Source organism: Kogia breviceps, chromosome 1 (genome assembly GCF_026419965.1).
Source record: "Kogia breviceps isolate mKogBre1 chromosome 1, mKogBre1 haplotype 1, whole genome shotgun sequence".
NCBI lineage: Eukaryota > Metazoa > Chordata > Mammalia > Artiodactyla > Physeteridae > Kogia > Kogia breviceps.
This window is the reverse complement of record NC_081310.1, coordinates 9,336,344-9,480,522: the sequence shown is the minus strand read 5'-3', so window position 1 is coordinate 9,480,522 and position 144,179 is coordinate 9,336,344. Positions and strand designations below refer to the sequence as shown.

The 144,179-nt window shown below is 36.6% G+C and overlaps 1 protein-coding gene and 1 pseudogene across 1 annotated transcript; both read left to right on the top strand.

Moving 5' to 3' along the window:
* Positions 1 to 59,492: 59,492 nt before the first annotated feature.
* Positions 59,493 to 60,081, top strand: LOC131756761 (BCL2/adenovirus E1B 19 kDa protein-interacting protein 3 pseudogene; annotated as a pseudogene).
* A 15,867-nt stretch (positions 60,082 to 75,948) lies between these two features.
* Positions 75,949 to 103,254, top strand: RGS18 (regulator of G protein signaling 18). Its single transcript, XM_059063849.2, has 5 exons — positions 75,949 to 76,390; positions 76,877 to 76,978; positions 78,019 to 78,080; positions 99,511 to 99,677; positions 101,667 to 103,254. The coding sequence occupies exons 1-5, from the start codon at positions 76,272 to 76,274 to the stop codon at positions 101,922 to 101,924; spliced, it is 708 nt and encodes a 235-aa protein (XP_058919832.1). The 5' UTR covers positions 75,949 to 76,271; the 3' UTR covers positions 101,925 to 103,254.
* Positions 103,255 to 144,179: the final 40,925 nt, after the last annotated feature.

The window sequence follows — 144,179 nt, the reverse complement described above, 5'->3', positions numbered from 1 at the left end:
TATTTATCATCTTTGGACTAACTACCTTGATATATTTTTTTCCCATAAATGGGAAATAAATGTCTATCTTTTTAAACAGCTATTATTTTGGTCACTCCAGCCAAATTCAATACTGATTGCTATTCTTCTCACAAAGTATAAGCTCTTAGTATCTTAATTACCAGGAACAAGAACAATAGCTAGACTAGTATGTACTCAGTAATTGTTCACTGAATTGAAATAAAACATAGATGTAAAAGCAATTGATTTCTATTCATAAGGAGATAATGAAGCATTTGTCCAATAATTTATAATAGACTAAGTCCACTGAAATAGGTGTTTGGATAATGACAATTTTAGGTTTCAAATGTGTAAAATAAGTGCATGAAATTGGCCAAATTAGTAAATATCTGTTAGATAAAAATTACACATTTTAGAAAGCTGACCAAGATACCCAAATGGCAAAATATATTATAAAAATAATAACATATTTGTATATTTAAACATAAGTGGCTTATTTACTTTAGTATTGGAAAGCTTAAGGTAAAAACGATATTAATCAATATTCATATTAATGGAAAAATATTTTGGTTTATTTATTTTGTTTGCACTCAGTGGGGTACGTCTTTGTCAAAGTCCAATCCAATGTTTACCTCTTTTGGCTTCTGTTCTATCACTTCCTCCTGGTTTTCCTCTACTTCGCAGACTCTCTTCTCAGGCTTGTTTGCTGGTCATTCTGTTTCTGCTCAGACTCCAAATGCTGGCGTCCCCTAGGTCCTCTCTATAACCCCCCAGACTCCCGGGAATCTCACATGGGCCCACAGCTTTAGCTACCATCTATCTATAAATCTACATCTACCAAATCAATGTTTCCACTCTGGACCTCTCCCTGAAATTCCAGATTTGTCTATCCAAATTTCTTCTTCAATACCCAGAGTCATCTCAGACTTACCATGTTCAAAACAGAATTATTGAACTCCCACATAAGCTACCTTCCACAAACAAACCTGCTTTTATACTCATCTGTTTCTTTTCAGTAGACATCCATTCAGTAGCTCATACCAAAAACTAGATCATGTTCCTGATGTGCTTTATTCATCATATCCATTTATACTTCATGCCAAATTTAACTCTAAAAAATATCTACATCTCTTGAATATACCCAATTCTTTCCAATTAATCTACAATTATCCTAAGTCAAACCAACATCTCACCTACCTGGACCATTACAATAGGATCTTACACGATCTCATCTTTTATTTTGTTCTAGGGCTCCTGGTCCTCCTTACAAACCATTCTCCACATATCAGCCAACATTATGGTTTTTAAGTGTATAAAAGAACATGCCATTTCTCTACTTAAAATCAGACATTTAATAAATGTTGCAAAAGAATAAATTTGGGTGGGAAAATTCTAAGTGAATATAACTTAAGTGCAGAAGGTTTGGACTGGGTCAGATTTGAGCAAAATGATATTTTGGTATCACACAACTGCTCATTTCATGACATACAACCATGGAAAAAGCATTGTATCTCTTTGAAATTTTGATCCTTATTGGGTATACATGATAGATATTCAAGACATGATGTTGAATAAATGCACCAACATCAAACTTTCCAGAGCAAGAAGCCATTCATAGATCTCAAAGTGTAAAAGATTAAGTTGGCTATAAAAATCAATTATATTATAATGTCTCTTTCTTAATAATGTGGAACACAGTCTTATAAATAGAGTGATTATTCTAGTCTTGATAAAAGGAAGATGAAAATTATAATACAGTTGAATTAAAAAACTTTAAAATTCCTTATATATCATACATATATATTTATAAAATATTATTTCAATACCGGCAGTAAAGTCTTATATCTTTTAAATCAGTGGAGTAAAGTTGGTGAATTGTGGTACATTATCACACACAAAAACAATCCATCAAATATAGGTTGTATCAACAGGACAATAATACTTTGATCATATGCTTACAATGCATGAAACTGGTGACTTGGCTTCTCATTTATTGCTTCCTTATTAGTTTAACCTGTTTCTCACTCAAATCTAGTAATAAAAATTATTCTACTTGGATTCTTTCTAATGAAAAATTGTAATAAAAAGAATTTCTTAAATACAGAATAGAAATTTTACTTTCAGTTTGCTTCATGTCAGAGATTGACTTCTCTAGTGGCAGTTGTTTCTTCTTCCCAAATTATCAGGTTATCCCTTGATTAATCAAAGAATGTCAACAAACAAAGTTATCTAGCCCTCTATTTCTAAGTCAACTTCTTATTATTGAAAATTCTTTTTGTTCCCCACTATATTAGTTTCCATTTGCTACTGTAACATTGTATCACAGACTTAATGGCTTTGAACAACACAAATTTCTCATCTCGCCATTCTAGAGATCAGAAGATTAACTCTTATTGAGCTAAAAACAAGGTGTCAGCAGGGCAGCATTCCTTCTGGAAACAATAGGAAAAAAATCTGTTTCCTTGCCTTTTCCTGCTCCAAGGACACCTGCTTCCCTTGGCTTATGTCCTCTTTCTTCCATCATCACAGCCAGTGCCATCCGGCCAAATGTTTCTCATGCTGCCACCTCCCTGTTCTCTCTTATGTTTCCCTCTTTCACTTTTAAGGTCCTTTGTGATTGTATTGAGCCTGCCTAGTCTGTTTGGGCTACTATAACAAAATGCCACAGACTGGGTAGCTTATAAACAACAGTAATTTATTTCTCACAGTTCTGGAGGCTGGGAAGTCCAGGATCAAAGTCCTGGCAGTTTGCAATCTTTCACCGTAGCTTCACTTGGCAGAAGAGGCAAGGGAGTTCTCTTGGCCTCTGATAAGGGCACCGATCTCAATTACCAGGGCTCTGCCCTCATGCCTTAATTGCCTCCCAAAGGCCCCCCTTCAACACCACCACAATGAGCATTAACATTCAACATATGAATCTGGGGCTGAGAGGCATAAACATTCAGTCCATAGCAGGGCCCAACAGGATAATCCAAGATTACCTCCCTAACTTAAGTTGAGCTGAGTAGCAACCTGAATTCCATCTGCTATCTTAATTACCCTTTGCCATATAACCTAACATATTCACAGGTGCCTAGAATTGGAACTTGGACATCTTTGAGGAGCCGTTATTCTACCTACCAAAATCACCAACCGGTATACAACTCCCACTGGGTTGTCAGGGGACAGAGAGAGAGATTTTAGAACTTAATTAACCTTAAAAAGTATAAATGCCATGTTGAAAATTAATTTTCCCTCCCCCAGATTAAACGCATTTTTATTCATCTAACCACTCACTCATCAAAACGTTTATTAGGTGCCCACTGTCCCCACACACTGAGGACTGCTTACAAAACAAGGCAGACAAGCCCCTTTACTCTGACGAAGTTTATAATCCTTCAGGGGAAAAGGTGCACTGGAATTGGTATGAACGTTACAAAGAGATATACTCAACATTCTGGAATTTACTAGGGGTCCCTACACAGTTAGCAGTGGTTGGTTCATTAAAAGAGGTGGAAAATTATTTCAGCTAAAAGAATCATCTTCCACCGGTGAAATATTAGACACAGAGGTTAATGGAGATGTTATCTGGAGCCTTCTAGGACAGTCCAAGTCACATCATGTGAAAACTCAGTCTGGTTTTAGCACTCTTTGAGGTAAAACTCAGTTTCTTGAAAAACAACTGGAATGTTTGCTTTACCATAGCAGGTACACATTCAGATTGTTAACACTAGTGATCACATTGTTATAGGACACATCAAAGACATGAAGAAAAGAGTAATGATGGTTTTTACGACAATAACAAAGCAGTATAGTGTATAGCCAATCTAGAGAGAGAACATTAAGCTCTGTGGGAGCAGTGCTAGAGTATGAAGCCATTTTCCTGTTACTATGGAAACAGCAAAATGTCAACTATTTTTAGAGCTTTGTTCCAAGATTCAACCAGCCATGCTAGTTATCAGTATGTTTAAAGATGCCAGAAACATATGCCAAGTAATACAGCTAGAAACTTAAGTTTGTAAGGTAATTTATTTCTTCTAGAGCATTTTAATAGTATGCATAGCCCCTACATTTAATTCTATTTATTCAATTAAATATCCACACTTTATAAGAAATTATATAAACAAGTATTATTTTATATACACATAGTTAATAAGTTACATCCACATATGGTTTTTCAAGAGTGAGTATAACATTATTCTGTTCATAGCTATAAACACTATAGTTAACTTGGTACACAGACACTCAATTAGTTGGCCTGTTATCACTTAGCTAATTTCTTTCACCTTCAATAAACAGCTGCTGAAAGTGAGGCACCCCACTGGGTTCTGGAAATATAAGGATGACAAAAGTGCCATATTTTTCCCCAAGTACATATTTCCAAACATGAGCTTGACCTTAAGAAGCATGACATTATAAAACCTGACAAAAATTTTAGGACAAACAAATATTAATTAAGGAGACTGTCTCCAAAAATAAAATGTCTCCAAGAAGCAAAAATGAAGAATGGATTCATGTTTACCTGTGCAATTTCCTTTGTGTTTCATGCTTAATGAAGCTCCTCTGGCAAACAGGAATCTAAAATCCATTTGTGCAGTATTCTTTACATATTGGTATATAATGGAAAATTGGTAACTTTTATAATTTTATGGGTAAGATATAAACCATGCAATTAGCAAAAACGATGCAGTTAATGAAACTCTGAATTACCAAAAGTAGCATTCACTCATTACTATGTATATATAAGATGTTTTTGATTCACTACCTTCATCTCCTCTATGCACATTTTGGGGTTTTACAGACAAACGTAACTACTGAAAGCGATCTGAGAAGAAAGTGATCTGGTAAATTATTTTTACACAGATTTACTTTCTTAGGTTATCACTGATGCCTCCTGAGTTCCGTAGCTAGAGACAACTAACTGGTATTAACACAGTCAGAAGACATTTTGCAGAAAAAATACCCTCTCATTTGGAGTGATTTAGACACCATTGTTACCAATCCTGACTGACAAAAGTCAAGTTATTAGGCAAATTTATCTAATTTAAGTGGATTAAAATCAGTACAGTTGACCCCTGAATGACTCAGGAGGCGGGTGTTAATCCCCATATAATTTATGGGGATTTATAGGCCTTCCTTATCCAAGGTTCCTCTGCATCCACAGATTCAACCAATCGAGGATCATGTAGTACTGTAATATTTATTACTGAAAAATATCTGTGTATAAGTGGACCTGGGCTGTTCAAATCCACATTGTTCAAGGGTCAACTGTATTTTGAAATCAGGATAACAAATTATTGTACTGATTAGTTCATTAAAATTGGTGTCCTTTGCTTAAGAGGTGATAGCCAAGCCTTGATAGAAAAAAAGAAAAAAAAAGTGTGTGTGTGTGTGTGTGTGTGTGTGTAGGGAGGTGCAGAAATGAGCTAAAGTTGCTATCTCCCTGAAAATTTATCATGCAAAAAACATTTCACAGTATTTAAAAAATACTCATACAGGTATCTACATATTTTAAAATGACATTTGCTGGTACTTTAATGAGAGAGTCACAATTACCCACTGAAGTAAAAAGTTAATAGAATCAACCAGGTAATTGCACTTCAAATTATTTAGATACCTCTAGCAGAAAATAATGTCCTCTCTGGGAACCGCCCTCTGTGGAAGGCTATTGCCCCACACCCAGTTATGCCCACTCACTGGGGCAACTTGCTCATAGTGATGCAGGACAAAGGTCTGGTCCTTATTAGTCTCTCAATCAATTTCCTACATATTTCCTATGGTACCTAATATTAATTTACATGACCATTCAGGTTCAAAGCACCCTGTAGGATCAATTGATGCCCTGTTAAAATGAACTGCTGTTCAGCTTCTCCCTCCGCTGAATCTTGGTCCCTCACGCCCCTACAGGGAATTTCTCCTAAAGCTCTCCCCAGTAAACCTTTTAAACTCAAATCTCCATCACAAGAGTCTGTTTCCAGGGAACCCTAATAAATCCCTTACAAGTATGTGGAGAACTAGAGATAGGCTATATAACAAAACAAGAAGAGGGTTGAAAAAAGTAGGTTTTCCGCCGCTATTTATTTTCTTATTACTGATTAACACTTGTAGATCTCACATACTGCCTGTCTGCTTTATTAAGGATTATCCATGAAAACGAGTATTCTTTTGCATACTTGTTGCTACTAAATGGGGAACGTGTAGCCAACTTCATACTCCTTGGAGCATATTTTTCTGCATCTGTTATCTATGTTAAGTGACACCATAGTAATGCCTTATTTGGTAATGTTTTATTTATTTACTTATTTATTTATTTATTTTGTAATGTACAAAGTATACATAACCTAATTTGTGCATTACAGAGCCAAGAATGCCCCTCAGGAAGTAACTCACATTTTTCATTTAATAATCAAACATCTGTATACTAAATGAGTTAAAGATGTACATACTGGGACTTCCCTGGTGGTGCAGTGGTTAAGAATCTGCCGCCAATGCAGGAGACACAGGTTCGAGCCCTGGCCCGGGAATATCCCACATGTCGTGGGGCAACTAAGCCTGTGCGCCACAACTACTGAGCCTGCGCTCAAGAGCCCGCGAGCCACAACTACCGAGCCCACGTGCCTAGAGCCTGTGCTCCGCAACAAAGAGTAGCCCCCGCTCACCAGAACTAGAGAAAGGCCACATGCAGCAACAAAGACCCAACGCAGCCAAATAAATAAATAAATAAATTTATTTTAAAATATATATATATCTAAACAGACACCTCACCAAAAAAGATATATAGATGCAAATAAGCATACAAAGAAAAAAAAAATGATGTACATACTATCCTTATTGTGTAATTGCTGTTATCTTCACTACAATAGACCATATGTTTCTGTATCCTCCTACACTTCCTCAGTGCCAAGCGCAAAGTACCTTTACAATAAATGAATGAATTGATGAATAAAAGATGATTTTTGCACTAAGCTACCATATTTATCAATAACCGGCAAACAAGTTAGGTCAACTAACATTTATGTATTACCTTCTACGTGCTATGACTTATGGTAGAAAGTGAAATAGGTTAGTGTATAAGAAAGAATCTATTTGGAAGATCAGATTAAGCTGAGTTGAAACCTTAACTTGGCCATTTATTGATGTGATTTTTGAAAGTTAATGAACCACTTCATTTATTTTCATCTGTTTTTTTTTCTTTTGGTCTTCTTTATTTCTTTCCTATTCTCCTCCCTTCCTTCACCCACTATTTCTTCTTTCCTTCCTTAACCAATATTAATTAGGGTCTATCCACTATATCAAGCACTATGTGGGTGTTAACAAATATGACTGTGCACAAGTTTTTATCCTCAAATTTATCACCATTTGGAATAATAAACAACAACAGAATAGGGTGTGTGATAGATTTTTAACTCAGTCTATAGAGTATTTGGGGAAGACTTACCAGGACAGACGTTTTCAAAGGTAAGTTCAAAAATATGATTAAGGGGTTATTGTGGTAAGATGTGGAGACAGTGCCTGAAGAGGAGGGAGAGAACTCAAGGCAGAGGTTATAAGTAAAGGAGTGTGCAGAGGTGTGAAGGCAAGAGAACACAGGAGTGTAATGGGAACTCAGTGTAGTTCAATTTTGTGAGAATTATTTATTATGAGTAAAAGAAACCCACTTGGGTCTAACAAAGAAAGAGGCATATGTGATAAGTATCCAGAGGTATCTAACAGAATCCAAGAGGGGGAAGGTAGCCAGGTCCTATGAGTGAATGGAATCTATCCTAGGCAAGCCATCATGAACTGATTCTCTATTTCTTTGGACCACATGGTGTTTTATCTCTGCTTCATTCAGCATCTCTGTTTTAGTCTTTCCTGTGGTTGCTCTTTTGCTCTTTTTTTTTCCCCACATGTAGTGGAAACATTGCTTTCCCAGCCCCACATCTATACCATTAGTCATATTTCAGAGACTCAGCAGAATTTGACAAGAGGCCCTTTTCCCCAAATCCAGGTTACTGAAAGTGAAAATTCCCAAGGGATCAGACGCCTATCCCAAATCCAACCCTACTCTAAGTGAGTTAGAAAGGGGTTATAGTTTGGACAATGTGGCCCGACCTGAAGGCTTGTTTCTATAGAAGTGGTCATTAAAAGAGGATCACCTCTGTGACTAGAGCACAGAGAGAACAACGGTTGGGTGGAGGAGGGAGTGGGATTGATCAGAGGAGAGAGAAAATATCCATTATCTTGTAAGTTATAGTGAGGACTTTGGACATTATGCTTGGGGTATGGAAAATAGAGATTTGAAAGTGACAGGATGAGATTTTCTTCTTTAGAAAATGTACGTTGTGTGTCCAGCACAGTGTAGGGAGACCTGTGTAGCCCAGGTGAAATACAACTCACTAGTGGCAGAAGTTTAATATATAGAGGCTAGAAATGAAACCAGGTCACAATGTAAACTGCAAGGAGCCTAAAGGATTTACATCGTCCTTAGCGTTACTATGAGAGTTTTTACTGGAGTGGATTCAGGATTTGGGGACCCAAAGCACTGACAGTTTGGGGATTCTCTTTAATAAAAAAAAATACATTATAAAAATAAAGAATAGTTGCAGATACTTATTTCAATCAGAAAAGAGATAACAGTGAACTTAGATTTATGCCCAAATCAACTTCTCCTCAGCCACATTCCACAAATGCTTAAGACATTCCAGGGTCAGCCAACAGGAGGGAAATTGTGGCAGAGGAGAAGCTGAAGTTGAAATACACCATGGTCCTGACTGAATACAGTAAAAATATCTTACTTTGCAAAAATTTAACATACATAAGACCACATGAACACATTGCTGGGTCTCCTCTAAAGGCACTAAAGGGTGAAGGGTGTTAAAGCTTAAGCTTCATTAGTTTCACTGTACATCCACCTCCAGTTTCTAAATATGACAGATCGAAATCTCCCAGAAAAGCTAAAAATTCTAGGGTCCTTACACAGCTGAAAACATGTATGTTTGAATCAATCTAATAAATCAGGAAGAGAGTAATGTTATTCCACAAGAGCTTGGATGTAGACTTAGAATTCATTTAAGGCTATGCTCAATGACTTACCACTGTTCTACATACAGTTAGTTAACAGAACAGCATTTTAAATGCCTATGTCTAGTGGCCAATCCACTGAAATTGAAAAATACACTGTTTCTTGGAGCTGTTGTTTGATAAACTTGAGGGTTCAGGTTTACTTAAAAAAATCTACTTAGTTCTAAGGCACTTCTAATTTTTTTTAATGTTTAATATCCTGAGTACACTTAGAGAAATATTCTCTTTTACTTGCTGTAGATGACTGAAAATGAGTGAGGCACTCTTCACTGCCTCTATTCATGCTCTCTGAAGGGGAAGCATCCACATTTAAGAATAATTATCCTAAGGTATTTGTTGTCCTTTGAAAAAGTGTTTTCTAAACAGACACACCAGGAATCCTTTTTTTACAAGAGCACTCAAAATAGACAACTTTTGAAAATGAGTTCAAAGTTTATTTCCACTGAATGGATGAGAAGGTCTTTGGGGTCAAATGAGGAAAAAGAGTCATATTTCTTGAACTTTAAAATATTAGGCTATAATAAACATTAGAACAAAAAATTTAAACTTAAAAAATAGATAGATTTTATATTATCCTTGACTTTTTATCCATCCGGATACCAGAAAGTTTCTTCGTTACTCATTTCTGAGTAACATAACATCATTACTTGGTATTTATAAAATATCTTCATGTAGAGCATATCTTTTTATTTTTTATAATTTGGAGTGTTTGTTGCTTATGAAAAGTGTCAGACTGACATCCCTGGATACCAAAGTCCTCAATTTGTGCCTCAGATAAGCCTGGGGGAAGCACAGTCTTCTCAGTGATCCTAGACAACATAGTTACAACTGAGCAGTTTAAGCAATAACTGCATGGCTCAGGGCCTGGCCTCTTTGCTGAATCTGTCAGCCAATGCACCAATTAACTCAACTACAATTTTTATGATGTGTACCAATTTCACTGAAAAGTGAATACAAGGCTGTAGGTTTTACAGTTGCCTCAAGAAACAAAGAGCCTAAACTAATTGCAAAAGCTGTCACCAACTGTCATTGAGCCACTGAGTTGAAAAGTTTACTGAGCAATCTTTTTTAGTTTGCTTTGTACCTAAAGTCATGATTTTACCTAAAGTAGACTATTTGCCTTGGAGACAAACATAAAACAAGGAGAAATTCATTAAATAATGATACGAATGCAGACCTTAAGTGTTTTACTTAGATGCTCATAAATTCTACTGTAGCTATTGAACAATCTCATTCTTCTCAGTTATAATGCTTAATTAATTTATTGCTAAGCTCTTTCTTAAGCAACATTGAGCCTTCATGAAAATGTTATTTCCAAAATGTATACACGTATTCTGTGTAAGATCTGTTTTTGTGACTTGCTAATGATTCCTGAGAAGACTGAATGCATTGGTGTCTGCCCTCTTTTGGTTATGAAAATCAGACAGTCTGGTGGATCTGTGAAACTAATATAAAACTGAGAAACTTCTAAGAAAACAGAAGAGTTAGTCTGAGGTGAATGTTGGGGTAGAAAAGAAGAGGGTCGGTAGATGGTTCTGAGTAGAGGAATCTGGGTCCCGGTGCAGAGCTGAAGCTGGGAGAAAACCTGCGTGCTCTTTTCTCACCTCCACACAGCCCTGGGTGTGCCACTGTCCACCATATGGCTACTGGAGTCAGAAGAGCAACAGTCAGTGCACATCTGGCTGGGATCAAAGACCAAGCTGTCTAGAATGAGAACTGACAAAATATACCTAGAAAGACGAAACGACACTTTTCCTACCCCACTCTCTCACAGACTGGGCTAGAATTAGAGACTTCTGGAAAAGAACAACACCCAAGCATGAAGCCTGGAGAATGTTTTTGAAGGGCAAGGTCACCTGCAAGGTCATGTTCAATAGGTGGTAGAGGTCTCTTCGCCCTGAAGCATATTCTCCAAACTCTTCCCTTGAATGCCAGGAACAGAAGCTAAACCCAGACTTTAGCCTCTCTCCTCCATAGCTATCTAAGATAGCTGAAATGGAGATCATGGCCAGGAATAACAAGAAATTCAATGAACAGAAATGCATATAAAACTACAAACTGAATAGTTTATACCACATGAAACAGAATTAGTGTAACTGAGACACAAAAAAATATAATAAATAGGTCTAAAATACCCTAAAAGCATTAAAGGCAAAGAATGGGAACGATAAGCAGAAACAGATAGAGACATCTGTGGAGTAGATGATATTTGAATTTTAAAAATTAGTAGCTTGGAAAAAGAGCAGAATATACATAGCAGAAAATCATCTTAAGAAACTCCTCAAAAGAAAATAAAATGGATAAAAGTAATTGGCAATACAAAAGAAAAATTAAGACACAGGGAACTTAGTAGTAGGTTTATCAATATCTTTATACCTGAAGTTCCAGACACAAAAAAGTAGAGGGAGGGAAAAAAGCATTGAAAAAATAATGACCAAGAAAATGGCCCAACTACAACATAATCTCAAAACCTCTTTAAAATTAAAAAAAATTAAATAATTATATATTAAAAAGCTTCCTAAAAGACTATGCATTCTATAAACAAAAAACAAACCAAAAAACTCACTAGAATTAAATTGACACTGAACATTCTAATAGTGGATGAAAGAAGAATCTTTTTAAAGTGTTAATGGCAAAGTTCAAACTTGGTACAATTTTATACTCAGCCCAAATTGTCATTTACATGGAAGAGTGAAATGGCATGTTCTCCAGGGCTGCACTGTCTATAGAACTTTTTGCTTAATAATCATATGTGGATATTAATGACCACCTTAGAATGTGCAATCCTATAACTTCCACTCCACAGAAAGACCATCTTCAAATTTATTCTCAGAAAAACAACTCAAGCAAGAAAATAAATCAAGGGGGATTCTATGAGATATATTACAATATTAAATATTAAAGTAATACTTATTAAATTTTAAAATAAAGTAATATTTATTAAATGCTAAAGTAAATTTAATTTACTTTAATACTTTAATATTTAGTTTAATGAGGTTTACTGTCATATAGAAAAATAAAACAAAGCCCAACAAACAAAATAAACATCTATTACAATCAGAACTAAACTGCAAATAATACCAACACAACTGGGTGAAAAAAGAAGAGAATGATGTATAAGGAGAAAAGAGCATTATATTCAGGGAAAAGATACAGGTATTTATGAGCTTATCAAATTGAAAAAGAAAAGACAAAATATGTCTGCATATAAGTGTAAAATGTGTAACTTTCAAAAACGCATAAAATGTTAATACAGCTACTGGAAGCCAAAAGAAAAGAAAAAATGTGATAAATAGAAAATGTAATTTGCAAAACTAAGTACTGATATAATAATAGTTTCAATATAGTTGAGTTAAACTCATAAATCAAAAAGACAGACGCTCACATTATAAAAAGCCATCCAGCAATGCTTTATCTTGGAAGAAATAACTTAAGAAAACATGAGCATTAAAAATAAGAAATAAAAATACAAGAAATGAAAGCTTCAGAGAGAAGAGAATTTAACAGCATGTGTAAAACAAAGAAAAACAGAGATGGGGACTTCCCTGGTAGTACAGCAGTTAAGACTCTGAGCTTCCACTGCAGGGGCACGGGTTCTATCCATGGTCCAGGAACTAATATCGCACATGCCATGCAGTGCGGCCAAAACGTAAGGGGAAAAAAAAAAAAAAGAAAGAAAAAGAGAGATGGCAACAAATAGGTAAAAGAAACAATAAATAAACAGATATAATAAACATATTAAAGAAATACAAAACAGTGGAACTATAAGAAAAATCGATATGCAGCAAATCATACTCTGACATGCTCATATTCACTTGAGAAATGTATCAAACTGGCAGAAAAAAATAACTGAGGGTACAGAAAATTTGAAGACCACCACCAATTACCTTGAAATATATGTGTGTGTGCACACGCATGTATACACATATACTTTACATCTCAAAGAACCACATACTCATATTGAGCATATTTGGAAAACAAACAAAATTGTGCATGTAATATCCAAAATGAAATTGCAACAAATTAGACAAAATCAACAACTTAGAAATTTTGTTTGCTGATGATGAGATAACAATTGAAATCATTAAATATGAGTGTATATTTAAATTATATATAAATTATGTAAAGGTAAAATAGAAATATATACCTTTATGTTTATGTATATCCTGCTATTAAACATATCATTTGTCTTATAAATAAAATTATAAAAGTAGTCAAAAATACTTAGAACCAAATGAAAATGAAAACACTAATTTCAAAAGTGCAGGGTAGGGACAATAAAGTAGGACTAAAAAGGAAATAAGTTTACATATATTTAGGCAAAAACAAGACAAATTATAAAAATTATCAAAATATTCGATTTAAAAAGTTGATGAGGGCTTCCCTGGTGGCGCAGTGGTTGAGAATCCGCCTGCGGATGCAGGAGACACGGGTTCGTGCCCTGGTCCGGGAAGATCCCACATGCCGCGGAGCAACTAAGCCCGTGAGCCATGGCCGCGGAGCCTGTGCATCCGGAGCCTGTGCTCCGCAACGGGAGAGGCCACAACAGTGAGAGGCCCGCATACCGCAAAAAAAAAAAAAAAAAAAAAAAAAAAAAAGTTGATGAAAGGGCTTCCCTGGTGGCGCAGTGGTTGAGAGTCCGTCTGCTGATGCAGGGTACACGGGTTCGTGCCCCGGTCTGGGAAGATCCTGCATGCTGCGGAGTGGCTGGGCCCGTGAGCCATGGCCGCTGAGCCTGAGTGTCTGGAGCCTGTGCTCCGCAACGGGAGAGGCCACAACAGTTGAGAGGCCCACATACCGCAAAGAAAAAAGTTGATGAAAGATCAAGAGAGCAAACCCAAGGGAGACAGAGGAAAGAAAATAATAACTATAAGAGTAGAGGTCAGTAATATAAACAATAATAACCAGAAGAAAAGACTAACAAAAACTAAAACAAAAGCAAGTGTTTTAGGGAAAAAAAGGAATTCAGCCAAATCTCTGCAGTGATAAAATAAATGAAAGCATGCAAATAAACTTTTGAATGTAAAAGAGAAATAACTGCAAATTCAACAGAAGATTAATAGCTTAATAAAAGAACAGTGAACAAATACACACTAATAAATCTGGAAACTTATGGAACTTAAGAGAAAACAAATAGCCTTTTATAGTCTTATATTTTCTATCTTTTCATTTACTTCAGTTGACTTCGTTTACCTCATGGTGCATAATTTTAAGATCTGCTTTAAAATCTTTATCTGATCATTTCAACATCTGGGATATCTTGCAGCTGACATCTTTTTTATTGCCTTTCTTTTGGAAAATAAATTACATTTCCCTGGTTCTTTCAAAGTTGAGTAATTCTTATTTGACCTTGTACAAACATAATATTATATATACTCTGGGTTCAGCTGTAAACTTCTGCAAAATACCACGGTTTTTGTTTCAGAAGGCAATCAACCCTATTAATCTTACACTGGAAGTTCTATGTTGCCTTTTACGTGGGTTGGAAGCAATCTTCAGTTCAGTTCTCCAAGCCTTTGCTACACTGGTTTGATCTGACCCATGCACGTGCAGATCAGAGGTTAGTCCCGAATTTGTTGTGAGGGTGTTTCACACACAGAATTAGGGAATCTCCTTATCTGCTTCTCTCCCTTTACCATTATTTTTTCAACCTATAGGGGTTCTCTTTCCTGGTTCCTCTGGCCCAAACGATGGCATGATTTTTGTCAGCATTTTACCTCTGGCAGGGCGTGGCTTCCTGACGGGAACCTATTTCTGAAGCATGACCTTGAGAAAAACTAAAAAAAAAATTTTTAAACTTTCCTCCACAATCCACCTGCTTTTGTTCTTGTTCTCAAGCCCTCAAGTAACTGTTTTTGTGTTTTGCAGAGTTGATCATAGTAATCAGTGAGAGGAAGGGCTGAAGCCCATCAGTGTGGTGGGTCAGGTTTTGTATTCAGATTTCTGGATGCTAAATAACTCAATAGTATGCTGTTCTCATTTCCACCTCCTTTAAGATCGTGAGCATATTCACTGAGTTGTCATTTTAAAACAGTGTATTTTTATTGAGAAATTACCATGTGTTAATAAGCACTAGGATGACAGGGATGAAGATGCAATCCCTGATCTCAAGAACTCTGAAAATCAAGACTGAAGATAGTTTAGTAAATAAACAAATGCAGTGCAACAAGGACAACAGTGGAGACATGTATAGGATTCTGTGAGAATTCAGAAGAACACTTAATATAGCCTAACTCTCCCTAGAAGAGGCTATTTCTGTGCTGAATCTTGAAGGATGTGTAGGAATCACGCAGGTGAAGAAATGAGGGATGAGGAGGAACTCCTAGGCATAGAAAAAACAAACAAAAGCAAAGTACACGTTAACTAGTGTAGGGAGGTTGCTGAAAAATGTGTGAAATCACAGGAATCAATATTATGTACCACAGAAAAAATGCAGGCTCTTCATGGAGAGATTGATAAAGATTGTATAAATGCTAGAGGAGAAACTTGCTCTTAGTGACACTATGGAAATGGACAGGAAGACATGGCATAGGGAAAAGTAGATGGATTAGGAAACTCTAGTGGTGAACTTGGTGGGGATATACTCCCTGAATTGAGGCATAGAAAATGAGAATGGAAAGAAATGAATGGAGTAGATTTGAGGGAGAGTTTAGAACTGATTAGAGAGGGTTTGGTAATGGACTTGATGCTCCAAGTATGGGAGAAGTCTCAGGATATTTCCAATTCTTGCTTGTTTTATAAGGCAAGTGGTTCTTATCAAAGATCAATTTCAAAATCGTAGGTTGGATCTTGAAAGAAAAAAGCTCTGTTTGGTTTAGATCTTGTTGCAAGTTGAAATGCTTATGAGTTTCTCAAGTGAAGACACCAAATGGGCACTTGGATAAATGCAACTGGAATATGGAAGATGGGTTAGGGCTGGATGTACCTCTTTGGGGGTCATGGCATTATGGATGTTAGTGGCAGAAGGGACATTGGAAATCATTTATTTGAATCATATTATTTTTCAGGGAAACCTCTTCAAATTGAGTTAAGTGACTTCTTCAGTAGATAATCTGAAGCAAACTGGGACTGAAATGTGGATATAATGTATTTATATCCAAAGATGTTAATACTGTGCTGCCCTGTACTCTATCTAGGTGGAGTAATACTGTTCTAGAAAATAAAAAGCACACATTCAGATGCCAGATATGTGAGTGACAAGGTTGATTTTATTTTGTGACATTTCAAAAGAGTAGCTTCCATTCTTGCTCAAAATTTATGTTTAAATTTCCAATGATAAAGGTAATGGACAGAACAGAAAACAGGAAAACTAGTAGAAATGATGAAGGGATAGAATTTGAGTTTGACTAAACCTACTTTGAAAAATAAGTACCTGAACTAGCTAACGATCTTTACAGGAAGTAATATGTATAAAAAGCACCTACCAGAGAAACTCACACAGTAATAAGCTCCCACTCAAGCAACTGTAGTTTTATTAGTTTAAAAACATAGCCACTGAGGTTCTTCCTACAGTGTCCGTTAGAATGTGAAAGACTGTTCTGAAACTAATGGCCTAGAAGTGCTAAAGCACTGAGCATTCCAAGGGAGACAAGAGTTACCCAGGTGTGCAGTTAGCACCTGAGGATAACTTGCTTGTTCAACAAGTTTCTTCTTGCAAATGAAACAAAATAATATTACCATTGATGAATTCACTATTTCCTCCAAAAGCACGTGTGTAATGTTTGAAATAGCGAGAATTTCCCCATGTAAGGGAACAAAATTGCCTGCCCCAAAATGTGTCTCTTTGGCAGGAGGATTAATTTAGGCTGATAAGTTTTAAGAAACAAAAGACGGGAAGACTCCCCCTTAACTGCCTAAAAGAATTGAGATGGAGGGCCCTGTTCCTGGAATAGAGCTATCACCAGAGATATGTGCAAAGGATGGAGTAGGAATGGTGGGGGGGCAGGGCCTAAAGATCAGAGTCCACCCTGTGTCCCCTTGTCTCTGCATGGTCCAGCAAACATTTGTTTACCAAGCATTTGCTTTTCCATCTCCATGTGAATTGTCTTCCTCCCCTTTCAAATCACAAACCACTATCTCCAACATCCTCTTTTGTCTTTAGCTGGAGATGGTATTTAAGATAAGGGTTTTGGCCATTTTGGTGAGTTACTCAGTTCTCCTGGGTCTCTCCCATGTACATATGTTATTAAACTTTTCTTTGATTTTCTCCTGTTAATCTGTCTCATGTCAATTTCATTTTTAGACCAACCAGAAGAACTTAGAAAGGCAGAGGAAAACTTCTTCCTCCCTGACACCCGTAATTGCTAGAAAACCAGTTCACAGATCAAAACCAGACATACTTTCGCTATAACAGCCCAAAGGTAATGTAGAAATTTTGAAGATTAAGAGAAAAGATACATTCTCACTTGCCAGTACAACTGAATCTGTCTTCATCTCTAACCTTTAACTAATATAAATGCTGTGCCTATTCAAGAAAATCTTGATCCAGTTTATTATGTCAACTGTGAGATGAAGAGGAGTGGTTAGTTGAACCTTTTATCGCAATTTCAATAAATATACATTACACTTAACAGTGATCAAAAGCACAGATATGTGAAAACAACAATGAAGCATGAAAGTGCAGTTAAGCTACTGAAGTCGCTCTGTTACACACTCAGATGTCTGTCCAGTGAAGCACTGCCCTGCTGCCAGCTGGGCTAGCCTGGAATATTTCTATAATTGTGATATATGGAGGCAAGCCTGTGCTGATAAAAAAAAAACAAAACAAACAAAGAGTAATAGGCCTTAACCCCGGTAATTACCAGCCTGCAACAATTTGAGCATGAAAATATTTTCTTAAGTTCCATGAATCAGGAAGAAATTTGGATTAGATGGCCACTTAGGGATCACTTCTACTCTAAGAGTCTATGATGCTGAAATTTTTTCAGTGATGTGTAGAAACTCCGCTCTGGCCCTTCAGAAAATCCTCATCCGCAAAATCCTGTTAAAATCTCTTGATCTAGTTAAGCAGACATATTTTTTCTCTCCAAACCTTATAAATGTGTACTTAAAAAATTACAGATTTTCTTTATATTGACTAAGAATAAGATAACTCTGACTAACAAACTCTCCTTGAGGAAAGTCTTTGGATATTTACTCGCTAAGATCATGACTCTTTGATTTCTTCAGCAGCTAACACATTTCGCCATATCATCAGCAGTATCACATATTAATCATAGTGCTAAACTACAAACAACAAAGACAAGCCCTGCCTAATTTAAGCCAGAATGAAAAATACTGATTGAATTTTAAGTTGTTTATAGAATTTCTGGGAGAGTTGGGAGGTTAGGGTACAAGAAAGGGAAGCTGTGCAGCCAGACCACAGCCAAAATCATGCCCCCAAAACTCAGTCCTGGGTTGGCATTACTGCCTGCTGCCATCACCATGCACAACTGGCACCTGAAGTTGGTGTCACTGACACTGTTGGCACCAACCCCAGGATGCTTCCCCTGTTACTGCTGGCCCTGCCACCCATGGAGATGGACATCGCTGCCTCTCCAGTCATTTCTGGAAGCAATTCTTCACTCTGTTCATTTGAATCCATTTCTTCAGATTCAAAGTCCCAGGAGATACATCTAATCAGCCATCCTAAGATTATGTGCATGTGCCTCAGGTTCCAAGGTACAGAAAGGCAAGTGGGTGGCTTTCCTCCTAGACACAGAAGTTAGAGACTCTCTCAGGAGTACACAGCCAAGAAAATTACAAATAATAAAAGGGCCCAATGAATAGCTTCAGAAATGAATAGAGGAATGAATAAGTGAATGAAATGGTCAACTTGCACCAAAAAAATGCACTTCAAATAGACACAGATTTATACTGTAATGCAGAGATGTGAAAAGTCTATCATGAATAGTAAACTTTTTTTTTTTTTTTAGTAAGAAGTTATCCACAATGAGCACCTTACTATACAATTTAAATAAACCAAGAGCAGCAAGTAGCATGATGAAGAGAAGGAAAGAGAAGAGAGACAAGGGTTGGAGCATTAAGAAAACTCCATTGGATCCACATCTTGCTCTATTCCATATGCTTTAGCAATTTAGATCAAGTTGAGACATAAAACTGCAATCAACAGCTAGTTTACTGACAGAGCTAGGTTAGGTGAGGCCACGTAGAGCAGGAGTCAAATGGATCTAATGACTCCCTACTGTCTCTATGTCCAGACAGAAGAGAAAGAAGAAAGAGACGCAAATGCCCAAGGTCAAGAACACTCACCTGATTAAAACACAACTCACTTTACTTCTATAGAAAGGAGTAGGGGGCTTCCCTGGTGGCGCAGTGGTTGGGAGTCTGCCTGCCGATGCAGGGGACGCAGGTTCGTGCCCCGGTCTGGGAGGATCCTGCGTGCCATGGAGCAGCTGGGCCCGTGAGCCATGGCCGCTGAGCCTGTGCGTCCGGAGCCTGTGCTCCACGACAGGAGAGACCACAACAGTGAGAGGCCCGTGTACCACAAAAAAAAAAAAAAAAAAAAAAAAAGAAATGAGTAGGGCAAGAAGTTAAGATTACTTCAGGAAATATAGGATCAAGATAAATTCATAAATAGGATCAATATTAATCTTAAACTTTCACTGTCAATCCTAAGGATTAGCCATGGTGTAACCATTCCACATATGGGTTGAACTGCGTCCTCCCCAAAATTTAAAGCCCTAATCCCCCAATACCTAAGAATGTCGCTATATTTGAAAACAGGGTCATTGCAGATGTAAACAGGTAAGATGAGGTCATACTGAAATAGGTTAGGCCCCTACTTTAATATGACAAGTGTCCTTATAAAAAGGGTAAACTGGGACACAGAAGCACACAGAGACAGAATGCCATATGGAAAAGGCAGAAATCTAGGTGATTCTTCTATACACCAAGGAAAGCAAAGATTGCCAGCAAACCACCAGAAGCTAGATTCTTTCTCACAGCCCTCAAAAGGAACCAACCCTGTCAACACCTTCATCTCAGGCTTATAGCTTCCAGAACCGTGAGATAAATTTCTGCTGTTTAAGCCACTTAGTTTGTGGTACTCTTGTTATGGCAGACCTAGCAAATTCATACAGAGCTCTAGGGAGATCAGCAAAAGTCAAGAGAGTCTGTTTCCTATTCACCAAAGACACTGCCAATTATAACCACTGCTGCCTTGAAGCTTCTCTTTAGTCTAAGATGTCCTTCTTTCTACTGTCCTATTTCACCCACTTTTCAGGATGAACCTACTTCAACAAAGTATGAATTGTACTTATTGTCTCTACTCTTGTTTCATGCCAACCTCAAAATAGAGCAATCTAACTTGTCACTCACCACTTCACTAATATTGCCTCCTTGAAGGTCATGAGTGACTCCTACTTTTAAATTCATTACATGATGTTCAGAACTCTTTTTGATTATTTCCTCTCCCAGGTTTATTGATTTTTAAAAATGACTGGCTATCGTATTTTATCATAATTTATCATAATCAATTTTTTAAATTGTTAGCTACTATGATATATTCTCCAGCAATTTCATTTAGCTTTTATGGATCTGAAGACCCACAGTTATTCTTTTCTTCTCGTTCTGGGAAACTATGTGGAAATGATCTTACAGATACTACCTCTATATTGACTACATCAGAATCTACATCTTCAACTTCGACATCTCTCATGAGTTGCAGATATGTATTTCCAAAGTTTTGGTGAACACCTCCACCTGACTGTTCATACGCATCTCATTTAAGACTAAACTGATCATCTTTACTGCTGTTGACACCTGTTCCTCCCAGACTCCTCCACAGATAATTTTACCAAATCCCACCCCCAAGCCTAGGAGTCTTCCTTCTCATTCCACATCCAGCAAGCCATCGGACTGACAGACAATTTTTCTTTACAAATAAAATTTCAAATATAACACACTTAAAACTCTTTCATTATCAAAAACACAATACTCTTCAGCATACACAGCAATATTTGACACTTTCCTAAATACTCCAAGCTATAGCAAACATATTTCTCAATAGACTGACTTTGAGCAAGCTTTCTTTGTCTACCTCAAGATCAGGTGTGTGTACTTCCTGTATGTTCTCTTAATATCTATACCACTACTGACAGTACTGGAATTTTAAACTCTCTGTTCAGCTTTCTATATATTTCCTCAGTTGTGAGCTCCGCAAGAGTAAAAAGTCTTAATCCCATGGCTCAACAACCAGGACAGTGATTGTAAGGATGACTGACTACATTTGTTGAATAACTGGAGGCCACTAGAGTGTTTGGAAGCACTTGTAACTTCCAATGATATCAGATCTCTAAAGATAGAGGGAGAGAGAGAGAGAGAGAGAGAGAACTTTTACATCAAATGACTGAACTTGAATTACTTCCTCAAAATGTCAGAATTCCCCAAAGAGTAAAATATCACTGACACAGGTAAAAAGTGTACTGCTTTATCCTTGGGGTTTCTTTTAAGATATGAAGCAGCAATAATCTGAACTGCAGCATACCTCCTTTTTAGAAGGAAGCATGGAAGCATATTCTAGGTTTCTCTTTCTCCACCTGTGTACATTACTGGAAACAAGGCAAGTTAAGTCCCCAAAAGGAAATCTAGGTGTTGCTTATGGTAGAGATACTATGTTGGAAAAAAAGACAAATGGAAATTCATAACATTCCTTTCCCACCACATTCATTTAACAAATTTGGCTTTTACAAATGATTCTCTTTCAACAAAGGTTTCTACAGCTTAAAAAAAAAAAAAAAAAACAATTACCAGTATAGACAAATGTACCTTGTTGTCAAAACCAAGTTCCTGGTCAGATGCACAGTGAGGCCAAACAAACCAAAATGCCAGAGTTTGGAGCAGAGAAAGATTTATTGCAAGGGCCAAGCAAGGAGAATGGGTGGCTCATGCTCACAAGACATGAACTCCCTGATGGTTTTCAAGGAAGAGTTTTCATGGGCAAAACTTGGAGTGAAGGCAGTAGGGTGTGTGATTTTCTTCTGATTGGTTGGTGGCAAGGTAACAGGGTGGTGTTCCAGGAATCTTGTGCTCAGCCTGAAGTTACCATCCTCCACCAGGGTGGGGGCCTTAGTTCTTGTAGAACTCAAAAATATTTTGTTATGTGTATCCCTTGAGGGAGAACCAGGACCCTGTCCCATTGCTACACTATTGTTTCTTGACTGCCTTTCCTTTGTTTCTACATTCCCTCACTCCTCTAACTATAGTAACTGTTTGAATCTACCCTTTAGAACTCAAGGAAGGTCTAGCAGATTGAAACCTTTTTCCTACAAACAAGAAATTGGGGGCACAGAAGGGCTTTTGTACCCAGGAGGGCCCCATAGGGTCCTGCTTGATTTCAAAATGATGAATGCAGTAAATAGACGATGAAATCCAGAATGCTGGTGAGGTGTGTATGACTTTGGAGATGAAGCTGATAAAGCCAGTGTAAAAAATTTAATTCCTCAAAATCCAATATAAAGAAATATGATCTTTTCCTATGAAATGATAAACTGTTATATGAAGTAACAACAAAAGTCACAAAGGGCAAAACATTAGATTATTAATTGTTCTAGTTCTGATTCTGGTTCCTTCTTGAACGTATTTAGAAAACACAGGTGTACAAGTGAAACCAAGCAGGACCCTGTGGGCCCCTCCTGGGTACAAATCCTTTCCTGTTCCATTTCTTGCTTCCAATCTACCTTAGGGCAGATTCAAACAATTGCTAATCAGGGAAGTGAATTAATGCAGAAACAAAGGAGGAGCAATCAAGAAACAATAGCACAGCTATGGGTCAGGGATCTGGTTCCTCCTCAAAGGATATACGTAACAATAATTTTGAGTTCTTCTGTAGGAACTAAGGCCCCCACCCTGGTGAAGGATGTAACTTCAGGCTGAGCACAAGATTCCTGGAACACCACCCTGTTACCTCACCACCAACCAATCAGAAGAAAGTCACACACCCTGCAGCCCTCACCCCAAAGTTTGCCCATAAAAACTTGTCCCTGAAAACCATCAGGGAGTTTGGGTCTTTTGAGCATGAGCCACCTGTTCTTGCTTGGCCCTGCAATAAACCATTCTCTGCTGCAAACTCTGATGTTTTGGTTTGTTTGTCCTCACTGTGTGTTAGCACTCGAACTTGCATTCAGTGACATAATGCCCACTCTACTTTTAAAAACCCACCTTCCTAAAAACCTCATTGCTCTAGCTGTTCTAAAATAGTAGACCAGACTTCCCTGGTGGTGCAGTGGTTGACAGTCCGCCTGCCGAGGCAGGGGATGTGGCTTCGTGTCCCGGTCCGGGAAGATCCCACATGCCGTGGAGCAGCTGGGCCCTTGGGCCCGTGGGCCATGGCCACTGAGCCTGCGCTCCACAATGGGAGAGGCCACAGCAGTGAGAGGCCCGCGCATTGCAAAAAAAAATAAAAATAATAAAATAAAATAAAATAGTAGACCCTTAGACATCCCTGTCTTTTGTATCAAAAATATCAAATGAAATATCAGAGTCCGGAGACACATTTTGTATGTACGCACTGTTGTGGAGGAAAAAATTTTCCTCTGCCCTTGTAAGTTCTTCTGGCTGGTCTAAGAAGTAAATTGATATGAGACAGATTAACATGAGAAAATCACACTAAAGTTTAATAACATGTATACGTGGGAGAGAACCAGCAAAACTAAGTAACTCACCAAAATGGCCTAAACCCTCACTTTCAAAACCATCTTCAGCTAAAGACAAAAGTGGATGTCAGGGCTAGTGGTTTGGGACTTCAAAGGAGAGAAAGGCAACTCACATGGAGCAAATGTTTGGTAAACAAATGTTTGCTGGGCCTTAGAGAGAGAGATAACCTGTCAAAGTGGACTCTGATCTCTAGGCCCTGCTGAGTTTCCCCCATCATTCTTAGCCCATATTCCTTGCAGATATCTCTGGTGTTAGCTCTATTCCAGGAACAGACCCTTTACATAGATTCTTTTAGGCAGCTAAGGGGGAGGTTAAAAAAAAGACTTACTAACTCTTCTGTTTCATAAAGAATAATCAGCCTAAAATAAACCTCAGACCAAAGAGACATATTTTGAGGTGGCAAATTTTGCTCCCCTACAGCACCAGAGCAGTAAAATCAGATGCTGTCAAGGAAAGTTAACAAAAATTAATAAAAATATGAAAGCATCAGTACCTCTAAAAGTGACAGCCACTGGTCATTTCTAAAAAAATATATAAATAAAAGCCGATCCAAAGATGCCAGATTTTATGAAATTATTTTCCAAGAGAAGCAACAAACATATTTGTAGTCAAAAATCTCTGATCCATTCTTTTGTAACACAGTGCAGGCAAAACCAAAACAAGTCTGCAGCTCTACCTGCAGACAGCCAGTTTGCCACCTCTGGTTTACAAAAGTCCTTGCTACTCTCCTTGATGACAAGAGAAACAATTTGTGGTGGGTTTTTTCACATAGGGATTTTAATTCATTAAACAGCTTAGTTTTTCACACTATGCTATTTTGTAATGCTTCGTGGTCCCGCATGTATGGGTCACGTCTCTCTCTCCAACTGCTGCTTCCTTGAAGGTAGAGGTAAGCTTATATTTCTTTGTTTTCTTTCTCAGAAATAAATGCACAGTGGGTATTCAGTACCTCCTTGTTGGTGGGATAATAATAATAAGTGTCCTGAGAAGCCCAGTTCAGCTTGGCTCTTCTAAGTGCTTTGAACACATAACACAACTAGCAAAGATATTTCAGAAAATATCCTTCTGGATATATGACTGAGCCTATCATTTGGCTCTTAAATCAAAAGCAAAAATGGTAAACAAATACTTCAGTAGCTCTACTTCTGTGTTTCATATTAAAAAGTCTGACTTGTGTTAAATGCAGGCTTAATTCAATTTCGTTGATTTACTGAATTGACTGAATTCCTACTAAATGTCACAGTCTTCTAGGTGCTGCCGATGAAGCAGTTAACAAAGCAAAGTTCCTGTCTTTACGTCCAGTACATTTTTACAAGGGGTTTTGCAAATAATATGCTTACCACAAAATCTGTTTTTACTGGTCTTTATTCTAACCTTGGAAAATATTCAATGTTAAAGATAAAATTTTTTGATTTATGGTCTCTTTTTAGGTGAATACAAGTCCTCTTACAAACTTTTAAGTAATTATACTCAATAATTAAATGATCAAGAAAGATCCATTCTGTTTTGTTTAAATGATTCAAAGGGAATTGAAAGTAATGGTCTATCTGGCAGAGTTGTGTGTAATTATTTTCCATTAATATTTGCAATAGACCAGAACTTAAGCTTGGAAATATACAGTGCTATGGGGGATATTACATAAGAGTCTAGAAATTAAGTAGGCTTGTATAGTGTTGTACTAAGTAGCATTTTATTGTTGTTGTATAAAATAACATATTGCTACTGCCATTAATGCAGCTAGCCTGCAGATTCAGACCTTCAGGAATAAACCCTGATGGGGTGATCACTGACTGATGTTAACATTTTGCTCTCAGCAACACATACTTGCAAATGAAACAGCATACATTTGCTGTGACCTTGGGGAAACACCAGTTTCCTAAAGATAAACTGACCAACAAATATAAAAGGCACGTAATCCCAAACTAATCAAACATAAAACAACTTAAATAACTGGCATTCAGGAAATGAGCGTAATAAAAAGGAGTGCAGAATCATGTCCTTATCTTGAATTCCTTTTACCAAAGTTGCAAAAGTTAGAAGGATGGCCATTGCTTACACAAGTACTTCGGTATTTTATTCTTTTTTTTTTTTTTTCTCTTCCTCAAGCTGTTCCAAGGCTCCAGGCCTCCCAGGAAGCAGAAAGTTCTACTGCCACGCCTTCTGATGCTGCCCTTCCATGTTTATCTCCGGGTGAACGTGGGAGAGAAGGCCTATGCTAGAGCCAGGGCTTCTGGGCAAGCTCGATAAATGAACAGCAGTCAGTAGCGTTTCCTGCAAGGCGAGACTCAAGCCGCAGTGGGTGACTTCTTGACCTCTGGCTCATTGCCTGCTTCTTCCCCTGCAGCTCATCCACTGGCACAGTCCTTTTGCCCCTTCAAGGGCCTTCCTGCTTTCCAGATCGCCAGACAACACCTTTGCAAACATGGCAGCAGTTAGTCAAACTTACTGAAACAACGTATTTTTTCTTAATATTGATAAATTACGTAATGAAGTAGATGTTCTTTAGTTCATACAGAGCAGAATAGTTCTTGAAAAAGAAAGTACACAGTATAGGAAATAAGTTTGTTTAGGATGACTCTGTGCTCTTTAATCTCCAAAATTACAATGAAGAATAATGCATATGTTGAGAAATTTGGTGATTAGTTCTTGTCTCTGGCATTTTGTGTTTAACAAGGTTTAATGGGGGAGACTGCATAACAGAAACCAATAGAATTAGGTCCTGTTTCTCATTCTGTATTCAGAACAGTCAAAAGACTCAAAAGAAATCTTATTTGGAAAAGCCCTGGAAGCCATCTATGTCAACTTCCTTAAACTTCTGAGAGAGAGGATCTTTTAGTCTTTCAGTGAAAGCTAACTGTGAGAGGCTCATTACTGTAGTACTGCATATTGCAGTCAGCTTTATTCATCAGACAGTTCTAGGCAAAACCCGCCTTTTGCAAATCCACCCATTGGTTAGAGTTCTGCCTTTTAGAGACATAAGGAGAAGCAGGTTATGTCTACAGATAAAGTAAATGAACATATAGTCCACATAGGGACTATTTAGTGAAATATGGAGTAAAAAGTGAATGGGAAATTAATACCTGGGGACCTTAAGCGTGGAAGTACTGTGGGAGACACTTCAGTCATGCATTAAATATTTATTAAGTTATGCACAATGCTGGGCACTGGAAAAGTTCGTTAAAATAAACTGTGTGAACAATACAACTTCCAAAGGTATCTATTTGGCTAAAGTGCATACAATTCTTTCAAAATTCACCCAGTTTTATAAGTGGTATACGCCAATTTATATTTCTTTGTATTTTATAACTGTATGTTTGAGGTGAGTAACCCTCAACCTTCTCAAAGCCACACTTCCAGACCTACCTCTAGCATGCACCGTTTGCTCCCCGTGACCTGAGCTACTCATCCTTTTCCTAAACATCATTTTGGTTTTATTCAACTATGACTCTGATTCCTTCCTTCTAAGAGTTTATCTCTTGGAAAGATCTGTTGCAATCCTGCATACATAACTCCTTGTGAAGTTTTTCTCTGACTGCAGTCAGAGAAGAAATTTCATAGCAAATTTATAAAAAAGTGATTTTCCATATTGTATCTTAAGTGTATCCCCAACAAATTCCATTTCTAATTATTGCTATCTTCTTATGGGGAAATATATAAACTGGTTGTGTCTGGGCTATGCCTGGAGAAATGGGCACTTCTCGATCTAAATGTCCTCCTAAAAGAAGCTCTGAGTTCAGAGCTACCGCTCTGATAAAGGAGACTCATGAAGAAAAGGGTCAGAATATATTTCACAAAAGAGGAGGCTGGAGTGAGAACTGTGAAGGAGAAAGTTCAGAATGATAGTATGTATAAGTCTTATCTCTGGTTATGGTAATAACATAGAAATATGTCAAGAAATTTTAGGTCAGGACTCAAGACTGGAAGTAGTTATAAAAACACTGGAAACTTTGTAACTTTCACATGTGTACCTTTTTTCTTAACTTTTAAAATTTTTTTAAAAGAAGCAACTTTTTAGTTAAGCAAGGTATATTTGTCAAGTCTGACGTCCTGACATTCAGTTCTCACTCTCCTGCCATCCTTCCATTTCATTCCTACTAATGCCCGTCAAAAATGTTCTATTAATGAAGGACTGATTTAATTTGATCAATGGAAAATTCCACTCTGGTCTTAGCCCTGATGACTGTCTCAGAACCTCCTTCAATACTGAGGACACCTTGTTGAATATGAAAGTCTCAGTCAGACAAGCCCACATGCAGAAGTGCACTGGTGGCCACTGGCCTGGACTGCATCTGAGAAATCCACAACCTGCCATGTATAGAGAGGAGAAGACTAGAGGCCCGGAAACATGGATAGTCTATTTAGTAGAAGGTTGTTGAAGACCATCTAACTTGATGCCAAAGATCACAGTTTCCCAGTATCATACGCTGCACCTATCCAATACTGCTGTGCAACTACAACAAATGCCTTGTTAGAAAACGTAAAAAAAAAAAAAAAAAAAAACCTCATCTATTTTGTTTTTAAACACTTAACTAAGATGACAAAAAAAAACAGTGAAAAGGAATAGCTGCAGGGGTTTTGAGGGACTTAGGGGCATATCAAGGAAAGAAAACTATGAGCATGAGAGGCAGTTACCACACACAGTGGTGACTGGGTGGCACCTGCACAGCATTGAATGAGGCGAAGTTTCTCACAGCACGAGATGGTCCAGAGGCTTACAGTGAGGTTGCCACCATCCAGAAGGGTGTGAAGGCAAGAGACCTCCCAGGAGAGAGGGGGATCAGAGAGGAGGCTTGCAAGTCCAGGTGATGTCACTCAGCAGCATGGCTGCAAGTCTGGGTCAGACAGCTCCAAAAGGGCAGCGGCAGTGGCCTGGGGTCTCTATGGCCTGGGGCTATCTTATCTTTTGCCAGCAGATGGGGAGTAAGATTCTGCAGGGGGGTATACAAAGCACGCAGGCCCCAACTGGCTAAAAATCTGCTTGTTTGGGCTATGTTTAAATAATTGGATGTATAAACATTTGAGTTTGGCACTAGCAGGCTTTTGAGCTAATGGGTCTCAGCTTGAAGTAAAGAAATAAGCAACACAGGGGCCAATACACAGAGGCCATCTTTGGCTTATTTATATAACAATAGGAAAAAGAGAAGATTGCACCTCTTTTCTGGAGACCATTTTAATAGGACACAGACACAGCATGAGACTCAGGACTGTGTACGCTAAGACAAGAAGGAAGAACAAAAGGCGTTCAGGGGAATCTGAGAAGCTAGCTGAAGGCTTAGTGGTGGAAAGGCCTTTAAACTTCCAGGAAAGGTCTGCAGTCTGTAGCTCCCACCAGGAGCCAATGATTCTTTAGTGAAGAGCAAATTCCCTTATGCTTTCAAAAGCCCTTCCCCATTTCTTCTTACTTCAATATCACAGGTACAGTTCTTTTACAACAAATATAAATCAATTTCTTATCAGCTGAAAGCTCTGTAATTTCTTTTGTCTTCTTTAAGCATTTCTGCAGATGTTAACCTTTATAACCAGTGCACACTTGATGTTGTGCAAAATTATGTTTAAGCGCTATATTCTACGTAAAACAAGGACTATAATTTTTGTCCCAAATTTAGATTGTAACCTTTAAAAGTATTTATTTAAAGTGTACTGTGTGTCAGTCTGTATCCAGACCTTGGGAGGAAGGCTTGAGATGAAAAGAGCCAGCTCCTGGCCTCACAGAGCTGTGTTAATGGGTCAGCTAGGACTCCAGTATGTAACCAGACTGTTTTTCTACACAGCTTGAGTGGAAGGAATCGTGCAGCTCCAATCCATTCTGGGGCTGTGTTAGTTAAGCCTACAATAAGTTAGTTATTGTAGGAAATCCAGTCATCCAGCAGCAATAATTCCTTCTATTATGCATTCTGGGTGTCTTCTAGGGTTTCATGTCTGCGGAGGGAACACAGTCTGGTCCAGGTCACTTCTATATGGGTGAGCTGACTACAAGAAAGGGGAAACTTGAGTGATATTCTGCAAGGAGAGAATCTGGCAAAGTTCCCGGTTCCTATGAAGTCCATATGTGCTAAAGCAGATTCACTCCTTATGTTACGAAATCGTAGGGGAAAGTTATTCACTCCCCAGTGTAACCGTTCTGGGAGGATCCACATTTAACTAGGATCTCTGAATTAAAGAACTTCCACGTTTCTGTTTTTTCCTGGGTACAAGGTTGAAGAGATCCAGCTGGTACAACAGGTTACCAGGGCCACGGATGCCGAAGAACTACGTCGTAAGCGTGAGGGGCCTCAGTAAGCGGGAGAGTGCTGTGCCATCTTCCTAGGCAGGCAGTTGCTGCCTACACCAATGAAGTCTTAGCAAAGTGTTAGGTCTGTGGTACAGGAGTGTATTGCTAGGGCTGCCACAAAAAAGTACCACAGACTGGGTGACATAAACAACAGAAATTTATTATTTCACTGTTCTGGAGGATAGAAGTCTAAGATAAGATGTTAGTAGGGTTGGTTTCTTCTGAGGCCTCTCTCCTTGGTTTGTGGATGATCTTTCTTCTCTCTTCTGTCTCTACTTGGTCTTCTCTGTGCATGTCTGTGTCCTAAAATCTTTTTATAAGGAGTCCAGTCCCGTTGGATTAGGGCCCACACATATGACCTCATTTCACCTTATTTTCAGGTGCCGGGGATTAGGAGTTTAGCATATGACTTTAGGGGGGCACACAATTCAGTCCATAACAAGAGTGGTGACTGAACACGTCAAGCTACTGATGCCACACTTGCTTAATGAGAACACTGTGGATAATTTGCCTGAATCAGGCTCAATAAAGACATCTCTTCATCTTGAACACAATCATCTATTTCAGTTTATTATTTATATACAAGCACTATATGAGAGACAAGAAAGCTTCAATAGCACTAATTCATGGTTAGTAAGGGTGTCTGCTCTTTACAAAACCAATAACCCTATTTTGAGTCAGAATGATCCATTCTTCTAAAATAACTGGCACTCCTTCCCCTGTAGTCAGGGATTCTATCTTCTCTAATGCCACAGGATACAATTCTCCAAAAAATGATCTCCCATAATCGTAAGGTGACTTTCTGTGGCTGCTTATTCTGCGATAGAGTTACCGACTCTCATTAAAGGAAAGAAAATCACATACTTAATCTCTGTTGGGGCCAACCCCCTGTATGCACACAATTCATATACAGCTGAAGACAGTGACAGGTGCATTCTATGCAAAGAACGGGAGCTCCAAGAGTCCAAGCATAAAAAGGAGACGGCTGACAAAGAACAACAGTATTTGGCATGAAAGCAGTTTAGGGAAGGTTATGTCTGGTGGCAGAAGGTGAGACGGAAAGAAGTGGAAGTAAGTTACAAAGGACCTGGAACACGAAGCTAAAGAATTTCAAGTTTATTCTGAAAGTCTTTCCTCTGTTGCTGTTTTCTTTTTAAATGAAAATTTGTTTTTCTTCTTTCATAAATGATCCATTACTCAGAGTATCTGCCTCTTGGGAGTTATGGAACAACAGAAGTCACAGGTACTCACTGTCCTCATAATATTCTTAAAGCTTTAAGTTTATGAAAATATTTTATGTAGGTGCTCTCAATATGTGATGGATTACAATGCATATAAAATTATTCAGCAATGTAAAGTACACTAGAGGGATCTGAGTTAAATGATTACATTTTCATAAACAAGGAGAAGACACTGAAAACAGATATGTTACTTAAAATATGTCATATAATTCTGAGTTTTAAAGGTCAAGTGAAGACGTAATTAATTGAGGGAAATTCTTAAATGCTTTATTAAATTTCTTTTAAATGAAAATGGTCTCAATTCATTTGGAAGATACTATCATATCACACTACCTGATAAACAATAAACTCAAATTCAGACACTGAATCAAACTATGGAGGTTAATATCTATGCCTTTAAAATATTTATGGCACTACTTTATGCCTCATAAGTGAAATGCTGCTAGTTGAGTCTTTACTTCTGGATTTAACTAGGAGTTTTGTAGAGAAAGCATTCCACAACAGGCCTAAAATGTCCTGGTGCTGCTTTTTTACATCCTCATCCATGGGTTCATCCTCACTTCATTTATTTCAACAGAAAGCTGACATTTATCTAATATTATTTCTAGGTTATCCCTCCCAGACCTTTGACCTTTATCCTTAACCAGAAATTTCCTTTTCATAGGTCATCCTGCATAATACAGAAAATCTCTGTTCAGTAAAACACTCCATTCCTCATAGTTTCTTCATATGGGCAGTGAAACTTGAAAGTGTCCTATTCTGTCAACTTATCAACTTACTTCATCATCTGTCTTCTTTAATTTAATGAAAAAGTATTATACAATAAAAGAGTTGTATATAATATTAAAGAAAAATTTTTTCTGATGCTTGTTAAAATAGTAAGGAAGATTTTATTCACAACTATTGCAATGGGTGTCAGTACTATTAAAATAGAGGAGAGAGATGGGGCTCAATTCTAAATACAAGGATAAGTGGGGTTATAACCAGTGAACAGGATAAAGAGGATAATGAAAATGGAAAACTATTAAGAGAAGATGTCAAGTGTAGGGGGATTCTTGCTAAACCAACTTAACAGGATTCTTGCTGAAGGCCAACCAGAGTGATCACGGGTGAGAGATGAAAAATCTGATCAGGTATCAAGGGTGATCAGATATCAAGGGTGATCAGATATCAAAGGTGAAGATGATTCTCACTAAACTGACATAGGATTTTTGCTAAAACTGGGGTAGGCAGGCTGAAGAGAAGGCCCAAAGACAAGGCCTAGTTGAAAAGAGGGCTCAGAGGAGGCTGACTAAAGTTTGGTCAAGGAGAGAGTCTTTGTCAGTAACCTATAGTCAGTCTTCCATTTTAATTGGAAATATAAGTTATCTCACATTAAGCTTTTTTTTTTTCCCCTAGTCCACAGGCTAATCAAAGGGATCTGTTAGTTAAATAACCAATGCTTTCTCTGGAAACTACTCTTTAACTGTTGCAAAATAAAGTTAGGAACAGTAAATGTATGGTATCTTATCCAGGATTCTGATGAAAACTCCCCAACTCAATCTCTGCATATCATCTTGTAGTGTTTGTTTCCCACTTTAAAAAATACATTATTCTTTGCCAAAATGTGTGTAAAAGTTTTTATGACTCAAAATACTATGCTTACTCCCTCCATGTTCTTGAATTTAAATTTTTCTCCCATTTAAACGTTCTTTTTTTAACTCTTTCCAGATTCTCTGACACATACATATATATCTGAACTACTCAGATGTGTCTGAAATTCACTGCTGAACCATTTTTATCTTCAACTAATACTGTATACACAGTGTTAGATCTTTGTGAGGAGAGGCTTTTGGCACTAGGCACTGTAAAGAATTACGCTGACATCCCATCTTTATCTATCTCACTATTTTAAGTTCTTTCCTCATTCCCCTTTCTAAGCCTGTGAATAGTACTTAAGCATAATATATTGCCTTTTTCCCAGCAGTTTATTTTTGGAAATGCCGACTTTTGCATAATTTTAAGAAAAACAATCTTGACTTACATGACAACAATACATTCTTTCTTCAAAAATCAGAAAAATTATTCTAAACTTCCTTCATATTTTTACTTATTTCCGCAAAGTTCAACAAATCGTCTGCCATTTTCTGGCTCTTTGTGATATACCACTGTGCTGAGTGCATCTTGACCTCTGACATTCTTGTCAACCTGCGCAGCGGTACTTTTGTAAAAATTTCCTAAATCAATGTTAAATAATGTCAGAGGCTGCAGTCTGGATGGCTTCCCTCTCATCCTGTAAATGCCACCGTTAACACGCTTTGTATCACTGTGCTGGTCACTTCATCTTCTCATACATCACTAAAATCAGCAGGGAAATTTTTTTCCCAAAAGCCCTAAAAGTTTTTATTCATAAACAAAACCATCAGATGAAGATGCATTTTTACTCACTTGAGAGCTTGACTTAAGCTTCAGTTCTTCTCTACTAATAAATGTGTTTCTTTATTCCTTGTTGCCTGACATTCACCTGCATAATTCCCCCTTCAGCTATTATGACATGACCCTCCTTCGCAAACATCATGAAAAGGTTGTCTTCTCTTTCATTTCCATTGCTATAATGACTACGTACTGGACCGATCATCCCAACGAACACAACAAAAAATATTAAATAAAATTTTAAATTCTTCATATCATATGTGAGATCTAGAAGACATAAATGGTTACTGGGGCCAAAAACTATATGAAGACAGGAACACATTAAGCAAAGTGCTAATGTCAGCTTCTCACCTTAAGGAAATTCAGTATGTAGGAATCTACCTGCTTGCTAAGTAACTTCTACAGAGTATCTGCTTAGTTGCTCTTGGTCAGGGCTGTCTATTTTGTTGTAATCCTGACATCGTCTGAGGATAATCACAAGTCTTTCCACTGTCCCTGCTGCTGAAACTTCACATCTGCAGCTTTCTTGTCCCAACACCAGGTTTTTCCATTCCATTAATTGCCTTGGTATTTATGAAGAATTCCCAGCTGGCTTCTCCATACCATCTAACAGAGGTCCAGGAATCTGTGAAGTTGGGCCCAGTCACCTTTCTCAACAACTGCTACTCTACTAATCCCATGTCATTTGAACTTGGTACCATGCCAAACATGAGAATTTTCTGAGAAGCTTGCAGGAAGAAAGAAGGAACAGAGAGAAGGAGGGAGGAAGGAAAGAAGGAAGGAAAAGGGTTAACGATTGCTCACAATTTTTATATTTCCCCAAATCTATCTGGATCCTTCCAGCCACCCTGGACCTCAGGTTTAGATTTCAAGATGGGAATATGAGAGAACCATGTCTCACAATTTCTCTTTCTGGTTCTCTCTCTTCTGATGTTGCCCACCTCGTTCTTATCTTCATGCTCTCTCTTAAACATCCCTCACCCCAACCCTGAGTTTCCTTCTGTCATGAGCTTCTGTGAAACGTGCCTTGTTCTCGGATTGGATGTAGTCAACCCTACAAGTCATCATTCCACTCATTTATCAAAAATATATTAAGCGTCTACCATCAGCCAGGACTATTTTAGACCCTAAGGACTGAAGGACTGAGTGATAAATGAGATAGACCAAATCCTTGCTCTGATATAGCTTACTTGCTAGAGGGTGAAGACAGATAATATACAATTTTAATATAATATAAATTAAGAAAATATCACAGATTACTAAGTGCTCTGCACATATTTAAACCAGGATAAAAACATATAGAGTAACGGAGTGTTAAATACATATACAGTAATTATACTGAGGAATCAGGAAAGATTTCTTATAATGGTGACATTAACCTGAGATTTTAATCATAAGGAGCTAACCATGTAAAGATAATGAAGAGGAACAATCCAGGCAGAAAACAAGACCAAGATGGCTGAAGTGCAATCAGTAAAGAGGAAAGTTTATTGAAATTTTGCAGCAGTCAGAACATATAAGACTGCTAAGGAAAAGTGCCTGACCTCATTCTAAGCGCAATGGGAAATCACTGGTGGGACTGACATCTTAAAATACCCATCTGGCTAGTGCCTAGAGGAGTGATTCTTTAACATTTTAGTCTCAGTATTCTTTTCAATTACTGAAAGTTTTAAGGACCTCAAAGAGCTTTTGTTTATGTAGTATGTATCCACTGATATTTATGGTATTAGAAATTAAAGTTAAGAAATATGATGTTTTAAATTAATACACTTAAAAACAATAAACTCATTACATGTCAACAAAAATAACAGATTTTTGTCGGAAGTAACTATTTTTCAAAACATAAAAAGAATGAGAATATTGGCATTGCTTTATATTCTTGCAAATCATTTTAATGTCTGTATAAAAGAGAGTTATATTCTTATATCTGGTTCTGCATTAAATCTATTGCAATATGCTCTTGGGTTGAAATATCTGAAAAAATCTGGCCTCCCACAGATATATAGTTGGAAAAAGGAGGAGAATGTTAATAGTCTTTTAGATAACTCTGGATATTCTTCTATGATACTACACCAAAACTTTACAAGTGATAGCTTCTTAAAAATTAGTTGCAATGTGTAATTTGAAACTATTGGTGAGTTTCTTACACTTTGTTATTGTAAAATCTCTTGTTGAATCTCACATTTAGGAGGAAGTACTTTACCCCTACGTGATTTGGTAAAACAAACATTATTCATTAGAAAAATATTAGTTGCATGAGTTATGCAACTCTTCCTCATGTTAACAAATTTCATTAAACAATTTTTTTAAATCGCATTTCTTATTATCACCAGTGACCTCACCAGACAAGTGTTTAAGTTTTGGAAACTTGTCAATCTCACAGTAGTGAATCCAGTTTTCCAAACTTCTGATTTTTCTCTCGGTAGCTCAAATTTTATCGTTGGCAATAAACACTGTCAGTTCTCCTTGACGTGACAATGTTGCTTCATTCATTTTAGGCAATGTCCGAATATCTTCCTATGTCTGAATAACTTCAGTTCTTCTGTCTGTAAATCTTTTGCCTTACACAAACATCATACCTTTGTATGCAGCAGAAGTGCTTCATGTGTACTTCCCATTTGGTCACACAAAATACTGGAAAGACATATGCTTATTAGTTGGAGATCAATAAATTTAATACTTTTTTCAGTTTATCAAGGACATTCATAAATTAAACTTACTTCTTTTCAACTGTGAGTGTGTGAGGGTGACAAATATAATGACTAGTAGTGCTTTTGTGTCACTGCTTCATTTGTACTAAGGCACCAGCTGTTTACCCACCATAACTTTTGCATCATCTACGCAAATGTTCACACAGTCAAAAAGTCAACTAACATATTAGTATTACTATAAAAATACTTTTGACCTTAAGGACTCTCTGAGTCTAACAGTCCCGGGGATCCCCTGAAGTCTGTGGACCTGACTTTAAGAACCACTGGTCTGGAGAACAACTGGGGAGGAGGGTGAAAACGGAAGCAGCTGGGAAGTTTTTTGTAGTTTTGGAAGAAAAAAATATGGAGTTTACATTCAACATGCAAGTAATGAAACTATAAAGAAGTAAACAAATTCAGGATATGTTTTGGTGACAGAATCAACAGAACTTACTGTTGGATGTGTTATGAGAATGAAGGAAAGAGAAGAATCGATGATAACTCCAAGACTTTGCCCTCACCAAACAGAGAAACCCCATTATTAAGATGAAGAAGATGGTCAGGGGCAGATTTGGAGAGAGAAGATGAAAAGCTTAACTATGGGAGTTCCACGGACCCCCTTTCCATATCCTTGAAAACTTGGCTTTTCTTCTCTAGATCTAAAAAGTCTAGAGTCTAGTTTAAAACCTGAAAAGGAACAAAATTTTTGTTCTAGGAATTTGCTCCTACCTCCTTCATCTTTCCTGTTTTCTTAGTTTGTCATGGGGAAATAACCAGATAAATAAAACACCTCCTAACTTCATGATCCCCCAAAAAAAACCTTAATGAAGAAGGGTAACATTAGAGAACAGTCCTCGTATCACCCTCACTTCTGGTATCAATCGCAAGTTTGGCGTTTCCCAAGCACCCTCACTTCCGAGACCAATTGCAAATTCAGTAGGTCGCAAGACCATGTTTACTTTTGACACCAATTACAAGTTTGGGGGTCCTTATGACCCCTTACCCCCTCTGATAACCCATTAGACTCACAGAACTCACTGAAAGCTGCTATGTGTATACTCATAGTTACAGTTTACTACAGTGAAGACATACAGATTAAAATCAACCAAGGGAAGAAACACATGGGACAGAGTCCAGGAAAGTCCAAGCATGGAGTTTCCAGTTGTCCTCTCCCAGTGGAGTCACAGACAGTGCTAACTTTTCCAGCAGTGACATGTGATGATACACATTGCCAACCAGGGAAGTTCACCCAAGCCATGGTGTTCAGAGTCTTTACTAGGGTTTGGTCATATAGAATTGTCAACTGTTCACATAGCTGACCTCACTTCCTAGGCAACTCTGGAGTTTGAGCTGACAACAGATAACGCAAAGTTCCCACCATAAATCACATCTTTGTACTACATGGCAAAACTCAAGATCCCCTGGTAAACACTTTTATCAGATAAGACATCCCCAGGGCTTTGACATAATCTTCCCCAATCCAAGGGCAAAGGCCAGACCTCTCATTGAGCAAGGGTAAATTCTTTACTGCACTGACCAAGGATTTTGTTCTAGGTAGTTTCTTCTCTTTCATCTTTCCCTTTGGCTTAGCCTTAATGCTTAAATGGCCAAATAACTAAAATACTCCTCACCTCTCTAACTTAACACCCCACACCAAAAAAAAAAAAAAAAAAAAAAAATGTGAGGAAAACACAGTGGGTGGGTATTTCAAAGAATTTTAGATCTATGTAAAGATTTTACTATAGTACTTGACTAACATATTTTGAGAATGTTCTATGTGCTAGGTACTGCAATTTTAAGTTTCATGATCTTATAAGTAGTATTCACATCCTAATTTTATAGGTGAGGAAACTGAGGCTCAAAGATGTTAAACAATTTGACAAGTCATACTGAGAGAGTATGTGGCACAGCCAAGGTACAAATCCAAGTGTGACTCTGGACAGTCTTCGCCTGACTGCTAAGCTGTACACCTCAATAAAAGGGAGGTATGTATCTGTCTTACAAGTATTACTATTATAATCATTTTCAGTCCCTTCTCCTACACACCTGAATTTATTGGGAATGAAATTCATTCATCTAGGTAAAATCTACTTTTTAAAGATTTTTATTTTATCTAATTCTGGGCACTGGACTTTCTTAGCAGTGCCTTCCATATTTTATGGCAAAGTCTTCTACAATTTGCATGGCTATGAGAGCTTCCTTCTCATTAAAATACAAGGTTATACACCATTACTCCTCCTTTAAGTACAAAACCTAAGGTACTCTTAATTTTTATTCTCCTTGCTTAGTATACTCTACCCACTGCACACTATACTCAATACTATATAATATATCCTCCATAATATACCTTTGGCTATTTCCTACATCACCAATGTTTCTCTTTCTATGTGTAAAGCATCTTTCAGGTGGTTTTCCCCATTTTCCCTTGTCATAGTTTATATCACCGTATTTCCTTATCCAAATATATCTTTCACTGAAAGATTTTCAATGAAAGCATAAAAACAATCACAGGAGTCTTTGAAGCAATTCTATCACCTTTCCCCCCCTCCACAGTTATTTTCAATGATAATCAACTTTCAGAGACAAAATACCATGAAATACTTTTAATAGTCATGTTCTCCTTCTCCTTTTTATTTATATAATCTCCAAAACAAATCCATCCTTTCAGTACATCTTAAGTACTAACAGATCTCCTTATTTCCAGTGATTTCAAACACAATACGTTGTCACTGGCTCTACACTAAAGTAAATAAAAAGTGGAAAGAACTGTCTGGCAGCATGAGTACTCACAATAAATCTCCTCTCAAAAGGGCTCCAAAATTATGTCTAGGCACCTTCCCTGCCTCCTGTTCAACTGCATTCTCTTCCTTGCCCTTTCCCTGTTTTATTTTTTTCCTTTATCGTTTCCATTCTGTTATGCCCACCCACATTCTTTTAACCCTCTCTATTATCTCTCCACTTAGAGGTTTCCAAATGTTTCTGAGAAGACAGGTTCTTGGTGTTTTTACCTGCAGCTGTAGGTATGGTTAGAGTTCAGAATGTGAGTCTCCCCATTTTGGCGGATTTGCTTCTGTTGCTGTCTGTCACTTTACATTTATTTCTTCAACCTGGTTCTGCATCACTTATAAAAGCAGCCATTATTATTCTTTACTGTAAATCCACTTCTTTGAACTAATGTAACATCTAGTTTAACTGATTCTTCTTCCTTTTTCTTTAAGGAAATTCTAGTTACATACCTAGGTAAACATTTTAATTTTTAACTCAGTAAGTTATTATCCCATTTACAAAGGTTTAAAGAAGAAGAAGAGGTTAACTTCTCAAGCTCACTAAGCCAGAAAATGACAGACAGTTCTTGCAAATAAAGTCCCTTACTTAGGGAACCACATTATTTGTAAGTTGCAATATAATAAATGTTATATTATATTAACTTAATATTATATCAATATTAGTATAAAACGTATAATATTAATTATAACAAAGCCAATATATTGTATTAATATATAGTACATTATATTAATATAGTATATACTAACACACTATATTAATATATCATAATAAATGTTATATGTAGTTTTAAAATATACAACACATTTTTAAAAATCAAATCACCAAAATATGATTTTTAAAAGGATTTAACTGAGGAAAATGCTATTTTTTGCAAGATGCTTTATTTCAACTCAATTATCATGATCTTTCCTTTATATAAAGATTCTAAAAATTATTTTTGCCTTGGAATTTCTTGATGAGACAAACAGGTTTTCTCTGGCGACAAATAAAATGATGCTATGTTGGTTCTTCATCACAATTATATCATAAAAGTGTTGGCACAATTAAGGTTTTTAGTAGAAGTAAACTTACAATGAATATTCATGTGTTTTTGATAAATTACTGAAACATTTCCTATGAGTAGTAAACTTAATTCACAGGTAAATTCATTCAAAACATGTAATTTTAACTTTCAGCACTTCAACTTACAGCAAGTAAAGTGGAATATTTAAGCTAATCTTTCTTAACATTATAAATAGAATCACTTACATTAACAAGCAGTTTCTAGGTTAATTCCAGCACTACCAACTTCCCCTTCATTTAAATGTAATAATATTTAAGAGGTATTTCACTGTAGAACTTTTAATAGGATGATAATAATTTCTTGTGAAAACAAATTTAAAATTAAATATCAAAATTCCATTCTGAATTTTGAAGGATTCTAACTAAGGGGCAGATCCCCTGATATCCTTCCCTATAAGATGTATTTGAATAAGTAATTGGGGATTCCTTTTTGTGTCATTCAGGATAGGTAAGGTTAAGTTGTGGTAATAAGTTAACTCCCAAATCTCAGTGACTGAAGCCTAAAATGATACATTTTTTAGCTTCCATTACATGTTTATCAAGGGGCACAATATGGGACTCAGCTCATCACAGTCACTCTAGGTCCCATACCAATAGAGCCACCCTCATCACAATTGGTCCTAGTGTCTGGAAATACTTCCTGACCACTGCCCACCTGTCCTCCCCCGCCACCATGTGAATTCAATATTTTTTTCACGATTTTCTGTTTTATTTTCTTTGTTCTTTCTCATTCCCAATCTCTCTCCCTATCTCTAAATTCATAGTCCATCATCTCCAATTAGAATTTGTTGGTTTATTTGTGATCTCTCCTTTTAGAAGTTTCCAATTGCTATTGAGAACAGAAGTACACCATAATTATGTCTAAATCTGGGAGGATACAGAGAGTTCTGAAGTTGTTGCACCATCAATTAAACGCTCAGTCCTAGCTCACTGGCCCATAGCTCACTGGCCATAACTAGTCATTTGGCTGCATCCAACAACAGTGACTTAGTAAATATACTACTACTATAAGCCTGGAATGCAGAGAGTCAGAAATATTTAGTGAATGTAATTAATATTAGACAGTCCACTCTCTGATCAGCTACTTTCACTTCCAAGTCCATAGACATCTTCCCCAATCCCAAAAGGAAATAACTCCAAAGTCCCATAAAGTCAAGACCCAAACTTCAAAGTCCAAGATCTCTAAGTGATGAGCAGTAGGCACTAGAGCAGGTCTAGACTTGATGCATAGATATATCAGAAAACTGTTTGCCTAACCTCCAAAAAATCTGCAGCAGTTGAACAAAAACAGGACAATCAAAATAAGCACTCCCATTCACAAATGGGAAGAAAGGAAAGTACACAGATGTCATTGGTCCGCAGCAATTCTGAAATCCCATGGGCATTTCAGCTACAAGAAGACACCATACTGGCTGTGGTAAATGTATCTCAATTAGGCCCTGATTCCATGCTCAAGAAGTGTTGGTCTTCGACCTCTTTGATCCTTAGCTCTGCCTCCAAAGATATTTTCTCTCTTCTGTTATCCTGTTATCCTATAACCTTAACTCATCAAGAGGTTTCAACAATGGCCAAACCCCTGACTGCATTCTTGCTGCATGGCTGAATTGTTTGTTTGTTTGTTTGTTTTGCGGTACCTGGGCCTCTCACTGTCCTGGCCTCTCCCATTGCGGAGCACAGGCTCCAGACGAGCAGGCTCAGTGACCATGGCTCACGGGCCCAGCCGCTCCGTGGCATGTGGGATCCTCCCGGACCGGGGCACAAACCCACGTCCCCTGCATTGGCAGGTGGACTCTCAACCACTGCGCCACCAGGGAAGCCCTGCATGGCTGAATTTTAATCAACCTTTGTTCAAGAAATTTCCCAAAATTATCTCCTACTGGTCAGGATTGAGAAGAAATTGCTTTTTCCAATTGTACAATTTCTCACATTTTTGGAGTCTCTCTAGGCTCTTTCATTTTTGCTTCTAAGCTGGCCAATTATTTCTGGATCCATCTCTTCATCTATTCATCTTTTCATTTTCCAAACTCAGTCAACAGTAACCAATACACATTACTAACATTCTATTTCCCAAACACTTTCCTTAAAGTTACAAGGTCAGAAGATAAATTATCCACATTGCAAATGATGATATTTAACAGTTTTATCATGTTTCTCCACTACCTAACAAGGATGACTCTCCTTCTAGTCTCTAATAATAGTTTACTCCTAAGAAAACTTCTTAAAGCAATGTAAAATACATTGTTTGGTTATTATTGCATTTGGCTTCTGGTGCCAAATTTGTATTAGTGAAGATAGGCTAGTTTAGGCTATGGAAGAAAAGGGAAGGGAAGGGAGGAGAAGGGAAGGTAACTCCTAAATCTCAATACTTAAAAAAAAAAAAGTTTTAGTTTTTGCTCTCCTTATATGTACATGGTAATTTGGCAACAGACCTCTACACATAATCTTCATGCAGGGAACTAATTTGCCAGGGAAACCTCTTAAATATTGATGCTTATGTATCATTCCTTATGTATTGGTTTTCTATTCCTTTGTAAAAAAAACAAAACAAAACAACAACAAAAAAAAAACCACCACAAACTCAGCAGTGTAAAGCATCACTTAAAACAATGCACATTTATTATCGCAGAGTTATTGTGGGTCAGGGCCTGGGTACCATTTAGCTTGGTCTTTTGCCTGGGGTATCACAAGATGGCAATCTTGGTGTTAGCTGGCCTACACTGCTTACAGAACTCATGGTACTCTTCCAAAATCACATGGTTGTCTGCAGAATTCAGCTCTTTGTGGATGTATGACAGAGGTCTCTTTTTGCCTGGTGACTGCTAGCCAGGGTCTGATCTCAGATCCTAAGCACCACTCATAGTCCTTTGCCACATGCCCCTCTTACAGACAACTTGGCAGCTCACTTCAGTAGGTCAGCAGGAGAACTCCTCTTTTAAGAAATCAAATGATTATCAAACCCATGCAGAATAATTTGGGTAATTCAAAACCAACTGATTAGGGACCTTAATTATAGCTGCAAAATGCTTTCAACTTTGACATATAATGTAACCTAATGACAGGAATGATATCTCATTCACAGATTTTGTCTACTTCAAGGGAGAGAGGGTTATATATGGAAGGTACACTAAGGAGGAATTTTGAGGGCCATCTGAGATTTCTGTCACATATTATAAGAAGAAAAATTAAATTCTCAGTAGAGAATTTTTGAGGGTCTTACCCTGCCACTCAATACCCAGCCCATAGCTGACTCCTGATAACCCACTGACTAGAACTAGCTTCATGGCTCTGCTGAACCACAGAAGGCAATGAACTGCAATCCTGCCATATTTCTGAGAATATTAAGTCATCCAATTGTTGGCCCCCACATAGCCTACAGCTAGAAAAATGTGTAGAAATCACTATCCACTACCTTGAAGGAAACAAATATTTGAGATATCTATAACACAGCTTCAAAACCAGTGATGGGAGAAGGCAACATTTTAGATTTTTTTATTGATCTTACATATTAGTTTGGGTGTAAAGCACAGCTCTGGAATATGAAACGAAAGGAAACTCAACCTCTCTGAGGTTGAAGAACATCCCTTTGGTCATACAGGGGGTTAGTAACAGAGCTAGCATTTAACCTAGTTTGTCTATGCTCTGTCCACTGCACCAAGCTATCTTCTGTGTATGTGGACTATGTAGAAACACTGTAATATGAATTGCCAGAGTACTGGAAGTTTGAAGTAAAGCCTTTTTTATGGTTCACAGCCTAAATGTCCATCAACAGAGGAATGGATAAAGATATGGTACATATACACAGTGGAATATTACTCAGCCATAAAAAGGAATGAAACTGTCATTTGCAGAGACATGGATGGACCTAGAGACTGTCATACAAGTAAAGTAAGTCAGAAAGAGAAAAACAAATGTCATACATTAACACATATATGTGGAATCTAGAAAAATGGTATAGATGGTCTTATATGCAAAGCAGAAATAGAAACACAGACATAGAGAACAAATATATGGATACCAAGGGGGAAAGGGGGTGGTGCTTGACACAGCAGTGTAAAGCAACTATACTCCAATAAAAAAAAATTTTTTTTAAAGAAAGGGAACCCTTGTACACTTTTAGTATGGAATGTAAACTGTTACAACCACTATAGAAAACAGTATGCAGGTTCCTCAAAAATTTTTAAATGGAACTATCATATAATCCAGCACTCCCACTTCTAGATATTTGGGTTTCCAAAGGAAATAAAACCATTATCTTGAAAAAACAAACAAAAGAAGATTTTTTATGCTTGATAAGTAATAATCATCTAGTTATTTTTTTCATTGATTCATTTATTTATCAAACAGGTATTGTGCCATTTACTACATTTCAGTCATTAGCTCTGAAGTAGAAAGAAAACTGTATTAAGACACAAACCAGTACTTTTTTTCCCTTAGGCCTAAAGATAAATGTGTAGAAGACTCTTCTGAAGTTTCATACTTAATAGTAAAGACAATGAGACGAGAACTTATCCTATAACCTCCCACACACTGTGCTCTTCTTCCTTCCTGGTACAAGAACTCCGTTATTCTGTACTGCAGCAGCACGACTATGTTCTGCCTGTGAGATGTTAAGTGGAAGCCTTGGGATCTCTAGCTTAACAGTCAGATGTAATTCTGATACATCTTTCTACCAATGCCCTTGTCACCATTCTTACAGAATAAAGTATCCATGAAGATGATGTGCCCAACATCCTGGTTTCTCAATTTCTTAGCCTTAACAACCCCAAAGATCTGTGTTTTCTACTTGACCCCACCCTGTCATCCACATCTCTATCTTGATTCATAGCATGAGGTTATTTCTTAAGCTTTTTTCACTTAGTGTTAAAATGTCTCATTACTTCCTCCCTGTACCTTACTCTCAGCTAATGACCTGCCATGCTCACTGGGCCTTTACACTTGCTGTACCCTCTCTGCCTAGGTGCTTTTCTCTAGACATGTGCATGGCTGGTTTCTTCTGGGCTTAAATATCACTTTTTACGAAATGCATTCCCTGCCTATCTGAGATCAAGTGCCCCATCTCCCTGATTAAATTCCTTAACAGTTTTCATTATCTAAAATTATTTACATGTTTACTTCCCATTTCTCTTCTTCTTTAACATAAGGAGGGGTTTTTGGTCTGTCATTTTTTTCCACTGATATATACCAAGGACAGAGAATGAATGGTGCCTTATAAGTAGAAACTGAATAAATACTTATCAAACAAATACATTATTGTATGGTTTTATAATGTATCTATAGAAAAGAGCCCTGCTGGAAAGCTGTTAAATGAATTAATGAATGAATTAGTAGTGAAATGATTTGGACCAATGAGGTGAGGAAGTGGGAGGCACTCCTTTTTTATATATTATAGCAAAATTATGTAAAAATTTAACGACGAAACTTTTACTAATGTTAAAAAAGTTTTAAGCATTACATGTAAGGTATTTATTAAAGAAGAATGTCTTTATCAACATGAGCTTTTTACTTATTACATAACAATTTCTGTTTGTAGTTTTATCGAATCTGAGAGTGTATTTTGCATGGTATACTTTGTTGCATATACAAAATTCATTTTGCACAGACCTGAGAAATACCTCAAAGTGACAGAAAATTGACAGGCAATCATGTGCCATATAAAAATAACAGTGAGTTTGGCTTTTTCATCAAATAATGAGGGTATGTTGGGATGGAATACCATGAAATATAGACCACATAGCATATATAGCATACATATAAATCACGATAGGGCTTACTGAGGGCTTTGCAAAGAGGTCATCCAGAGTAGCTAACTTGGAGGCACAAAGAGAGACTTTTGTGACTGATGGTTAGGATAGATGAACTGGACAAGTTCAGAAGCTGTGGACAAAATAGGAAACAGTGGTTTCGAGAGAAACTCCAAATCTGAAGGCATGGGGCAAATTCTCCTCATAGCAGGCAGCAATGTTAACTGAACTCATCTACACTGACAATCTACACAGAAGTCCACAAATGAGAAGCAGCAGAGATGTATGTAGCTACTGATGGTCTACAGCATGAAAGAATAGGTAACACTAAATAAAAAAAGATTGTGTATTTAGATTTTCATAAAATTACTAATATTATGTGCAGCAATATGACCCCTTAGGTAATAAGACCCCCTTCACGAAGTCAGCATACACCAGACTGGAACCTGCCCACAGGGCCAGTGACAAGGAACAGGAGTCCGGGCAGGACTGAGTCACAGCTGAGCCAAGAGCCAAGAGGGAGAAATGGCATTATATCCAAAAAGAAAATGAAGTTAAAAAACAATGCGAGCGCTTTCTTACAAACTAAATGATGGTTGAAAAGGCCATGCTAGAGCTGGATGATAAGATATAATGGCACCCTGATCAGAAAGACTGAGAAAAAAAGACTTGGAAAAGGATCACGGTCCCTACTCTCCAGCAAAAGAGGTGAGGGGTACGAATTCTACTACAATTACATAATAGACTGCAATACAAATATTAAAAATGATATAAAACTATATTTATTGGCCTAAAAAGATGTCTCTGGTACATTGTTAATAGAAAACATTTACAGAAACATATATCGTATACTCTCCTTTTTTAAATGCTAGAGAAAAAAAATGTAGCATATTCCAATATTAAAACTTGGTAACCAGAAGTGGAAAAAATATGGGTAATTTATTCACCTTTCATGTCTGAATTTTCTATTTTGCTTTAGATTAAGTTTATTAATTATGTAATAGAAGTAATCACATACCAAGAACCACTAGTTTGGAATAAATTATTCAAATGATCTCATCATACAAATTTTGCATATGAAAAATATACACTGAGACAAACCAGATAAGAGGGGCAATTCAAGATAAAGAGTAATAACCCTCATTGCAGGCATCAGGTACACTCTGATAGAAAAGAATATCCATGTGGTTAGCCTGAGCTATAAGAAGTGAGATACTCATTTTGTAGAGAATCCTAGAAAGATTCGTTAGTATAATGACAAAAATGAAGACATTTTCCTACATTCAGCACCTAGTCATTTCTTGCAAGTATTAAAGCTCAAAATACGTTTGACAGATCATAATGTTTGTTTTAGTTCTTCATACTACCAATTCTGAGAGAGTTTACTTACTGTGAGGTATGTTTCATAGATGTCCTCAAAATCCAAAAAAAATATATTAAAATCCTCTTTTTATCTACTTAATCTTTACCTGTAGGCAGAAATAGTATATCCACCTTTTTTTTTCAATATGACCATCTATAGGGTACCTGGAATCTAGACTATTACCAGGAAAGAGCATGGTGACAATTAGATGAAATTTCACAGCCGGAACTGGTTCCCTGGGTGTGTGACTTGTGTAGTCACACAGGGTCCAGCGCTGAGAAGGTCCTCACACTTGGTTTAATGGTCTGATGTGGCCGTTTTGAAATTCTTAATAATTTTTTAACACAAAGCACTTAATTTTATTTTGCACTGGGCTCCACTAATTTCACAGCTGATCCTACTTATAGTATGTTATAACTTGGAATCTTTACTGTTCTGGGATGAGTTGGAAAAAGTCACACCACCAACCCCAAAAGACTAATTCATTTGATGTCAAATATACACATGTTACAAATAGAGCAAAATGCCTATTTGGGTACTGACTAAAGTGAGTATTAGTTTGAAAGAAACTGGGAAGTTTAGTTTGAAAAAGGAAAGTTCAGTTGTCTGGGAAAGTAAATGTTATTGCTTAAGATTTGTATACAGTCAAGTATCAAAGCTGTGCACACATTTATGATTAACTTTGTTTTGAATTAGCTTTGTTTTCATTAACTTTGCTTTAAGTAATTCCTGCTATGAAAAAACCTCTTTTACGTAAGATTTAAATAACAAATCAGGAAATAAAGTAGAATTTCTTGAATTGGATGGGTTATTTGAGCATGACTTTTTCTGTGTCAGGATTTGTGACCATCAGAAGATGGCAATTAGAAGTAGCCCTTGGATCTTGTGGTAAAGAAGCAACTGAACAATTTCACACTTATTCACTACATATAGGATTGGCACAAGTATCATTCTTCCTTTCTTCAGCATTTTTCACAAAATCTTTGTAAAGGCAGGACACAACCTGACAATGGTAGTCTTTCAGGAATGCTGCCTCTTTTTTTTTTTTTTTTTTTTTTTTTAATGTGAGCAGAAGGTGAAAGGCAAGAGATTTTTGTTTTCCTAAAACAGCACAGCTTGGTGAATCTGATACCTTCTCACAAATCCATAAAGAACTGAAAGTTTATGCAATTTTAAAATACCTCAGGAAATGTTCATGAATATCTTTTAATTCCAAGTCATTTAACTTGCATTTAAACATGCTAGTTTAGCAAAATCATACTGGTAATTTCATTGGTACAAATAAAACAGATCTGAATGGAGTGGGATTTGGGGAAAAGGAAGAAAATTAAAATTATTGCCTTTAGGAAAATAACACTTTTATAACATAAGAAAATTTTAATAACTTTAAGTTTATCTACCAAAACATTTCTTTCTAAGAGTCTGAATTCAAGCAGTTAGTTAAGCTGGAGAGACTGGTGCGGGAATCCTCACTCCTTTAGTGAGGAGCCCACGTAGGGTGTGTTACATAACCTCTCTCAGCCCACTGTTCATCTGCAACCTGCAGCTGACTGTAGTGCTTTTCTTTCAAACTGATTTGAAGATCAAATGTAAAAATATATGCAAAATGACTGGCATTATCGTTGATGCACAACAGATGCAACATCTCCTTGATCTCTATTTTTTAATAAAATAATACACACATATGCCACATGTATACATGTTTGCCTATCAGTTTTTTTATCTGTCTTTTCAACTGATATAAAAGAGAACCCAGGGTATGTCTCTCCCTCTCTCAACTTTCCACTTTCTTCAGGATACCCTAAGTCTCTTAACTCCTCTCACCTTCCCCCAGGTCTGACTTGTTCTGTCTCTCAGCCTCAGGCCTAGGTCAGTTAGGTTCCACCAGGTACTGGAAGGGTACAAAAAGCTTTAAAAATTCCAGGTGGGAGAGGAAGGAACAAAGATGATCTCTTCCCTGTGCAACCTTGAAATGTAACAATTACAAGGTAAACACATATCAACACATCCAAGATGGTCTACCATTTAGTGTTTAACTTTGGTATGTGAACATGCTAACAAGAGTCCCTGTTTTCCTTTTCCAACCATCCCAGATGCTCCCTTCTGCTCTCCCAGATGGACTGGGCCATGGCTAGAAGGTAACATGGTGGCACCCTGCTCTGAGAAAAAGATAATCCTGGGTGTTAGGAATTATAGAAAAAAGGTATATGGATAAAGGTGTATATAGAGAATATATTTCATATAATCAATTAGAAGATAGGTGAGATAAGTCTTGAACATTTAATGGATAAAAGGACTTTTCTGAACGGTTTGGATGGTTTTACTGCAGGAAGATGAACAGAACAAAGCAAGCTCCATAAATACTGATCGGAGTGAAAGTAGACACAGAATACACACAAGTGAAATCTTCACAGGCTCCCAACTTCCCACTAAAAGTACAAATTACTTCTACTAGAATACCAGACTAAAACCAGTAAGGCCTCTTGCAAAAATAATTAAGAAAGCCTGAACAAGTCAGAGAAAACAGAGTGGTATAGAACCATTGGTTGTGCAGTAGTTTTCCTCTTTGAATCTAAGTGTAAACACTAAGGAATATATTATAGAAAAATTCTGCTCCATATCAAGTTTTAACTTGTTCAACAATGACAAAGTATAGACAAGCAGTTGTACTGTTTAAAAAAACAATCCTTGAACAATTACTCCAACAATTTAAGGTAGGTAAGATGCTTTTGTTTGTCATCAGGGTAGCACTGTTCAGATGATAAATGACATGCCTCGGAAACACTACAGCTTAGTGAGATTCCATTTTTTTTTTTAATGTCACATAACATACTGCCATTGCAATCTGTACTTGTATCTGTGTGCTGTTTGTGTAACAAAGGCCTTTACATTATTTTATATGTGTAAAGAACCTATACTTGAACTTTGCCTATGTGGTTAATTGCCCTGAGATTCCTGAAAAAGGAATCTTTATAAGGAAGCTCCTTTTCCTTCCCGTAAAAACTACATCTGAGACCATGCTAAGCTACCTGGGTCCTGACATTTTGGCAGTTCTCCATTCTACACCTTAGCAACATGGAGTATCTCTACGTTGGCAGACTCAGATAGCAGCTTCTTCCTCCACATTATAGGAATTTAGAAAATGTATGTCTTTCCTGCACAAAGTCTAATATTTAGTTGGCTCTCAAGAATTAATCAGTGAAAATAATATCTACTTGGAATTTTTTAAAACTATGAGAAGTAGCCAAAAAGTAAAGTATCATCCAAAGTAATAGTGTATACCTCTCTGCAGATATACACCTTAACAAGTACTCCAAAAGTGTATGTGTACACACACCGCACATGCACATTTAAGTGTACTAACATTTTTTCTAGGAAGTCAACAGCAGCTATTTTAGATAGTAAACATAATATAATCAAATAGATAACCATTCTGACATAGCTAAACATATTTTAGCAAACATGTTCAGCCTCAGTCTAATTGATTTATGTATGAATTACCCATGGAAATTATCTCCACCCTACAAAATTATTCAATGTGGTTAATGTGCATGTTAAAAAGTGCTGATGGGAAATACAGAGAAAGTGATCCCTGTCAAAGGATTTGCATTTAAGATCACAAAGCATTATCAGAACTTTCATGAAGTAGTCACAATATAATGTTGTTAAAGGGATTGTCAACAGAAGTTCAGAATACGGAATTAAAGTAACTTGGTCATACTCTACAAATTACTCCTTTGTTTAAAAATCATTTTCAAAGCAACTATTCATTAATTCTACAAAATTGTTAGCATAAATCAATATTAAATTCTGTAACTGATGCTATACTATCTAGAAATAAGGAAGTTATATTCTCTTACTCATTTCTCTGGAGTGTGCCCACTGAGTGGAGACAAGCAGTCACACACCTAAAGTGAATACTATGGAACTGTCTGATCCTAATACTTAAACCTAAAATAGCATATGGTTATGATCCAGTAATCCCACTTCTGGGTATACAGCCAAAGAAAACAAAATCAGTATCTTGAAGAAACAGCTGCACTCCTATGTTCACTGCAGCGTTACTCACAACAGCAAAGACATGGAAACAAAAGCAGTGTCTGTCAACGGATGAATGGAGAAAGAAGACACAGCATATATATATACAATGGAATATTATTCAACCACGAGAAAGAAGGAAATCCTGCTGTTTGCAACAACATGCATGGACCCTGAAGGCATTATGTTAAGTGAGATAAGTTACACAGAGAAAGACACATACTGTATGATATCACTTATATGTGGAATCTAAAAAAAGCTAAACTCATAGAAACAGAGTAGAATGGTGGTTAGCAAGGGCTAGGGGGTTGGGGAGATGGAGAGATGCTGGTCAAATGGTACAAACATTCAGTTATAAGATGAATAAGTTGTGGGTATCTAACGTACAACGGGGTGATTATAGTTAACAACACTGTATTATATACTTGAAAGTTGCCAAGACAGTAGATCTTAAATGTTCTTACCACAGAAAAGCAATGGTAATTTTATGAGGTGATGGAAATGTTCGTTAATGCAACAGTGGTATTCATTTCATGGTATATAAGTGTGTTACATCAATACGTTGTACATCTTACACTTACACAATGTTATATGTCAATTTTATTTCAATAAAGCTGGAAAAACATAAATAAAATAGCATATGGTCATAATAAAATTTAAAAGGTAAATTGCTTGCATTCATCAGTTATTATGCATAACATTCCTTAATATGGTGATGCATCTTTACATTCTTATCCAGTACGTGACATCATTATAGAGACTGATAAAATTCTGTAAATATGTAAAAATATGTACATTTTACTCTATACTTGTACTATAAAAAATACTGTGATTTACTTAGTCTTTCACCAATTTAAAACATGTTCAAAAGTAAGTTTAGTTTGAATTAAATTATACTCCAGTATCTAACTGATTTTTCTTTTGCTAAATCCCAGATCTCCATGTGTGGGCCAACACCCATTTTTAAACCATGTTCAACAAACTAGCCAAATTTATGTTATTTTCCAGTTAAGGATAATGTTTACAGTCTAAGACAATGATCCAAAATGCAAATTGAAATATTTCACATTCTATGAAAACCATTTTAAAGGACTTAATAATAAAAGATAAACTGCCAGCATTACATGGTCTATGAGATGCTGAATGATTTTTCCTCTCCCTATTTCTCCAGCCTTATCTCAAGTCTCCAGTCAGCCCCTGCCTCATTCTTACCAGAGGCCGCAGAATCGCGTCTTCGGAGGCCTGACAGCTCACCTGAATCTGTGCCCTGAGTCGCTTCCTCCTCCCTATCTTCTAAGTCTCCCTCTGAATGCCCCTGCAGCTGTAGAAGGCAGTTTTTGGTATGTTGATAGCATGCTGCTCTAAACATTGCACCTCTCTCCTTCACTGCATGAGAGCTAATTCTAGCCCCACAAGAGCTTGCCGACTAAAGGTAGGAGCAACTGAAGATCAAGGGAGTGACTGCTTGAAGGTGAAACCTTCAACCAATGGTATGTGTGCAGGGGTGAAAGTGGGTGAATAAACACCCCAGTCTCTCCATCTTCCCCTGGAACAAGTCAGAAATATGTTCTACGTGTTTTCTCAGAGGATCACCAGTAGGACTGAGGCCCAGATGCCGAAAATAGAAACGCACTTATTAACACACATCTCATTTGCATTTCTTTCTTTCTGTTTCTTTTTCAGCACATTTTCATTTGTGCTTCCTGGGATCATTTCTCAAGTAAAATACTTGTTCCCAAGTCCTTGTTCCCAGGTCTGCTTAACTTAAAAGGAGTGGTAAGCACTGTGCTGATCTGCAGAATCTATGACCAACGTAAAAACATTTGATTCCTTTTGAATAAACCAAAGCAGTGGGAGAGGGACATTCAGAGGCACAGGCCACTGTGATTTAAGCTTTCTGATACTGAATTACTAGAAGCTCCCTGCATATTCATTTTATTTCCCCATTCTGTGTCTGCTTTCATGCTATTTTCTAAACGAAATGAACTTCCCCAGCTTCTTCACTTGCACAGTTTCTTATCTTCAAGAAGCAGCTCAGATATTCTGTTTGAAAAACCCAGAGTCAAGCTTCTGCCATAGCAACCGACATGTATTTCACATATAAACCTGAACACATTACATGGAGATGATCTGTGTAAGACTCATAAGCTCTTTGAGAACAGGGCCCACAACTTACCTCCCTTCGAGACTCCAGCACAGGGCCTGGTACATACAGACACTTATAATAATAAATGAATAAACACCTTTTTTTTCAAAAAAACACTTAGAAGATGTCAGGAAATGTTTTAAGTGCTTTACCTGTATTAACCCATTTAATCCTCAAGACAACCTCTTGAGGTATGTACTATTATTACCATCATTTATAAAATGAGCAAACTGAAGCAGAGTGAGGCGAACTGACTGACCTACAGGTGACACAGCTAGCAATGAGTGAGCCCAGAACAGATTTAGACTATAATCCATGTTCTTTACAGCTACCCATCATTGTTTCTTTTGAATTAAATATCACACAGTAACATCTAACCAATAGAAAACACGATTTGTTATCATTTTGTTACAGACCTTGATATCTAATCTATGCTAACCCATGTTCTTGTCTATACCTAGTTTTCGAAGGAAGAGCTTAAAAGTCTCTCTCCAACAATATCATTTACAAAAGCACCAGTAAAAAAAAAAATATTTATATCACAGCATTCCTAAATATCATATGATTTCTAACTTACCAATGTAGATTTCCTTATGTACCAGAAATTTACTTTAAAAATTTATTTAACACCCCATGGAAAATAATATGCTCAGCCTAGGTAGTACCAGTTTTTAGAAATTAATACTCTTTTGAGAAAAAAGTCAAAGATTATTTATAAAAAGTGAATGATAAATGATCAATTCTTAATACATTCTTCAGCTATGTAAATAAAACCAAAATACACTGTCTAGGGTCCTACTTACACAGGCTGTTAATGGCAGTAGACTTGGTAAATTTCAGAGAACCAGCCTCAAGTGACTGCAAGTCACATTTCACACTGTGTTCATCCTGTTTCCTGTCAACAGTGGCTATAATGGGCACATAAACTAAAATTTATGCCCTTTTGAATCTGTAAATGTTCTGTGTCCTTAGCCTTTAGCAATGGAAATATGCCAGTAATTGGCTCTTATATAATCCCTCTTCTCCATCAGATTTGAGGAAATTTTAACTAGCATGGAATTATAAATTCTCAATGTCATTTCTGCATTGCTAGGCTCCTGATAATCTTAAATCCAGATCGAGAATTATTTTAGAGTAAATTCATACCTCAGTCATCTGAACAGAAAAGACTGCAGTAAACATCCAATATATATTCCATTAAAAACAACTTTAAATGCATCATCTAAGTAAACTTGGGGAACTATTTAAAAATTTAGGAGTCCTCGGCCAAAGCTTAACTGAGAGATAAAACTTCTAAAAACATTATCTAATAAAATGAATGGGACAAGATGAAGAGATTTATTTTGTTAGCCAAACCATATAATTTAACACTGACCTTTTCATTTTACTAACCTAAATTTTCCACAATCTCATTTAAGCTATTTTAGGTATGTGATTTATTCTCCAAATTATTCTAATAATTCTCAATAAGCAAACAGGGAATTTTCAAAAATGTAATGATTGTTTAAAATTTTAAACTTCTTTTTTTTTTTCTAATAAATATTCTAGTAAATAGTATTTATGTATCTCATCAAATGTTTTCTTTTTATTTTTCTAAAAGTTATTTTCCAATTATGTTTCCATAAAACACAGTGATCTCTCCAGCACAGACAACTACTCAATGAAACAATATACTTCAGGTTTTAGGTAGAGAGCTTAATATTACTATAAATGCCTACAAAATATTCTTCACTTGTATGAAACTGGGTTTATCATATACAGGCATCCTATTTCTTAAAGTCTTAAATCAGAAGTAAAATTTGAATATGCATTTGGCTCAAGAGTTCTTAGAATCTGTTCTGAGAGACTGTGGGTTAAATTATCAAGTAGTATTTAATGAGCATATCAATTCTGTAAATTAAGTGACTTTACATGTTTTATACTAGACAACTACTAGAGACAGGGATAAAAAATTTATTTGCACATTTCTGTTTCAGAATTTTCAACACATTTCCTTGTAGACTCTACGTTCATTTTTTTTTTAAGTTGTTTGTTCAAAAGTGAGGTAACTGCATTTTGCGGTGCTCTGAAACACTTGAAAAAATAATTGTGTTCTTGATGGAGATTAAGAACATAGATTTGAGAGGTTTTCTGACTTTTAGGAAATAGTTTGCAATCTGGGTTTACCATAGATTTCTGAAGTACAGAGTTACTACAAGGGGTCTGTGAACTGATTATCTATGTGTACAAAGCCATATATATAAAATAAATACGTAGAATATCATACACTTATATGTGCCACTGTCAGAAACATATTTGTGTGTCATAAAGAATAATGTGCATACTTATTTTAAACATGAGTACAGTCACAGTAGTTTTTGTTTTATTTCTCAATCCACAGATGCTGAAAGTATCACAACTAGCTTGTGTCAGATTATATTGATATCATAAAAAAATCTTTGCGCTCAAAATACTTGGAAAACACTGTTTGGAAGGCTTGCTACTAAAGGGAAATTTATTTATATTTTCAATTTCAGAGTATTTACCATTCATTTTAACTGTGACTTAGAAAATAATATGTCATTATATTGAAAGAACCACTTTTTCTTTTTTTTGCCAGAAATGAGGAGAAGAACATGAATGGATTGTAGAGGCCAAAAAATCCACTTCTTTCCACATTTACATTTTTATTAAAGATCTGAACTCTAAAATTCAGGCATCAGAGAGACCTAGAAGAAAACTATTTGAACAATAAATATATGTGAACTCAAATCACATTTACCTTCAAAATTACGTATTGTCATTGAACCAAACTCTCAACTATCAGGGTGATTTAATTTTCCCCTCATCCTGTTTTCTGGACTTTAGTTGTCATGAATGTATATGTGGTAGGCAGAACAATGGCCTTTCAAAGATATCCAGGCCCTGTTCTCCAGAACTTGTGGGTATACTATGTTACAGAGCAAAGAGGAATTAAGATAACAGAAGGAATTAAAATTACTAGGCAACTGACCTCAAAATAGGGAGATTAATATGGATTATCCAGGTGGAACCAATGTAATAACAGAGTCCTTAAACATGAAAGAGGGAGGCAGAAAAGTCAGTGTTAAAGTGATACCATGGGAGAAAAACTCAACCGGACATTGCAGGAGGGGGGGGACCATGAGCAGCTTCTAGAAGCTGAAAAAAGCAAGAAAATGTATTTATCCCTAGAGCTTCCAGAAAGGAAGCTGTTGACACTAATTTTAACCAGTGAGACACATCCTGGACTTCTGACCTCCAGAACTGTAAGAGAATAAATTTGTGCTGATTTAAGCCACAAAGTTTTTGGTAATTTGGCACAGCAGCAATAGGAAACTGAGTTTGCTAAGGTGTATGCACTTGATGACTATGTAAATTTTCATGAAAAGCAAAAGAATTCAAGTGAAGTAACGATGAATTAGGTTAGCTCTTTCCCAACATAACTGCTGAAGCAAAACGACTTTTGCTGTAGAGCTAAACATGATATAATGGGAAGAGATTCCTGCTTTTCCTCAGGAGAGAGCATTTGCGCCAGTAGGAATAAGGCAGAAATCTGGACAGGTGCATCAGACTGATGGTGGTGAGCAAAGCACTGGGCCAAGAGGGTTCAGTCCAGGCCATTTCAGGACCACCTGGTCTCTGACTTGCTCATCGCAGCGCTGATTCTGCAGAGGTGGGCAGAGCAACTAATGAGACCACATGACTCATGAGCAAGTGTGAGTAACCCATAGGAGATTTTGGGACTCTGTGGGAGAAGAAATCCCTGGGGGATGGTGTAATGTTAGAAAGGAAATGAAGAATTTATTCTGGGAAAGGCAGTAGAAGCTCTAAGCAAATATAATTTTGCTATTAAAAAGACCCAGTCACAGATATAGAAAACAAACTTATGGTTACCGGGGGATAAGGGGAGGAGGGATAAATTGGGAGACTGGGATTGACATGTACACACTACTATATATAAAATAGTTAACTTATAAGAACCTGCTGTATAGCACAGGGAACTCTATTCAATACTCTGTAATGGCCTATATGGGAAAAGAATCTTAAAAAAGAGTGGATATATGTATAACTGATTCACTTTGCTGTACACCTGAAAATAACACAACATTGTGCATCAACTATACTATAATAAAAATTTTTTAAATAATTTTTAAAAAATCCACATACTCGAGGTTAGAAAATAAAATCCACACGCTCAAGGGCTAGTCATTTGATCTAAATTTGAATTTGTCTCTCTTAATGGATTAATCAAGGAGGACAAAAACACAAAAGAAACCCCTGTTGTGAAAAAAAGAGCCAACTCAGAGGGAGGTTAGCTGGTCACTCTGAAAGAGAGCCTCTCAAGGTGACAGGGAAACTTTAATCTCAGGTCTGCTACCCATTTTGCCAGGAGCCCAAGTCTGACAGTACAGTCCCAGCAGGTTGGACCCTAGAGGATGGACGTAGTTCTACAATCAAACTTAAAAGAGACTGATAATAAAGCAGGAATACAGTTTATCTGCTCAAAACCAGGGCACTTCCTCCCTGTGTCTTATATCAAGAGCACCTCATTCTCAGTGTCAAGGCAACCAAGGTGCTTAAGAGCCCGGGTTTGCGAGATGGGCACAGAAAAAGAGCAAAGGCTTTAGAAGGCCTGAAAGAATATTTTATCCAGTCAATGAAAACGCCTGATGAACCATCCTTGTTCAAAAACCTAACTTTCGGGCTTCACTAGTTAATGAAGGAATTAGTAAGATGTTATAGGTGGTTCACAAAAGAATTCAAGACAGGGCTTCCCTGCTGGCACAGTGGTTGAGAGTCCGCCTGCCGATGCAGGGGACACGGGTTCGTACCCCGGTCCGGGAAGATCCCACATGCCAGAAAAACCAAAACACCTAACTTTCCAGTGAGCTGAACACTAATGTCATTTGAAATACTATTTTCTCTCAGTTTCTTGGACTCGGACAAAGCTGGAAGAAAAATGTCAAATGCTGGTATTTAAATCATGTTTATGAACTTCACATGAACCATATTTAAACACGTTACGAAAAAGTGATTGAAAATACAAGATACATAATTTATGTATTATACGTATTATTTCTAGTTTTATTCCTATCCTAAGGTTAAAACCGTAGGATAAATTCTAGGTTAAAACCTAGAATTTAAGTGTCTCCTTCCTTCATTAGGAATCCAATGAGCAGTATCTTAAGTTGGATTTCTGAAGACAGTCTTTCTCACTTTCTCTGTCGCCCCCCAGATACAGAGGTATTTTGTTTATTATTAGTTTCCTTCCCAATTTTTCCATCAACACTAGATGTTAGACGTACCTCATTTTAGCATCTGTATTCCAGTATTTAACAAAATAAACCAAACCAACCACCTTTTCTGACCGATGCTCAGGGAATATGGGTATGAACGCTGCTGGGTTCAAAGAGCAGAGTACAACTATGACTAAAGAAGGTTTTCACTGAGACTGTTTCTCAGAGGTCATTTCTTTTACACAGCTGCGAGCAATGATGAGATCCTCATCACAGATGTAAACGCGGAGTAAGAGGTAATCACTGCTAAACATCAGCTTGGTCAGTCAAGACCACAAAAGAGGGCTTCCCTGGTGGTGCAGTGGTTGAGAGTCCATCTGCCGATGCAGGGGACGCGGGTTCGTGCCCCGGTCCGGGAAGATCCCACATGCCGCGGAGCAGCTGGGCCCGTGAGCCATGGCCGCTGAGCCTGCGCGTCCAGACCCTGTGCTCCGCAGTGGGAGGGGCCGCAGCAGTGAGAGGCCTGCGTACCGCAAAACAAAACAAAACAAAAGACCACAAAAGAAATGTAAACTCATTACCCAAAGAGTGGCTGCCATTACCTTTCAAAAGAGAGCGCTGTGTGTGGTCAGTCTGGCCTCCAGCCGCTGGGCCCGATGCTGACGGCCCCGCTCGCACTCCCGCCTCAGAGCGCCTGCTGACCCCACGTCGACCCCGCCGCCCTGCCGCCGCCAACGTTGACCCCACGTCGACCCGACGTCGACCCCGACGCTGACTCGCCTGCCGCAGCACCCTCGCCCAAGCGCCATGTCTCAGAGTAAGCCGCACGCATTGCAGGAGGAGAGGTTGCATGGCCCTTGGGTGGAATTACACTTTGGCAATAATGGGAACGCCAGCGTTGTTGCAGACTCTGTTTCTGTTTATAATGACGACGTGGAAGAAATACTGCTGGGTGTGCAGCATGAGTCTGGACGGAGTAGCCCCAAGACTTCTCTCTGTGACCGCCCACCTCACTCATAGACCTCGCAATATACCAACGGAACTTCCAAAGCAGACACACTAATATTGATGAGAAAAACAGCTCTCAGTCGGAGGAAGATTACATGGAGACAAAGAAAGACAAAGAAAGCATCTTGAAGAAAAACTCAGACTGGATATGGGACTGCTGAAGTCGGCCAGAAAACATCACTCCCCACCCCCACCGCCAGTTCCTCTTCAGACCCCCGCAGTGCACGACCGCGCTCAGCTTGAGGAACACGAGTGTTAGGGAGAAAGGGGGCATCTTCTCTGCAGAGTTTCTAAAGACTTTCTTCCGTCTCTTCTCTCTCATCTGCTAGCCATGGGGTTGGGGATCTATATCTGAAGGTTCCTGAAAATATCCACCAGCACCTTTTGATGAAGAATTGGAATCCGGCTTTTTCATTTAGTGTGAATTTACACTGGGGTTTGCAACGCAGCTTAGTACCATCTTGGTCCTTGGGTGGCTGCACCACTTGTGTCATTTCTTCTGTAAATGCCGCATTCCGAATTCAGTAAAATAAAAATAAGACACTTAAAAAAAAGAGTGGTGTGAGTGAATATGGAGCATGTGGAGTTGAGAGGGAATTTCATTATAAAAACACTAAAACACTCCAGGACTCTGTGTGAAATGTTCATGAAATTAAAAACAAAATTATGTGGAAATTTCCAACAGAGGTGCCTACAACTATAATATATACTTAATCATTACTGGCCTCCCCGATTTAGCCACTCATGTATAGTAAATGGAAACAATGTGAAGTGGGAGAAATACCAACTTTTGTAAGTGAGTATTTTCAATGAAATAATAAATATATTAAAATAAAGATTTTAAGCCTCTGGATTTCTTGTGATTCCCTTATAAATTCTCATAATATGAAAACATGCTTGTTTTATTTACCCATGTCTTCACTTGAAAAACCTTGCTGACAACCTATTCATTACCAAAGCAGACCATGCCAAGATGACACAATGTGGTCTCTACCCACCAAGAGCTTTTATTCTGTAGAGGAGAAAGTCACATGCAAATTCTCACACAAGGAGACAATGGGATATTCTAATTGAAGTTCTTCCAATGTCCTTGTTTTGATGTCCTCACTTGGCTTTGGGCTTCACTAAGTATCCCTGCTCATAGAGTCTGTATTTTAGTTCTTTAAGCTGTAATCCACTTTTATTATACCTGAGCTCTGTCGATGTGGTGGTAAGGTGGGGGGGGAGAAGAACATTCTATGATTTTCTGATTAAATCTCAATCATTTGATGTGCCTGTGTCTCAGAGGTATGACCTTCATAAGTGTTAATCCAGCCTTTTTACCTTCAGCCTCCTATGCCTTTCTCTGGCTGCAGCATTCCCAAATCAGTTTCTTTGAAGCCCTGATTCTAGATGCCTGTTTTCCACCCCTTAAGTGAGATAGGAAGGCTGAAGTGAGTTCTCTTCCTTCATCTGGATAAAGTTTAAGAATTGGGCGAAGTCCTTTCTACAGGAAAGTAGACCTCTGATATGGAGAAGGCTCTGAACATGTTTCTAAATGGTTACTCTTCCCTTCCCCCTGCCAGAGCCAAGAGGGGATCCTTCTTGGACTTTCACCATAGACACGTGATGGGGTTCCTGGAAGGAAAGCCCATAAAAATGTGGGGTCTCTCTAAGGTTGTGGTTCCCAGCAGTTTTTCACCCTCACACTAGTTTCCACTCAACCTCCAAGAATTCACCAAAATTACCACTTAAGTGTTACTACCAGTTTATGGTTCCAACAGCTTCTATTGCTGTATCTCTCTGGGTGCACTTATCTCTCTAGATGTTGGGTTGCTGGTTTACCCTGTAACTTAGTTCTCTGATGGGTCCAAGATGTCATTGTCCAGTTTTTTCGTATTGTAAAGATGGGAGTTATGACTTCCAAGCTCTTTACATGTTTGGTCTGAAACTAGAAGCCACAATTCATTTTTGATGTATAATATTGAATACATGCATTACCACTGTGATACAATTTCTAACATTCCTATTTAGGGATGATCTGCAAGAAAAATATCCTAGATCCTTATTTCCACCCTTTGAAAATGTAACATAAAGTGACAAATATATGTAAAACACATCTAGGGCAAAACTTAAATATATAGAGAGACTTTAACTTTTAATTTAAAAATTAAACACAATATTAATAAAATCCCCTAAATATACAAACAATGCCCCATCCCCCCCAACACAGTACCAGACAAATTAATTTAAACAATAACACAGAAAAAAAGAATAAACAAGAGGAGCCAAGAAAACCATGTAAAAAAGGGAAGAAGACTAAGTCTATAAAATATACTGTAAAAATATAATAAAATGCACAGTTTAAAAAAATGTGATTGCTGCAATTTTCGATAGGCCAATTAGGGCAAAATCCAAAGTTTAGAAATAGACTTAAATCTGAGAGAAATTTAATATACTAGAAGATTAGCATCTCAAGTTAGTGGGGAAAAGATGGCATTTTTAAAGCAGTTATGTTGGGACAGATATATAACCATTACAAAAAAGATAAATGTACATTCTCACCTTGCTACTTACAAGATGATAAATTCTAAATGCCCCAAAGATTTAAATATTAAAAATGAAACTATGCCAGTGTTAACAGGAACCATGAATAAATTTCACTAAAACCTGAGAGAGGATAGAATTCTTCCTAAATATGACTCAAAAACTAAAAGTGAAAATTAAAACATTTGATAATTTGACTATATTAAAACAATTTCATTAAAACATAAACTAGAAAACAATAGGCAGAAGCCAGAAGACAAACTGTGGTAAAAATAAAATACAGAACATATAGAAAGAGCTAACATCCCTAACATTTAAAGAGCTCCTAAAAATCAAAATAGAAAGACCAAACCCGAAGTGAAAATGGGCAGAAGTTATGAAAAAGAGAAACAAATGCAATTAGGATTTAAATATACAAAACTATGTTCAGATTCAAACATAAGACAAGGGAAAATTAAATAAGCATTTAGGGGCATTTATGGAAATACTGATGAAATTTGAATGAAGTCTATAATTTAGTTAATTATATTGTACCTCCAAAGGACACAGAGCAAAGTTTCACTTATGCAAGATGAATGAGTTCTGGAGACCTAATGTACAGCATGGTGACCACAGTTAACAATACTATATTATCCACTTTAAATTTCCTAATAGGATAGATCTAAAATCTTCTACATACATACACACACACACACACACACACACCCCTCAGTAACTATGTAGAGGGGTGGATAAGTCTTTTATGATTGTGGTGATTATCTCACAACGTATACAAATATCAAAACATCAAATTGTACCTCTTAAAAATATACTTGTTTTGTATGTCAAAGATATCTCAGTGAAGTTGTTTAAAATATATTATACCAATGTTAATTTCCTTGTATTGCTAATTTTACCATCGTTATGTGTTATGTATGATATTAACCTTAGGTATAGCAAGGTGAAGGGTATATATAAACTGACTTTATTATGTTGCAACTTTTCTGTGTGTCTATAATTATTTCAAAATAAAGAGTTAATTAAAAAATTAAGCTACACACACTAAAACAAAACAACATTTTTAAAAAAATAATGAATGACTATATTTATCTCTCAGTAAAAATCCAACAGCTTGAAAATACAACTTGTTGGTAAGGTTGTGAGGTAACAGGCACTCACCTGCATTCTTGGCGAGAATACAAAATAGTATAGCCTTAAGAGAGGGACACTTTCAACACAGTGTTTACCATTAAATTCAGCAAAGCCGTGTGCAGTATTGTGATTTATAAGAAATATATATTTGTTTATCCCAATGACCATTTCTCATATATTAGTGGGTCTTTGTCCAGGGTTCCAGACTCACAGCTCCTCAAACCCTTGGAATTTCCTAACTGAGGAGAGATATAAAGGTGTCTTTGTTATGTACATGAGATGACTTTGGGACCTCACTTAAGGATGAAGCTGATTGCCAGAGAAGCCAACCAAATGCTTAGATGATTGGACCTTCCAGTCTCACCTGGACAGCCCAGGAGAGGAGAGGAGCTGGAGGTTGAACCGTTTGCCACTCATCCATGTCTGTGTAATGAAGCCTTCATAAAAACCCAGAAGGAGGGGGTGTCAAGAGAACATGTGGAGATTTGGGGAGAGTGGCTCACCTGGAGAGGGCGTGGAAGCTCTTCACCCTAACCCCATACCTTGCCTTATGCACCTCTTCCCATCTGCCTCATCCTGAGTTATATCCTTTTACAACAAACTAGTAATCTAGGAAGTGAAATGTTTCTCTGAGTTCTGTGAGCTGCTCTAGCAACTAAAATCGAACCCGAGGAGAATGTCATGAAAACCTGTGATTTATAACTACTGGATCAGAAGTACAGTTGTCTGAAGTCCAAGGAGGGGGTTGTTGGAACCTCCAAGCTATAGCCAGTCCATCAGAAGCACCTGGGCATATGATTGGCACCTGAAGGGAGGGGGGCGGGGCTTGCAGGATTAAGCCCTCGACTTGTGGAATAGTGTCAAATTGAGTTGAATAGTAGAACAGCCAGCTGGTGTCCCAAGAATTGTTTGTTAGTGTGGGGGACCCTCCCCCCACCACAGGCTCATGTTGGAATTGGGTTCAGGAACACAAAATACCAAGTCTATCCTGAAAATGCACTGGTACAAAAATGAAATGTCATAAGCACAGGGCTATTGACTACAGCCTTATTTAAGTTGGCACGTGATTGGAAACCACCAAATGATCATTGACTATGAGATACTCACACAATATAATCGAAACAGAAATGAGGGAAATTATTGTCCGTGATGGAGTGATCTTCTGTACATATTTGTTAAGTTAATGTAGCAAGTTGAAGAGTTATGTTTATAGAATAGTTTTTTGTATAGAATATTTTGAATTGTACAGATAGAATGTTTTATTTTGTATCGTAAGATGGGGGACATTTATATACATACATGTGTATATTTACAAAAAAACACCGGAAAAATAAACCAAAGGGGGATAATATATACATACTTGTCTGTATAGACAGAAAGGAAAGGGAAGGATGACAGGGACAGAGGCAACATTTCTCTGATATACAACTCGATATATAATTTTGAATCATACTAACTTAGTATCACATACAGGAGAAACAAATTAAGAACCCCATTAAAAAATTTTTTTTTAATTAACTAACTTATTTATTTATTTTGGCTGCGTTGGGTCTTCGTTGCTGCGCGCAGGCTTTCTCTAGCTGCGGCGAGTGGGGGCTACTCTTCATTGTGGCACACGGGCTTCTCATTGCAGTGGCTTCTCTTGTTACAGATCACGGGCTCTAGGCATGCAGGCTTCATTAATTGTGGCATGTGGACTCAGTAGTTGTAGCACACGGGCTTAGTTGCTCTGAGGTGTGTGGGATCTTCCCAGACCAGGGAACGAACCCGTGTCCCCTGCATTGGCAGGCGGATTCTTATCCACTGCACCACCAGGAAAGCCCCAAGAACCCCATATTTTGAATATAACGCCTTGGTGAAGTATATTGTAAGTACAAAAAAAACAGCAAGAAAAAATGTAGATGTTATTCAGCAGCTTTACTTTAGAGGTAATATTGTTACTGCTATTTAGAAATTATTTTATGTACCTTGTTGGATATAGCAAGTAGTATTTTATACTTTTTTCAGTGTAAAAAAAAAGATATAAAATTAAAGAAGTATGGGGCTTCCCTGGTGGCGCAGTGGTTGAGAGCCCGCCTGCCGATGCAGGGGACGCGGGTTCGTGCCCCGGTCCGGGAGGATCCCACGTGCCGCGGAGCGGCTGGGCCCGTGAGCCACAGCCGCTGACCCTGCGCGTCCGGAGCCTGTGCTCCGCAACGGGAGAGGCCGCAGCAGTGAGAGGCCCGCGTACCAAAAAAAAAAAAAAAAATTAAAGAAGTATGAACTTATTTTTATTTATTTTCAAAGTATATATTTTACTCTAAAAGCAACAACAACTCTGAAGCAAAGAGCACTATAGTGCCCTCATTTTGGATTCTAAATACCATTTATAAATAAAATGAGTTAAGGCTCCTTGGTGATATGAGTGATTCTAGAACTGAGACAGGAAATGTACAGAAGAACATCTACCAGAAAGCCAGGCAGCGATAAAAGAACTAATGGGTTGGCCCTAAATGACACAGGAACCTCTTGGAAGTTGATCCCACAGGACAAAGATAAGACAGTTTGGGGAACAAGTAGAAAAATAACTGGAATTGATAACTAACATACTGAATATATAAAAACCCATGAATTTATAATGATACTCAAAAAGAGAGAACAAATAAGTATACACAAAATATCATAGGTGCTAGGGGAACAACTCATTACTATAAAACAACTTAGAGTAATAATAGAGGAATAATTAAGTATTGGTCAGGTGACTTCAAATGACTTGTATTTTGGAATAACCAAAAAGTCCTGATCCATAAGGAAATGTTATTCTCTACAGAAAAATTCCATGGAAATTGAGTGGAAGGAATTATAGAATTAGAAAACATCATTTTGTACTACTGCTTAAATGACAGGTTTGGGCGATGATAATGAATATATACTACAGACATTTGGTGAATAATGGATAAGGAACTGAATATTTACATGGTATCAATGTATCCCAAGCTCATCACTGGGGAAAAAACACAATGATACAATGCAGGAGTCATTTTGTTACCACCTGAACCCAACTGAACTATCTTAGGATACAGCCAGTAGACACAAATCCATATGTGATTTATGGATTTATTTCAACTGGTAAATAACATGAAAAATTGGGGGGGGGGCAGAACATAATATTGTTTTATACTATAAGTGGTTTAAGAGGCATAACTAACAACTGCAACGTGTGGACATATTTTTGGATGCTGATTAGAACACACTATACGAAGACATTTTTGAGCAACAAAAGAAATTTGAATATGGACTGGGTTTAGTAAAGATATCAAGGTATTTTTTTAGGTATGATAATGGCATTGTGGTTCTCTAGAAACTATTCTTTATAAAGACATGCTGAAATATTTAAAAGGGAAATATTAATGTCTGGGATTTGATTTAAAATGTTTAATCAAATTTCAAAAATAAGGACAAAAAGGATAAAGAAAGTGTGGCAAAACAGTGTTAATTTTAAAACTGAGTGTTAAAGGTATGGGGACTTATGATATTCTCTCTGCCTTCAAACTACTGTGAAAATTGTATGATATTTTCCAAAGATTTAAAAAAAATTTTTTTTGGGGGGGGGGACAAAATCCATCACAGTAATTTAAAAATTTCTTTTTGTTGATACCTAACAATTTTTTTGCTTCTCATTGTGATATTTGAGAAATTAAGTGCATTTTATCTCTTAAAAAGCTTGAAGTGAGGAACTAATTTGAATGACAAAAGCCGGAACAACTGAACAGCAAAATAAACACTATGGTACTAGATTGTAACTCAAAATATAAATATACCCAAGTCCATACTGATAAATTACTGGATAAACAGAAGGAAAGAGACAAATCTTCCTTACAAAAGAATTAAAAATAATTTATATAGATGCTTCCTCCTCCTCCTTAATTGTGGGCTGAACTTAGCAAGTTGCTTCCCAAGAATAGCACATGAAAAGGTTAGAAAAATAACTTTTCAGTGGAGAAAGCTGGCAAACTCTACCTTAGCCCGGAGATCAGGTCAGCACCACCAACGGTAAGTCACGTTGATAGTGCGTTTCCACGGATGTGATGTGATCCACTTCTTTGGTAGCTTCTCCCAAATCCATAACCTCAGTCAAGGCATGATAAAAACATCAGACAAACCCAAACTGAGAAATATTTTACAAAATACCCGATCAGTTCTCCTCATATCTGCCAAGGTCATGAAAAACAGGGAAAGACCGAGACACTGTCATGGACAGAGGCAACAAATGAGATACGATTAGGAAATGCCATGTAGAATTCACGACTGGGTCCTGGGACAGAAAAATGGCATTAGGGGCTTCCCTGGTGGCGCAGTGGTTGAGAGTCCGCCTGCCGATGCAGGGGACGCGGGTTCGTGCCCTGGTCCGGGGAGATCCCACGTGCCGCGGAGCGGCTGGGCCCGTGAGCCGTGGCCGCTGAGCCTGCGCATCCGGAGCCTGAGCTCCGCAAGGGGAGAGGCCATGACAGTGAGAGGCCCGCGTACCGCAAAAAAAAAAAAGAAAAAAAAAGAAAAATGGCATTAGTAGAAAGAATAGAAATCCAAATAAAGTCTAGTTTAGTTCATAGCGATGGACGAATGCTGATTTCTTCGTTTTGACAAATGTACCAGGATTATGTAAGATGTTAGTAATGATGACAGCTAGGGAAAGGGTATGTGACAACTCCTGTATTATCTTTGTAACATTTCTATAAATCTTTAATCCTTCCAAAATTAAAAAAAAAAACTTATTAAAAATAAATTTCTGATCAAATTTTTAAAACTTAATATATTATTTGAGTCCTAGCAAAAATAGCAATTAGGCATTAGAAAAGAGGCCTTTACAGGACGACAGGTGGGGAAGGACACCAATGAACTGCATAATACTAGAGAAAGTGGGAGAATTGTCCTGGGACTATAGAGCCTGGAAGAGAGGCGGGCTAATGGGAGCTTTTATCCACTTGCAGATTAAAGCCTCTGTGGGAGAGGAAAAGGAACCTTGTAGGAGTCAAGTCATAACTAAAGGGAGGGATGCTATACATAGAACATAAGCAGAGCATTTTTCCAGCTCAAAGCTTTTAGCCACTCCCAGATGAGCTTGGGGAAGGCCTGGGAGTTGCAAAAACCAGATTCCAGTTTCAGCTCTGCCAGTAATATGCTGACAGTGAACAAGTCATGTAATTTTTCTCATTCTTGATTCTCTCAACTATGGGTTGAAATGCATCCACGGCTTTGAGTCTATGAAGTTATAAAGACAAGTTTTTTAATCCCTTTGGATATTTGAATGAAGCTTTCTATATGACAATGACATATAAATTTAAATATATTGCAATATGAGAGGGATATAAAAATAGTTTGGGTCAGCATATAAAGAAAGCTCTAAATTCTCATTTTGGCAAGTCCTTGGTTATGGCGGGAGGTAATTTATCATACAATTACAATGAATGTAGGTTTGACCATAGAGAGTCATGCCTTTAACTCCTGAAGTATTCATCATACTTGCTATAATATCACCCGCAAGTATCATTCAGAAGCAGAGGAGCCTGTTGCACTGCACCATGAATGTGAATGTGCGGTCAGCAAGGTCCAGATGATGAGAAAAACTACAGCCCGGTGTTTCAATAGACGAATTGTAAGGAAAGAAGAGGATTGATGAGGGACTTATTAAGAGAGACTTAAAAGTCATATTAAGTTTGAAAAGGGAAAGAATATAAAAGCATGCATATCTGGGTTACAAATCTAAAAATGATCATTATGAACTTCAGGGTAATAGTTATTCGTGGGGAGACAGAGAATTTGTAATTGAGGTGGGACACGTGGATGGGGCTTCTAGGTGACAGGCAAAGTACTATTTTTCGACCTGAGTAGTAGTTCCAAGGGTGTTAGCATTTCAATAATTCTTTACAGTATACATTTGTTTTGCGTAGTTTTCACCCTTTATTTTATTACAATATGTAATAAAATCTTCATGTGTTGCTGTCAGAATGCTGTGTGCTCCATTTACAAAAATGAATAAGAAACGTTTCCTATCATCAAAGGCTAGAATCAAGTAGGAAAAAAAAAAGGTGACAAAATGAGCGACAGAAGCTTGTAATTCTTATTACGAAATTACATATTAGATACAGTGAAGTCCAATGGATGGGGTGTAGTTTTGCCTAGTTAAGTTATAAGTGTTTTTGAAGGAAAGATAATGCAATGCTTAAGCTTAATATTTAAAGGTTAATCACTGTTTTCAAATGCACAAGAGGATAGAGCCATCTAGAAAGAAGGGGCTGGTTATTTTACTGAAACATATTTTTTAACAGGTAAAATCATGACTCATACAAATGTAAAATAAACATGTATCTAAGATTTTATTTAACTCACTAGTTAATGAAGGAATTAGTAAGATGTTATAGGTGGTTCACAAAAGAATTCAAGACGGGGCTTCCCTGGTGGCGCAGTGGTTGAGAGTCCGCCTGCCGATGTAGGGGACACGGGTTCGTGCCCCGGTCCGGGAGGATCCCACGTGCCGCGGAGCGGCTGGGCCCGTGAGCCGTGGCCGCTGGGCCTGCGCGTCCGGAGCCTGTGCTCCGCGGAGGGAGAGGCCACGGCAGTGAAGGCCTGCGTACCACAAAAGACGCACACACATATTGGTCATCAGGAATGCTAAAATGACTTTCCAAATAGACACAAAATTCATCAATATCCATAGGGCAGTAATCAAATGCATCTCCACTGGGCTAAGCTGTGTTTATGTGAACCAGAAGCATGGGCATTACTATCAGTGTTCAACAATTTATAGAACTGTCAGATACCTCAAAGACAATGAGAAGGGAAGATAACCCCAAAGGGTGAACTAGACAGAAGGGATGGGGTGAGAAAAGAGGCTGAAAAGGTGGATAGGGGCCATATCATGAAGCTGAGTGAAGCCTTTTATTTTGTACGGCACTAGGGAATAAGCAGAGACAATTCTGAGTGGCCCTGGGGGTCATTTTCTCTTCTTCTTCTTCCGTAGCTTACGAATAATTTAGTACAGCAGTTGTGAGTTAGATCAGTGGAAAAGTAGCAAACTCTGGCATTTCCTTAACTAAGACTCTCCCATTGATACACAGATGCTATCTGTCCTCCTTTCCTTATAAATATATTGAGTGATTGAGGGGAAGCTTTACTCTTGGAGCCCTTCTGTGAAATGTCCAGTGCAGCTATGCCCATGGCAGGCACGCTTTTTACATGGAATAAGGCAAGTGTGGAAGATTTTGTGGGCTTTGTTGCTTCTCTGCCTGTCAGTTTCCTCAATAAACCAAATGTAATTTTCACTGTGGAAATGTTAGGAACGTCAGTATCTTTTCCCCCTTTTGCATTAGAGGTAGTCAATGAATTTGTTTTAATTTTGTTTTACTGTTACAAGTAGCAGTAGTAATATTTTGCTTTTCAAATTAACATAATCAGGATTTTGGGAGAACTATAGTGTGAGCCAGTATTCACACTGTGTTGCTGTGTTGAAAAATAACCAAATTAGAAACTAACACACCATTGTAAAGCAATTATACTCCAATAAAGATGAAAAAAAAAAAGGAAAAAAAAAATAACCAAATTGCTCTGATTGAAAGCAGTTTGGGAAGAATTATGGAAAGGGAGACGATGAGTTTTCTGGAATGTAAGTTCTTTAAGAGTTCCCTTACCTCATGCTGGTTATACAGTTTACTCTCAAAATGGCTGGTAAAATAGTACTGATTTTGACTACTTGACGGGTCATAGAACATGGGTGTTTCCTAGATAACATCAAACGCTCAGACTTTCAGGTAGAATTAATTAGGCAATTAGCCCTTTATTTGAAAAGACTTATTTGGCGTTACAGAGTTGTATTTTTCACTCAATGCACAGTTGAATGAAAGAGACAGTTCTATCCCCCCCTTATTTCAATCTCCTTCATTCCCCTACAGTTTAGCAGCTGCAGAACTGGGCTGTAGTTCCCCCCACAGCCGGGATCTCACTGCTTGCACCTCCATGGTGCAGTTAAACACGTTCCTCTGTTCTCTGTCATTCCAGCAGATTGGCAGCTGGGTCCAGAGACTGGATATCAGATTTGATCTCTTTGGAAAACTGTAAGTAGAATATGGTATGACTATAGAAAGCACATAATGTCTGCTTGTCTCTTTTTGTGATCTTAGCCACCGTTGAAGTTTAACACCTGTATCTAATCATTTGTTGTTGGTTTAAAAAGCTGAGATTTTAATGATATCATTTCACTTTTATTTGTTTGTCAGAATATATCTTATTAAAGCGATACTTTCTCTCATTCACTCTTTGGTTTCCCATGGTAGAGTTAATAAGAAATGTGGGCTAACTGCTTAATTGTTCCCTTTATTAACCAGTTTTCATTTTAATGGGTTAATTTCCATAATCCTCTGCAGGTAGGCAATTCTTTTGAAATATTGCTATGCATCCATAGATGAAAATAAGTTTGATGTATTCAATCCACTCTCGTTATTAAAAGTACTGAAAGTCTGATCGTCCCATTGTGGTTAGTGGAAGACTAGTAAGTCGGCCCTTGAATAAGTTGAATTGACTCCATTAGTCTTTGATAGCTTCCCTTCTAACGGATATGGCAAGATTTGCCAGGCTCAGCTCGTGCATTTCCTGTCTCAGACCTCAGCAATGTCTCCACTAAACCTAGGTCGCTTTCAGTGAGCAGTGACACTTCAAGACCACAATACGAGTCTCATCAATAAAGCATTAGTCATTGTATCTAGGTCTTAATAGTGGAAAGAGGTAGGGAAGATTTATAAGTAGGAAAAATATACAGCCTAGCTCCATCCAACATAAAAGACTAGAAACAATAACCAACCCAGTAACAACTTCCCAAATTTATCCTGATACAATCGAACTTCAAGACTAAGGAGATTTAAATTAAACGCTTCCTTATTGCATCTATATGTCCCTTATTCCACCCTAAAAATTCTGCTTCTCAAGGACACGGGAGATGATAAATAAGAATATCCACTAATTATTCATTTTGAAAATTATTCTCAGAATACTGATACTACCACCAATGTAAAGCTAGGAAAGCTTTCTTGAATCCTGGCTCATTCTAAAAGTATAAGAAAACTAATTTCATGTGAAAATAAACAACAGAAATGTATCAAATTCAAATTCCATGTAAAGTTATCATTAGAAAAGAAGAGAACAAGGAACATAATCATATAAATGCACACATTCACAAAAGCTAAGTATGAAACTGAGCCTCATTTTAGTAGGTCTTAATTTCTCCTAATGCCAAGGAAAACAGGACAAAGATTCCAACTATCAACTTTCTGTACTGAAGTTATAAAACAGTAATATTAGGCTAGAATATAAATGAGAGTGTAATGGTTGGAAATGGGTTGTTGAAACTAATCATATTTTATATAGTATCTGTTTCTTGAGAAACTTAAGAAAACGAATTGAAAAGCTATGAGTAATTCCATGGGCAATAATAGCAGTAATGGAATTCATTAAGGTAACAGGATATGTGTGTGTGTGTGTGTGTGTGTGTGTGTATGTGTGTGTGGGGGGGTAAAAGATGGCCATGATCATGATGGTTTAACCGATATAACACATATCACAAATATATAATACAACTGTTTTCAGACACTGAAAATAGGCAACATAGACATGCGATCCTTAACAGAAGAGAGACAGATGAAGTGAGCCATACAACTTCAACTGCCTTCTTTGAAGACTTCAGTGCAGGAAAGAAATGTAAGGCTCATTTAGAGACTGAGAAGTTTACAGGGGTACTCCTTAAATAGAGCAAAAAGTACTATTTTAAGTTGAGGAAATAGTGATCTGCATTCAGTGAGAGCAAGAGGGCTGAAATTTGCAAGACAAAGTACTAGAAAGAGCTCAAGAAATTTGTACGAGGGTACCTTTGAGTCTGGCTGAACACCAAGCAGCTCTCATGAAGGATAAAACTCCACAAGCGTTGACAGAGGATACCTACCGTAAGATATAAGTTAATCTTCAGAGCTCACACAGGGCTAAGGGACATTCAAGTACTTAACATCCAGAAGAGCAAAGCTTTAATGAACACTGAGAATCCATTAGAAATTTAAGAATCTTTGTATCTTAGTAATTAAAGGCTATTCTAGCCTCACCATAACAAAGTTTAAATAAAAGTCTTTACGGACAAACCTGATACTCAAGATAACTGCCTGACCAAGACCAACCCTATCATCATTAAATGAAGACTAATAAAGTCCTGATATTCAACATCACAAAATTCAAAATGTTTAGCATCAATAAATAATCGTTAGACATCTGAAAGAGTAGGAAAATGTGCTATTAGCCGGAGAAAAATTGGTATAAAAGCAGACCCAGAACCACAGTGAGAAATATTCAGAAAAGGACTTCAATACAGGTATTTTAAATATGTTCAAGTACTTCAAAGAAAAAGAACATAATAAAGAAAAAATGCAAACTATTAAAAAAATGGAATTTCTGGAACTGAAATTTTAAAAATTACAGAATAAACCTAAAACAGATTAGGCACTGAGGAAGAAAAGATCAGTGAAAATTTCTATCAAGACATAGCAATGAAAAATACCTGAGGAACAGAGAGAAAAGAGGCTGAAAACATTAGATAGTTCCTAAGTGACCAGGGGGACAATGTCAAGGGGTCAAACATACCTGTAATTGGAGTTTCTGAAAATGGAAGAAAGAGAAAAACAAATAGGAGAATCAACACCTAAAAGTTTCCAAATTGGATGAAAACTATAAAACCACACATTCAAGAAACTAAACAAATCCCAAGTAGAATGAATATCTTTCATATCATAATCAAATTTTTAAAAATCAGAGACAAAAAAGAAAATCTGAAAAATAGCGACAGAAAAAAAGACACATTAGAGCATAAGAACTATGATACAAATTACCACTGACTTTCTCGTCAGGAATAATGGACGCCAGAAGACAAAAATGCAACATCTTAAAAGCACTGGGGAAAAAAAAAAAACCCAAAACGCAACTGTAAACCTAGAATTCTATCCTATGAGAACACTCTTCAAGCTAAAGGACAGTTAGTTGTGCCCCAAAGAATGATTATCAGCTCAAGTCATCATGCAGCATCCACCCTGTTTTTCTTCTCCTGCTTCTTCCTGTCTGCACACACACAGAGTAAGCCCACACTCTGAGAATCTCCCAATTCTCTTTCAGACCTTTGGACAGGTCTTTAATGTAATTTACTTGTGTCCATGTTTTCACAGTCTCTCTCTCCATAGTTCTATCAGCCTGTGAAGAGCACCTCTTACACACAATTTCAGCAAATCTTATGAAAAATAGTAAATTCCTGTCTCATACTCATCTGAATATAGTAATTCAAATATAGTCTTAGGGACTAGAAGATGTCCTTGCTCATCTGCCCTTGCCCTCATTCACCTTTGCAAAACTGAACCTCATATATATATAGTGAGTGCTAATAAATACTAGAGACTAAAGGACTTCGTGGTGGAAGCGTAATCTGCATTATTAACATCTGTTTCCAGCTAGACTTGCCATAAAATGCCATCCTGTACAAAATTCTTAACAGTCAATTTTCAGCCAAGGTGAACTTAAAAATATGTTCAAAGTAAAACTTATAGAATCAGGGGCATATATATAAAGATATACTAAATATTCTTTAATTTCGTTTCTGCAAATGTTTTGAGCTCCTAGCTGGTATCCCTAAGAGGGATCCCTGTGAATCTTTAAGAATAACTATTTTCTTAAAATCAATAATTCAAAAAGATTGAAAATAAATTTTCTTTTAGATTTGTTAACTTTTAAAATATATATATACAATTTTAGAGGAATTAAAGCATTCACTACGGGAGATCAAAGACTTGGAAAGACTAAAGCACATGCTACTGGTGATCAAAGGCTCTGATAATTCCAGATCTTCTTTTCTACTGACCTCTGGGATTTGTAAGAATAAATCGCTTAATATCTATCATCCCTGCCTTCTTTTTTTTTTTTTTTTTTTTTTTAATGTGAGTTATGGTCTAGAGCAGCATTTCTTAGATATTTGGGTTTAATGAAAGTAAAGAAAGTGGAAGCTGAACCAACTTTGAGTTGCCGTTTCTTTTTTAATAAGAACATAAAATAAACAATCCTACAAACTGCCGTCTCTAGTTACAATATTTCATTAAAAACATTTTAACATTAAAAAAGGCAAAAGGGCAAATTCAGAATAAGTGCTTCGTATTAAAAATAGATACAGTTTAAGGAAAAACTTACATATGATCTTTTATTCCCATTTTCATCATGGACTGGTAAAAATTTTATAAATGTCTAAAGTCATTCCATGGACCTGTGCTTAAAAATCATTGGAATAAATGCTTCTTACTGTCCCCTTCAACTGTGAAACTCTATGATCTATCTTCCTATTTTGATACAATATGTTAAGCAAACGTGATTAACATTACATAGTGTTATGTCAGTTAAATGTAATTTACCTAATTTAATGTATTTAAATAAGTAAAAATACTTAATTTTAAGAACAAGGGAAAATATGATTGGTGTAGCACTTTGCACGCACATTTTAACGCATACTACAAACGTTAAAGACCTTTTTAAAAAGTTCCTGTGGGAAATGACAGTGTCATTTGGGTCCAGCATCATTCTGGTTGCACAAACTAGAAAGAGAAGTTGCACTGTGGTAATACTAGTCTTTATCTCAGAGACCAAGAGTCATTTTGCAAATTTGTAGTATCATTTCCCTAAACAACTCCGGACTGAATTGTACTTTAGTTCCTCAGTTCTATATTTTTGCAGAGGCAGAAACACAAGCTCTTGATTTTTTTTTTTAAAGTGCTGCTGACGGGTTGAGATAACTTTTCACTCCATCATGTATAACCATGGAATAGCATTAACAAGTGAAAGATGTAATAAACTAGACGTCTCTACATTTTAGAGAGAGAGAAGATGGAAACATCATTGGTTTTCTTTTCTCAATTAAATATGTGTGAACCAAAAGAAAAAACTTTTTTCAAGTTAATATATGGTTCAGGAAAAGAAGAAACAAGCAAAGAAGCCAAAATCAGGTAAAAATCATAATTTTTAAAGTCAGCCTTATACTTTTAAAAACATGATTGACATTGAATATTTGTTAGCACTTGTTTTCAAAATATCTGGTTGAAAAGATATTGATTGTAATATTACAACTGAAAAAATATCTATTTATTAGGAGTAAATAACTGTTAAATCTGAAAGTGTTTTTACTTTTTAAAGTGCAACGATTTTAACCACACAGGAGAACTTGTAATAATATTTCTTGAAATATAATCTCAAATACTTTAAAGTCACTGAGGGGAAAAGAAACAAGTATATTTCGCATATGCTATCCTAATTCCTCCATAAACAGTATTTAAATGAAATTCTTAAGAAAACCACTGAGTGTGTCCAGAGTGAGGGAAGGGGGTGAGAAGGGGTGTCCAGGTGATTACCAATCCCAAATCTGTCTGACCGTCAGAAGGAGAGATTTCAATCGTCATCCAAGTCGTCCTGAAGCTAATGCCTTTTCATTACAGAGCTAAGGAAAAAAGAAATAGGCTAAGCCTTCTTGTGCAGAAACCTGACTTTCGCGAAGATACTCTTTCCAGCAGATCTGGGCAATTGGCCAAAGAAACAAGGTGAATAACTTGTAATTATTTGGGGGGACATTTTGCTGATTCTATCATTAAACATTTAAGAAAGAGGAAATTAGGGATTACCATTTTATTGGATATTACACAGTAATATAAGGAAGGTTTAGCGATCTCATTTCAGAAAAACTAGAAATATTCCATAAAGTTAAACCATTTTAATAGCTTGAATTAAGTAATCTCATAAAAATTTAAAGATGCTCTTTTAAAATTATATGCCTGTCAATTTTAAATGAAATATTTTACTCCTTCACCACTTTGTATTTTAAACTGATGAAATACTCATTAATTTAAGAGTTTGCATAATGTTATTGAGAAGTGCTATTCATCTCTTTCTTCAGTAGTTTGGAAAAAATGCCCTAGGTACAGTATAAGTAAAGCACAAAAAGGGATGCTTTGTAACTTTTAGCCATTTCTTTAGTTCAAACAGAAAATGGAATAACCTTATACACTAGGATAATATAAATGTTTCCAAATATGAAATATGACCAATAAAAGATCCAAGACAAATATATTCAATTCTCAATTATCAACATTTCTAAAATATTTGTTGTATTAAAAATGTTTCCTATTTCTTACCCCTTTAAAACTTCATTAGTCAAACTTCCTGTATCTGTTAAAAAAAATTGTTGCATATTTTGGTAAGAGTTTCAAGGAAACTGCAGTTTTAAAAAAGTTTGACTGAAAGACACTGTTAGATTAGGTTCTTCTATTTGCCTAATTAAGAAAGATAATTGACCTGATTTCTTTGTTTCTAACCTAACACATGATTATTTTTCCCTAGAAAATAAAATAATTCATGAGAAAATAATGTTATTTTAACACATTGTTTTATAGGCAAAAACCAAAAGAAAGTTGACCAATGATTTTGAAGTTTCCAATATAAATACAATTTCCATTGTATAATAATCAAAGGAGAAATCCTGTGAAATATGACTGAAAAGAGCAGTGTGCTAGCACCTGTTAGAGCAGATTCATAAGCAGAGTTTCTGCACACTCCATTATGAAACATTTTGTTTCTTGAACAGAATCTCTCCTGAAGAAGCAGTGATATGGGGTGAATCATTTGACAAACTGCTTTCCCATAAAGGTTAGTGCTACTTTTCCCAAATACTTTATTCTTTAATGGAAAAGTATACAAAATATGTATGTAACTATACAAAACAGGCTGTCATAAAAATTTAGTCTGATTGATAATTTACAGCAATGAGTTTTTGATCCACAGAAATAACTAAATAATAGAAGTCAACTAATAAGAGTACTTTAAAAATACTCTTATTTTATTAAGAATTACTTATGGTGGATGAAATACTTCTTGGTACTGGATGAATAGTTTCACATTTTCAGTGTTTTTAGTTTGTGAATGAGACCCTTGGCTTTATTAAATCCCAGATTATCTGTGTTATTTTTACAGTTAAGTGATCAAAAACCTAAAGTAGTTCTTTTCATGGACATTTAGGAAACCTTCATGAAAATATATATTGTTTTAATTTTATAAATGCTTCACTCTTCACTCATCAGTCATCGGAATTTTGCAGAGTAGTTGAGAATCAGGTGGGCGTTTAAGGTGGAGCTTTGTAGATGAGATGGAAAGTGAGGACAAACACTGAGTTTGTCCAAGCACGGGTCAGAGGACAGGCTGCCTGGGTTGCTAATCCTTAGTCAAGTTCATAAGGAAACAGCTGAGTAAGCATTTTTTTCTTGCCTTTATTCAGTCCACAGTTTCTTTCAGGGAGCAAAACTGACAGACTGAACTGAGCAGGCGATGAGGCCAAGCAACCACAGGGTCCATTGCTTTCCACATTAAACCAGGCAGAGTCTGCTTAAGAAGCAACACTTTATCACTACCAAATAGCCACACACTTCCTCTACGTCACAGCTTTTATTTGTATCTCCCAGTTCTTCGATTCCTTACGGCATTTCTTTGAGTTAGCCAAGGCTACCTACTGTTTACAGCACTGCCAGTGGTTTTCTGATCCTAAGGTGTCTACTGGAAGCAGGACCTCCTGTTGCTGGGAGTGCAGTACTTGCAATTCAGCCTCAAGTACTGTGCACTCTTTGATGAAACCAACTTTTCTAATCTGTCTTCACGTCCTGTAATTTTCTAATTGTCCATCCACCTACAAGGTTTTGGTGACCAGTTCATGTTCCCCTGGATTTACTGACAGAGAATACTATTTCTGCAGACTCTCCCTGAAGACCTTCCCTCTTCCAATGAAAACAGATTCTGCCCCTGAATTGTAATATTGACTCAGAGAAAGAAAAGTATAGGTAGAGAAATCAAGGCTTAAATTTAGGCAAGGATGCAGTGAAAATGGAGGGTAGTGGTAAGAAAGGAAGTTCATGCTGAAAAAAGTTTAATGTGTTACTCCATCCTCATTTCACCTTAATGCTCTATCACTCCCCATTTTGGAGAAAAATAATATGAACAGCTTTTTTCAACTTTTCTTCATTCCCAATATCCACCCATTTCTTGATTTTTGTTAAAATTCTTGCCAAATATATGTAAAACCTATCTCCCATTCTCACTATCTCCTCTGTCACTGTCTTGGTTCAGGTATTTATCTAATTACAACCTGTGTAAAACTTTCCTCCCTAATTCATGCCCCTAAAACTTATTTCTTCTTTTAATCTCCTATTATTTCCACCATTTGGGCACAACTCAGCCCTTGAGCCTCTTCACTAGTCAGAGCAAGGAAAAAAGGAAGTGGAATTCATTTTTTTTTTTCCAGTTTGAATGTTTATTATAAGGAAACATGTCTTTTCATCTGTGGATCTCCAAATCCAGCACATCACCTGGTAAATATGAAGTGTTCGAATAATATAACCAAATTTGTTGCTAGGAAAAACTTAGTCCTGCGTCCCTTTCGAGATTTGAGTTCTGGTTCTCTTCTGCCACACAATCACTTTCCTAATCACTTTCATATTCAGCTTCCTCAACTGTAAACGGAGATCACAATGTCTTTAGCTCCCATAGAAATAAATTTCTGTCAGGATTAAATGAGATGATGAATAAGAAGCCAATAACTGTTTTCTGTTTTTGTTTTTGTTTTGGGGTTTTTTTTAAAACATATTTATTGGAGTATAATTGCTTTACAATGGTGTGTTTCTGCTTTGTAACAAAGTGAATCAGCTATACATATACATATATCCTCGTATCTCCTCCCTCTTGGATCTCCCTCCCACCCTCCCTATCCCACCCCTCTAGATGGTCACAAAGCCCCGAGCTGATCTCCTTGTGCTATGCGGCTGCTTCCCACTAGCTAGCTATTTTACATTTGGTAGTATGTATAAGTCCATGCCACTCTCTCACTTCGTCCCAGCTTATCCTTCCCCCTCCCCATGTCCTCAAGTCCATGCTCTACATCTGCATCTTTATTCCTATCCTGCCCCTAGGCTCTACAGAACCATTATTATTATTATTATTTTTAGATTCCAAACATAGGTGTTAGCATACGGTACTTATTTTTCTCTCCTGACTTACTTCACTCTCTGTGACAGTCTCTAGGTCCATCCACCTCACTACAAATAACTCAATTTCGTTTCTTTCTATGGCTGAGTAATAGTCCATTGTATATATGTGCCACATCTTCTTTATCCATTCATCTGTCGATGGACACTTAGGTTGCAAGAAGCCAATAACTGTTTGACGCTACACAAATGTAAATGGTTTCTGCTATCATGAAAAATAATTATCAACGATAAATTTAATAATCTTTTTCTGTTTTGCAACCTGCTCCCAGCTGTATAAACATCACTTACAGGGTTAAATTTCAATGGAAAGTAATATATAAGCTGGACTTCTTTCTTTAACTTAATAAATTGGTATATAATAATTTCATCATACTCTCACGACCCATTAGAGAGAATACAGATTCTCTCTAGGCAATGTTAGTCCTACAGAAAATCCTCCCCTGGCATTCTATAATCATGTTGCTTTACAAGTAGTCAAAACCAAATGGAAAAAAATCTGCTCCTCTCTGTTCTCTACTGGTGGAAATATTAAAGTTCTGTAAAATAGCAGCAGTTTGAACCTAGAGGGGGTAACATGACTAACAAAAATCAGCACTGACCCACTTACACATTAATCAACGCTCATGATCAAAGTGCTAATTAAATTATATTGGATTCACAAAAAATTATGTTAATGGTATTCTTTTAATCAATCCCCAAAATTCAGTTATTCTAAATTGCAAATCTTATTGTAATATTAAATTATAAAGCTTAAAATAATCACCTAAGAAAGTCTCATGGTTGCAATGGTCAAATTCAGCTCATTTCTATTGACTTGACTGTAGGCCAAAAAGAAAAAAAAGGAAAGTTCCTGTACTCATGCACACACAAACACACACACACTTCAAGACCTTGCTCTATCAGATTTCATAGAATTTCCCTTCAGTTCAATGTGTAAGTTTCTCAAATTCTGTATGCCATATCTATATAAAGGAAATGGAAATTGTATTAAATTTATTCAAATGGGAAGTGAAGTGATAAGTCAAACAAAATACATCGAAAATTTGAGTATTTATTTGTCAAAAAAATGCCTGATACTAAAACCATTGCAGAATAATTATTAGCATCTTTAGGAAAGGAGCAGAGTAGATGGTTCTTATGCTAGATTTTAGGGGATTAATCAAAAATTCACTAGCTGGACAAAGAGAGAAAGAGATCATCCAAGCAGAAAGCCGACATAGGCATGGGGCATTAAACAGTGCAATTTATTTAGCAAACTAGAGAGAAAGTAATTCTTTATTGAGAAACATAATTTGAAAAAGGGTGGCTTAGGGTAACAGGTAATAGATGAAACTTAAGCAGAAAGAACAGTGTTTTTGCTGTGTTCCACAGAAACCGAAGAATCCATGGAGTGTTTTGATAATTCCACTATTATATTCAAAATTCATTCCTAAAATGTAGCTTAACTCTTTTAAAATTAAAAAAAAGCACAGAAGGTAAAATCCAAGGAAATATAATCAAAGTAGGGACTTTAGTTAATAATAATGTATCAGTATTTGTTTATTAATTATAACATATGTAGAGGCTTCCCTGGTGGCGCAGTGGTTAAGAATCTGCCTGCCAATGCAGGGGACACGGGTTCGAGCCCTGGCCCGGGAAGATCCCACATGCCGCGGAGCAACTAAGCCCGTGCGCCACAGCTACTGAGCCTGCACTCTAGAGTCCGTGAGCCACAACTTCTGAGCCCACATGCCACAACTACTGAAGCCCACACGCCTAGAGCCTGTGCTCCACAAGAGAAGCCACTGCAATAAGAAGCCCGTGCACCACAACGAAGAGTTGCCCCCGCTCGCTGCAACTAGAGAAAGCCCGCGTGAAGCAACGAAGACTCAATGCAGCCAAAAATAAACAAACAAATAAATAAATTTATATATTTTAAAAAATTATAACATATGTACCTTACCAATGTAAGATGTTAATAATAGCAGGGATCTGGAGGTGTGGGGTGTGTGGAAGCTCTGTCCTATCTTCATAACTCTTCTGTAAATCTAATCTATTCTAAAAGTAAATGTTATTTTAAAAAATGAACTCAAATATGTTATACAGTAAATTTAATACACTGCAGTCCATCAATAATTTAACCTCTGTTCCTCATTTGTTTCTCTGCAGATATTAGGGTAATTTTTTTTCCTGCCTTCCCTATTTATTGACAAATTTGCCTGAAACTGCAAAATGAATCATAAAAATCTATGATTTAAAACCATATATATCAATAATTTCTAAATGTTGTTTAAGAAAAACAAAAAGGATAAACCAAAAACCAGTATCAGACTGTCATTCATAATCATCAATTTCAAATTTAGTTATCAGTCTTCTTACCAATTGACTTTATGAAAATAAATGTTACCAATATGAACTTAGCAAATCAATTAATTCCAATAAAATTACATATATATGTATATTACACTCACATATTTGTGAGTGTTTGTATGCATATATTTATATGGTTCTGTGTAAGACAGATTTGAAAGTAAAACAATGCTGCTGATAATACATAATTTTGAAAACAATTGGCTAACTAATTTTTAAAAATGCCTGTAGAACTTGCAATGTTTCATGTAGGCTTTAGAAAATCATTACATGAAATTATGTCAATGTGTGCAAAATTTCAACAGGCAGAGGAAAAGGTTATTCCTGAGTAGAGAAAAAGGCAGGAAAAGGGCTAGAGAAATAAGCGATTTGGGTTTACTGGGCTTATAACCTAGGAAAGCAAGCAGGCCCCATTCACTGAGGTAAAGAGCAGTGAAAAATCACATTGGAAAATCAAGTTGGGGACAAACTCAAGAAGAGTTTGTTTGTTAGAAAGCTAACTCTGATGGATAGAAAGGTAGAATTCTATGCATATAATAGGACTACCTACAAGGTTGTTACAAATACCAAAGTTTACTTCAACGTAAGGGCTATTTTGGAAAGAAAATGGAAGGACTTGGTGACTGACTGAATGTGTACTTATGCTGCAAAGTGAGATGATGAAGAAATAGGAGATGAAGAAAAAGGAGCCAAAGATCTCTAGATTTTGTTCCATATTAATAGGAAGGTAAGAGTACCTTTAATAGATCAGAAATAGGGGTGGAAAAAAAAGATTTGGAGAAGATAACAGGTGAGACTTTGAACTTTTTTAGTTGCTGGTAAACTTCATCAGCAGTTTGGCAGGGTTTTATAGGCACACACCTAGAATATGGAAGCATGATTGATTATAGAAAGACTTTCTAACCATATCACATACTTGATAAGTAAAGATTTGAAAGAGAAGGTTATTTCCTATGAAGGGAGTCTCTGTCAATAAAAAAAAACCTTCCAACTACTACCTGTTTATTTTCCTGTACATCCTTTTTTCCAGTCATTGCAAATAATTCCAATATTTTTAGTCTTTTTATTAACAACTATTTGCTTGGACTTTTTGCACCTTAAATAGTGATTATATATACTAAGCTTAATTTCGAGACTAATCCATGATAAGGTAGGATAAAAGGAAAATGTAAGTCATTTCACCCCCTTGATTTAAAAACATGAACTGATGATACTGTGGGAAGTACATATTACTGACTTTGAGGAAAGGCTGTAAGGAAGTGCATACTTCTCTTTTGGGGAAGGAAATTAGCACTTCTCCTTACACTTTTTACCTTGTGGCTTTTTAAGTCGCCCTTTCCAATTTTCAGTTACCAGTTTTCTGCAAGATAAGGGATTCCAGGGTTCTGCAAATTTAACTTTCTGAATCAAGCTGACCCATAACAAACATGCAATTACTTTATCTATCTAAAAAATAAAAGTAAAATCCAGTCTAGATTATAAATGGGCCACACAAACAAATCATTATTGCACAAGTACCCACCACATTCTGTGGCAGGTCCAAAGTCAAATATCAAAGGAGAAGTAAGGCGACCTAGTACTTAAGATACCACACTGTATTTGGGTTTCCAACTTCTGAGTTCCTTGACTTTTTGTTTCATTTGGTTTCTTGGCATCAAAAAAATACTCCAACAGATGTCAGAGTTTCAATTTAGAAACATGCAATCACAAGCATCTCATATTTGTATGACACATTGAGCCAGCTTCTTCCAGCGTGAATTCGAATCTCGGGTTCTATCAAGCACTTTTGGCAGGTGTCTTCACCACTGCTTCCTTCTAAAGGACTGTTTAGTAAGTTACTGCCTCTGTGTGAGAAATGGTTCCATTGTGACCTGACTTCATGCAGCTGCCCCAAGTGAATAAGAGAAAGAGGAAATAACTAGTGTGTTGGGATAATCCTGCGCGATATTACATATTATTTTTTTAAGTCATTTACTTAAACTTTTAAATAGATGAACTACCTTCTCATTCATCATGAATTTGTTTTCTTGAATCAGTATTTATTCTCTCCTAGTATATTCATGTTATGCCAACAAGATCCATTCACTTTAATTCACCACGAGCACTTTTTTGTTTGTTTTTTATTTTTGGGTTTTTTTTTTTGTGCTACGCGGGCCTCTCACTGTTGTGGCCTCTCCCGTTGCGGACGCGCAGGCTCAGCGGCCATGGCTCACGGGCCCAGCCGCTCCGCGGCACGTGGCATCTTCCCGGACCGGGGCACGAACCGGCGTCCCCCGCATCGGCAGGCGGACTCTCAACCACTGCGCCACCAGGGAAGCCCCACCACGAGCACTTTTAACACACAGCGCTTTTCCTTGCGTTAATGCTGTGACTTCATTTTGAATGTCTGTATCAAACTCAAGACTAAGCACGGTAACAAAGGGCTTTTGCGTGATACTCCAAAGCACAACGGCTGGTACAGAGCTGACACTCACTCATGCTTTGTGAATTAGTGAAGGACTATTTAAGTAGCATTCATGCTATTTTCTGAAAGGCTTCTATAGTCACCTTAAGAAAGCTGATTTTTCTCTGCTGCTCCAAACAGAATTAGTCACCCCTGCAATTCTCATTCCTCAGTCCTTGGTCTATACATGCCTGTCTTGCCTATTAATCTCCATATTCCTCAAGAGTAAAGACTTTGTTTCATGGCAGTTGAAAGAGAAACGTTCTATAAGTAGAAACAAAATAAACCTGGATTCAAAACCCTGTGACATCTTTTTCCAGTGGTAAGATTCAGGGCAACTTAACTCTCTGAACCTCAGCTTCTTCATCTGTATAAATGGGCAGAACAGGACTTAACTGCTTAGGGCTGATGTGAAGATTAAATGGAATTCTGCCCCAATAAAAGGCATACAGCCGTGTGCCAAGGCCTCAGCAGAGACTCAAAACTTTTAACTATTGTAATTAATATCATTGCACTTTCAGTTTATAATACAGTCCTCAGGTTCATCCTAGGTGTTTCACAAATAATTAAAAGATAGACAAAGGAAGTTATTTTTAATAAGTAACAATTTCAGTTGTCTGGCATATGGATGATCCCTTCTAGGTGTCAATACAAAAAGTTTCTTATAATTGAGAATTATTAATAGGAAAAGTAATGACCATATCCTCCTAAAATTGTCACAGTAATTTATCAACTTGCTTTAGGAATAATTTGGTATTTAAAAACGGATCAATCATGCTTATATATGACATATAGATAGAATAAAAGGAAATCCAAAAAGCATTTCCCTTCACTGGGGTCAAAGTAACTTTATTCATTAGCCCAATAAAACATATTCTTAATTTCCTCTTTCCAATCTAGGTCTGACCTGGAACAGACTGTTCTGTTGTAAGATAGCAGGCATTTTATTTGCTAACTTTGCTTTAATTTCCATTTAAATCGTAACAGAGGAGCAAGTAAGAACAAGACAAATGTCTCTCACTGTGGGAGGGGAAGAGGTAGGACCCACATCATGAACACACAGGGCAATGCCACCCAATGACAGACTTTTCAATATCAAAGTGCACATTTCCATATGACCACTTTTGCTTTTTTAATTAGGATTACCTGAAGATGTTCTCACAATCATTTTGCTGTCTTGCTTCCAATTGTTTCCTAATATCTAGTCAAGGAATCCTCCTCAGAAATCTACTTTTATAGCAGCTACCGAGCAAATAAGAAATTTCAGAATTCTATTAAAAAATACAAAGAAGCTATCAGTTGTGAAGATAATTATGAGAGATAAATTGAGAATATACATATATTTAGGATTCAATCCAGCAAAAAGTGGATGTTAATTGGAGGAAAAAAGGGCAAACATTTTAGAAATTTTAAAGAGGAAGGAAGTATGGGTGCTAAGCAGCGGTTTTTGATTACACTAAAAATTCATCAAGGGGGAATTCTCAATCTACTTTTTTAAAGTTCTGGCCAGAGGCTGGGGCATGACTAGGTAACTACCTAAAGTTTGGTTTAAGCCAATTGCTCTACAGATGGTTGTTTTTGTTGTGGTTTTTCTTTCACACACCTAAACGTTGCCCACATCTCAAATTCTACTTCAGTTTTGATTTAGGGGTTGAAAGGCATGTTTTGCCTTAGTCTCCTTGTTTCCTTCTGGGATCATTACAGAAGAAGAAGAAGGAAAAAGAAAGACAAAAAGTAAAACCAGAGATTATGCAACAAAACGATCTTTCTAGTCGTATAAATGGAAAAGGAAGAAGTTTTCAGGCTGTGGGCAGTCAGTAGCCAAATGACGCTTATTCGGCCTATTTTCTAAAGTCATCAGCCTGGGGCTCCAGCTTTACCTGAAGTCAGAAAGGTTGCTGCTGTGATGTAGTTTTCAAAAATTAAAGGAATGTAATCTTCAACAATAGTAGTGACTCAAACTGCTTTTTTTACAAGTTCAGGGACTGAGCTACAGAGGATAAAAGAGTTGTGGAAAGGAAAATCAAACAGACCACACTAAGGAACAGTAATCCCTAAAAGTGCTAGTGGGTTAACAAGTCAGGGTAAAATCCACTTGTCTGACTCCCTGTTGTTCACTTTGATAGCTATTTTGGCTTAAAAATAATAAAAACAGAGATAGATCATTGACTTTACTCTGAAAATATATATATTTTTAGGTATTTGGGGAAAATCTATCTATCAAAATGCTTCAAAGAATCATTATCCATTTATATTTTCCTGCTACATTCTGAGCAAAGCACACCTACACAGCATGAGAAATAAATCTTGAAAATCAAACACTAACTGTGCCAGAGAAATAAGAACAAGAGTGATTCAATATCACTCACATTGATCATTCTTCCTTCTCCTCAGAGACTAGAATTTGTTGACTTATGCAGCAAGCGCTTAGAACTAAGGCCTCCTTAAGACAGCTGTGTTTGACTAGGAATTATCTTACCAGCATCTAATCACTGTGGACAAGTTCTGGGTTGCATGTCAGTCCTATGATGCCTTCTCAAATTCTTGTTGAGACTGACCTTTGCTTGTCTTCCTAGTTTCTTTGCTAAGGTTTAACCACTAATATCTGGTGCTCAGGATCAATTTACCAAGGAAAAGAAATGGCAGACTCTCCCTCACCCCAATGAAAACGCCAATGGAAGGAGCAGTGGAGTAGAAGAGGCCCACAGGGCTCCTCCATCATAGTAGTGTTTGGAGAGATCCCATACCTAACACTTAGGGAATGTCTATAGGTTATGCCATTTCTGGCTGTTGTGTTCTTACATTAAGTTCCTGGATCTCTAATATAATCAAACAGTTGCTTTCAGCATTAAAAACAAAAATGAAAACACAATGCTTCATGACAAACAGGACAAGTTCTAGATACAGGAGAAATAAATGGTGACATGTAACACATGATTTGAGGACTATAGTAGTTTCCTGTGGCTGTGTAACAAACTATGATAACTTTAGAGACTTAAAACACAAATATATTATCTTACAGTTCTGTAAGTCAGAAGTGTAGCATGGATCTCACTGGGAAAAAAATCAAGGTGTCAGCAGGCTGTTGTCCTCTGTGGAAGGTCTTGGGGAGAATCCCTTTCCTACCCATTTGGGTTCTTGGCAGAAGTCAGCTCTTCGCACTTTTGGACCAAGGTCTCCATTCTCTTGCTGGCTCTAAACTAAGGCCACTCAAACCCTCTGGAAGCCACCACACTCTTTGGCTCTTGACCATCTTCTTCTATCTTGAAGGGCAGCAACAGTGCTTCTCACATTGCATTCCCCTGACCCACTTCTTTGCCTTCCTCCTCCACGTTTAAGCACTCATGTGATGAGATTGGGTCCACCTGGATAATCCAGGATAATTTGCCCCTCTCACAGTTCTTAACCTCAATCACATCAGTAAAGCTTTTGCTCCGTGTCAGGTAATGTAGTCACAGGTTCTGAGGATTAGGGCATGGACATCTTTGGAGGACTGTTACTCTACCTATGACAGAAAGCGCTGCCTTCTTGAGAAAGATATACGTCCTCAATTTGTTTGTTTGAAAAGTGAGATCTGGGACAATTGAATTTATACAAATCTCAGTTTTCTCAGCTACGGAAATGAATATAGGACATATTCCAGACATATGTTGTAGTATTAAATGTAGTAATGCATATGAACAGCACTTAGCCCTCAAAACCTTTAAACATGTTAAAAATGCAAACCCTCTTAGTTATCACCATAATTCTACCATATTCATTCTTCTTGCTTCATTCTATATGGAACTTATTATATTACCAATAATCATGGACCATGAGGAATAGTTCTAGAGAACAGTGAATAGAAGAAATGAATATAAGTGAAAATAAGTTGAGTAGACAAAGAAAGCTATCATTTACTGCACAATTTTTTGGCCTTAATGCTAGAATGTATGCTTCTCCCTCTTGAAATTCCTGAACTTAAGTCTCTAATATTTTGTTCAGAATCTTTACATCTGTGATCATTGGTCTATAATTTTCTTTTCCTTTCCCTTTCTTAATCATTATTTCTGGGGGTGCTGTTGGTGTTACATTGGTCAGGTTTTGGTATTAGAGTTATCCTAACCTCTTAAAATGCGAAAGAAATTATTCATCCCTCGACTGTTTTCTGTAAGTTGTATAAGATTAGAATACTTTTTTCTTAAACGTTTGATGAAATTCACCAAATCTGGGCCCAAGATTTTTTTTTTGGAGGGGTGGTATTTTTATTATAAAAATCTATTAAGTTAAGAGTTTCAGATTTTTCACTTCAGTGTCAGTTTGGGTAGGCTTTCTTTAAACAATTTTCCCATTTTATTTAAATTATATTTATTGGCATAAAATCATTCATATTTACCATCTTTGTAATATGTCTAAGATCTGTGGAAATATCACTGATTTGCTTCCTGCTACTATGAAAGAGCCTCACTAGGAGTTCTATTTTATTAATGTTTTCGAAGAACCAACTTTTGGCTTTGTAAATTTTCTCTATGGTTTGTTTTCTTTTACATAGACTTCTTTTATAATTTTTTTCCTTCAACTTACTGTGGCTTTAATTTTCTCTTGTCTTTAAAGCTACTCAAAGTAGAAACTTAGATTTCACTTTTTACTAGTATAGCATTTCATGTGGTAAATTTCCCTCTAAATGTGGTTTAAACTGCATCCTACAAAATTTGATGTGCTGTATTTTTATTATAATTCAATTGTAAATATTTTCTAATTTCTCTTTTGATTCCTTCTTTGATCAATAAATTATTTATATGTGTTGTTTATTTCCAAATATTTGGGGGCTTTTAAAGCTATGCTACTAGTTGATTTTTTTTAACACCTTTATTGGAGTATAATTGCTTTACAATGGTGTGTTAGTTTCTGCTTTATAACAAAGTGAATCAGCTATGCATATACATATATCCCCATACCGCCTCCCTCTTGAATCTCCCTCCCACCCACCCTATCCCACCCCTCTAGATGGTCACAAAGCACGGAGCTGATCTCCCTGTACTATGCGGCTGCTTCTGACTCGCTATTTTACATTTGGTAGTGTATATATGTCCATGCCATTCTCTCACTTCATCCCAGCTTACCCTTACCCCTCCCCATGTCCTCAAGTCCATTCTCTATGTCTGTGTCTTTATTCCTGTCCTGCCCCTAGGTTCTTCAGAACCCTTTTTTTTTTTTTTTTAGATTCCATATATATGTGTTAGCATACGGTATTTGTTTTTCTGACTTACTTCACTCTGTAAGACAGACTCTAGGTCCATCCACCTCACTACAGATAACTCAATTTCGTTTCCTTATATGGCAGAGTAATATTCCATTGTATATATGTGCCACATCTTCTTTATCCATTCATCTGTTAATGGACACTTAGGTCGCTTCTGTGTCCTGTCTATCGTAAATAGTGCTGCAATGAACATTGTGGTACATGTCTCTTTTTGAATTATTGTTTTCTCAGGGTATATCCCCAGTAGTGGGATTGCTGGGTCGTATGTTAGCTCTATTTTTAGTTTTTTAAGGACTCTCCATAATGTTCTCCATAGTGGCTGTATCAATTTACATTCCCACCAACAGTGCAAGAGTGTTCCCTTTTCTTCAAACCCCCTCCAGCATTTATTGTTTGTAGATTTTTTGATGATGGCCATTCTGACTGGTGTGAGGTGATACCTCCTTGTAGTTTTGATTTGCGTTACGCTAATGATTAGTGATGTTGAGCATTCTTTCATATGTTTGTTAGCTATCTGTATATCTTCTTTGGAGAAATGTCTATTTAGGTCTTCTGTCCATTATTGGATTGGGTTGTTTGTTTTTTTTGATATTGGGCTGCATGAGCTGCTTGTATATTTTGGAGATTAATCCTTTGTCAGTTGCTTAATTTGCAAATATTTTCTCCCATTCTGAGGGTTGTCATTTCATCTCGTTTACGGCTTCCTTTGCTGTGAAAAGATTTTACGTTTCATTAGGTCCCATTTGTTTATTTTTGTTTTTATTTCCATTGGGCAAAAAGGATCTTGCTGTGATTTATGTCACAGAGTGTTCTGCCTATGTTTTCCTCTAAGAATTTTATAGTGTCTGGCCTCACATTTAGGTCTTTAATCCATTTTGAGTTTATTTTTGTGTATGGTGTTAGGAAGTGTTCTAATTTCATTCTTTTACATGTAGTTGTCCAGTTTTCCCAGCACCACTTATTGAAGGGACTGTCTTTTCTCCATTGTATACTCTTGCCTCCTTTATCAAAGATAAGGTGACCATATGTGTGTGGGTTTGTCTCTGGGCTTTCTATCCTGTTCCATTGATCTATATTCCTATTTTTGTGCTAGTACCAGACTGTTTTGATGACTGTAGCTTTGTAGTATCATCTGAAGTCCGGGAGCCTGATTCCTCCAGCTCCATGTTTCTTTCTCAAGATTACGTTGGCTACTCAGGGTCTTTTGTGTTTCCATAGAATCTGTGCAATTATTTGTTCTAGTTCTGTGAAAAATGCCATTGGTAGTTTGATAGAAATTGCATTGAATATGTAGATTGTTTTGGGTAGTATAGTCCATATCTTGGGGCACTAATCAAGCCTTTGTAAATTTAAGAAAATTGAAATCATATCAAGTATCTTTTCTGACCACAATGCTATGAGACTAGATATCAATTACAGGAAAAAATCTGTAAAAATACAAATACATGGAGGCTAAACAATACACTACTTAATAACCAAGAGATCACTGAAGAAATCAAAGAGGAAATCAAAAATACCTAGAAACAAATGACAATGAATACACAATGACCTAAAACTGGTGGGATGCAGCAAAAGCAGTTCTAAGAGGGAAGTTTATAGCAATACAATCCTACCTCGAGAAACAAGAAACATCTCAAATAACCAACCTAACCTTACACCTAAAGCAATTAGAGAAAGAAGAACAAAAAACCCCAATGTTAGCACAAGGAAAGAAATCATAAAGATCAGATCAGAAATACATGAAAAAGAAATGAAGGAAACAAAGATCAATAAAACTAAAAGCTGGTTCTTTGAGAAGATAAATAAAATTGATAAACCATTAGCCAGACTCATCAAGAATAAAAGGGAGAAGACTCAAATCAATAGAATTAGAACTGAAAAAGGAGAACTAACAACTGACACTGCAGAAATACAAAGGATCATGAGAGATTACTACAAGCAACTATTTGATAATAAAATGGACAACCTGGAAAAAATGGGCAAATTCTTAGAAAAGCACAACCTTCCAGGAAGAAACAGAAAATATAAAATGACCAGTCACAAACACTGAAATTGAGACTATGATTAAAAATCTTCCAACAAACAAAAGCCCAGGACCAGATGGCTTCACAGGCAAATTGTATCAAACATTTAGAGAAGAGCTAACACCTATCCCTCTCAAACTTTTCCAAGATATAGCACAGGAAGGAACACTCCCAAAATCATTCTATGAGGCCACCATCAACCTGATACCAAAACCAGAAAAATATGTCACAAAGAAAGAAAACTACAGGCCAATATAGCTCATGGACATAGATGTAAAAATCCTCAACAAAATATTATCAAACAGAATCCAACAGCACATTAAAAGGATCATACACCATGATCAAGTGGGGTTTATCCCAGGAATGCAAGGATTCTTCAATATACGCAAATCAATCAATGTGATGCACCATATTAACAAATTGAAGGATAAAAACCATATGATCATCTCAATAGATGCAGAGAAAGCTTCTGACAAAATCCAACACCAATTTATGATAAAAACCCTCCAGAAAATAGGTATAGAGGGAATTTTCCTCAACATAATAAAGGCCATATATGACAAGCCCACAGCCAACATCACTCTCAATGGTGAAAAACTGAAACCACCTCCTCTAAGATCAGAAACAAGAGAAGGTTGTCCACTCTCACCACTATTATTCAACATAGTTTTGGAAGTTTTAGCCAAAGCAATCAGAGAAGAAAAAGAAATAAAAGGAATCCAAACTGGAAAAGAAGAAGTAAAGCTGTCACTGTTTGCAGATGACATGATACTATACATAGAGAATCCTAAAGACACTACCAGAAAACTAGTAGAGCTAATCAATGAATTTGGTAAAGTAGCAGGATACAAAATTAATGCACAGAAGTCTTGCATTCCTATACATTGATGATGAAAAATCTGAAAGAGAAATTAAGGAAACACTCCCATTTGCCATTGCAACAGAAAGAAAAAATACCTAGGAATGAACTTACCTAAGGAGACAAAAGACCTGTATGCAGAAAACTATAAGATACTGATGAAAGAAATGTAAGATGATACAAACAGATGGAGAGATATACCATGTTCTTGGTTGGAAGAATCAACATTGTGAAAATAACTAGTTGATTTTTGATTAAAACCCTTATGGGCAAAGGACATACTGTGTAAGACTTCAATCTTTTAACAATTTATTTAAATTCATTTTACATCCTAGCATGTAGTCCATCTTGGATAATCCTGCTTGTGCACTTGAAAGATGTATTTGGTAGAATGTCATATAATTGTCAATTAGGTTGATTTAATTGATAATGTTCAAGTTTTACATATTCTGATTGACATTCTGTCTATTTGTTCTATAAATATACGAGTGAACTGAATTAAAATCTGGAAGTATAATTGTAAAATTTTCCCCCTCATTTCCTGCTTTCCTTTTTTTTAAAATTTAAAAAAATTTTTTGGCTTTATTATGTCTTCATTGCTGCGTGTGGGCTTTCTCTAGTTGTGGTGAGCAGGGGCTATTCTTTGTTGCAGTTTACAGGCTTCTCATTGAGGTGGCTTCTCCTGTTGCCAAGCATAGGATCTAGGCATGTGGGCTTCAGTAGTTGTGGCACACGGCAGGCTCAGTATTTGTGGCTTGTGGGCTCTAGAGCGCAGGTTCAGTAGTTGTGGCACATGGGTTTAGTTGCTCCACAGAATTTGGGATCTTCTCAGACCCGGGCTCAAACCTGTGTCCCCTGCATTGGCAGGCAGATTCTTAACTACTGTGCCATCAGGGAAGTCCTCTAGTATCCTAAATTAAATAATTTCTATCTTCCCATCTTCTAGTCTACTCATCTTTTCTTAGGCAGTTGTTAATCTGTTGTCATGCTGATCCAATGAATTTTTTTTGCTTCTGGTATTTTCCATGTTAGTTCTAGAATTTCCATTTGATTGTTTTCTATAGTTTCAATTTCTGTTCTGAGTTTTTGCATCTATTCACTCCTTATGTCTTTTTTTAACATTTTCATTCTTCAACATATAAATAATAGCTTTGATAACATCCTGTGTGCCATTTCAGATATCTTGTGGTCCGTTTCTATTGACCTCTTTTGTTATTGATAATGGGTCACATCAGACATTTCTTGAATGCCTAATGAAGTTGTATTGTATGTGTGTAAGGAGGAAGATATAGGAGTCTAGATTATGCTGTCTTCCTTTAAACAGCGTTAGATTATTTTTCTAGCAGTCAGTTAAATCACAGGTGGATCCTCTTGATTCTTCCTGATCAGTTTGATATTTAAAACCAATCTCTTTCCAATTTATCTTAGTTTGAGGATAAAGACCTTGCCTGTAGTATTTATACCAAAAATATAGCCTTTGTTGGGTATCTCCACTCTAGCTGGGCCAGAAATCCAACGTCTCCCAGACCCATACAAACCCCCTGATTTCCATTTACCTCTCAGCAATACTGTAGCTATACTCTTCTGGGCTTCACAGAGTTTGCCCTGCCCGTGTACAGCCTGACCCTCAGCCAAGGATCTACAGGCAACCTGCATGTAGACTTCCAGGCACCCTCTGCATGTTTCTTTCTTCTTTTTTTTCCTCTGTACCCTGACCCACAAATTCCAAACATATCATGATCCCCAAACTCATCTCTGCCTCCTCAACAAGATTTTTTTGCTAGAACTTTTATATTTTTAATGAAAATTTGTACTTTTACTCATGTGTTCAATTTATTTCTTTCAGTAAGTAAATATTGAGTGATTTCTTCATGCTGGGGATTTTTGTGGCAAATTAGACAAGGGCCTTCATCTCATAAATCTCACAATATAGCATGAGAAACAAAAATAAGGAAGCAACTGCATCATAATAGTTTAAATGTTACCCAGTGTAGGAAGTCATATATGAAGGACACCCAACTTTTTCTTGAGAGATCAGTGAAATCTTTCCAGATAAAGTGATCTCTAATTTAAACTTCAATGGGTGATACAGATTAGCCTGATGAAATTAGATTGATAAAATTGGAGTAGGAAGAGAATATGTTTCCAATAGAAGCTAAAGAAATGTGGGAACATGGCACATGAATGGAACTCTAAGTTATTTCACTGTGCTTGGAGCTTAGAGTGTGAGAAAGAGAGTGGAAAGAGATTAAGGGCATTGTTGGAAATTTTTCAACAGTGAAGAAACATAATTAAATTCGTACTCTAGAAAGATATTACTGACTAGAAGGTGAATAATAAACTTGGAAAGTGGGGGCGGGAGGTGGTTAGCAGGGGAGGGAAGCAAGGGAAGCTTCCGGAGTCAGAGTCACCATTCAGAAGGTTTTTATAATAATCTATGTAATATATGATCCTGGTCTGAATAAGGGTAATTCCAGATTGAATAAAAATAAAAAGAGAGATACATGATACATAAAGGAGATAAAGTTGAGAAGATCTGATTGATTATCAATTGAGTTGAGAAGAAAATTTGGGATCCCTAAGGATGCCAGGTTAAGTTGTTGAGTGGATGGTGTCATTGCGTGGGAAACATTCTGGGAAGCTTTTGGGTGAAGATATTGAATTCAGATGTGATGTGATTATTTTGGTTGGAAATTCAGTGGAGATGTTTACCAAATGTTGGGTGATATGAGCTTGGAGCTCAGGAAAGAGATCTGAGCTGGAGATCATTTCTGAAAATCATCAGCATATTCATTGTGTTAAAGTGTTGAAGTGATTGCCCTGGAATTGGAATTAAAGGGAAGAAGGAAGAAGGATAAACTGAGAAGTATTTAGAAAAGCAGTAGTCAGAGATATAAGAAGAAACTCAAGAGTGTATGTGCCACAGAAAAGAATTACAGACATATCTCATCTTTGCCTGCTGTCATAGAGAGATGAAGTAATATATGGATTGGAAAAAAAATTTTTTCCATGGAATATAACATTAAGTCATTTTGGTAAAAATTATTTAAGTCAAGCGTTGAGTAGAAACCACATTTTAGTGTATGGGGAGGTAAATGAGTGGAGGGGTTTAAAAGACCAACTGCAGAAAGCTTACTCAAAAGACTTTGTAACGAGAAAGATATAGATCAGTAGCTGGAGGAATATCTGAGGTGAAGAGAAAAATTTTCTTCTAATGATTTCTTGTAATGAGATTAAAATTTTTTAATTAGATCAAAATTTAACTCAGAGAAACGTTACTGTTTTGCAAGATTGTTTGTAATGCCTTATTTTGCCTGTGGGTGCCAGCAGTATGCATAAAGTACAGAGGGAAGTAAGGGGGAAAGGAGTTTCAGGAAAAATGTTAGAAGACGAGGATACAGAAGGATAGAGAAAGAAAAGGGAGGTAGAAGAGGCGAGAAAAGGAGAAGAATGTAAAGAACAGAATCCCAGGGAACATCACATTTAACCGGGGAACAGAAGACATTAAGCCAGGATTAAAGTAATCAGATGGTATAAATTAGGAGGTATGGTGTCCTAGAATCCTAGGAAGAAGAATATTTCAAAAAGGAGGGGATCATTATTATCAAATGCTGCCAAGTGAGAAATCCAGACAGGACTCATGAAATTTCCTCGTGTAATAACTCACTTGTGATAGCACAAAGAGAAACAGGTCATAACTATGAGTAGAGAACAAATCTAAAGAAAGATTGCTAAAAATCATTTGTATCCAACTCAAATGTGAATTTCTCTCAGAAAATTTATTTATTTATTGACCATGCTGTGCAGCATGTGAGATCTTAGTTCCTTGACCAGGGGTCAAACATGTACCCCCTGCATTAGCAGCACAGAGTCTTAACCACTGGACTGCCAGGGAAGTCCCTGAGAAAATTTATCTGAAAAATCTAGAAGGAACATTTTTACCTTTTTTCAATGTTTCTATAATGCTCTCTTCTCTATTTCAAATACCATATGACTGAACAGCTTCACTTCTCTTATCCCACAGAAATGAAAACTTACATCTACACACACACACAAAATCTATACATAAATGTTTATAGCATCCTTATTGATAATAGCCCCCCAAAACCTTCAACGGGAATGGTTAAACAAATCCATACCATGGAATACAACACGGCAATGAAGAGGAACAAATTACTGATACATTGATGAATCTCCAGCGAATCATGGTAGATGCAAAAAGCTACACCAAAAATATATACTACATGATTCCACTTATATCATATTCTTGAATTGACCAAATTACAGCAATGGAGAACAGACTATTGGATCCTAACATTTAAGGAGGGGTTGGGTGTGGGGAAAATGTGAGTATAGCAGTAAAAAGGCAGCATGAGATATCCTTGTAATCATGGAAATATTCTGTATCTTAACTATATCAATATCATTATCCTATTTGTGATATTTTGACTATAGTCTTACAAGATGTTATATTGGTGGAAACTGGATAAAGGGTACATGGGTTCTGTCTCTGTTATTTCCTACAACTACATGTGAATCTATAATTTTCTCAAAGAAGTTTAATTTTTAAAAAAATACCGGGGCTTCCCTGGTGGCACAGTGGTTAAGAATCTGCCTGCCGATGCAGGGGACATGGGTTTGAGCCCTGATCCGGGAAGATCCCGCATGCCGCGGAGTACCTAAGCCCCTGCGCTACGACTACTGAGCCTGCGCTCTAGAGCCCCCGAGCCACAACTACTGAAGCCCGCGTGCCTAGAGCCAGTGCTGCACAACAAGAGAAGCCACCACAATGAGAAGCCTGCGCACCGCAACAAACAGTAGCCCCCTCTCGCGCAACTAGAGAACACCCAAGCGTGGCAACAAAGACCCAACACAACCAAAAATAAATGAAAAACAAAAACAAAAAACCTATTAGCCAAAAAAAGTAGAATATCATAAAGAGTTGAAAGAACCCTAGTATTAAAGTCAGATTGTCTTAGTGTTGAATCCTGAGTCTGCCACAGTTTTAGCTATGAAACTTTACCGAACTGAGCCTAAAAAAAACGATAGTCATCAAGATCATCAACATCATCATAACCATCACCACCACCCCCATCAAAACGCAGATAGAGTACTTGCTATATGCCAGTTTCTGTTTTAAGCATCCTGCACATTTTGGCACATTTAATTCTCTAAACAGCTCTGTCAGGTCGGTTTTATCATTATCTTAATTTTAAATATTGAGAAACTGAGACACAGAAAGGAAAAGTAATTCACTCAGGACCACATAGTAACTAGCTGAACAAGAACTTGAACCCTGGCAGTCTTCCATAAGACTTGATACCTGTCCCTAACATTCATGGGGCTCAGGAAAAAAGTAAAACTGGAGGCCCCATACTATATTTCTAAATGCTTAGGAGTTACAGATCAGGCTAATACACTGTTAAAAATAGACATTTTATCCTTCTGTTGTGACACTTGGTAGATTACATTTGAATATAAAATTCTCAGACTCTTCCCAGTTCTACCCTATAAGCATAGCCCACCTCCCTTCCCTTTCCACCCATGGACTGGTCGTGCACCGTGAGAGGCCTCTTTGCACGTTTGGGTGGACACTCCAGCGCGCAAACTCAAGTCCTGTCCACACTCAAGCCTTGGGGTGTGCATTTCACTGAGACAGGTGCCTTTGGTGGATGTATCTGGGGAAGGACTGTGCCAATCCTGGAAACACAAAGCCTTTTACAGGGAATTTCAGGGTCCTGGGTCCACGAAGCATGGTCTAGAAGTTGAGAGATGATCTCCAGCTGGAATGGCTCTTTGGCTCTGTAGAATAACCCTACCACACTCACCCCAGGGAAAGGCACAGCTGAGAGGGACCCAAAGTGAGGTCCAGATATAAGGTCCCTGTTACTCAGGTCTAAGTATGATACCAGCCTCATTTCAACAGAAATGGTACTCACCTTTCATAGTGGTGAAGATTTCAGCTAATTGTTAACATGGTTCCTCATGAGCAAGATGTGTGCTACTGCCCTGAATTAGAGGGAAGACGCTTCTTCCGCTAACATTCACGGTTGTACTTTAACATCAAGTAGCATATTTTCTCAGCATCAATATTTTTTAGTTAAAATATATCACTTCTTTCCTTGGTAGATGGACTGGAGACTTTTACCAGATTTCTGAAAACTGAATTCAGTGAGGAAAACATTGAATTTTGGATAGCCTGTGAAGATTTCAAGAAAAGCAAAGACCCTCAACAAATAATTCATAAAGCAAAAGCAATATATGAGAAATTTATACGGAATGATGCTCCACAAGAGGTAAAGATGGTTGTAAAAATTTACATCTGTTTGAAAACTTTTTGAGAGAATATGTCTTCATCCAATCGGTACTGCCACGCGTTCTCACAGAAAGGTCAGAATTTTGTTGAAAAAAAATGGTGGTTATTTACAAGCATGCCTCATGTTATTGCACTTCCCATACATTTTGTTTTTTACAAATTGAAGGTTTGTGACGGCCCTGCCTTGAACAAGTCTGTCGGTGCCATTTCTCCAACAGCATTGGCTCACTTCATATCTCTATGTAACATTTAGGTAGTTCTCACGATATTTCTTACTTTTTCCATTATTATTATACTTGCTATGGTGATCTGTGATCAGTGACCTTTGATGTTTCTACTGTGACTCACTGAAGGCTCAGATGATGGTTAGCCTTTTGTCGCAATGAAGTATTTTTTAATTAAGGTATGTACATTTTTTTTAGTCACAATGCTATCACACACAATGGATTATCATGTAAACATAACATTTTTATGCACTGGGAAACCAAAAAATTTGTGTGACTCGCTTTATTGCGCTATCCCCTTTCCCGAGGTGGTCTGGAAGGGAACCTGCAATATCTCCAAGGTCTGCCTGTATATAGATTTCTATTTACAAACAGAATGCATTATAAGATATTGCTATAGAAGGAAAGGTATAACTGAAGTTACTCCTCAGGGTATTTTATTCTAGACTAAGAGTGAATACAATTAATTGCAACATTTAGATTCATTCATTTATCATATTAATCATCTTAGCACAAGTAACTGCTTGTAGAAACGAAAGATTTTTATACGTGATGAAGGTAAGAGAAATCAAGAAGTTTGTATTATGTACTATTTTAATGTTAGCTCATCTACCTGTACAAAGTTTCATTTGCCCTGTAATTATTATCCCTACACATTAAGATAGACTAAAAGAAAATTTCATAATAGAAAGATGAGGAAAACCTAATTTGGCAATGGTTCAAGTGAAAAAACAATTGTGATTTTTTTTTTTTTTTACTGCAAGCTCAGTATGAGGTAACTGTATGAAACAATTGCTAAAATGGCTATTAAACCAGCAAATATTACTTCACTATCCTTGAATGTGAATTAGAGTTTCTGTGTTTTTAGTACGTGCTCAATAAAGTGTCTTTTCACTGAAGTGTAGAACTGATAATCTGTCACTGTTAAGAGTTTTGTTTGACTATAAATTGTCATTGTCCACGAGGTAGCATTACTTATGTAGATATTGTCGCACATGAAATGACAGTTATTTTCCTTGTTTCAGTATGTCTCAATCTGTTTTGTGTTTCAATGTATTATCCTGTCTTCCCCCTTACACACAAGTAAACAAAGGCAGCTGGTTACGTGGTGTTACCCACAAAGGAAAAGGAAGAAACCTACCTGAAAACTGAAAACTCAGCACCATCAAAGCCGAATATATCATCAGTGTTCTGATAAAAAGCATGAAAGGATTTTATATCTTTATACACACACACACACACACACACACACACACACACACACACACACACATATATGCATATAGGCATTTTCAGCACACATTTGCTTGTAGGAAAACATCATAATATAATGAAAAAAGCACTGGGATATAGCAAAAGCCTCACATTGAAATCCCAAATATGCCCCAAACACACTGCTTGCCCTCACTCAAAATAACTGAATTTTTACAAAGTTTAGTTTCCACTTTGAAAATGAGTTGAATCTAATGATCTCTAGGACACCTAACGTTACATTGTTCCATGATCCTACACTAGCAGAGACTGGTAAGGACCGGGTGCAAAGGCAGAGAAGAGCCAGGTAAAATGCCAGCCCAGAGTGAATCACTGGATCCCTAGACCCACAACAGGAAAAGCACCAAGCATCCGAGTGCGAGTGCCATATGCCCCCTCCAACGTGGAGTCAGTCCTTTACTTCTGTTTCTCAAAGGTGTTTACTTACGTAGATTGACGATAATTACACTTTTATTATTGTTATTATTATCCAGGTTAACCTTGATTTTCACACCAAAGAAACCATCAGCAGAAGCATCACCCAACCCACCGTCCACAGTTTTGATGTTGCACAAAGCAGAGTGTATCAGCTCATGGAACAAGACAGTTACACACGTTTTCTGAAATCTGACATCTATGTAGACTTGATAGAAGGAAGACCTCAGAGACCAACAAATCTTAGAAGACGATCCCGTTCATTTACCTACAATGAATTCCAGGATGTAAAGTCAGATGTTGCCATTTGGTTATAAAGAAAATTAATTTTGCTCATTTTGCTGGCAAGCTTGTATATCTGCTTCTAAGATATAGCGTGTTTATGTTACAAATTGGTAAGTCTTTTAAAATAAAGTGCATCATTTGAAATGATTTAAAAAATGCAAAGCAAAATTTTTATTCTAATGATATATACTCTATTTGCCAAGATATTCTGTAAAAACTTCCATCTGACTTCATTTCATTCATAATCAGAAAAACTTATTGCTTAATTAAAAGGCAGAAAAGAAGTAATAATGATGTTGTATAAGATTGTAAAGGTTAAACTTTTGCAAAATTTCAACAGTTTGGCCAAATATCTAGTTTGGACTTTTTTTCTAGATGTAAACTACATGATGCTCAGGTAGCCACGTATTCGGACAACATTTTCTATAATAATGAAGCTTTTCTCTGGCTCAGTTATAGAGAGTATAGAACCCTGGCTCAAGAATAGCAATATATCACTTCTGGTTATAAGCCAGCAACAGGAACTTTGGGGAGGACACATTCATCTCTACAGAACTTCCAGGTCATACAGTAGGTTGATAATCAAGGATGGGATCCACATATGTGCTCATTCCTAAGTGAGCATGGACTTACTCAGTTATACGGAAACACTTCTGCTGGTCAAGAAACATGACCAGATGCCGCGATAGCTCCAGGTTGGAACTGAGTGGAGCATCTTCTCATCTGTGAGAAAGACTTGCTTCTAAAATCGTGGGCAGTCAGTCATGTGAACAGAGTCATGAACCTTTATTTTTGGAATGAGAGTAAATAAAGAGGCAAGGAGTCCAAGGCCCTGGAAACTCAGGCACATGCCACATTGGCTCATATTCAGATAGTGTTCCTCCATGGATCATGTTCTTATTCCAAATCTCACTGAATCATTTAATACTACATTATTCAAATATGATGCTAAGAAGTATGTATGTCTCTACCTATAGGGAAATATTTACTTTTAGATGTGTGTTGCATGATGTGTAAATGTCTGTATTTAAAATGTCATACATTTGGCTTTGGCAAATGTTATTTTAGTTGAAACGTAAAGTATAAAACGGTAGATCACCTATAGTAACAAATATTTTTTAATTTCTTCATTCATACAGTTAATGTTTATCTGACCACTAAGTGCTCTCACAAATTATTGATTATCCTTCCTGTCCTCAAATTAGACAAAGACATATTTTCTTACGTTAGAATGATATTGGAGTAGAAAGTATTAATCGAGTTATTTTGTCACTGATTTAATGCTAAATCAATTTCCAATATTGTTGTGAATATGAAAACAAGGCATTATGCCTTTCAAAGATCAACTATTATTTTTCTTTTTTCTTTGGCTGATTTATATTTTCTTTTTTTGTGGTAGTCTCTTTTCAAAGAGTTTGATAGCTTTATACACAGAGTTAAGACTTTATACAAGCTGTCTGATCTCACCAGAAAAATATCATGGACTGATTTTAACAGCATTCTTCTAGGACCACAGATAGCTAGTATGTAGCTTTTTCATTTGTAATACTCTTTAGAAGCATCCAATATCTTGTTTAAATTATGAAACATTCCATGAGACCCTTCAAAAACATACCAGGACTTTTTGATGAAGTTAAACCTTGACTTCAAGGAGTTTGTGTCTGTAGGAGGGATAAGTAGTCAAATACAGAAAACAAAATAAACAATTGTAGAAGTGAAAGAAGTCAAGTAAAAACGTGCAGACAGTACTGAACGCTGGCTGAAGGAGTTGTAGAAATATACAATGAAAGCCTGAGAGTCTTAACATCTGGGCTCCTTACCAGATGCCCGATTCTCAGAAATTCATTTAATTTCTAAGCATCCTTCCGCCACACATTCTTTTCAAGATAAGGACTCATGATTTCTAATTTCTAATTTTCTTTATGGTCCTCACATTTATGGATTCTATTGATTTATTGACCTGATATTCCTCAAAGCACCTCTTGGTGCTTGCCCAAACAAGAAAAAGAGGCAAATAATTACGTTTCATGAAGGAAATATTCAGACTAAAAGTTAATATGGGATATTGGTCTAAGGACATGGAACAATTTTATAAAAAAATTAGAAGTACATGAAAGGAAAAAAAAATCACAGGAAATATAGCTTACATTTTTTTGACCAGTCACGTGTATAAATACAGAATGTCTTTAAAGAGAGACTTGGGTTGAATCAAATCATCTGAGGTGTCATAAAGCCCGTAGACAAAAGTCAATACCCAGACTATCATATTTTGTACATAACAGAAGCTCAATAAATGACCTTGGAATTAAATGGAAGCAATAGGAGGCCCTATGAGGAAAGTAGTACATATTTCAGCAAAAGGTAAAGGCTTCCCTGGTGGCGCAGTGGTTGAGAGTCCGCCTGCCGATGTGGGAGATACGAGCTCGATCCCCGGTCCGGGAGGATCCCACGTGCCGCGGAGCGGCTGGGCCCGTGAGCCATGGCCGCTGCGCCTGCGCGACTGGAGCCTGTGCTCTGCAATGGGAGAGGCCACAACAGTGAGAGGCCCGCGTACCGCAAAAAAAAAAAAAAAAAAAAAAAAAGGTAAAGGCTTTCCAATGTGGCATATTTTTATTTAAATCCTGGTTCTGCCACTTATCAAAAGCAATATGTTGGGAAAGTTACTTAAATATTCTGAACTTCACTTTTTTATTTGTAATATTGGAATAAAACATTTACAGTGTTCTTAAGATGATTAAATTTTAAAATATTTGTGAAGTGTCAAGTATACATTAATTTACTTTAGTGCATGGACAGGATTATGAAAAGTATTCCCTTTATTTAAGTAACACATTTTATTTATTTATTTTTAAAATACTTTTCTGATTTTTTTTGGTGTTGTTATAAATTTATTTATTTTTGGCTGCGTGTGGGCTTTCTCTAATTGCGGTAAGCGGTGGCTACTCTTCATTGCGGTGCGCAGGCTTCTCGTTGCGGTGTCTTCTCTTGTTGCGGAGCACGGGGTCGAGGCGTGCGGGCTTCAGTAGTTGTGGCACATGGGCTCAGTAGTTGTGGCTCGCAGGCTCTAGAGTGCAGGCTCAGTAGTTGTGGCGAACGGGCTTAGTTGCTCCACGGCATGTGGGATCTTCCTGGACCAAGGCTTGAACCCGTGTCCCCTGCATTGGCAGGCAGACTCTTAACCACTGCACCACCAGGGAAGTCCCTTAAGTAACATATTTTAATTATAATAATTAAAAATTCCTAGTAATGTCTAGGTTACAAATCAAACAAATATCCTTTGAGAAAAATGAGATTTCCAGAATAACATGCGGGCAGCTATTGCTCTCATGAAATCTTTTACAACTTTGCACTGCAAACAAAAGTAAATAATGACTTTTAGCTAAATGAAAAATACTGGAACATTAAAAGCTTAAATTTTTTTTAAAGACACAGCTGAAAAAGCTTAACTTTTTGGTTATGTGCAGTGTAGCCCTTCTTTAAGAGGAAAAAGAAGGAGACAAAGAATATTGAAGATACACAAACCCTGAAATGCTCACAGACTTAACTATACAGCATTAACTAAATTTAAACACATTAAATTTACTTTCACTGTGTCATATTAACTGGCCTTATATTTGATTGCCTTGCTCTTTAATTATCATCTGTCTTAAAATGAAAACAAAACCGAAAACCCTTGATAATTTGACACATTTGTTCATCTACATCACCTAAAGTTTTTTTCAACAATGAAAATAAAAGGTAAGATAACACATCCAAACCCATTTTCTGTAACATGTTGGTTGAATGAACAAATATTTATTGAACACTGTGTATTTGATTGGTACTGTTAGCTGTTGGACATTCAGATATGAATCAAACAGGAGTGAAAGGCAGGGAGAAAGAAAGAAACTTTCTTCCTGGATGTTCTCTGGTAAAGTTTGCATTCTACAATACGCAGCTGAAAGCCACGCTTAAACAAGACAATCCTTCAAATTCATCCCAAATCACAAATCCATCTGTGACTGATGATGCAGGTATCATTTATTTTTTGAAGCTAGGAGTTGAGTAGCTAATTTCATTTAAGTGAAAAACAGTAGACCCACTAACTTGCACAAACTTTGCTTATCTTATAAAACGAAGGCAAAACTAACCAAAAGCATACACACACATATAAACACGTTATATTTAAGGTTTTTTGTTGTTAACTTCATTTCATTGTTTTTGCCTTATAAGTCAACAAATTGTAGAAAGGGCCTCCAAAGAGTAAAAAAAGGTCCTTCAAATGGTTAAAGAAAAAAAAAAGAACCCACATAACTGTAAGCTACATTAAAAAAAATAATATCACTTGAGAAACAGTAGAGAGAAATTAACAGCAGAAATGGTAAAATATTGCATTTAATAAAATTAAAAGACAGGATCAACTGTGATTTTTTTGGGGGGTGGGGGGGGGTGGTACGCGGGCCTCTCACTGCTGTGGCCTCTCCCGTTGCGGAGCACAGGCTCCGGACGCGCGGGTTCAGCAGCCATGGCTCACGGGCCCAGCCGCTCTGCGGAATGTGGGATCTTCCTGGACCGGGGCACGAACCCGCGTCCCCTGCATCGGCCAGCGGACTCTCAACCACTGTGCCACCAGGGAAGCCCTCAACTGTGATTTTAAAAAATATAATCATTCTACAGAAAATCACATTTATGTGGAACTTAGCCTTCTAATTAAGTTTTCTATAGTAGAAATGCAACTTTTAGAATTAATAACCAAGGGAAATTCTTTATCATAGATTTCATAAAAACAACAGCATTATCTTTAGATAGTCTGTTTACAGTCTCATCTCTGATATCTTTACCTACTGGGAGGAAATAAGTAATAATTGTGGGGAAGATGATGATTAAAACTGTTAAATTTGGAGCTACTAAAAATATCAAAATTGTGTGTAATAGACTCTATTTACTAGAGCAAAGAACTGAATAAAAACATTTGAAAAGATTGCCATCAGTATGTGAAATCTCCAAATTATTTTCAGAACATTAAACTATTGTGACCCGCAGAGAAATTGGAATATTTAAACATGAACTCAAATGAGAGCATATCTGTATTAATGATACCAGTGATACATGTATTTAATAACCCATAGTTTGGAATATCTCATGCCTAATTTATCCTTATTTAATCATACAGAGCCGCTGCAGTTCAATAAACATTTGCTACAGCTTCACCTCAGTTCAGTAGGAAGGCAAAGATGAATAACACAGTATAAAGTTTATCACTGAGGATATTATACCCCATGGTGTTCCTGTGTAGCCAAACACATAAATCAGTCATTTCAATATAACATGAAAAACATTCACATATATCTTGCTTCACCTATCTCTAAAAAATGGCAAGACAGTTTCACAATGATGTAGTAAAATACCAGAGTTATACCTTTGTGCCTTCACAATATGTCTGAGTATATTTTATGGTATAAGGTTAGGTATTGAATTGCTCTTTCCAATGAAATACTTTAAAATGCTTTACTTTAAAATGCCAATCTCTGGAAACCTGAACTGATCTCATGGACTAGATAAATGGGCATTATTCGCATCATAATGTGATTCATTACAGGCTCCCTTTACGTAGGAGGTCCCAGAAATGTATTTAGGCATTATTCACAGAAAGTTATTTCACATAGAGTCTTTGGAAGTAAATTTTTGGTAGAAAACTGACAAGAAGAGTGTTAAAAGACACAGATAAATGAATATCACCCCAAAACCAGATATATGATACCTCAAACTATGAAGTAAATTCATTGAAAAATCATGGTTCAATCCATAAAATTTTATTTATCTATATTATTCAAAAGCATATCTATTATGAAATGTAATATACACATTCTCTAAAAAATCATAGGACCATGAAGGAAACAGTAACTTTGCAACTTGATCCATTAATTTATTTTTGCTAGCCAATTTCAGGTGTATTTTCTTCTATTCTGTTTTTTGTTTGTTTTTTTCCTCTAGGTGGCTATTTTGCCAAGAATTTGTAAAATAAGATTTCAGGGTGAGATAAATAGATACATAGATATGTGTATACATATATAGATATATACACATATAGTTTGATTTTTAAAAGATAAATTTTTAAAGATATTTTAAAAGATAAATAATAATTATAATTATTCTTCAGTCTACTGGGTTAAGTGTATTTTCTCTGTCACTCAATTTCACTATTTTTCCCTCACTGAAGAAAGTCCTTAGGCAAATGTTTGGGGTGATATAATATGACAATATTTACACTTTGCAAAGGATTTTGATTAGAAAATTAAGGTTATAAACATCAAATAAAAAGTATTAGAGAAAAATCAATAAAATAGTAATTTGAGGGCTTTAAAAAAGTGTGTGAAAATAAGAATTTTTAATCCCTGAATATTGCAAATACTGATTGTTTATTCCAGCAACTGTATCTGCCTAAAAAAAGAAAAGATATCATTTAACCTGCATTAAGACAAAGACACGATGAATGTAAAATAATGGCTCCTAAAAGGCAGTATTTTATTACAAGTAAAACACTGTGGGATGCTCTTGAGTAAGAAAAAATAAGCAAAATTTGAAATTTTCTATTCAAAGCATGACATTGTTCTGAAAAGGGGAATCCAGTTCATTACTGGGAAACTGCTTTAGACAGCAGATTTCTTAAATTTTATTTCATCACTGAACACTAGTGCTGAAAGGAGATTTAGAGATCATCAATAATAATTCCTTAATGCCTCCTAAGTATCAGGATTCTCTTCTGATAAAACACAAACTGTCAAAAAGTCATCCTGTTTGTTTTACTGGAAATTAAACCTTAATCAGAACTCAACATGAAACTAGATTCTTTCCTTCAAATTTATTTTTGCTGATATTATAAATATGTGTGTTAGTGAATATACACATACACAGCCATAATTGTTCAAAGAAATGAAAACTATATTAAATTCAATTGTTTTTTATTTAATTTTACTGGTAAAATGCTAAAGATATTACAGTTTAATTGAATGGTAATTTTCAAAGCAATGAAAATGCAAAGAATTTCATTTTATGGAAGAAAAAAGTAAATTAATTATGTTTATTAGCATACTATCTGAATTTGTTAGTCATAATTCTTATCAGTATCTAAATTCTAGTCATTTCTTGACTTCCTGATTTTTGGAAGTATTGAGATACTTAATAATATTTTTCATATTAAAATTGCATATTTAATCTAATAACCACTCAACTGTAAAATACTAAGTTTACATACTTCTGTCTTTGGCTTTAATACTTAGGATATGTGTCATATAGTAAATGAGTTGATCTCTTAAATTCACTTTTAAATAGAACTACCTTAATTTTTAGATATTTGGTTGAGTAATTTTTATAAGACCTAATTAGAGCTACTGGCTTATTCTTGTGTTTTATTTTAAAATGTCCATTGTTTCTTTTTATTACTTTATATATGCCACGCAGGTTTGCTTCCAAGATTCCAATACATCTATAGAATAAATGCTGGAATGACTACTACTGGTTAAAAATACAAAGTAAAATTTTAAATTATAAACTTTGATCACGGAGATTAATTTTTCTCTTCCATGTCATAAGACTGAGTCTTTAGCAAAGATATAAAATGAGTTGCTTGCTCAAGTCTCTTCAAAGGATGCTTCAGATCAGACTTCACATTAACAAGAAAAAAAAAAAAAGTCTCAAGATCCCAAATGTAAAATCACAATCATACATTTGAAAGTTTTTGATGACTATATCCTTTTAAAACCTCTAATCATGTTACATAAAGTAAAGGAATGTTTAACATCATAGAAAAACAATGAATCACACAGAAGGAAAAGTAGGCTTAGACAGAAATGGGAAAGAAGGAGGTTCTTGGAGAACCAGATAATTAATCTCCATGAAAACAATCTCAAATAGGAAAGACTTTTGTGCATGTATTAATATGTTATATGTAACTGAATCATAGACTTTATTAAACAATCATCGAATCTACTTATTTTTTTGTTGTACAAACCCTGAGGTCAACAGCTTGACAATCTTACTAATTTATATGTTATGATTCTTTCTTCTACTTTTTTAAAATTAAAATTTCTAAAAAAATCAATTGGGACTCATGGGGTTTTATAGATTGGCTATTTTATCTCCTAGACTTCATCTTCCTAAACTAAGTAATCGGTTATTGAGATTATTCTGAAATCTGTAAGCTCTCTTTATAGGTCTGTTTCCTTTAAACCTGGCTTAAAAACAAAACTATTCCTGGGTACGAAAATAAAACACCAATACTTCTATTTTTGATTCCATGCATGACATTACATTCAAAAGCACTTTAAATTGAAAATTGAATCAGGATGTTTAGATAAAGGAAGTAAAGTCCGTGTAATATGATTTCAGAGTTTGAAAATAAGATGCAATGTGAATTTAAAATAAATGGTGCATGGGAAACCCAAAGTTTTTCTCCTTCTTCTTTAGTATACAAGACATTAGTGCCACCAGGCATCATAAGGTTATATTTGTGAATTTTAGGAGGCAACTGACTTTGTGAACAGAAAATACACAACTTGCAATTTTATTTTCCTCAGAAATCATTAGAGATTAAGAAACTAATCCAAAAGCACTCTTGGATAAAACTGAAAATAGTTTATTATTTGTAACTACTACATGCAAAAGCACATCTTTCATTTCTAGGTATTTAAGGTATTTTTGTTTCTTAATACGTGAATATATTTTGGAAGTACAAATTGAGGATTTTCAGATATTTACAGAATCAAAATGTCTTTGTCTTTATACGTGTTTCACCGATTTCAAGCAGCCTGAGAAAAATGTCAAATATGCCAATATATGGTATGAAAAGCACCATCAAATTCTGAGAATATTCAGAGCTAATTGTTGCCAACATTTTTTTCTTTTCTACTATATTCCAATATTTTAAGAGTTGTTATTTCATTTTCATCCTGAGACAAAATATTTTAATTTTTTGCCAATTGTCTAGATTTTTATTTCATTATATAATAAGATTGATGACTTGGTATGCTAAAAGCATCTCAAACTTCAACAACATGGAGGAAGAAATACTTTCTGACAATGATTTTCCTAAGCAGATTCATTTTACAATTCAATTTCCTTCAATGAGGTAAAGGTCAGTATGAGGCTTTAAGAAAGTTAATTTGCATGAGGTATGCATAAGGAATATGAAAATAATACAACATGAAATATTCCTAATTCAAGCTTTTAAAACCAACCTCAGGGCTAAAAGAGTAATTACCAGAGAAAATAGCTCAACAATTACAACAAACTTTTTTTGATGATGTCAGCTAACACACTGTCATCCTGAGACACATAAAGAGACAATCCTGTAGAGTAACAAATTCTTAGAATTAGCAGTCCTTTGTATTGCCTCCTTCATATGTTCATTGGCTTTAGAATATGTTTATCAGCGCTAAGTTTGTCAACTCTTAATACAATTCTCTGTGCAGTTCTACTAGTCAAGTAATTCTAAGCCAGTTTTATCTTTACACTGATTACCTCTTTCCATCTCACCAAACTTACACTAGCATTTTTTTAACCATGGCAACCAACACGTGTTTATTCATTGGCTATGCTCCATGTTTATCTATTTGAACAGGATTCTTACTCAAATTGTACTCTTATTCACAACAGTGTGGCAGACATCTGTTGATCTGTTGTTTATCTAAAAATCAAATTATTTTAATAAAAGTGTCATAGAATTATGATCTCTCTCAGGGTCAATCAACTGATATCTACCCTGTTCCCTTTAAATCAAAATAACTAATAACTCTCAACATTTCTTGGTAAGGAAGTCTGCTTTTCTTGAACCCTACTGAGCATGTAAGAGAGTTTTTTGAAATTTTATGATGGATCCTGCAAAATATTAATTCAGAGACATGATCCTGTTTCTCTACTGAGCTGAGTTGCTATAATGCCTAAAAAAAGCACATTTCATGGCATATCCTGCTCCCAGATTTCTTCCTGGAGCATCTGGGTGTGAAACCTCTTACAATCCCTCTACGTCTCCTGAAGCTTCCTCTCTTTCACAGCCACCCTGACCTGAGACAGCAATCCCAACATGGAGTCCAGATTCTTGGTAGTTTGTTGTGGAGATTTTACCCCGTGGTAGTTTGCTTCTGTTTTAGTTTGTATGGTCATTTTAAGATTTTGTCTTTTTTTCTTTCCTGGGTTTTCTTAGTCAATAGACTGAGAAGTCGCACAGCACCACTGCAAGCACTGCTAAACAGAAGTTACTGTGAATTAGACGTTCTTTCCTAGTTTGATTTTATACTTCTCTAGGACGGGTACTCTTCCAAAGAAGTGCTAACAGAAAACAGTAACAATGCTAGTTAAATAAATGCATGTGTTCATGCCCTTTTGGTTTTTCTATACTACTTCCTCCTCTAATTATCCTAAAAAATAATCAAATTACTAACTAGATGTGGTTTTTTTTGGCTGTGCTATGTCGCTTCTGGGGAACTTAGTTCCCCAGCCAGGGATCAAACCTGGGCCCCCTGCAGTGGAAGCACGGAGTTCTAACCACTGGACCGCCAGGGGAGTCCCACTAACTACATTTATTGAGGGTACGAAATGTGTTAAGCATAGTATTCTATCCTTGCCACTTACCGGTGTTCTGACTCTGACAAACAACCACTTCGTGACTGTTTTCCAACTATATAGGAGGCGATAACGATGTCCCTCCCTTACAGTTTCTGGAGGACTAAATGAGCTAATGTATCAAAAGAATTTAGACAAATGTTTGATACACAATAAGCACTCAATACATGTTAGCTCTTGTTCCAGGAAACAGCTCGATTTCCAAATAGCTGAACTATAGGTAGAAAAGAACCATCCATCCTCTTTCCTTACTCCCATTCCTAAAAGCAGATAACAGTGAAGAAAGAGTAATATTGAAATGACTGTTTTCCTTGATTTTGCCTCCGTGTGTGTGGTGTGTGTATGTGTATGCGTGTGTGTCCTTATTTATTGTGGAAGCCAGAATTCTAAGATGGCCTCCAAGAGTCTTGCTCCCTGGTGTACACGTCTTATAAAACCATGAGCCCTTGAATGTGGGTGTAACCTGTGCATATGCTGGCTACTCACTCCCTTGGTTGGGTTATATTATACAGCAAACTATGATGGAAGAGTCACTCCAGTAGTTACACAACCAGGCCAATACCTTGATTTCAGCCATGAGACCCTGAGCAGAGAGCTCAGGTGAACCCTACCCAGAATCCAGACCCACTGATAAGTTTGTGGTAGTTTGTTACACAACAATGAAAACATGAATAAATGTCTTTAAACCTCTAAACCCCTTTATGTGCACACCTTTCATGATATGTATATAGTCATCAGCTGATACTAATCCAGCTATTAAATATTTATTGAACAACTATTATATATCATGAACATATAAGAAGTGTTGGGGATACATAAACTGATAAATTAGACATGATCGATTACTTATTTTTAAAATGTTATGCCCCAAATTGACCAAATACATCAGATGATTTCACACCAGTGCAAAGTTCAATGGGACATTGATCTGACTGTACACTTTGCTGCAGACAAAGGAAGCCATAGATTTTTGGGGCCTATTTATTCAATGTTAGGTCATTTATTCCCAAAGAGAAAATTCTTTTTTGCAATGACATTTTTAGAGAGGAGATCTGTTTCATTTTTCACGGAGTTAGTGTGAAACACTACAAAGATTTTTTAAAAGCATTTTAAGCCTCTTGAAAGAAGCATACTTTGCTAATGCTAAAGAAGGTTACTATTAATAAGACAGTTTAATGATCTTATCTATAGATAAGATCTTATCCAAATATATTGCCATAGTGTCCTATTTATTTAAGAACAGACTTAATTTTTAGTTACTTCATCAGATCAAGTATCTTCCGACATGTTTTAAAATCTGTTAGGCAATGATTAGTGCTAGAAATGAATATTAAAGGGCATTTTTATAAGCAACTTTTAAACCGTAATTTCAACAGGCATCAGACTCACAGTTGATTATGGTTTCATAATTTCAAGTAGTATAGTAAATTAAAATACAATCTTATATGTGACCCTCATTTTAATATTTACATTTAGAATTCCCAAGACAGATAGATGTCAGTGTAAAGTGCTGTCTAACCTAATCACTTTACTATTGTTTTACCAACAATTCCTGTAAGCCTCCAGACAAGACAACTGATATATTGAAATTCCAATTGCCAATTGCCTGCTGCCATGCTTAGTGACTCCAGGATACAAAACGTTTAGGTCAGGTTGCAATTAGAGACAGAACAAAACCACCACAAATAAAGAATACACACACCTTTTCGGGGTAGAACCCAACTCTGATTTGATTTGAAAAAGAATACTGGGAAAACACTTGCTTTTCATATCACACATATACACACCCATCTTTAGCTTGAAGCAGAAAAGTAAAATGTCAATTAGAAGCTACTATTGGTGCTATGGAATGAACCTAAACCAGAAAGCAGTGGACATTTCTAGAAACATCAACTGTAATTGTCATTTGGAGATTAACACATAGTAAAAACTGTTTTATAAACAGCTTCATGATACTATCTGAACTTCTGAACAACTACTTAATGTACACTACAGTTATTAACTTTTAAAATAATTCTATGATCTCTGAAAACAAATATAAAAAAGAAAGAAACAAGCATGAATTTAGTATGCAAATATCTTTCATGTAAAGGCCTATGTTTTTTCTGACCTTTTTGAACATTTTCTTTCTTTACCCTGTGACCAAAATTTGGTCTCATCCAGTATGAGACACACATTCTAGGAGGCTGTTAAGGGGTTAAGAGATGGTGGAAGAGTAAAAGAATTCAGCTAAGGTTAGTTCTGCAAAATACAGGAGCCTGTAAAAAAGAATCATATGTGGAACAAAAGTGTTTATGAAACTCTGCTTATAGTAATTCTAGTAGTAATAACCTAGCCACCATCACTCTAGCTGTTTACTTGCCTCTCTTTCCATGAAATCTGAGTTCCTGAAGGATATGAACACAGTTTGGCGAAATGGAAAAACATAACTAGTGTTGGGAGTTGCTCACACCTATGTTTTGTCCTAGCCTTTCACCTTCTATCTGTGCAATCTTATTTGTCAAAAATGAGCAGTGGCTAAGTCAGCTTCCTTTTTCTGTCTTAATAAGCAGGCAGGGGCTGGTCTGGAGGCTGAACAGGACATCTGTAGGCTAGGCTCCTTTTATCTTTTTGCTTGATTTTCTTCTCGTATGTCTTTGTCCCCATGGCTGCAACGTACTGCTGCCACCATAGGCCTGATGTCTACTTGCCCGACCTAAAGAAGAGGAGGAGGAAGGGAAGAGTGCAAAGGGCTCCCTCCCAATTAAGTACCATCTCCTTTCTGGAGGGACACCCTCCCCAAGGACTAATCACATCAGCTGCGTTCCCTGGCAACAGGTAGTGTGGGGATACTGCAATTTCAATTGTATAATTTTAAAATGAATGACATTTAAATGATATAATATACATGAAAAGCCTGTCATACTGCCTGACTCACACTGACACTAAGTGAATATCAATTGCATGAATGAATACATATATTTGTTTAGAAATTTAAAAAATATTTACTGAAGTATCAAGATTTTTGTTTTGTTTTGTTTTTTTTATTTATTTTTGGCTGTGTTGGGTCTTCGTTGCTGTGCGTGGGCTTCCTCTAGCTGTGGAGAGGAGGGGCTACTCTTCGTTGCGGTGCGCGGGCTTCTCATTGTGGTGGCTTCTCTTGTTGTGGAGCATGGGTTCTAGGCACGCGGGCTTCAGTAGTTGTGGCACGTGGGCTCAGTAGTTGTGGCTCGCAGGCTCCAGAGCACAGGCTCAGTAGTTGTGGCGCACGGGCTTAGTTGCTCCGCGGCATGTGGGATCTTCCCGGACCAGGGCTTGAACCGGTGTTCCCTGCATTGGCAGGCGGATTCTTAACCATTGCCACACCAGCGAAGCCCTGAAGTATCAAGTTTTTTTCACACGGTGAAGGTGGGGATGTCAGGATAGGGTGTGTTGGTTTGTATTTCAGTACTTCATTCATAAGCTGAGTGTTTAGACCTAAAAAGAGCTTTTTCCAGTTGTACAGTTCATTGGGTAGCCTGTTTAACACAAAATATGCGTACTTCTATTTAACCTAAAACATACTTGAACTATGTCAGCAGAATGACGTATATGTTGTCCTGAGTGATTAGTAACTCAGTTAAAATGAACCACATCCAGATTGGGGGTGGTTGGTGTCTCAGGATGTCTATATTGAGATGCTTGTACATTTGTTTATGAGAACATCTCATTTTTGTAATATCTTTATATATGGTATATACTTATGTGTTTATACGTAAATATTTAACTGTTTAAGTAGCAGTATCTATTTTTTTTCTTACTTAAAATGTGGATTCCATCCATCTCAGTTTATTCTTTTATTGTCTTGAGAATCATGAGTCAGGATAAATGAATACATTTACCTAGACCAGATGAATTCTAACAGATCAGTTAAGGATAGCTAGACCAGACCAGACAAGGAGAACTCTTGACAGAATAATAATGCAAACTTTTATTTCTATACAAATTAACTCACTTAATGAAGATAGTCTGAAACTTTTTGGTAACAATTATGACTGTTCTAATTACCTATCCAGCTTACTGTTCCTACACCAGAGTTTAGATATATCAGTGAGTTACCAAGTCTGCATTAAATCATTCTTTTTTTTTCTTAATTCTTTAAATTTTTTTTTAAAGTTTATTGATTTATTTTTCTGCTTTGCTGCGCGTGGGCTTTCCCTAGTTGCAGCGAGAGGGAGCTACTCTTCATCGTGATCTGCAGGCCTCTCCTTGTAGTGGCTTCTCTTGTTGCGGAGCACGGGCTCCAGTTGTGCAGACTTCAGTAGTTGTGGCTTGTGCAGGCTCAGCAGTTGTGGCCCACGGGCTTAGCCGCTCCTCAGCATGTGGGATCTTCCCAGACCAGGGCTCAAACTGGCATCCCCTGAATTGGCAGGTGGATTCACAACTACTGTGCCACCAGGGAAGCCCCAAATCATTCTTGTAGTAGATCCAATGCTGACTTTGGTACATCATTTCTCTCAACTGGTTTTTCTGCTTTGCACTTTAGTTCTTTAGTGACACGTATGGCTTTGAGCTTGCAAGTATTATGGCACTTGCATTACCTTCCTGGAGTGCACAAGAGTGCAGAGTGTTATGAGTGCAGAAACTGGAGCACAGTGAAGCTGACTGAAAACCTCTGCTCCAAAACACACTGTCCTGTGGACTTGCCCAAGTTGTGAACTGCTGTTTACTCATAAATCTTCTCATTTGTAAACTGAAAATAGTTATTCCTACTTCATTTACTTTTTAGATTTTAATTTTTTTTTTTTTTTTTTTTTTGCGGTATGCGGGCCTCTCACTGCTGTGGCCTCTCCCGTTGCGGAGCACAGGCTCCGGACGCGCAGGCCTAGCGGCCATGGCTCACGGGCTTAGTTGCTCCGCGGCATGTGGGATCTTCCCGGACCAGGGCACGAACCCGTGACCCCTGCATCGGCAGGCGGACTCTCAACCACTGCGCCACCAGGGAAGCCCCTACTTTTTAGATTTTAAAAATTCAAGTATAGTTGATTTACAATACTACATTAGTTTCAGATACACAACATAGTGATTTAGTATTTTTATACATTATACTCCATTTAAAGTTATTATAAAATATTGGCTATACTCCCTGTGCTGTACAATATGTCCTTGTATCTTATTTATTTTATACATAGTAGATGTTCCTCTTAATCCCTTACCCCTATGTTGCTCCTCTCCCATCCCTCTCCTTACCGATAACCACTAGTTTGTTCTCTATATTTGTGAGTCTATTTCTGCTTTTTTAGATACATTCTTGGTGTCATTTTTTAGATTGCACATATAGGTGATAACATAGAGTATTTGTCTTTGTCTGACTTATTTCACTAAGCGTGAAGCCATCCCATTCCATCCATGTTGTTGCAAATGGAAAAATTTTATTCTTCTTTATGGCTAATATGCCATTGTGTGTATGTGTCTGTGTCTGTGTGTGTATACACACAGACACAGACACACACACACACACACACCCCACATCTTCTTTATCCATTCATCTGTTGATGGGACACTTAGGTTGCTTCCATACCTTGGCAATTGTAAATAATGCTGTTATGAACATTGGGGTGCATGTATCTTTATGAATTACTGTTTTTGTTTTCTTCTAATATACACCCAGGAGTGGAGTTGCTGGGTCATATGGTAGTTCTATTTTTTAGTTTTTTGAGGAATATTCTTAATTGATTTAATTGCTTGGGAAACTAAATGAAATAAGACATTTATCCAATTAATACAATAGTTGCTTAAAATCCACTATGTTCAAGGTTCATAGTACTTACTTAGAACAGGGAGGCTCTTTTATTTTATTGCCCAGAAAATTTTTTTGTCTGGCATACTCAACACCTCTTGATTTTTCTCTTACTGTGTACTGGCAGAATTCTTTTCCAGCCATATCTCAACACAACTCTTTGCTAAATACTCCCTGACTCTGAACTGAAAATTGTGCAGTCCTCTTCGAGCCTCCCAATCTCTTTTCTTTTGTAGAAATATTAGACATTTGTCAAGGTAAATACAGTGATCTCCCCCCTTTTCACATTTCAAGTCTTGAATGTTGGAAATGCTCTAAATTCTAAAAACACATAGATCACATTCTGATGCAATTATCCTCTGCACAAATTTATGATTATTTATATTACATTCTGTTATCCTCCCTACATAAGAGTCTCATTGAAGAGTCTAACTATGGTTTATTTACCTTTGTATCCAACATAGGGGCTTATACATAGTAGAAATTGAAAAAAGTTTCAATGAATAAATGAATGTCTGAGCTGAAAAGCAGAAATTAACTTTTTCAAGTCAATTTTACACGAAAAATTATTTTAAACATCCACTCCTGTTTTAACTACTTTAAGGGGATAGTGGCTGAAACGGGATTAGGAGTCAGATTCAAACAAAGAGGTGCCAGTGCTTATGACACTGGCACCTCTTCAAGGGACTTATATGTCTAGGAGACAAAAAGGACAAAAGATGGTCGGGTCAAAAAGGCTCCTTGTGAAAGACACAGTCGCAATTTATTTTAACAACCACACACACACACACACACACACATACATACACAGTGTATATAAGTTTGAGATTTGTATAAGGATAAATTTTATACTTTATATTCACACTTTGGCAGCAGGGGAAGAGCAAGATGGAGCAGCACACAGTGGCTGCTCTGATTCAGCGTCACTACAAACACACCGAGACTGTTCTGTCTCTTTCCCCATACACAGGGCAACACACTTGCAGTTTAGAAAGCTAATGGAAATCTACTTCCTGTTGCACTGCAGCAGAAAATTGTAGCACTTTCTTATATGAATAAGAAAGATAAGTTAAGAGGAAGATTTTTCCTAGAATTTCAATTTTCAGAAATTCATCTATTCTGTCTCTGTAGTTTCCAAAGTTCTACTTGTGCAAACATTGACTCATCCCACCATGGAATTTTTATATGGTTGCCAAAGGTATCGGGAAGTGCATTAAATCACTTAAGTCCTGCCAAATGGAAAAATAATAACCACGAAGAGAGTTAATTCTGAAAAGTAATTTCTTAGCAAATAATCTAATCACCTTTTACAATAGCAAAGGAAGGAACTCACTGTTTTCTTTCATTTCAAATATGCTAATAGGTACAAACTGCTGAAAAATAAAGATTTAATACTCTTTCACTTGAAGAAGATTTATTTTTAATCTAAGAGGAAGTGAGTTTAGCCATAAAATATGATAAGAATAACTAAAAAAAGAATGCAGAAAACATAGGCCCTGTACACTTAGGAGGTTATTGTCATAGCAAAATTCACGAAACATGCTCAAGGTATTGGGGTAGCATATATTACAAAGGCTGGACCGTATCTGCCTTCCGGATTTGAGGTGGCAATCTTCGTTTTGTTTCTGTCTTCTTTCATCTATGGACTATTTTGTATCATTCTCTATTCTTACTGTTTACTATGTGCTTTGAGAGCAATTATATTCTATTTCTGCCATAGAAGTTTCAGTATTTCCAAACCAAGGTAAAAGTGGAAAGCCATTATAAATTAAAACTACCAAGACGATAATAGGATGCATAACAGAGCAGAGTCAAGAAAAACTGATGAAGACAGGCTACTACCTTCAGTTTTTAGATAATCATCATGGAGATAAGGCTTTGTGACAACAACAAAAAATAAAGGTGCAAATTATTATTGGGCGGATGCAGATCACCGTTAAGTCTCCTGCCTTCCTTATTCTAGGTTCACAGTATCTGCCCTTGGAATCTCTCTTTATTATGGTAATCACAACTAATCCTCGACACAGTAACATGAAAATCCTCTACAAGATGCTTGTACAAAGTGATATTTTAAAATCTATCTTGAACAGCCTCTGGATATTACAGTACACCACCAACAGCAACATTGCTTGAATACTGGAGGTATAAGAAATTTCCTTTCAAGCCTGTTTCAAAAGCAAGGTGGCATTGAGACACATCTTGTATAATGAGCAGAATATATGAGAGAGATGGAAAGGGGCATTTCAGACATGTAAGGAAAAGACAGCCAAAGTCTAGATGAATGAAATTGCTTCTCCTCTTCTGAAAATGGCTAGCTAGTACTTTGGATGATAGTGGCACATGAAGCAGGAGACGGAGATGTGAATTTGTGAGGGGAGCTCTGAAGACAATGTAGCTGGAGAGGGACTTAGGGCCAGATTGTAAATGGGCTCAATGGCTTCATCTATGAAGCTAATGTGCTGTGGAAACACCAGGACAACATTCACCTGGTAAAGGAATGAATCAACAATGACATTTCATGCACAAAGGTCCAGCGAGCCCTCAGTAGGGACCAGAGCATTCGCTACTTGGTACCAGATCTTGTCCAAGAATATACTGAAAAGCATACTTTGTACAGCTCCGAGAGTGAAGAGAGGGATGTTGGGGCTACCCTGGCTCCTTTGCAGAAAAATACTGTAGAAGCTAACGCATAAGAAATTCTACAGCATGATATTTTGGACTTCCCTTTAGGGAATCTTAAACCATCTGGGTGTTAGTAACTGGGGGAAGGAATTGTGATCCTCTTTAGTAAACGAAAGCTTAAAAGTGTGGTTAAAAAACGTTTTTTCGAAAAGTAGATTTTAGAGTCAGATTTTCATATCGTCAATCATTTAACAAACATTTGGGGCTTCTATTAGGTATTAGGTATTGTTCAAGATGCTCAGATGAATGGCACAAAAAGCCATAGTGCTTCAAAGAGGCCAGAGTGTGACTGGCATGACAGATGATCAGACTCTTAATTATAATAAGTTTTGATAAATATATGGTGCCATGCCAATCAGCAATATAAAGACACCTAATGTTTGAGGGCATCAGGGACAGATTCCTGAGGAAGCAACATTAAACTAAGAATTAAAGGATGAATCACTGCCCTCTGGAAAAGAGAGAAGGAGGCTAGTATAGAAGGAGATGTGTTCCAGGAAAACATAAAAAGAAACTATTGCAAAGATAAAAAAATAGTCAGTACTGACGAGGGTATGGAGAAACTGGAACACTTCTACACTACTGGTGGGAATGTAAAATGGTGCAGCGGCTTTGTAAAAGCGCCTGGCAGTTTTTTAAAAGGTGAAATAGAGTTACCATATGACTCAGTAGTTCCACGGAAAATTATACATTCAAGAGAACTGAAAATATACGTCCACACAAAAACATATGCACAAATGTTCATAGGAGTACTACTTCTAATAGTGAAAAGGTAGAAACAATCCAGAAGTACATCAACTGATAAATAAATAAAAGTGCTGTAATATCCATACAATGGATTATTAATTGGCAACAGAAAGAAATGAAGTACTTATTCATGCTACAACACAGATGAGTATTGAAACTATTATGTTAGGTAAGAGAACACAGACACAAATCATAAGTGTAAGATCCCATTATGACATGTCCACAGGAGGCAAATCTAAGTCGACAGAAAATAGATTAGTGGTTGCCTAGGGTTGCAGGAGGGTAGGGTGGAGAGAGGAGGACCAGATTGAGGTAGGGGATGGCTGCTTCACCGAATTGTGCGATCATCAACGTAATCCATTTAAGAACATTTTCGTCACTCTTAAAAGAAACCCCGTAGCCATCTTCGGTGAATACACTAAAAGCCATTAAATTGTACAATTTAAATGGGTGAATTGTATGATATGTGAATTACATCTCAATAAAGTGCTGAAACTATTGCAAAGCCTAGGATGCAGGAAAAAGCATTAGTCCTACAAGAAACAGAAAAACCCTGTAGAGTTAAAACTAGACTATATGGAGAAGAATCTAAGTGATCATACTAGAGATGTAAACAAGGGTCAGATATTTCTGATTTACAAAACATGTTAAGAACTTTGGGTTTTATTTTAACACTCAAAGAAAACAATTAAGTTTTATGAACTAGGAGAATGACACAATCATCTTTTTTTCTAGAGAGGTCATTAAGGCCGGCATTAAAGAAAATAAATTAGAGAAAAATAAGACAAGAGGCAAAGAGATCACCAAAATGCTGTAGCAGTAATCCAGGAAAAATGATGGCGTATTGGCAGTGGAGACAGAAAGAAATGGATGCGTTGGAGAATATTTAGAATCAGATACAATGAAACTTGGTGATGCCTTAGAAGGCACAGTGAGGAACACAAAACAGATACAGACTGTGCTTTGGGAGTTGGTGTGGCTACTTGGATAGATATTAATGTAATAAATTGAGAAGGTTAAGGTTTTGTGAGGCTAGGTAAAAGGAAGCTACAACATTGCACATACTAACTTTCAAACACCCGTTAACTAGGCAAGTGTATCGGTGGAGTGAGAAATGTATGCTCTGTAAGGACCCAGAGCATATTGATTCAAAGTGCATTAAACTTATAAAATACTTATAAAAAAATCATGTCTTTACAATTTCACTTTTCACAAGAACAAGGGTATTAAAGTTTTCTTTTACAGTTCTCAATAGCATCTTGTATTATTCTTTACAGATAAATCATAGAATCAGTAAAACATTTTCTTCTGGTTTGAAAGCATATTGTAAATGAAAATTTTAAAATGATTTTTGTTGGGTATACAATATCCTGTAAATCACATCACAAGTTAACATCAACATGTAAAAATAAGGCAGAAGTAAATATTCAATATTTGATACCCATGTGCATTTTCAATACCATTCGTCTTTCTGTAAATCTAACATATGTCTGTCAAGCTTTTTAGTCACCTAAAATAATACGAAAACCTTGTTTATTTCCACTTACTCAAGTAAAATAATGAGTGTAAAATTTTAGTGAGGCATAATGATAAAATTCTGTCTCATTAAGATCTTGGCCAATTTTATAAATAAAAAAATAATAGTGGAAAATTTTTCCACGTTTAGATTTAAATCAGCAAGTTGTACTTCATCTCAGAGCCAGTGCATTTGATATTGATGTATTGATTCTACTCTCCTGATAGTTATGGATAATCACTATGTAATATGGTGTTTTAGAAAAGAAAGAGTCCTTGAATAAAAATAAAATTTTAAGAATGAGATTTTTTTATTAGATGGTTGACATTCAAATAAAACTATATAAAAGATTATATTTTACAAACACGATTAATTGTATTAGATGATAGTGATTTGCTAAAATTAAGACAATATAAATTTAAGTGCCAAAAGATGCAAACTATTATATATAGAATGGGTAAACAACAAGGTTCCATTGTATAGCATAGGGAACTATATTCAATATCCTGTGATAAACCATAATGGAAAAGAATATGAAAAAGAATGTGTGTATATATATATATATATATATATATATATATATATATATATAACTGAATCACTTGGCTGTACAGAAGAAATTAACACAACATTGTAAATCAATTATACTTCAATAAAATAAATTTTTAAAAAATAACTGTCTTTTAATGTTTTCTAAAGCTTTTTTCTTTTAAAATTGTCATAAGCTTATTTACATTTATTTAATCTTATATTTAATTCTGTGGAGATATTGCTTGCTTATCTGCTGGATTTTAATGTTGTAAAAGAGAAATCCAAGGTCAATCTTATTTTGACTTTTTTTTCTTTTTGCTTTTTACTTCTAGAGTTTTTATTTGTTTATTCTTAGGAAGACCAATAGGTCCATTATGCAATAATGGTGGACTAGGTAATTCAGAAAACCTCTGAGAACATTTAGAAAACATATAAATAGCATAGAAATCATCTGTCTGAAGTCATGGAAGAGGCTACAAGGCAGTAAAATATTATGTGACTAAGATCCATGAAAAAAAGAAATCCTAGAGAGAGAAATTTGACATTTGGGGGTCTCTTCCTGTTTGAACTTCAAGCCTGGCTTTGCTCAAATACTAAGTAGCATTTGTCATACCTTTAAGGAGCTGTAGGGACAGAAATGGAATGTAGGACACTAATGGAGGAGATGCTTGATAAACCAATCTCACAGTTTGCACTCTGAAGGCATATACCCAGTAGTAAGGGGTAAGGGTGAGCTAGAAATAAAGTGAACCCTAGATTCTAGATGCCTCAATCCCAGAAACTGAATTAAGAACATCTGAAATTACCAGCTCTTTAGCCTCAGATTAGAGGAAAAATAAACCCTCCCTAGGAGCAGAAAACAGTATCTTAACTCTCAAATTATATTGACAATTTTTGGTATAAACTTTCCAGAACTCAATTAAAAATAACTAGACACTTGAAAAGTTATGACAATAATAGGATCAATAGATAGCAGGAAAAAGTCAATAGAAATAAACCAACAAATGACACAGAAAATTAAGATACTGGACACAAAATTTACTAATTATATTCAACATGCTCCAAAAGACAAAAAACTGTATTGGCAGAAAATTGAAAATTACAGATATCAAATGGAAATTCTAGGACTGAAAAAAAAATGGAAAAAAGTGAACATTCATGGGTAGATGTAACAGCAGATTAAACAGAGATGAAGACAAAATTATTAACCTGAAAATTGAATCAGAAGAAAATACCCAGATTGTAAGTTGAAGAGATAAAAATAATGGAAATTTTTTTTTTAAAGTTGAGAGTAAAGAATAGAGTAACATGTTCTAATGCTTATTTTAATTGAAGTATCAAAAGCAGGGGAGAGAGAAAACAGGAGATACAAAATATCTGAAGCAATAACAACTGAGAATTTTCCAAAGCTAAGGAAAAGTTGATAGTTCTGTGCATCTCAAGCCAGAATCATTTAAAAAGTCAATCTAATTGTGTCATAGTAGAACAGTTGAAAATCAAAGACAGAGAAAAAGAAAGTCTAAAAAAAATTGAAGTAGAAAAAGAAGTCTAAAAAAATTGAAGTTGAAAAAATACCCCACATTTCCTTCAGTAAAGCATCAGACTGGCAGCTAACTACTAAACAGAAATAAGGGAAACCAGAAGTTAAAGAGGAGCAAGATTCTCAAAGTCTTAACATTAAATAACTGTATATAGAAAGCTATCCTAAGGAAAAAGATCCATCAAGAATAGAAATGAGATACAAACATATTTGGGCAAACAAAAACTGAGACAAACCAACAGTAGCCAATCAAATGTAATACAAAAACTCATAAAGTTTCTTCAGAGAGATGAAGAATGATCTCAAATATACCTTTCACAAAAAGTAACTCAAAATGGATCACAGAAATAAACATAAAATGTAAAAATATTAAAGCTTAAAAGATAACATAGGGAAAAACCAGGTGATATTAAGATTGGCTATGACTTTCAGATGGAGCCCTGAAGGCATAAAATCCATGAGAGAAATAATTAAGTTGGACTTCATTAAAATTTAGAATTTCTGCTCTGCAAGGCACTATCAAAAGAATGAGAAGACAAGGCACTGACTGAGAGGAAATGTTTGCAAAAGACATGTCTGATAAAAGATTGTTACCCAAACCATGCAAATAACTCACAAAATTCAACAATAAAAAAATGAACAACCCAATTAAAAAATGAGCAGAAGTTCTCAACAGACAACTCACCAAATACAGATGACAAATAAGCATATGGAAAGCTATTCAACATCATATGTCATCAAGGATTTGCAAAATACAACAGTGAGATCCTACTACACACCTACTACAAAGGCTAAAATCCAAAACATTGATGACACCAAATGTTAGCGAGGATGTGGAGGAAGAGAAACCATCAGTAACTTTTGGTGGGAATGAAAAATGGTACTGCCACTTGGGAAGACACAGTTTGCCATTATCTTACAAAACTAAACATTCTCTTACCTACTATTCAGCAATCATACTCCTTGGTATTTACCCAAAGGAACTGAAAACTTATGTTCACGCAAAATCCTATCTACAGATGTTTATAGGAGAGTAGGTAAGGATAAATAAACTATGGTAAATCCAGACTTGGAATTGTATTTAGTACTAAAAAGAAATGAGCTATCAAACTACAAAAAGATGTGGAGGAATCTTAAATTTATATGGCCAAGTGGAAGAAGCCAATCTGAAAAGGCTACATACAGTATGATTCCAACAATATGACATTCTGGAAAAGGCAACACCATGGAGACAGTAAAGAGATCAGTGGTTACCAGGGATTTGGGGGAATGTAAGAATAAATAGGCAGAGGGCAGGAAATTTTTAGGACAGTGAAACTATTCTGTGTGACTCTACAGAGTTAGATACACGTCCTCACGTGTTTGTCAAAACCCAGAGAATGTACAACATCAAGAGTGAACCCAGATGTAAGCTGTTGACTTCAGGTGATAAGAGTGTGCCAATGTCAGTTCATCCACTGTAACAAATGTACCAGTGTGGGAGATTAATGTGGCAGGCTAAGCATGCGTGGGAGGGGGCAGTGCGTGGGAAAGCTCTGTACTTACTGCTCAATTTTGCTGTGAACCTAAAACTGCTCTAAAATCCAAAACTCTTGTTTTTAAAAATATTTTAAAGAAAGATCACGGATAGAAAGTCAGTATCAATCAGTTCTGAGACACAGAAACTACATAATAATTTGAATAGAGAACGTTAAGTATAAGTAATAATTAATGGCAATGGGGATTGGGGAAACGAGAAGTTGGCTAAGAAGAAGTAAAGAGAGTTTTTTTAAAGACAGAGCAGATATAAGGAGCAGCCACTATAGAGTAGCAAGTAAGGGACCCTCTTCCTCATACTGAGATCAAAGCCTCACTAGAGAGGGTGAGGCTTTAGCTCACAGCTAGTCAAGATTTTGTGGTTTAGTGCTAGTGGAACTGGCTAGAAATCTACCGCCAGGAATGTTGGGGGAAGCTGTTCAGAGGGAGGTGTCACAGCTAAGCCATCAGAGAGGGGGGAGTCATTAGCAGAGAGGTGCTCACCAGCAACAGTCTCCTATGGTGTCACTCAATGGGGTGCTGGGGGAGATGGGTAGGGGAGAAGCTGCGCTTGCTGCAGGATCCAAGCACTAGAAGATGTGCACAAGGCAAATGCTGGTGATAAGGGCACCTTGGAACCAGGAAGAGAACACTATCTGTTCCTCACTGTCTGCTCTGTGCCCTCTGCTGACAAAGTTTGGCATCACGTCAGCCTGCAAAGCCACATTTACAAAGTCCACCTCCATGGCCACAGAAGAGGCAATGATGAATGGATTTGGAGCTGAGAGGCAAGGAATTGATAACTGGCAACAGCAGAGCTGTTTGTAGGAATGAAAAGCAAGAAAATGGTAAATAAGTGAGTAAATATAAATCAATACTGACTATCCAGACTATAATCATCATTAATTTTGAGCTTAAAAAAAGAAAACATTTTGAAAACAGAATGAAGATAATATGACTATAGTAGTATACGTGCTACTGGATATGAAATATGATTCGAGTAGTCTACTCATTATTAAAATGGTAAAGAAATATGTAATAACTATGGTAATGGAAGGGGAAAACAAAATTGTTAAAAATACATAGTTTAAACAAAAAGCTGAAAAGAAAAAAAGAAAATATAAAAAAGGCAATACAAATAGAAAAAAATAGTAACATGGTAAATTTAAACAAAAATATACCAATAATTATATTAAATGTAAATAAATGAGAATAAATTAAATATTGCAATTAAGAATGCTAGATTGGAATTTTTAAAAAACCAAATATATGCTGCTTTGGAGAGATACACCTTAAATATAAAGCAGAGAAATGTAAAGTGTAAAAGGATGAGAAAAAACAACTGACAAAAACTAACCAAAAGAAAGATGCAGTAGCTATATCACTATTTCATAAAACAGACTTCAAAGAAAACACAGAATACAGAGAGATATTTTATAGTGCTGGGTGAGAGTTTTAATTCACCAGTGTATTATAAAAATCCTAACTTCTTATGCTGTTAATAACTCAGCCTCAGAAAGTATAAAGAAATAGAGACTGAATAAAAGAGCTACAGACAAAACACAATCACAGTGAAATACTGTAATATACCTCCCAAATAAGGATTAATTATTATTTATAAGAGTATTCAGGAGTGTTCTTGATATAACTTCAATTTACAAAAATAAATTTTTCTATTTACTAGAATCAATCATTAGGAACATAAAAATTTCAAAGGTGCAATTTAATAATACATCAATATATCAAATATCTAGCTATAAATCAATTGAAAAAAGTTCAGGACTTACACACCGAAGACTACAAAACACTGCAGTGAGAAATTGAAAAATCCTAAATTAATAGAGACACATCATGTTTATGGATTAGAAGATTTACTATCCTGAAAATATATTTTTTCCCCAAATTAGTCCAAAGGTTAAAAAAACACTCACAACTGAAGACTCAGAAAAATATTTTTATGATAATTAACAAGGAGCTCCTTAACCTTTGTATGGAAATATGAAAAGCCAAGAGCCAAGACACTCTGAAAGAAAACAAGGTAGGTGGAAAATATCTACCAGATGATAACTTATTAAAGAGTGATAATAAATAAAATATCATGGTATTAACACAGAGACAAGCAGTCTAAAGTTACAGACTAAAAAGACCATAAAAGTCCTTTTTACTGAATATAAATTTTTTTTAAAAGTTCAACATTCAACTATAAACAAAAATCAATTCCAGGTTCATTGTACATCTAAATATGACAGGTAAAACAATAAAGCTCCTAGACATAATATAGGAAGGAGAATATTCTCAGGGCCTTGGGATAAGGAAATATACTTTAAGCATGACAGAAGCAGGATTAATCAAAATAAATATTGATATATTGGTGGAAATTAAAATTAAAATTCTGTTCATACTAAGAACCTATATGAGAGTGAAAAGGCAAGCCAAAGTGTAGGGAAAACACTTTTGATACATAAGGGCTAATGTGCTAACATCCAGAATATACTTTTTAAAAAAGAAAGAAAAGAAGAACTCTATAGGTCTATATGACTAAAAACCCAATACCAAAAAAAAAAAAAAAAAAAAAAAAAGGCAAGCATCATGAACATACAAACACAGTAGATGGTACCCAAATGATCAGTAAACATATAAGAAAAGTTCAAGGTCATGTGCCATCAGCAAAATGCAAATTAAAAATGCAATGCCATATACATGTATGCATCCCCTGAAATAAGGCTAAAAATAAAGACTCAACAAACTGTGTAGGTAAAGAGCAATGGAAAATTTCACACAGTGCTGGTACACCTTGTATTTGTAGTCTGCTAACAAACACAGAAATAGAGATGCCAAATGAACAGAGAAGCACCATTTCAGAAAGAAATTTCCATGGATAAATCAATCTGGCTTATCAAATGTTGGTTAGTGCAGCATTCATTTCAGCCAGGCCACACCACTGGTGAATGGGGTAAGCCTCCAGTGGTGGACCTCCAGTTAGGGTGTTTTACTTCAGACTGGCAGAGAATATAATAATCACTATAGGTGGTCACCGTGGTCATTGTGTTTCCTACTACTATGCCAAAGAGCTCTGATATAGGAATAGTTGCCTCTGGTTTCCATCTCATAGATACTTCTTATTCTTTGTTTTCAGTGGATTTGAATGTCTTCTTTCTTTTTAAAAAATTATTATTATAGCAATTTTATGTACTGTTCTTGTTTTTGTTTTTTCTTTCTCTTTCATCCAGGATAAAGGTGCTTGAAGAACAAGTTTGGTAGCAAATAAATCATGTCTTCTGATACCTTCACTCTTCTTGGATAACTTAGTTCAAATATCATCACCAACTTGAATATCTCTGTCACTGGCATTGTCTATAATTTGCGGCTACAGCAATTATGAAAGAATAAATAATTTATACATTTAGCTTTGATAAATAAGCCATGAGTTCCTAAGTTCAAATTAATCAAAAAGATAGCCACGTTTGACACTTAACTGCCATTTGTCATTTATGGTTTTTAAACTTATTTACAGTTTTAAAAATATATTTTCTTTCCTCCATACTTTTTCAAGCTTTACTTTTCAATATCTCTCAAGATGCCTTTGGTTTATTCCAAAAAATTTGAGACTGATAGGTCAATTTAGTGGAGAAATACAACCAAGAGTATGTCTCCCAATCGTAACCCTTAGGTTTGCTCCAGTAGGTTTTCTTTTCTTCACCCTTCCTTCTTTCTGTTTCTTTTTCTTTCATTTTAAATGTCCTTTTGTGCATTATATACTATTTGGAAAAAGTCATCAGATTGTCTTAACTTGTTAACAACTTAAAACATAAATTACCTAAGTACATTTCAAAAAGATGCATTTTATTATGTTTAATAATCCCCTGAAACCCAGGAAAATATTAAGTGGACAGATAAGATTTCTGGTTTCTAATTTCCTCCAGTAGTGAAGTCTACAAATTCTTCAAATATTACACATATTATCTTTTCCCAAATGTTAAGAGACTATTTACATTTTTTTTTATTTTTAAAAAAGCTCTAGCCCCATTAAAATACTGGGGTTATCACACTCATCACTCTATTAGATAAGTGTAATTAGCTAGTTGCAGTTCATCCTAGATTATTTCTCTTTGGCTCAAGAAATTGATCAAGTGGTATCTAATAGCATATGTTTCTTCTCACAGGTTAAAATAATTACTCCTTTGGAAACATTTTATTAATTTCATTTATAGAGATCTAAATTCCGTCCAAGCAAAACAAAAAAAAATGTGATAAATGAAAAACTCGACTGGAAAAATAAGTAGGTAGATGTCTTTGCATCTAGTGGAAACAGCCTTTAAAAGTGCCATTCCATAACTGTAACGACCTTCCCATTTGGTAGGATATGTGTGGAACAAAACTCAGTTGTCAGATGAAGGTGAAAAGAATATGATGTATAGAAATAGTGGAGTGTTTGCCTGGTCCTCAAGGGACTGAAGCAAAGAGGAGGAGAAAAATGTTCACAATATCAAACACTGCAAATACAATGAGCAGCATTTAACACCTAGAATAGAGTCAGGGTGTGTTTGGAGAATGTGAACAGCAGTGCTAGGGCATAAAATACATGTTATAAGAAAGGCTAAAATGCTTATAGGAGCTTCTCAATTGGTTCAGAAAATCCCCCAGACCATCTGGGTTAAATAAAAATTTATTTTCCCTCATTCAGATATCTTTACACATTTTTCTTTTCATTATGGTATATTTGTGTTTAATCTAATGTAGTTATATAAATCATCTCTTGCAGTGTAATTATTTTTTTTTCTGAAGAAAAATTTCCCAGATATAGCTATTAACTTCTCCCTAGTGGAAGGTTATATGTCAGTTCTCTGGTTGATTTTACTCTCCTTTTTCAATTTCAAAAATAGTGATCATATTTACAGATGTGAGGGGGAATTCACTGCAAGCAGACTGTCGTTCCTAAAGATTATGTAGGGGAAAGAGATACTAAAGCCAAAAGCATGGTGACATTTACTCCAACTGTTCTGATATTTTGTTTTGCACCAGTAAAGTGGAAAATCAAAATTTACATATTATTCTCTTACTTTGCTCAATAAAAATAATTTCATTTATTTATCTACTAGTTGTCATTACTAAATAAGAATCAGAAATATTAAAAAGTACAATAAATTGTGAGATTATTTTAATAAGAGTAATTGTGTGATTAAGTAAAGCAGATAACATTAATGATAAAAAAAATGTAGATTCCCTTCATTCAAGGGGCAGAAGAGTATCCACTGTTCTATTCTAGGAAATAACTTTTAAACAAATTTCTTGAGAGCAAGGCCTCAAAGTTTTGGGGTGTACTGGACAAATTGCATGATGTTACATGTCATATCTTAAACTTCTCATCCTGAAAATAGAATTTAACAATTCAAGTAGAATAATGAGGAGGTTAACTTTTTCAAATTTCACCTCTTTTTCTTCCCTCTTTAGTTCTCAGCAATGCCCCTCCCCTCTTTTTTTTTTTTTTTTAGATTATATGACTCATATCATTTTAGTCTTGGTTGCTCCAGAGACATAGGAGGTGAATGAGAAAGCAATGAAGATCCAATAACTTGGCAAAATATTTATAAATATGACTTCTGGTTTCCAGTCTGACATATAAAGAGCCTGCAAGTCATCACTTCCACTCATAACAAATAACTGAGCAAACTGAAATCAACAACTATTCTTAGATCCATGAGAATTGAGGTGACAGGGCAAACTGCTGCCCTGAAAACTAGACAGACAGATGTATACAGACAAATCACAGCTTACCGGAAGCAGAAGCCCACAGCTGGAGCCAATACCAATAAGAACATTTTAAACCACGATTGACTGATGGCTGGAGGCTCAGTGTAGACTAGCTTGAGAGTTAAAAACTCCAAAGGGGACCAGTCTTAGAGGAGCTCCCACATTTTGCCTTACAAGGTTCTTACTGTGAAGATCACAGAATAATTCCCTAGCACGTCCAGCAGGGAGTGGGGAAATGTTAACCATTTTGAAACGTGCCCAGAGCTTTCTGTTCTCCTTCACAAGGCCTGTTGTGAAAGGAAGCTATTTTATCAGAGTCTAACCCACTGACCTGGGCGTAGAAAAACACCCAACTCCAGCCCCCTCTAGACTTCCACATGGAGGAAGAGAAATACCCAATTTAAGCTCACTGTAAGACACAAACATAATCATAGGATTAGAGAATGCTTTTCCTCCTCACTTGCCTTACCACAACTTCAATAGAATTCCTGTAAAACAGTAGAAGATTCCAGTTAAAAAACTGCAAGCCTCAGATCTGACTTAAGAAGTCTCTAGAAAAAAAAATTCTCTAGAGACACCCAAAAACAACAGGAGAGACACAAACAAAGATACAAGAGAAAATTTTAGCCCCTGACACTAAGGCTACAGCAAACCATATAAACAGCCAAACTCCTAGTCAGAGGAAAATGAAAACGTCACACTAAAGGTCTGTCTCCCTCAGTTCCTTTTACCTGTTACATCATGCCTGGTTTCAATAAAAAGTTACAAGTCATGCTAAAAGGCAAAAAACCCAAAAAACCAAAAAAACAATCTGATGTTACTAAATGAATAAATTTATAAATTTCTAGATTGACAAATCTGAATGTTCCATGGCAGAGAATTTAGAATTATTAGACTAGAAATTTTAAATAACTATGATTGCTATGCCAAGGGCTCTAACAGGAAGAGCAGACAACATGTAAAAACAGAAAGGTAATGGAAACAGAACAATGGGCGCTCCATGGAAAAAATCAAAAGAAAATGTTAGAAATCAAAAGAAAATGTTAGAAATCAAAAATATTCTAACAGAAATGAAAAACGTGGTTGATGAGCTCACCAGTAGATTGGACATAGCCAAGGAAAGAATCAATGAACTTGAAGATACGTCAGTAGAAACTTCCAAAATCAAAATGTAAAGAGACAAAAGAATAAAAAAGATGAAACAGAATGTCCCAAAACTGTATTGGTAATATCAGGAGAAGAAAATAAAAAGGAATAGAAGAAATAGTTGAAGAAATAATGACTGAGAATTTTTCAGAATTAATGACAGCCACTAAACCACAGATCCAGGAGGCTCAGAGAACACCAAGCATAATAAATACTAAAAAACCTACACCTATGTGTATCATATTCAAACTGCCAAAAATCAAAGACTAAGAAAAAACCTTAAAGAAGAAGAGCTGTGCCTCTGAGTCTTCTCAGATATTAACTATCTTGGACAGAGCCCTGGAAAGAATGACAATTTATAAAATATTTGACATATGAAATATGAAGCAGGTAACAAGGTATTATATGATCAGGTACCCAACAAGAAAAAGTGCATTAGGAGAACATAGACTCAGAGAGATGGAGTATATAGCCATGGTCTAATAAATTAGGTGAGACATGATATTTCTTCTGGCTGATACATAGGAGCTGGTTAAGGGTTGTTCAGAAAGGTGGATATTCTAGGAGAGAGGGCTGCCTGATGAATTTCAGTCAACAAATATGTACTTTTTTTCTATTGTTTTCAAGGTACTCGGGAAAGTGCAGTGGATCATAAAACTGCACCAGACATAGGCCTGTTTTTTAGTAACTTAGAATCTATTGGGGAAAAAATGGTAGCCTTCATATAAAAAGAGCACATTATAGCTAGAGTCAGAGATCTGGGAATCTCTTAAACTCTCTGAAATTAATCAGCTGTGTGGCTTGGGGACATTATTTATTCTATTAATGAATAATTGATTCCCTTGAAAGATAAAAATAATCAGACATTTCTTGTGTGTATTTTGTGAGGACTAAATAAAATATATATGAAACTACCAGGCATATATTCATATGTGTGCTTGTTGAATTTTTTGACTGTGGCATTAAATAATGCAAGAGTTTAAGAGTAAAACAAGGCAGCCATAGAGTTCATCTCCGAGGGGTATTTCCAAAAGCTTTGACTTCAGGTAAAGGCCATGTTACCAGATGATGTCCTTCATTTGGGAAGACTTTCTTTGAAAAAAAAAGGCACTTTAATTGGATGTTAAAGGATATATAGGGCTTAAATAAACAGAGAGAAGGGAAAAAGACATTGCCAGTGGGAGGAAAGTTTGCCTGACTGAGAGCCATAACAAAAACGTAGGAAGATGAACTTATCTAGAATAGAGATATCATTATGAACTCTAGTGAGAGATAAGACTCATTGTTTTAAAAAGTTTATGGGAATCTAAGGCAGAGAAGCATTGATTTTAATGACCTATTAATTAAAAACTCACAATGAAATCAAAGATGCACTGACAATAGAAACTATTAATGTGCCCACGTTACAGTTTTATACTGAAAGGAAGAAGCAACAGGATGTTAAAACAGGTTTCCAACATGGGAGTTATTTGAGGAATATAATTTTTGCTGTTGTGCAGAGGCTGTATTCAGTTCAGGAGAAGTCACAATAGAGCATCTAGCTGGGAGATTATTGCAAATGGCAACACGGCGGTAAATACTCGGGATGGTAATGCTCTTGCACGCCTATTCCCTCCTCAAAGCAACTCCAGAAACTGTATTTCTAGGGAGTGACATTTTAAGAGACAGGAAGAAGCTTTCAAAAGTGTAGTTTTCTCTACCTATAATAAACACTTCAGTGATGAGTGCAAGGCTGTGAGCTTATAAAGGTGGACAAACGTTTATTTTTTTCATGTTAGGAGGAAATTTTTAAAAATCAGAAAATATATTAGGTTTTATATTTTAATTGGCTTATTATTTCTTTTACTTTTTAATACAGAATATTGATCAATATCTGTGATTTTTCCTTTTTCCTACTTTTCTCAGTTAACCCTTTTTAAAAGGTAAGAAATACTCCAGGGACTTCAGGGTTCCCATTTTTTTCTTTTTGATTCAAGTTGAGCCCTTGAAAGCCCACTTCACACATGAAAAGCACATAAAAAAATAGGTAGATAGACTTCTCTGCTTGTAAACTTTCAACTTAAAAGCTTCCAGAGTGAAAAACACAATTATACACCAGTGTAAAAGTGAGTTACATATTCCTGACAATAGTCAGTCACTTTTGGCCACTTTAAACAAATGGACTTAGGAAGAGGCTTTGGGGGGAAAACCTTTACTTTTTATACAAGTAAAAGTTCTTAACTCAGGTATAATGAGATGCATTCTTCCCAGCGGATGAGAGGCACTTTCTGGTCCCTTGAGCACAGCCCATTCCAAAGACACTAAGGGCAGGTGCAAATGAAGATTTGCAAAAAGCTTTGAGCGGTGGCAATAAATACACAGAACCTCATATCAGGACATCCTCTTCGTGTTTATCTCTTGCTGCAACTCCAGACACAGTGACAGCTTCTCACCTTAAGTGTCTGCCTCACCCTCCTCTGACTTAGGGCTTTCCCTGGCGCTAGAGAAACTTGTTGCACTTCATCCAGGAATTATCTCCTGGGGGTGATCTTCAAGCAATGGACAAAGGGGGACAATGAAAAGACGTCTCAGCCTCCTCATCCTCTGGTGGGACAGGTGGGACCAGTGCTGCTCAGAAAGTGCGCAGTGGTATTGAACCTCAGCTTCCCACAAAGGTAACGCACTTTATAGCAACTCCATTATTGGCTTTCCACTCTTTTTTTTTTTTCCCTTTTCTTTTTTTTTTTTTTGCGGTATGCGGGCCTCTCACTGCTGGGGCCTCTCCCGTTGAGGAGCACAGGCTCTGGACGCGCAGGCGCAGCGGCCACGGCTCACGGGCCCAGCCGCTCCGCGGCACGTGGGATCTTCCCGGACCGGGGCATGAACCCGTGTCCCCTGCATCGGCAGGCAGACTCTCAACCACTGCGCCACCAGGGAAGCCCTGGCTTTCTACTCTTAATTCACAGTCCTTACTTCTTCAGGTGTGTTTCCTGGGATCATCTCCCATATGAAATACTTAACAAGCATGTCTTTCTCTTAGGTCTGCTTTTGAGGGAACGAATCTAAGAAAGTTAGTTCTTGAAGTGGCCCCTAGAGAAAGTATTCTGGACTCAGTCCTCTTGCTGTCAGATAACAACAGAGACCACATTACTGCGGACAGAGCGAGGCCTGACGTGCTGTAGCGTCACACTTCTGTAAACTCTCATTTCTTCTGGATTGGGATGAGGTAGAGGTAGCACTTAACGATGTGAGGGCAAAGGTTGCTATAAGAATTGTGAAGTTACCTGCTCTAGAAACCTTAATTTCAGAACAACGACAGGCTCAAGGCAGCCAATGATCAAGTAGCAACATTTGGGAAGATTTTTTTTCTTGAGCAGCTTGAGGACACGTTGAACTGATTAATTTTGTCTAGAATTAGATCTTAAAGATGTTGGAGAAACAAAGGAGACTGAATACACACTTTGGCAGGTCACCTACGCTAAAGTGAGGGCCCTCATGGAGAAGCAGTGAGACCAGGCTGGGAGCATTTAGTTGAATGCTTGAGAAGCTCAGATGGGTCCTGTTTCCCCCGAGCCCTCTCAGCCAGCAGGGTGGTGAAGTGTAAGACTGGACACAGGAAGAAACTATTGATACGGGAGGGGTCTCTCCTGAGTCTCCAATGACTCAATATTTAATTTCCTGGCAAAGATATCTGTAGACAGTTTTATCAGTTTGCTGAGACGGCTCTCAGAATCTTGGACATGATGGTTGCCTATGGTAAATTTGTTAGAGATGCTGGAACAGCCTTGAGAAATTACTCAGGTAGAGAGACCAGGAGGCCCAGAGAGATGAGCACGTTTTAGTGGATTTATTACCTGACACTAGAGATCCCACCAGGTGGCTGTGTTCCCTGGGAGGGCCCAAGACACTTCCTCCACTAAAGCAGCAAAGAATGTGCTAACGAGGTAGCTGGTGATATAGTTTAGAAAATGGTGGTGGTTCTGTGTAGGAAGGCTTAATGCTATGAGATGCTGCCATGGAACTGGGCTCTATAGTATTTCTATGCATGCTAGTATTCTAGAATAGCAGGGACCAGGTCGTGTCAGAGGTAAGGTGGGCTTTAGTACCCTAATAAGCAACAGTGTCTAAGCAGCAACTAGGATCCTAAACTTGAAGGATCTACCTCAATGATTTATAGAATATGGTGCTCCTAAGGGCAGCATAATTGAGGAGCCATTCAGTGAGGATATTGTTTGGTTTTTAAAAAGCACAAAATAAATCAAGAATGGGTGAGCAGAAGACTGAAGTCAGACCCCACAAGAGAAAAACACAAACCCTCTACCAGTTTCCAGAACCGAGTCAAACCTCAGATCCAGAGTCCACAATTAAATCAGAAACTGAGCTCCACTGAGGGAGAGCCATGAAATTCCGTCACAAGTATATACGGTAAATGTATCCCCAATATTTACTACTTAATAGAGAAACAGAACAGTGGGAAAGGGAATCACCTAGTGTTTTGAGAGCTAAGGGACATAGCTCTAAGCTGAGACGAATGTCAACACAGATGTCATCACCACCCCTATTAGTGTGGGGACTTAGGGATGCCAGTGAGAAATGAAGTCCTGGCTCCTGTCCAGCTGGCAAGGGGTACCATGAGTCTGTGGACCCACGCTGCATTTGCTTCCCTGTTCTCCGAGCATGCCATTGAACGAGATAAACTTATCAGAGAGCTAAACCTCTCTGGTCGGTGGAAAAACAGTCGTTATGATACAAAAAGTCAAGTCAAAGTTTCTAGAACTATCCCCATTAACCATGATAGTAAATAAGAGACAATACTGCCTCATGGTGGAGTTATAAATATTAGTTTTAACAGTAGTAGGTGTGATGTGTCCCCACCAGATCCTCATTCATCACATTGATATGGCTTCCTAAAGATGGATCATGAGGGTGATAAGTTATCATGAACTTAAGCAAACAGTAGACCAGCTGCAGCTGTCGTGCCTCATATGATGGTATCTTTTGCCAGATATCAACACTGCTTCTGGCACTTGTTAATACAGTTTTTCAACTACAGCTGGAGTTAGCAATCTTTTTTTTGTAAAGGGCCACTTAGGAAATACTTTAGACTTGCAGGCCGTATATTCTGCGTTTCAGTGATTCATATATCTCATTGCAGCACAAAAGCAGGCATAGACAATTACATAAATAAGTGGATGTGACTGTGTTCCAATAAAACTTTATTTATAAAAATGGATTATAGGTCAGATTTGGCCCATGGGCCATAGTTTGCCAAACCCTGAGCCAGGGAATGGGGTTTCCTCATTAGGAAAGATGTTCATATTCACTTGAGAAAGGAATCAAATCATATTCACTGACTTTCCCAGGGCTATTTTAACTCCTGTGCTCTCTATTAGAAAAATGAACAATCTTGACTCTTTGTAGAATAGCTCACTGGTCTACCATGTTGATGACTTTATGATAAGTGAACCTAGTGAACAGAGGTATCAAGAACATAATGGATCCCCTGGTAAGGCACACATAAGCCAGAGGGTGAGAGAGAAACTATACAATAATCAGAGTCTTGCCCCATCAGTAACATTTTTAGCGGTCCAATGATCTTAGGGAGGAGGGGGACATCCATTACATGGTAAAAGACAAGTTACTACATTCTTACCACTATGAAAGAGGTATAAGGTGGTCCTTTTTGAGTTTTGGAGGCAATACCTTTCTAGAAGTATCTTTGTAATACTTCTTTAAGTCATTTGTCAGGTGACTCCAGAGGTTGGTGTCTGAGGGGAAGCCAAAAAATGGGCATTTCCACACACAGCTCCACTCAGGGGTGGCCCTAATGACATGGTGAAGAGAAATCATCCCAGTGGTAGGAACTTTAAGCAATACAGTTGATTACCTCCTTTTACGGAGGAATAAGTGGTCGAGATACAGATGCGTACAGGTTGTTGGGCACTGGCAAATGGCTTGGTGTGTTGGTTAGAAACTAGAAGGAACAATACTGGAAGAGTGAATAAAGGAGTTCTGGTGAAGAGGAATGTGGGTGGGTCTATGTGAATGGACCTGAAATATGAAGATTTTTATGTGTCATGTCACGGTTCACAAGAGAACATCTGCTACAGAGAAGATACTGAACAACCAGGTGGATAAGATGACTTGTCCAGTAGATGTCAGTCTTTGTCTTTGACCTCTGTCTTTAACCAGGTGGCCTCTGTAGTTGACTGTTCATTGCTTGCACAATTAACCAACGAGCAGAGTATCTATGTTGGCAGGGGTGAAGGCTACGTGTGAGCATAAAGCCTAGGACTCAGATTTACCAAGGCCTTTATAGTTACAGATATTGCTGAATATCTGAGCTTTCCACAGCAGAGAACCACTTTCAAGCATGTTTTATACATCAAACTTCATCTTTCATGAAGGGGGCAATGATTCGTCCTTATTGCAACTGAAATTTATTCTGGAATGATGGGGGTTTTTTCCCCTTGCCAAAGCACTACTATCCTAGTCCTGACAGATTTACTGGTGTAGTATACTAAATAGTATTGCCTTAGGCCAAGAAAGTCACTTTATAGCAAAGGAGATGTAATAATGAACTTGCACCTATAAGATTCACTAGTCTTATCGTATAGATCATCACCCAGAAGTTCATGCCATGACTTTGAGAATGAATACTCAAAGGTTCATCTAAGGTAACAACTAGGAGGAGACACTGTGCCGAGCTGGAGCGATCTCCTTCAGAAGGTGGTATAAACCCTGCGTCAACGACACTTAGATGGTGCCATGTGCCCAGGACCTGGAACACATAGAACCAAGAACCACGGGGCAGAAGTAGGAATGGCTCTTATCACCACTCTCAGTGGTCTATTTGGGGAATTTTTGTTTCCTTCCCACGCAACTTTAGGCTCTAAAAGTAAGTCATCCTAGTGCCCTGCGTTGGTGAAGCAGGGGGATGCTTCTTCAAGCAGAAGATGCAGAAAGAGTTTCATTAAACCCCAAACTACAACTGACACCAAATCATCTTGGGCACTTCACACCAATGGACAAGAATACAAAGAAAGGAATTCCTATCAGAAGTATCTAGAGTGGATGATTCACATTGAGAACAAGGGGAAGTATGTCTTGGAACTTGAATAATATGCTGTGGCATCTCTTGATGTTTTCATGCCCAGTAATAATACTAAGGAAACAATTATAGATACCATAACCTGACAAAGGCAAGGTAACCAGAAATTCATACCCCTCAGGGATAAAGGTGTCGGTCACACCACCAGGCAAACAACTTCTATCAGGAGAAATGTGTCTTATCTCATGTCCCCTTGATGTACCTGAGTGCACCTGAAACTGTAGTTTCTGACAGGGATGTGTGAGGGATGGAGACGTTCCTAGAGCAGTCTTTGCCCAGTGTGGGAGTCTGTACATCAGCTTCCTAGGCACCCATTGCCTGGTAAGATAATTCAGAGGCAAGTTTCTCAGAAATTCCCCCAATGGGATTGAGTCACAGTTGACCGTAGTGATAAACCATTAACAAATGCACATTTGTTTGGCTTTTCTCTTGCCCCTATTTCTGTTTTCCCTCTTTTTCTTTCATACTTTCTATGATCACTCCTAAATAAATTATCTGCATCCAAACATTTGTTTCTAGGTCTGCTTGGGGGAAAACCCAATATAAGTCATATAGTATCTCAAAATATGTAATATACAAATTAAATATATGTAATAAAGTGAATGTATAAATATATATATTCAACGAGGCCAGTTACATCACTTTATATGGATACCGAGTATACCACTTCTTCTCAGAGGCAGGTGTTGCCCAGCAGTCATGTGGATTAAAGGAATATGAGAGTCATCCTCTGATTCTAGCAATAGGAAACATACTAAAAACCTTTGCAACCCATAATGAATATACACATTATATAATTAGATCAGCAAATCTAGCAGAGAATTTAAGGCCTAAATGGAAGACAATTAAAATGGTCTCCATTATTCATGCTGAGAGACTGATCCTGGACAGCACATGCATTGCAAGAATTGTTATAAAATAAAAGAGAAAAGAGCCTGCACAGTTAGACCAATATCACATTCCCTGGCATGTTCTTGGAAGGGTTTTTAAGACAGAAGAATTAAACCTACAGAATTAAACACTGGAAAACTGGTTCCTTCTGCTAAAGCAAGAAGAGCATTTAAAACCTATGTAGATAAGGTTTATTAGGCACCAGGAATAATCTAGATGCCTTTAAATATGCATATGAACTGAAATAATGTGTTAAAGGCTAAGAGTTTCCATACATCATTTAAAATTTCCATTTCCTATCCATATATGCATCAAGGGTCACGGTCAAACCCTAAAACTTCTTCAGTTATAAAACTCTCAACATTTAAAATTATAAATAATTCTCAATAAATCAAATGCTAAAAAATGCACTCTGTATTAAAACAGAGATGAAATAAATGATCACCAAAGTGAAGAGTTTAGAAAAATCAAAGGATTTAAATTTGTGATATTTTCAAGTTGTTTTAGCCCAATTTAATTTAGAATTTACTGAACTGTTTTGTTTTACATCACTTTGCTTTTCTCATTCCAGAGTTTTTCTCTCTTTCAATTCCATTTGTTATAACCATGATATTAACTAAATAATCTACTCTATGACACTGTAAAGTTAATTTAAGTTTCTTTTAAAATTATTGTGGACATTTGGCCTTAAGAACTTTCCTTTGGTGGCAGATATTGAGTGGCTGAAGATGGGAATGAAAAGGGGTTTAGATGCATAACTTTATTTGGGTGCAAAAACCACAGTAAAAAAGACAAAGGGAGGAAAATGAAAGAAATATTAAGAACTGTACCTTTCCTGAGCTACTTTTCAATTTAATATATATTTTATAAGAATTTAGAAAATCAGACTAAATTACTAATAGTAAAAATACAAACTTGTAAACAATCATTATACTTGTAATCTCCCAATAATTTAAAGTACAGTGCATATTTTTAATTAAAACTCAACAGTTTGAACTAAGTAAATGAATTTTATTTTTAAAAAGTTACCATTCTTGTTACTTATAGAATAAGAAATTAAAAGAATTAAAAATCTGGATTTGATTTTAGGCTACTGTCCAGAGTTAAATTTTTAGTTGATATCCATCTCCATAAATATATCACATAATTCATATTATTTTATGTTTCACATCAGAGAGGGATCAGACAACCTCAGAAGTATAGAATTATTCCTGAATGCTGAATTTTATAAAGATCTGAACCTTTTTATTACTGATAAAAAGCAAAGTATATAAATGAAATGATTCTTACAAGAACTATGATGTTCTAAGTGGAGTGCCCCAGAGAGGGTCTGGCCCACTCCTTGTTTTGCAAAGAAATCTGCATTTCTTTAATTTAATAACAATCCGAACTGATAGAAAATGGAATATTAGAGGAAACATCTCCTGAATTCTTTCTACTATACTGTCTTAAATGTAAAGAAAATCACATTTTTTCATATCAGATAGTAATCATTTCTGACCCCCAACAGATAGGAAGCAACACTGATGGAAAGAAAAACATCATTTTTAAGGTTATGGGAGATAAGCTCCGACCTTTTAGTAAAAGTGGTTCAAAGTTCCAGATTCACATTTGATAAACAACTATAAAGTATTGTTTTCTTCAACGTGATTTTTCAATGATTCTAAGACCAATCTGTGAAAAAAATGAAAGATGATGAAAATGAATCATGAAGACACAAAGCAGCATTACCCATTTTATATAACCTTGTTCCTTAAGAATGGAGGGATCAAAAAATGTGAACAATAGATTATGAAAGAAAAAGAGTCATATCTATATTAGGTGTTGTTAATCACCCATATTTGTGTGATTCTTTTTGGTTTCAAATTTTCATCTACTTTATCTTTACTGTTTCACTTTTTGCTTCTCACAAAAGGTAGCATTTAACTGAGAAACATAACCTGGTTGTATATATAACATGACCTAGAAAAAGTAGGGCAGTTGATGTCAAGGCGACACAAAAACTGCTGTTATCAGCAAACCCTAAATTTCTCAGAGGAATAAAAGCAATTTTCTTTAGGAGTCCCACTCTGAACCTGCACTTAGGTAATTTTTTAAAGGGACAATTTGTTCACCAAACTCCCATCTTTTCTCTTGCTTCCAGTAAAGATGGCTCCAAAGGGTTATTTAAACAGCCCCTTCTCATAGGGCAGATGTGGACCTTCTCTTCCTTGCAAGTCCTTCCTAATTTCAGGGCCCATCATATGTTGCTTTTTTCACACTGCCTCTATTACAGTTGACAGAGAAGACAACTCCCATACTCTAGTCTTCTAACAATTTGGATATCTCCTTAACTCGAATTAGTAGGTGAGCACAAATTGAAAATAACATTAACTTGCCACCTAGCAGGTGGAAGAAAAGCAGTTTTTTGTTTTGTTTTGTTTTTTTAAACCACAACCAAAAACAAATTAGGAAAGGCATTACTTTTGTTGGGGAGGAAGAAATTTTCCTCTACCCTTCTAGGTTCTTCTGGTTGCTCTAA

Coding starts and splice junctions, on each gene's coding strand:
- RGS18 (XM_059063849.2), top strand. CDS start 76,272: ATGGAAACATCATTGGTTTTCTTTTCTCAATTAAATATGTGTGAACCA. Junction 76,979..78,018: donor CAATTGGCCAAAGAAACAAG/GTGAATAACTTG, acceptor TTTCTTGAACAG/AATCTCTCCTGAAGAAGCAG. Junction 78,081..99,510: donor CAAACTGCTTTCCCATAAAG/GTTAGTGCTACT, acceptor TTTCCTTGGTAG/ATGGACTGGAGACTTTTACC.